Source organism: Populus alba, chromosome 4, assembly GCF_005239225.2.
Source record: "Populus alba chromosome 4, ASM523922v2, whole genome shotgun sequence".
Classification (NCBI taxonomy): domain Eukaryota; kingdom Viridiplantae; phylum Streptophyta; class Magnoliopsida; order Malpighiales; family Salicaceae; genus Populus; species Populus alba.
The window spans coordinates 3,344,332-3,485,078 of NC_133287.1; the positions used below are offsets into that span (position 1 = coordinate 3,344,332).

Below are 140,747 nucleotides of genomic sequence, written 5' to 3' on the forward strand. Positions count from 1 at the left end.
CCGTAACCTAAGTAGAAAACCAAACTGATCAGACTGAGCAAGAATCAAGATTTGGTCACAAGCTAGGTATGTACGTGATAGTGTCATATGTTCAATGTTTCACATGATAATCGAGTAAAGAGAAGACAGCACCATGCATGTTTCCATATTTTGATACGTCCAATGGACTGGCAACTTTGAAGAGTGGCTGAGGCAGTGTCCTTGCTTCCGGCAATTATGATGCTGCCACCGCTGTTGGTCGGGTTGCTTCCCACTTTTTCTTAAAAAAAATAATAGAAATGTCTATGCATGGAGGTTTCTAGAATGGCTTTTCCTAATTATCTTTCCTTTCGCCATAGCGTGACCGTCCCTTTCCCTGTCTCGACTTCAATGTTTATTTCTGTGGTTGCATTATTTTTTAAAAAAATTTTAATGATTTTGTGTTTTTGTTTTTTAAGAAATAGTTCTTTAGATGTTTTTCTTGATAGTTTTAACAATTCTGTTTACTTTTTTAATTCATTGCTTAATGGATTAAAATCAATATCAATTTGATATGATATTGTGAACATCACTACCATGTAATTGGGTTGGACTCGGTGGTGGAGGACAAAATCAATCTAGAGATAAGCTGTTTTAAAGGGTTTTATGATAATTTAGTATAGAATTGCAGTAGTTTTGTTTTTTTCTCTAATTATATAAAAAAATATTTATTTAGTAAAATAATTTTTGTTTCTCTCATTGAATTTTATGTATAATTACTTTCAAATCTTAAATTACAAAATTTAAAATAATATGTTTCTTACTCCTAAGTCATGCAGGAGGTAAGATTAAAAAAAAAATCTACCTGCTTTAGTTTTAAATAGATCAATCACCTAAGTCATGCTGGAGGTAAGATTAAAAATAAATTAACTTAAAGAATATATCTAGACGTTGCTAATATTTTTTTTCTAGTAAAAAAAATTAAACCATGCATAATTGATTATATGTGACCCAATTCACTTAATAAATCCAAAAACAATTGGAAAAGATTAGTAAAAACCTAATTTGACTATAATTTTATTTTTTTTCAAGATGAGCTAAAAAAATTTAATTTAAAAAAGAAGATAAAAGAATGACCTGAGTCAATCCACCATACTTATGACTCGAGTCATGAGATCGAAATGACCTCATAAAAATAATAATCAAAATACCAACCTAATTTAACATGACTTACCCTACCAAACCTGAATTCATGGTAATAAGTATGTGATAACCCAGGAAAAAACGAATAAAAAATTGCAAAGCTTAGTTCCCAACGACTTGTCAGATCTAACGTTGAATTATGAAATTTTTTTTAAAAAATCAATTAAAAAGATGACATAAAAAGCAACTCGAGTTAACCCTCTAAGCATTATTCTAAGGTCATGAGATATTAAAAGGCTAATACAAAACATAGCAAAATAAATTATAAAACTTAATTTTCAATCAAACACTATTAAATGATGAAATTGGAGAAAAAATCAACTAAAAAAAAAACTCGAGTCAACTAGGTTAACTCGCTAGATCCGTGACAAATGTTATGCGACTAGAGCAACCCAATAATAAAAAAAATTCAATGTTGAAGGACCGATAACCCAATCATTAGACCAAGATAACCTTATAGAAACAAAGAAAAATTACCAAATTTAAATGTGTTAATCTGCCAAAACTCGTGATCTGGTCATGAAATTAGAATAACCTAGGGGTGTTCACGGTCCGGTTCGGTTCGGTTTTAACATAAAAATTCAACCGAACCGGAAAATATCATTTCTTGTTAATATAACCCGAACCGAACCGAAAACCGGTTCAAACCGAACCGATTTTGTTCGGTTCGGGTCGGTTTTTTAGCCTTAAAAACCAGAAAAACCGAAACTAATAAAATAAAATAAAACTTTTGGGGAAAAGAGAAGGGAAAGGGTGAGTGGGTTGGAAAAGTTTTGGGGAAAAGGGAAGGGGGAGGGTGAGTGGGGTGCAAAGGTTTTGGGGAAAAGGGAAGGGGGATGGTGATGGTGAGTGGGGTGCAAAGATTTTGGAGAAAAGGGAAGGGGAATGGTGAGTGGGGGCCGGCGGGTATTGGAGTGGGGGCCGGGTGCAAAGGTTTTATATTTTGTTTTAGATTCAATTAAACCGGTTCGGTTTAGTCCGGTTCAATCGGTTTATTCAATAACCCCATAAAAATCAAATCAAAATAAATTTTTAAGCTCAATTCCCAACTGACCATATATTGAATATGAAATTGAAAATAAAATTTAATTAAAAAAATACACTAAAAACAACTCAAGTCAACTCAGGTTAACCTCCAAAGCACAATTCTTAACACAATTCTTGGGTTATGAGACCAAAATAACCTAATAAAAAGCAAATCAAAATAAATCATGAAGCATAATTCTTAATCAACCCAATATTAAATAATAAAATTTGAGGGAAAATAAATTAAAAAAGAAAAAGAAAAAAACCTGAATAAGTTAAGTTAACCAGCCAAACCCATGACCCGTGTCATGAGTGGGATTATCAAATAAAAACAAATTCAATGTAAAAAAAAGAAAAAAACACTGATTGAAAAACTAAGAAAAAAGAAAAAAAAAAAAACCCGAGTCATTAAGCCATCAAACCCATAAGCTTTGTCATGAGTGTGGGACAACCTAATAAAAAACAAATTTAATATTAAAGGATAAATTAAAAAAAAAATTAATTGAAAAAAATCAAAGAAATAAAAAAATAAAAATAAAACACTATTCTAATAAATAGGTGTTTTGTGAATAGAGATATAGTAAAATCCTCTTTTTTAGTTTTTTTTTTTTGAATGATGAAATGATGAGAAAAAAAATTAATTAAAAAAAAACTTGAATTAACCAAATTCACTTACTAAATTCATGGCTCTCAATAAAAATGATATATAATATTGAAAGATGAATTTTTTTTTTAAAGCAATAATTAAAAAAAAAAACTAGTCAACTATGTTATCTTTTTAAAACCATGACCAATGTCATAAAAATGAGATAATCCAATAAAAAAATCAATATTAAAAAATGACATTGAAAATCAACCCATCTCTCGACAAATCAACCAATGAACCAAGGCTAGGCACGTCTGGGTTTTCAACATAACATGATTTGTTTCCAAGTCAAGATGCTCTATCTAACTAAAGTCTGTTCAAAGTTCAATTAGAAAGATGGACTTGCAAATCAAACCTTTCCGAGGCAGACATTTCTGTTGAAGGGAGATTTGAAGACAGCAATTACTTTCAACTTTTTATTCTCCTTCTTTTTCAAATTTAGTTTCAGCTTAATTTTACAAGTTACATATCACAAACAAAATATATTAGCATATCTTTCAACTTATCTCTTACTGTCTGAAAAGAATACCTTCTGTTCTTCTTTTCTGGTAATAACTCCTAAAGGATCTTGATCTTTCTTGTTTCCAAGGATTCCAAGGGTTTCCTGGCTTGCAGACCGAACATCGCTTCCATCTTCCTCTAAGATGGGGTCAGGATATACATCTTGCAGGCATGGGAAGCAACATATGCAGTCAATCCATGAAGTTTTCTCATCGAAACAAATGAGTGCTGCGATGCAAAGACGAAAATGGTATGTTTGAATATAGAAACTGCATTCGTTCTGTTATCTATAAAACAACAATTTCATTTCTCATCATCCGATAGCTGAATCAAAGAGCCTTTTTCCAGCAGGCAAAGGAATTGAAACATGCTTACAATTAGCTTGAAGTAAAATGAAATGTTTAGTATACCGCCCACAGGTCTCTGACAACGACAGGATTATATGGAGAAAGTCCGATTTCCCTCCATCCCACGGTTATAGGGGCCCGAGATCCACTTCTATTCCATAGCACTACTGCAACTCTCTTCCTCGACAACAACCCTGCCCAAATCTGCAACAAATATTTAGCGTTGTTAATACTCTGATAGTAGAGGGGAAAACGGTGTTGAGAACACACCTCTAGGCCAGCTTTTGCTCGTATTTTCCTGCCTTGAAGTCCCAATGGATCCTGATTAACATCTATAACTTCCTTGTTTCCCAGGATTCTAAGAGTTTCATGGCTTGCAGATTGGACGTCGCATCCAATGAGTAAAGGAGCCTATCAGAACAAGGCTGTGGATTATGACAAGTTGCAGTAACGGACATGAGAAAGGTTTAAGATTCAGAGACGCACTTTCATGAGAGCCCAGATACTAAAATGAGAGCGGTACTCCTCTAAGCTCATCCCTCCGTTGCCTACTTCTAACATGTCAGGATCTATGAGGATTGTTAAATATGGCAAACATAAGTAAATTTTGCAGCAAAGAAATTGTCTATTTTAATATTTTGTTGCACAAGAGCTGCATAGTTTCACACAAGATGGTGATTTTCAAAGCAGAACTGCATAGTTTCAGTTGCAGTTTACCGTTCCATCTGCCAGGTCCGGCATATCTACCCCAAATGTTGTTTTCATCTGCGATTGATATCACACTGAAACAATCATGGATGCAAAATCAATTTATTGGCTAGAATATAACATGGAATGAAGATGAAAAGCCAGAAGGAGAAAGGAACAAAAAACCAGGACCTTTCCCATGTGTCTTTAATATCCCCTGTAGTTCTCCAAGCATTGCCATACAAACCAGCCCATTTCGCCGGATACTCTTGTCCCCTGTGAGATTGTTACTTTGTAAGAGTTTTGTCAAAAAACATCAAACATTAAATAAATTTCTGTGCTGCTTCATTGAAACTGTGCTAGATAAACATACAGACAGAACATGCCAAAGAGGAATTTATGCGTAATCACGCAAATTACCATTCACATAACGAGTAAAGAATCGGCCGCCCAACCTTCCTCAATGCATAACTCATCCTAGCATACCTGTCACCAGAGGATAAGGAATTCCATCTGACACAAGTGAATGAAGTTACACAAAAGTTATGGTTACCTATCCTGAGGTTTGGAACCGTCATGGTAGCAATTATCATACTTCAAGTAATCAACTCCCTGAGACAAAATGGACATATAGTTAATTAATTTTTCAGCTTTTCCCAGCTACATCTAAACAACTGTAAGTCATGTCAATGAAGCCGCAACAGATTACGACACCGACCCATTCAGCAAAGGTTTTTGCATCTTGATCTTCATGTCCAAGAGAACCTGGCATTTTCTTGCTGCAGGTTGTGTAACTGAGGAGACCAAAAGGAAAAGTTGAGAGTCTCTTAATATCATTTAGAATTGTTACCATAGGTCCTAGCCATCAAATAGCTGTTTAATTAAAAGAGGTCTACCCTGCATCAGAATATATGCCAAGTTTTAAGCCTTTTGAATGAACATAATCTGCCAGAGCCTTGATACCAGAAGGAAAGGTAGAAGCTTTTGCCCTTAGACTCCCCTTCCAGTCTCTTTTCTCTTCTCCCCAACAATCATCTGCCTTATCAGAAACACTTGGTAAATGTGTGCCATGCTATTGATAGTGACAGCACCAAAATCTTAAAAAATTTATCCACACAAAAAAGGTCTAAAGGAAGCAAGCAATTATGTTACGTACCAATGTTAACATATTTGTATCCAAGTGCCGCCAAACCAGTTGAAACAAGAGCATCAGCTGTTACCCAGAAACCAAACAAGAATCACCAAAAGTCCATTTTGAAAAAAAAAAAAAAAAAGAATTTCTTTCAAGAGGACTTGGATTTTGAATCTCTTGCATCCATAATATGATTTAGTCTAAAGTTGCAAAGAAAGTTTGTAAGACTAAAGTTTGTAAGACTAATTTTAAAATACGACTTGATCATAATCTAGACTCTCATTCTCTCTCAGTTGATTTTTCAGTGGATGTTGGTAGACCTTGATTGGTCTAATTCAAACAAATCCCAAAAGTTATGACTTGTTCATCAAAATTACTTGCAAAGAACACAACAAGCAAATTCCTAGAGCGTTTCTGGTTCAGTACAAGACGGGCAAAGGGCATTGAATCAGTGCGGTATTCACAAAAAAAAAAAAACCCTGTTAAATTAATCCACTGAAACTTCAATTTCAAAACTAATAATGTCAACAAAGACATTCAAAGTCAATTTGAAAAGGGAAAGCCTGCAACAGATTTCAAATGAGCTTTCGTTAAAATTAGCCAGTCCTTTTAAATAATTTAAAATCAAAATACTAGCACTAGCACCTGGTGGCCACAGATCTCCAATATCTACACTGATATTATAACATGAACTATTGAATATCTGCTCATTCAAAAGATCATTGTTTGAACAATTCTCAAGGAGAAAACTTAGCACATGCATAGTCGTGATATATTCCACCATGTTGAAGGAGAAAGTGATGCTAGCTTGCATTGAAGATTGATACATACCAGTAGTCTTAATAGTCCTCTCATCTATATTGCATTGAAAATGATTCCAACTATTCCATCTGCACAGAAAATAAAACATATGTAGTTCAATCAAACTTTGACTATAATGACATTTTCTTTTCTCCACTGCCCAAAAATAAAAAATAAAAAAACACTTTTTTTCCTGGGAAGTTGAATTTTGTACACAATAGTACCCCATTGGTGGTGTTCGAGCCACACCATTGGCCAGAAGGAACTGCGTGTAGTCTTCAAGATTGGCATTGCTCCTGCTGACATTCATACAGTTTATGCTTGCCACAACAAGAACAACATTAACAAAAAGAAAGCTAAATTTAGATCCCATTTTCATATTTTTCAAGCAAGTGATGGGAATGTTGAAACAAGAACGTAGTTAATTAAGATCAAGAAATGGACAAATGTAGATAGGTGATTCATGCATAGAACTGCCCTTCAAGCACGCATGCGGATGCCTGTCGGTGAAGGAGACACGAGCATCTCTTAGATAGATTTGCTTTCATCAATACCGAGATATTGTGCAGGGACAATTTTGTTTTGTCTTGGTAAATAGAAAATAAACAATTTTGCCCCCTATAGTTTTTATTGTTTCCACTTCAGTACCTAAACAAAAATGGCGTGATGCTACTACCTGGCTGCTTCTAAAATTTTCCAATTGTAACAAATTGAATCCCACCGACGTTAAGTCTATATATTGCAAGTGATCTATAATCTATTTAAATTCAAGTCTTAAAATTAATAAAATGATAAAGAACTACCTTCTCACATGACAAGATATAGGTTCCAAGAAACTAATATTATTTAACCTATGATCATAATTGATAAATTTAGAATATTTTAATATATATAGGGATTGTAGGATTCTCAAAAGATGCTAAAAGATATTATGAAAGTTATTATTTTAAATACTTAAGAATTAGTGTGTAATCATAAAAATTAAATTTATGATACTAAATAAATATGAAGATATAAAAATAATAATTTGGATCTTTTACATTATTGTAGAAGGGAAAAGTTGTATTATTCGTTTATTTTATTTGAAAAAAAAAAGAGAATCTTGCATTGAAAAACTATGAAAACCCTTTAAAATGTATTTTTCAAACTAGTACAAATTTAGAAGACTGATTACAAACTCTAGTTTTCTAGGAGAAAAATATTACTTTTGAGCAGTAAATTTTAGTTTTTCCTTTTCTAACTCTAGTTTTTTTTAAAAAAAACTTAGCATTACTCTATTTCGAAGCCATTAAAATGAAGAATTTTCATGAGCTTATTGACACCCATCAAGCATGGGATATAAGAACAAACTTGATTATTGCTCTTTTACGTTATTTACCATCCAATTTCGTCCTTCCTTTACCAAGCCAGACACGGTTTCTAAATGATGACTCGTCGGGCTTGGCTATGCTTTCCTTTCCAGCTTTCCCTTTCGCCATTAATTTGGCATCATCACACTCAAAGCCCTAACTATACCTATAATTTTATTGCAGGTCACTTTCGTTGGAATTATTGAAAGAAGATAAATGTAAGAATAAGATATAAAGTATACCTATAATAAATAAATGTTTTTTTTTTTTAATGATTTTAATTATTATTTTTACATGGTTATGGTTTATTTTTTTATTGGTCCCATTTTGTTAGTTTTAGTTCTTTTAAAAGATATATAGAAATAATATTTATAGGGAAAAAAAATATATTTTAGCATTTTATTTGACTTACCTTTATAAAACAAATAAAAGCTAAAATATTATTTTTATTATTATTATTTTTGGCTATCCTTTTCGCTGCTTCATTGGAGATGCTTTAACAGATAGATGCAAAGGAGAACAGGGGAAGGAAGAGGATCGAACGGACAGAACAGGCGAGAGCTAGAGAGAGACGGACATGGACACAGGCGAGAGCTAGAGAGAGACGGACATGGACATGGGATACCAGTAAAGGGAAGGAATTAAAGATAGAGGAACACACAAAGAAAAACCAACAAAAAGTAAAGGAAAACGAGAATCAGAGGCATCGTAAAACAGAGGAGAGGAGAACAGCCGGCCACCACGCTTCAGTTATCATCTCCATTCCTGCATTGAGGTAAGCCCCGCTTCTTTTGCATTTTAATCCATGGCTGTAGTAGCAGTAAATTAATTCACTTAATACTGTAACAAGTGAATTAATTATAATTCATTAGCTGTTACGCACGTTTGCTATCCAGCCGGGTCACTGCTGTCGATCAATGACCCGGTCAAGTTGAGTCAAGCCTAACTCAAATAGACTGAATTGAATCCAGCTTTTAAAAATAAATAAATAAATAAAAGTAAAAATATAAAAATATTTACTCAAAAAATATATCAAAATAATATATTAGTTTAGCTGTAAACACATTGAGCATTAATGACTATATTCAATCATGAGTGAGTAAAGATATAATGTGGTATTTGGATCCCTAACTTAAAATAACTTAAAATATTTAATGTAGTATATTTATCACAAATGAGCATGAGAAACCCACTAATTATGACATTTCAAATAATTCTAAGGCAAGTATCATATTCACAGAGCACTTAATTATATCTTAATATATTTTTAAAAACATTATGTAACATTAAAATTTATATTTAAACCTAGATCATATTTAATCATTCAACTTATCTTTCAACTTATTAAATTAATGGTTAAAATACAAGTTAGATAAGATAAAAAGAAAAACTAGGAAGTTTTAAAATTTATCTATTAGCTTAAAAAAAAGATTTTCTTGTTAACTAAACATTTTTCTTTGATGAGTACTGTTTTTTTTACTCGGAAATGTATTAAAATATTTTTTTATTTTAAAAAATTATTTTTGATATTAGTATATCAAAATAATCTAAAAATATAAAAAAACATTAACTTAAAATAAAATATTTTTAAAATACAAAAATAAACTGTTCCCAGCAATCTCTTTCTTTTCTTTTCTGGAAATCAAGTACGTGTTTGGCAGTGCGTTCTAAAAATGCTTTTAAATTTTTTTTTTTGAATTAGTATATTTTTGATGTTTTCAAATCATTTTAATATATTGATATTAAAAATAATTTTTTTTTTAAAAAAAAAAATTATTAACATATTTTTTTAAATAAAAAATACTTTACAAAATTATAATAACTACGTTACCAAACACGCCACCATAAATTCCATTTATTTTCCTATCAGGCAACGCATTATTTCCCAAAAACTACTTGTAATGTCACTATGGAAGCCAAAATTTATTGCATGTATAGATTCAATTTAATAATATTCGTACAATCACTAAAGTCAAAGAACAGCTCGCAGAACTGTCTCCTTGGGAATCCCCTCTTCAAAGCTGGTATGCTTTCGGTGATTGTCGGTTGGATCATCATCCATGGTTCTGACTGCTGCTGGCTGCTGCCTTGATCATTGAAAAAGAAAAAAGAAAAAAAGGGGAGAGAACACATAGAAAGTTCCCAATAAGACAGGAAAAATCCGTACGGATGTTCTACTGCATTGTCATTAAGATGTTTATAACTAGCTTGTGTTCTCCCGTCAAAACATATAGAATATGCATATCGATTTCTGTGTAATTTCATTTCTTGTTTTGCATGGAAATTGAACATGAGAGAGAGCTGTGTATAAATATATATGCGTGGCTAATAGCATGTTTGGTAGTGTAATAACGGTTATTTTTTAAATAATTTTTCGTGTTAGAATATATGTAAATGATTTTTTTTATTTTTTAAAAATTATTTTTGACATCAGCACATCAAAACAATCCAAAAAGTACAAACTACACTCAATTTTAACAAAAAAAAAAAATCAAATTTCAAGGGAACACGGTTTTCACCGCGTTCCCAACCATATCCTAAGCAATACAAGGGATATACGCACATACATTTAAGAAAGATTTTGATTTTGGTACGATGTACATATATGAACATAGACGATAACTTGATTTGTCGTCATGCATGGAGAATATTAGTATGGGGAGATTTATGTCTGTAGCTAGCTAAGCTCATGAATGACAAGATGATGACATGTTCAAAGATTCAAGGTATATTCCATCTCGGCTGTTTTTCCTAGATATATCCAAGTTCCATTGAATTTTGATTATTATTTGTTAACCAATTGGTGTATATATTCCCAAAAGAGAGGTTTAAGGTGGCTAGCTCATTCTAACAATTAAATAAAAAAAGAAAACCAAAAACACTACTAGGCCAACTCTTCATACAGATCAAAACAATTTAATTCATATATATTCTAGGGAGGCCCTGCAAAAAAAATGTTTTTTCCAGTCCCTTCCTTTATAATGTTTATAATTTTAATAATGAAATAATTGAAATTTTATTTTTTTTAAATAACTCTTTTAATTTGGCCCCTATTAGTTTTTTTTTTCTTGCTCTGTCCCTATCTAGAGGATCATTATAATATGACACCTTCAATTCAAGAGAGGTGCATGACCTTCTTCTTTACACGTACATTATATATTTGTTTTCATTTATAAATTACTCTCTTATTCAATATGAAATTTGAAGCTAGTAAATTAAAAAAAAAAAATCATTCGATAAACTTAGATATGTTACTTCAAGACCCAATACTTGTTTTCAAAAATTTATGGCTTTCTCGAACCTCACCGCCAACTACACAAAAATTTCGTGGAAATTTGAGTTGAAGTGGCTTTCTCTACATTCTTATCTCTTGTTTGATTATTTTTTAATTAGGTTTTGGTTTTCAATGCACGCCCGCACCTACTGTCGTGCACTATCTGTCATTTTGTCAGGCCTTTTCCATCATGACTCATGATCACACAATCGTTCTAATTTCTTAATTAAAGGAGAGATAATTGTCGAGAAAGGCATTTTCGCAGCATAACATCTTCAATTTCGTAGCTAGAGAGGGAGAGAAAATTCATTCCCAAGATCAAAATAAAAATAAAAATGGAGTAAAAATACAGGCTCATCCATATGATCATCATATCTGCATTTTCAATTATTGCTGGAAATTTTTATTTGAAATTAATGAACATACAAATTACAAGTATGGTTCTTGAACAAAATATATGTGCAACTTAAAAAACAAGACATCATTGATTACACGATAGCAACAATCATTGATCGATACTTACTTTGAGCTATCTAGTTTCCCTGTTAATTATTTGTAGCATCTTAATTTTATTTCTTACATTTGCAGGAAAAAAAATCTGAATGAAGAATTGATCGTTAACTAAAATTAACAAATAAAAGAATTTGATGCTTTTTTAATTGATTAATTAAGTCATGATGCATGTGGTTTTGTATGCGTATGTGTGCTTCATCTTGATTCTCGTCCGTAATAATTCTTCATGAAATATGCACGGTGCTTGTGTATTTCTCCTGCATCCACTTCGATCAAATTATGCACAACCGCATCCATTGCTGTCTTTAAGAATTGAGACCAATTCCTGCGTTAAGAAAAACTCAAGATTAGTTATGTATTAATTAGACATATATACATGTATAAATCAGACATTAAAACATAATATAGCAGCAAGAACTAACAAAATGATAATGGTAGCAGAGTATTTTAGTTTTAAATTATGAATTATCAACATTTTGTGCTGCAAATCAAGAATGGTATAGTATACATACCCTTCAAGTGTGTCAAATGTAAGTCCAACGGTGTACTTTGCCTCTTCGAGAGCATATGTAAACCTTTGCAGCTCTTCGCCTGAACAAAGCCCATTATCCTTGACATGGAGCTGAGACGGTTTGACATCACAGAATATAGGTATAACTCTTTTCTTTGTCTCCATTAATAAAGCCAGTTCATGGAGACAAAAGTATGACTCACAATAACGGGGAGAAAAGACAGCAACCCCGACCTTACATTCATGGATAGCTCTATCAATGCTGTCAAATAGTTTGTCACCAGGTCTCATGTTCTTGCTGTCCAAGAATGGATGGAGCCCGAGTCTAGAAAGATGATCAAAGAGCAACCCAGAAATGGTCCTCTTCGTGTCGATGCACCGATGATTAATGAACACATCACAGGGTGCGGGTGCTGGTCTTTTAAGGGATTGGATTTGGTTACGGTGGTTCAAGATTTTACGACATAAGTTCTTGGCTGTTGATGCTAAACGCTGCTGCATGGCTTGATGAAGAAGCTAAGAAAAAAATAAACAACGATAATTTGTGTACAATAACAATATTAAGAACTCGATTGCTTTGTATTATTTTTTATTTTCGACTTGTCCTTGCTCTGCCGGTGAGATCGAATTTTTATAGGTGACAGCGTGAAAGGACAGAAAGACTGAATTTCATTTTTGTTTGATTTCAAGGCATGGAATTCCAAATTCGGACCGACTACTCATGAGAAAATACCTGGTATTTGTTGAGGCAAGACACAGCAAAAAAGAAGTAAAAATATTTTAAGGTATTTGACTCTCTTGTCTTCCTGAAAATTAAAACCTTCAAACACGTTTATTTATTTTATTTATTTATTTAAAGATCGCTGACATGGTCACTCTTATAATGGGTTGTGAATTCATATTTTTCTGTTTCCCTTTTTTGGAACGATAAACTATAAAAGGGTGAATTTCTTTTGGCCCCATCACAGCACATCTTTGTTTTGGTCCCCGATCATATAACTTTTTTTTTAATTTTAAATTGCTTGGATCTCCGTTACTTTGATGTCATTCTCATCAACATATATGCCTAAACTTCGGCTGTTCTTTAATTTTTTCTATTTATTTAAGATCGTTGACATGGTCACTCTTATAATGGGTTGTGAATTCATATTTTTCTGTTTCCCTTTTTTGGAACGATTATCTATAAAAGGGTGAATTTCTTTTGGCCCCATCACAGCACATCTTTGTTTTGGTCCCCGATCATACAACTTTTTTTTTTTTTTTTTAATTGCTGGGATCTCCGTTACTTTGATGTCATTCTCATCAACATATATGCCTAAACTTCGGCTGTTCTTCAATTTCTATTTGTTTTGGTGATTTAAAATTGAAGTATAATATTTTGTGATTAATAATTTAATGACTTTTACTGTTTAGTAAATTGCGGCTGATCTTCCTAGCTCTTTTCACCTACCTTCATATTCTAATTGTTCAGAAGAGTTTATACTTCGCAGTCTTGTTGAACATATCATGGTGATAATTACTTGTAATAAGTTTCTATACGAGAAATATATATTTCATGGTATGCAGCGTGACACACAGAAGTCTTCATTTTTTTAAGATGAAGTAATAAAGTAAAGTATCGTGGAACACAAAATCCAAATGGTCAAGAAATGTAGTTAATTTTTTTTTTTCACGTAGAGCAGGGTGTACGTATACAATATTTCCATTAATAAATATTGCAGAAATTAGATTTTCAAAATAGTAATTGATCCGTGCATATAATTTGTTCCAGGAACGATCGATAATGCCCTAATTGTTCAGGAGGCCATCCACCATATGCACAGGTCAGGGAATGAAATTGGTATTTTGGCAGCAAAGATTGACATGGAAATTAAAGATTTGTGACATAATAGATCGAGATTCTTTACAGGCGACCTTAGAAAGACTTTGGTTTCCCTAATATTACGGTTCAGCCTGCCATGTTCTGTGTAAAGTCTTCCTCTCTTACTCTTCTAAGCTGCCATCTTTTGCTCCAACTCGTGGCCCTCACCAGGGCGATCCTATGTCTCCTTGCTTGCTTGTTCTTTGTATGGAGAAATTGGCTTCTTTGATTAGTAAGAGAGTAATTAGTGCAAAACAATGGAAACCAGAGCGCTGCGCACATATCCAGAGGAGGACATGGCATCCCCGCTCATTTTGCGCGGTTGATGTTTTGCTTTTCTCCATGGCCCAAAAGTCACGGGTTAGTCAGAGTCATCGCGAGCACTCTTTCCGGCCTTAATGCATAACAATAGTCAACTCTCAGAAATCAAGGGCCATATGCTCCAGATGTGCAAGCTGTGGCCATCCATCTCATACGTGATCGATGGTGTATCTGTATCTCCTTTTCATAAGTTTGAGGGAGATGTTGAGGGGACCTTGGGAGATTGATATTCTTCATTCACTCAGGAAAGCAAACTCATGTGCTGATTATCTGGCTAAACATGAAGCCAAAAGGATGGAGTCCAGTCGAATATATATAGGAGTAGCCTCCAGATGAACTAGGTAGCCTCCTGCTAGCTAATTCTATATATGAGCATTGTGTTTCTTAATTAGAGTGTAGTTCTTCTGTTTAATTTTTACTTGTGACAAAAAAGAAGAAGAAGATTAGTACGTAGTCATCTTGATAGTTGTGTTCGTTAATTAGTGATGATTATGCTCAATAATCGCAAAGACGTATTCCAAAAAAAAAAAAAAAAATATATATATATATATATATAAATTAAGATCTTCTAGTAATATTTTTTAGGAACATGAACATTCATATTTTAAATCCTATGTATATAAACAATATGGAAGGCTCAGAGCCAAAGGGATTATTTGTTAGTTACTAGAAATTAGTTGTTGAAAATAAGCTAATAATTAATTTCTCCTGGAACATTTTAATATTCTCCTTGAAAAATCAATTAAATTTCATTGACCAAAAGCATTTAAACAGGAAATGACTACGATCTGAACACAAGAAATTAATAATCGTTTTAAAAGAATTATATGCATCCATCAGGAGAGGAAATAAATTATAATTTTTGAGGGGCCCGTGCAAGATCATCTTTGCCCCCCCGGACCAATCCCTGGTGGCATGTACGTGTATTTTGAGGACAAGAACCAGGTTCCTTCCCCTCCTTCTTCGTTTATGACCCAGAGAAAAGTAATCAATGGAAGAAGTACTGTAATTCGTCATGGAAGCCGATTTTAGTTAATTAATTGTCTCCCAAGCTTTTGTTTGAATGCTTGGCCCGTGGAATTGACAACGTGTGGTTATGATGGCGACTATTGCCTTCCCAGAGGACGGCAAAATTAAGGAATTTACACTTCATATTTGAGGGCCAATATTAGTGATTTTCTTGTTTAATAACTATTTTTTAATTGAGAATTAGTATTACAACTTGATTATCAAAAACAAGAATATTAAACTTTGTGGGCGCCGCAAACCGGCCTTACTACGAATTTAAAGGTTTGTAGTGGTCTCATGCATGGTCTGTCAAAGATGAGTAACCAACAAGAAATTCCACGAATTTTAGCAATTATATTAAGACTATTAATTGCATGTATATATATCACGATTTTCTATTTTATTTAATTTCTTCCTTGTTTTATTTTGGTTTAATGACACTATAAGCACACGTGAGATTATTTATGACATAGACATCCCTGTGATTTCAATATATATATATATATATATATATATATATATATATATATATATGAGTTGGTCGGTTTGTAAAGGAGGAGTCAAGCCGTCCATGATCCAGCTGTTTAATTTTTTCATGATTATCTAACCATTTTTTCTTTTTCTTTTTTCTAAAATTAAAACCAATAAAAAATATGGCATGTATCCCTCCTTTAGTTAAAAAGTTATAATTAATAATTAAAAAAAAGTATTTTGATCATAGATAAAAGAACTCTTAATATCGAATGGACCAAACCACATTTACTCAATTGTCCTAATTAAAACGATATAAGTGTCTTTACTTAAAATAAATAACACAAGAGCAATTGATATAATTAAACCTATTAATTATTTAGTTATTACTTACTAATGCTAATAATACATTTTATGATAGAGTTGAATGATTTACAAGGTAATACGAGGAATTTGATTTTTTTATTTTTTATAGTAACAGTTCCAGTGACCTGATATATAATCATTCTCATTAATTATCAGGACTTGAATCAAGCTAAGTCAATGCAAAATTATCAAGTGAGTGTTGTTATCTTAAATTATATAGGCATTTTTTTTATATAAATTATATATGTGGGATCTACAAAGGACACATCACTTGACAATAGTTGGTTAATAATAAGTAAAATGATGTATGAGTAGAAAATCACATAATGGTTTTGATGAAGTTGTAAAAAAACCTTAGATATAAATTAATTTTTTTTTTGTTATGTATTAGGTTTGTGGAGTAATAAATGGGTTTTCTTGAAAAACCAATACCTTGTTGAGATAAGACACCTTCCAATATTAAATAAGTAAGTATGGGTCGAGTTCGAGTTAGGGCGTGTACCTCTTGTAAGAGTCTAGAATATCCGGGGTTTTACTTACTCACCTGAGTCCACAAAGTGCGCTTTCCGGAAGGTGGGGTTTCCTTGAATTAAAAAAAAAATATGGGAAGAAAAATTAATATACATGAAGATAAAAATAAAATAACATTATAGAGAATGTGTATTTAGGTGTGATGGTCTGGAACATTATATGACCTCACCTAATCCGACTATGAATTTGTATGATTATGAATGCTTTGGCTTTGTATGAATTTAATAGTTTTTACTTTAAGCCCTACCTCTCATCTTATAATCTTTGACTTGTCTACTAAAGTGGGCTATATACAATCAATTAAGTAAATATTTTCTCATTCAGTAATCCATATTCATGTATCATTATGTTCTTATCACACACATTAACCAAAACAAGACTATTATAATCAATATTGAGTAATCCATATTTATTCTAATATTTTGATCAAATGGTTAGTTGAATTCAATTGAAACCACTCATCCTTTATTATTGATTTTTTTTCATGAGATTTTTGTGTTGTTGTTGTTGTTGTGTAGTTATCATAACTTATATCATTGCATTTAGTGATTGTTTTAATGCATGAATATTTTGCATAATTAAATAGAATTTTGTAAAATAAAAGGACAATGAGTTCTATGAAAAATAAAAACATCATAAAGGTAGAATATGTCTTACTTGAATTTAGCCATATTTTTTTATGATCATATTATTTTTTAACTTTTATATACAAAGTTAAGCATATATGAATAGAATTTTTAATAATATTATGTTTGATAGTCTAGTTTGAGAAGTTTAAATTTCAATGATTAAAGTTTATAAGTAAAAAATAATTAGAGAATGTTGGATCACACAAAACATTGATTAATGATGAGTAGGCACATGTATGTGTGTGTGTGTGTGTATATACATACATAACTCATTTCAAATCTAGTCAAGTGTATGGCTATATATGAAATGAGTGGGTTCTTATACATGCACCTCATTTCATATCTAGGAAAGTGTACGATTGAATTTTTATTGTATTTTAATGTTCATTTAAAATAGATAAATTTAGTTGTTAACTCCTAACTAATTAATTGAATATAATTATAGAAAAAAAAATTAAGATGAAAGTCCTATGTCACAATCGTAAGACAAATATTAGATGATAGAGGCTTAGGTGGGTATTGACTTTTAATCTTCAATAAATTATTGGTATTAATAATGAATAAGTTGTTGGTGTTGTTACCATCTATTTTAGTTTAAAAATTGCATTTTATATCAATGTAATTGCTAAAATTAATTGTGTTTTTTTTTTCTTCAAATCAAATTACATGGCTGAAAACTCATCAAGCGGTGCTATTTACATGGTTTCAACTACTACAAGAATAGATGATCCAACATGGATTCATGGGCAAATAGTTGTTGGTACAAAGAACTCAAGTATACGAGTTTATTGTAGCAAAGGGATTAATGATGGTGGTATTACTCATCTAAAGTATCAACATGCTTGTATTAAAGGCTATGTTGAAGCTTGTAAGAAGGTTTCTCCATAAGTGCAATGTAAAATGTTGGGAGAGGACTTGACCATAAAGAAAGAGACTTAGAGCTGATATTGAAAAATCTCAATCACTTTCCAATGATGAAGCAAAAAAAGGTGATAATGCAAATCTTACTTTAAGTGATATCACTTTCCAAGCCTTAATAACATTGATATGTTGAATAAGTAGATTTGTGAAGAACCTCGTTTTTTTTTATAAAGAGGATATAAGTTAGGGGATTATTAAGGCACCTTTATCTACTTTAATTTTAGAGATGAAGAGACATATTTTAATGGCCAGAAAGAACTTATTGGAAATGACCATCTATTGAAATGCCTAGTTGATAACTTTTTCTACATGCCACCATAAGATCAAGATCCTTATTTTTATGTTAAAGATGTAGATAATGTTTGATTTATGTTTTTGTTTTTGTTAAAACATTTTACTTTCACAATATTTTGATATTTTATTTAAATTGAATTATTTTAAGTTAAAGTTCTATTTAAACTTGATTATTTAGGAATATTTTAAATTTTAAAATTATATTTGTTTGTTTGATATTGTGTTTGTATTATATAATTTAAAATTAATTTATCTTCAATTATAATTATATTTAGTTATTTAATCTTTTGAATTATATATATAGTATAACCCTAAAATGGTATGCCAGGACATTTTGGAATCAAAACATGCTACTCTAATTGAAAAAATAGAACGCCAGTCAGAACGGAATTCACGTTTTCTTTAGATTAATTTCATTTTACTACCTAAAGTATATGAGTTCTATCACTTTTTATCTAAATATTTGTTATTTACCAATTACCCCACTCACGTGTCAGCAATTTATCAATAAAATCCTTTGGTCCATCTTTGTTAGCAAAACTAAATGAAAATAACTGTTATATAAAATTCAATTTCCACCCCAAAAGTATAAGTACTTTATCAATTAACTCCTGAGAAACTTCTCATATGATACATTTAAATATCTATTTTCAAAGCAAATTCACAATAAAAATAAGAAAAACCATGAAAAATATAATTAATTTTAATTTTAATCAATAATAAACGTAAAAACACAAAATTCACTTAATTTTTTTTTTAAAAAAAAAACTTTGAACATTAAAATCATTAAATACCCGAACATCACTACAAATTTAATAAATCGTAATTTGTTCATTTCAAAATAGAAAACCAAAGTAAAAAATCAACATGCTAAATATGCTAATTTTAATTGATTTGATTGTAAAAAAAAAAAAAAACAGAAATTTATGGATTTGATGCACAGAGAAGCATAGAGTCTTATTATAGATTATAAAGATTGCTACCATTGGTTTCATAAATGAAATTTGATGTGTTGGCTCTAATAAAGTGATAACATAGAGAAGCTTAAAATAGTGAGATTTTTTTTTAATATGTAAAATTAGCATATATAGCGTGTTCAAATTTTATTTTTATAAAAAAATAAATGAACTATATGTATTTTTTATTAATTCAATTTAAAGTGAATTTGAATTTATGTGTTTCACTATTTTATGATTTTGTTGTTTAAACATTATAAAAATATTTGAACTTGTATTAATTAAACTATAATAAAATGAACTATATATATATATTTTTTATTAATTAAGGAGTTAATTGAAAAACTATAATTTTGGAGGGGGATTGAAATTTATAAAATATAAAAGCATTTTTCGTTTGTTTTTGGTACGGAGATAGTTGGAGGGACTTTATTGATAAATAGATGAAATAATACAGGGTGATTAATAAAAAAAAATAAAATTAGATTTTATTTTTTTATAAAACCTATATATTTTAGAACGGTAAAATAAAATTAAACCCTGTTGATATTATGGTAAAGAACTAATTAACTATGCAATCCAAAATTGTAAACTATAATTTATAACATAATTTATTATACAAAGTTTATGACATATTCCTAAAAGAAAAGTTTGGAAGTCACTAGATAATTGGATCTTCTCTTTATGCGTGTGTGTGTATTTTCTATCTATGTTTTAGTATAAACTAGTTTTGGTGCCAGTCTTCACCACAAGGCCAAACTATTTTTTTGTATAAAAAATAATATTTAAGTATTGAAATGGGGTTAAGGACATAAAAAAGTAGTTACAATAAATATGTAACAACACTAGTTAAAGCTAAGATAACATCGCTTATATTTGAACAACATAGGCCATCCATAATGAAAAAAAGATAATAAAAAATAAAATTATATTACGAAAGCCTGTTGTTTATCCCCGGAAGCATTTATATGCCCCTTTCAAAGTGCATGGCCCCAACATGCCAATTTAATTAAAAAAAATATTTAAATGTTAAAAACCGAGGCTGAAAGACCCTAATACTCCTAACCCTAATTACTTGCATTTCTTGGATTCAAAGGCGCATGTGTAATTTGATTGTCTATAAAAAAAAATACCAAAATATTTTTGTCCTTATTGTGTTTATTCTTGAGGGTATTTTTGTTATTTTACTATTATTAAAAATATTAAATAGAAAAAGTACTCAATTAAATCTACAATAACTAATAAACTGTGTGAATATATATATATAATAAAAATCCTTTGGCTCCAAGGCAAGTTGTGGTTTTTTTTTTTTTTTTTTTTTTTTTAAGGCCATAGACATCACTTGACTATTATAATGAATGGTGGATTATCTCTGTAGCTACAAAAAACCCCATTTTTCTTTTTATTTGTTTTTTTATCAGTTATTATTATTATTATTATTATTATTATTATTATTATTGTTGCTACTAAAACTACTACTATTATCATCATCATAACCATCACCACACCACTATTATTATTATTATTATTATTATTATTATTATTATTATTATCACTGCTGCTACTACTATTACTATCACCATCATCATTATTATAACCACCACCACCACCATTATTATTATTACTATTATTATTATTATTATAATCATCAACACCACTACTATTATTATATCTTCTCTTTGGTAAAGATAAATTTTAAAATTTCACTATATTCGTATTATTATTATTTTCTTGATATTGGCACACATTACCTGAATTTTATTTGTAAATAGCTACGCCAGATATTCTTTTCAAGACCATTCGTATTATATTTCTAAATGAAACTCTCTTTTGAATCCAAATTAAGGTATAAGTAGTGAGTTGTAAATAACAAATTAAACATGGAAGACATAATTAAATACATAGAAAGGAAGTTATCAAAACATTATTCTAACAAATAAATTCTCTTACAAATATGGAATTACCCTTTATATATATATATATATACATATACATATTACTGAATGATTGTTGGGTTTTATAAATCAATCATAATAAGTTGGGAGACCGGTACTAGTATATAAGAACTTGAAGAGAAAAATAAATAATATTACCTTCAATAAATGATGATCTGCTTGTACTCTATTTGATATAAATCAAATTGCTAGCTATTGTATGTTGTTTCTTCTTCTTTTTATTGAAAAATTTGATTTTGTTACTTAACTATTTAAAAAAATTGTAAATAAGACAGACTATTATAGAAATAAAATTCAGTAATAAAAATTCTGTGTGTTTGAGAGACCTTTTGTCTTTGATTTTCTTGGCGGCCGCGTCACCATTGAAAACATGGGAAAGAGCAAAAGTTTCGTAAATCGTCTTGTCTTTATCGCCTATAGATAAGAAAATTAAGTGCTAACCACTTTATAATGTACTCATTCAGTGTGTGTATAATCTCGATTTTTTAAAAAATTAGCATAGTTTAATAATTTTTTTTTAACAAACTAGCACAAGAAAAAATAATATTTAAAAATTAACATAATTTATAGAAACAATGACTCTAATCAGAAAAGTCAAACCACAAACTAATATTAACTTAGACCCCAAATACAAACTACAAGGCCGATTTAACTGAATAATAAAGAAAATTTATTGTTTGAAAGTGTACTTATGGTTATTTTTAAAATGTATTTTGTGTCAAAATATATTAAAATAATATATTTTTGAGATCAGCGCATTAAAACAATCCAAAATACATAAAAAAATTAATTTTTAACAAAAATTTAAATTTAAATTTTTTAAAAATACAATTTATATTTCGTTCCAAACAGTTTCAATATGTGGGTTGAGTGCAAGTCATGGAAATGATGCAGTATGAGTGCAAGTCACTTAAGGATGCAAGAATGAGTCATAGCAGACGTGACCACTTTCTAATCTATTTAATGCTTGTTATTTACTTTCCTGTTATTTTAATTATTTTGTTTCAGAGCAAGTTCTTCATTTTAACATTGAATTTGTGGGTTGTTGGGCTTTATGCTTGTTTATAACATATAGTTATGATAAATAGGATATGAAACATTTTATCCAATTACATTATTGGTATAATTCTTACCCGTAGAAAATACAAACTTTATGCGATTTCTAACTAGCTCTATCAAACTCTAAACAATATAATAACCCCAAACCATAACTCTAAATCCATATTAAAAAAAAAACCCTTAAACACTAACACTAATCACTCACTCTAAAAACAAATAATCAATAACCCTAAAAGCAAACCTTAAATCGTTAAGTTCAAGGTCTATAAGATTAGTCGAGATGTATGAAAACTGACCCGAATATTCATGTTAATAATAATAAAAAACCTCAACTAACATTAAACCAAACCCTAAACCCTATAAACTAACTTTAAATCAACAATATTTAGGGTTAGTTAAGTTTTGTTTTCAGAGCAAATGATTGATATTAATGTTTAGTGTTTATTTTTCAGATTCGGAGTTATGATTTGAGGTTAGTTTAGGGTTAATTGTTTTGGTCAAATCATTATTCACAATCATAATTTTTTATCAAAATCATTTTCTCAATCACAATTTTAATAAAGTTATTATTTCCAATAATATTTCTATTAAAACTATGTTAGTTTCTAAATATATTTTTATTCCATATTAATTTGTGAAAACTCTATTAGAAAAGTAGAACACCCAAATTTTCTTATATTTAGAATAGAAACAACTAATGATGGAAGAAATTTACCTAATGCAGCTCATGATCATCTAATTATTGAAAATCTAACTAACGTTTCCTGGGCACAAATTGTACTCCTCCGGCTGTGTAATATTTTTTTTTATAGTAATTGAAAAATATAAAGGATAAATCATTCGACCTATCAAAATTCCTTAAATAGCACAATCATACCAAAATAAGACGTTGATTTTCTAGTTATTGGACTTTTCGATTCTTCAACCTTATAATTCGAGATTTTTTTTAATAATTATGGATATTTTTATATTAACTTGTATATAAAAAACTTCTTTTTTAAGATCTAAAAAATGCACTGCTCACATTATCCTAAATACTTATTTTAAAATTCAAATTAATAAAATAAAAAAAATAAGTATAAGAAGGATTTAATAACAATAAATATACCTACTTAATCAGCCAAAACAAAAAACTAGAAGGATTTATTTTGTGCATTGTGATTATCATTTAGTGCACAGGGACCATGACAATCCGACATGAATAATTATTAAAATTCAAAAAAAAAAAAACTCATCCCAAAAAATCCATTAAAATATTTTTATATCTATCTAATCCAAAAATAATTTTTTCGTACAAAAAACTCACATATCTAGCTCTCACTTCATATATTTAACTCATTTAGGTTTTTAGGCATGGAAATTTTTATTTCGGGCTTACAAATACAGAATATTTAATGGATTTTATGTATATTATATTTTACCCCTACAAAATTATATCTCTATAATATATATTTTTTAAATAAAAAATACTTTAATATAAAACTAATCTAAATTTCCGTGAAATTCTGAATTAATTTATTCTCTTAGCACCTAACACTGTTTAATCCGGTGGCCGGGCAAGGTTAATAATAGTGGTCTGGATGCCCATTATTTGCGGGTTCTTCCCTCCAAAGTCAGCCGAAAGATACTCCCTCCTCCAATCACTTTTGCATGTGCGAAGCTTCGTCATGTCTTGCTGTCACTCTCTTCCATGATCATGTCCAGTTCGGCTTCACCTAAGCTAAGCATATTCAAAGTGCTATAGGCACGTTCAAGTTTCAACAACATGACAACCACTGTTCCTTTGCACTTACATTTCACAAATATTATACCAAGATTTGATTCAAAGAAAGCAACCTCTCTACCCTAACACCATTCTTTCTTTTGATCCAAGACGACCATGCATTCTTTTTGACTTTTCTCAATGGATTCTTCAACTCTTCTTGACTATGCTCTCTTTCAACTCACCCCAACTCGAACCAGGTACAATATCAACATCACTCTTTACTTTCACTCTCTTTTAACTCTCAATTCACTTAAAGTTGTTGTCTTTGAGGCTAAAAATCTTCTTCTTTCATATATTGTTGTTTTTGTGTGTGAAGGTGTGATCTGGTTCTCTTCTGTGGAGGCAAGAATGAGAAACTGGCTTCTGGGTTATTTGAACCATTCATTTTACACCTTAAATTTATTAAAGATCAGATTTCCAAAGTTGGGTACTCCATCAAACTTTGCCCACCGACCAAAAATGCTCCTTGGTTCACCAAAGGTACTTTTGAGAGGTAATGAATCCGAGACTTAGCTCTCTTTTTTCTTATTGGGAAATTTAGACATTGGGCTTTAATTCCATCTAGCAATTTGATTGAGTTATTGGATATCATGGATTTGTTTTTGGATTTGAAAAAGGGGTGAAATTTGGTTGATTTTGTCGTAATTGTTGCAAATTATTGTTTCCATGTATGTAAATAGAGTGAATGGTCGTAGATTGTTCATTGAATAAATGGAACTGGAATTTTGATTTCTACTCAAATAGAAAATTAATCTTGAATTGTGCTCGAAGTTTTTTCAATTTACTACAATTTACAATGGGTTATATGCCATAAAAATGGCAAAATTCTAATCTCTTGTTGATTTGCTGAGCAAATAAATTGCCTTGTCAAATTGGTTTGGTCTCTGTCATTTCTTGGCCGTGTTAAAAGTTAAAACATACTATAATTTGCTGTTGGCATTGAATTTAGCATATGTAATTATGCGTAAACTACGTAATGTCTGTGTAAATTTGGAACTTTACCGGTATTAAACCCTGGGTAGTGGGTATCATCAGAGAGCTGAGGAGTTCAACCTCTATTTTGTTTTTCTGTTTCTGCAGGGATGCCTGAAAAGATAATTCATCTCTTCTTTTGTGCAGATTTGTTCGTTTTGTTAGTACACCAGCTGTACTTGAGAGATTTGTCAGCCTAGAAAGAGACATCTTGCAGATTGAGGAGAGTGCAGTTCATGCCAATGAATTATCAAACACAAATGTAGCTGGACAACTGGAGGAAGGTATTATCATCAGGACTTAAATCATTATTGGAAATAGTTTCAACCCGTGTTGGAATTGCTTACTTTAATCAATTATGTAATATGTACAACTTCAAGAAACTGCAACTGTGTACTGAATAGCTCTGTTTTACCAGGGAGTGGACTGGTTGCCAATACTATCACAAGGAAGTCAAGTGATTCCTCTAAGGTAGATCACATTTCCATGGATTTTGTTGATTAATTGTGATGCTTAGCTAGAAAATCATATCAATTCTTTGAATGTCTTCACTGGTATTTGTTCCCAGCTAAAAGATGAACTTGAGAAAAGTGATCAAGCTTCAATGGAAGGAAATTCCAAGTAATCCTTCTTAGTTTTCTGAGCAAACTTTGGTGTGAATGTGTGTGTTGTCTTTCCATCAGCGTCATTCATTAATCATTTGTTGTGATATCTAGGATTCAGTTTCAACTGCTTCTGGAAGCACGGAAAACATTGCTTCGCAAAGAGCAAGCTATGGCTTATGCACGTGGCCTTGTTGTCGGATTTGAAGTGGACAGCATAAATGATCTCATCTCCTTCGCAGATGCTTTTGGAGCTTCACGGTTAAGGTATGACCTGGGACAAATTATAACTGTCATTCATTGTTTTGGGAACAATTTTCTGACCAGTAAACTAAGAAAAAAAAAAAGCCAAAACCCTTATCTGACCAGAAGACTATGAAAATAAAATGCTAAAACCCTTTTTCTAGTATCTGTGTTTCTGTTATATTTAGTCAATTTGCACCCTGTGTTTCTTATTTGCTTAATTTAGATACAAAAAACCAGCCAAGATCTGAATTGTAAACATGAACCACGTTTATTGGTTGAATGCTGTTGGCTGTAAATATGTGTTTACATGAAGAGAAAAGAACATTATCAGAGTTATTTGAACTTTGGGATGCCAGCTGAAGTGGCAATTTCTTCCTTGGTTTTTGCCAAATATCGAATTCCACTGGAGTTATAAATTCCATAACAGTTTCGTCTGATGTCAATCATGCAGCCTTGAAATCTACTGGTGTTTATATGCAGGGAAGCATGCAACAATTTCAAGGAATTATGTAAGAAAAAGCATGGGGATGGTCTCTGGATGGAGGAATTAGCAGCAATGGAGGCATGCCCTCCATCAGAGCTGTCATTTTTGGGAACATCAGGAATTGTACTTGCAAATGAAATTAGTTCCCTTAATCAGAATGTCATGCTAAATTTGACAAACATTGGGGTATCTACTGGTGATTTTATGCCCAATGGATCTACAGATGCATCAAGATCTGATTCAACTGCAGACAGCAGAAAGGGTATTGTATATTCTTTCCTTGCTCACCCTCTCTTTATTATGCATTGCGTTGAAGGAGCATCCATGTTGGTTTATTTATGGTTAGATTACTAGATTAGAACCAGGGCTGCATTCAATTTGTCACACATTAGTGTTGTTTTCAATCTTCTTGTTTTCCCTTCTGTTACTTGCAGAGTGAATTTTTCAAAAACTTGAGGTCCTGCACATTTTTTGACAAAAAAAAGAAGAAGCAATTTCTAGCCTTTTGAGACTGTGTTTGGTAATGTGTTTACACTACATTTTAAAGTGTTTTTCAAAGCACATTTGGAGTGAAAAAGCGTTGATGCCTTTTCAGGTGCTTTTGGATGGTTTCGATAGGCTGATGCTGAAAATATCAAAAAGCACCTGAAAAGCATCAAATTGGTGTTTTTGTTCAGTCAAAACACACTTTTGCAAAAGCATTTGCAACACATTACCAAACGCATACTGAATATGGTAAAATCAGTAGTGCTCGTTGTATGGTTAATGCACTTCATGTATGATTTAGCAAGCACAGCCAATGATCCCTATTTTGATGCCCAAGCAACAGAAAATGAGTTCAACTATTACTTGCTAATTGTAATTTTTTTTGAAACTTTAATCTTAGAATTATATGGTCCAGATTAACATGATCTGATTTCTTCCTCCTCCTCCTCTTGTTTTGTTGCTGTTTCTGATGAATTAACACGATTGGATTCTTGCTTGTGCAAAAGGCAAAATGTCTCCATATTCCTTTTGGATGAACAATTTAGTGTTTTCTGATGTCAAATACATTAAAATGCAGATGGTAGCATGGAAACATCTGACCAGATAGCATCATCTAGTGCCAAAGTTCAAGTACCAATGCAGTGGCCAAACCAGATACCTCCATACATGTACAATTTCCAAGGCCCTATTCCTCAGTTTCCTCCGTATCAAGGATATCCTTTCCCTACCATGCAGCCTATCCCTCCTCATTATCCAAGAAATATGCAATGGCCTTCTAGCATGAAAGAATTTAGTCAAGGAAAAAACGATAAGTCCCTGAACAAAAAGGGATATAAATATTCAGGAGAAGACAGGCAAACAGACTCTAGTGACTCTGAAGGAAGGAGTGATTCAGATTCCCATATAGATCAGGACAAAAAGAACTCCTCTATAGATGTTCCATACAGGAAAAAACACAGGAAGAAGTCCTCTAAGACCGTTGTCATCAGAAATATTAACTACATCACCCCCAAGAGAAGAAATGAAGGAAGTGATAGTTTTTCTGATGAAACTTCTTCGGATGAGGATGAGCACATTGATGAAGAAACCATAAAAAAGAAGGTAGATGATGCAGTTGGATCATTGGAAAAACTGTGCAAGTCAAATTCAAGTACACAGAAAAGAAAAGGCTCAAACAAGAGCAACCACAAGTCAAATGGATCAAGTGATGCTCCTGACCAAGATTTCAACGATGGCCCTGTTTCAAATGCATCCAGGGGAGGAAGGACTAGTGAGAACTGGGATGCTTTCCAGAGCCTTCTGATGAAAGATGATGAAACTGTTAATGGGGTAGAAAAGTTGCAGCCAGTGGATGTTCAGGAAGAGCATTTCATGGTCAAAAGCTCTGGAGATGGAACTTCATTAAGGAGCAATCGTGCTATGGACTTGGGACCAGAGAAATTACTGAACAGAAGGATGGTGACAGGTGATTCTTTTGTTTTGACTCCGAGGGACGGGGAACATGCGGATAGAGTTAGGCTGGAGGATATAGAAAATGCAGAGAGTTTTCGACCAATCATGAAGAGAAGGGACTTGACAGATGAGGATTTGGTAATTTCACAAAGATTAGAAGATTCAGGAAGTGGCCTCAGGGGTATCTTATCTAGTTCCACTGAGCCATCTATAATCAAGCCTGGTAAAGGAGAGGATTGGTTTGTTATCAATCACTCAGGGAAACCAGAAAACCAGGATACAGCCAATTACATGCTATCACTAGAGGGTGATTCTTCAAATGCCAAGTCGAGTAGAAGAGACGTACTTGTTGACGATTCTTTCATGATTCATGCTCGATCTGCTGTGGATGATTTATATGGTTCTCAATGGAAAACTGACATAAGCATGGCTACGGATCTAACTTTATCTTCCCAGGCAGAAAATGGCATTACAGAACATAATCATGAAGTTATGGATGCCTATGAACCGAATGACCTCTGTATGGTCCTTGAACGAGATTCCGGATTTGAATCTACAAGGGATTCCTGGGTTACAGACCAGGGAATTGACATATCATTCATGGAAGCTCATAGGAGCTCAAATGCTGAATCTGGTGATCAAACTGAGAAGAAGCTTCCTTCAAACAGTGACAAGACCACTGTCAAGAAAAATGGAATTAATGGGAGAAAAGTTCCAGAAGTGAGGACTAAAATCGTGCAAGGATCCCCCAGTAAGAACAGAATTGAGATGATGTCTAAAAGCAAGAAATCATCAGTTGTTAGTAGGCCCACAGTTCAGAAGAGCAAGCAAGAGAAGGTATTTATTAAGTTGCTTATTCAAGTTGTTGTTCATATTGTTTCCCCAACTTTTCAACTTCTTACGAAACATGCTTGTGAACAGGAAGAAGAGATTAGGAAGAAAATGGAAGAGTTAGCAATTCAACGCCAAAAAAGAATTGCTGAAAGAACTGCAGCAGCTGGTGGTGCTCCGGCAGCAACCAAGAGGGCATCATTGGAGAGCAAATCAGTCAAAGGTTCAGCCAAGTCTGACAAAAATAAAATCATTCCTAGACCTGAGAGACAAACAAGATAGGTTACCATCAAAATCAGGCAGCTTAAGAAAGAAAGCTCAGAAGGTGAATGTTTAGATCCTCAGTTGCTGATCTCAATGAGTTGCCTGTTCCATTTGATTGAGTTGGATGGGACAGACAGTATGCTGCTATCTACAATAAATGATACTAATACACTTGCCATAAAGTGCCTTAATCCACTTCAACAGATACCCTGCCAAGCTCTCAAAATTTTCCTTTGTATGCAAATATCTCCACGGGTTGCTTATATAGTTGTAAGATTTCATATAATGAGCCATGATGTATATAGTTCTCATGAGCTATTCTTGAGACCTCGCCTACACAAATTCTTTCACACTATTGTGCATGAAAATAATCTCCAGCTTGTTTCTTGGATTTCACTGGTATGTAATTTGTTTCTTGCACTGTAAAACTACATTAATGGGAATAGGTTTCTTCTGTAGCAATTCTATCTCTGCAACACTTGTGTTTAATTCGTTGCAAATTGTATCCAGATTCATTCAATCCAAGTTCAAGGCTTGCAGCGCGTTTGGGAGGACTAAGAAACAACACGAAAATGGGATGAATTTTTTTGAGGATTATATGAGTCACAAATACTCCAATTTACTTTGAAAATCTCAAGTACAAATGCATTATGTCACTTCTGATTGAGATTCTTCATGTTTCTCATCCTAAAAGTGATAGTTAAAGTGACAGGCAAAATGAAAGAAATGAGCCCACCAGCAATCCTGCCTGTACTAAGAACTTCATTGCTGACATGACATCTGCAGACACTATCCAGTATTGATAATAACAAATTGCCAGAACTGTTGTTACCAAAATTGCAGGAATTGCTGCTGTTACTATTGCAGGTAGGCAGGCAACATGGACATTATACAGAGGCATGTCCTCTCTATTTTTATTGTTTTTATTGTTTTTTAGATGTTAATTTATCAATTTAGCTTAGAAGTGTCCATACAGCCTTGCTATCGTGGTTTGAGGATATAAATTCAATCCTGTGAACTCTAAATTAAGGTGCCAGCTTGTAGTAATTTCTTCCTGCAGACAGTGTATTAGTTGAAATTACAATGAAATTCAGTATTTTTTATTCAAAAATATATTAAAAAATATATATGTTTTTAAAAATATTTTTGGTATAAATACATAAAAAATCTAAAAAAATTAAAAAATAATTAAAAAATAAATTTTCATAAAACACAATTCACCAATATCTCTAAAAAAGTAATTATAATTTGACAATTTTACTTGACTGCATACAAAGCCAATACTTGGTCAAAGCTCATTCTCTCTCTCTCTCTCTCTCTCTCTCTCTCTCTCTCTCAAAGCTCATACTAGGTCAAAGCTCATATACATACACTTGTATGACTAAATAAACTTTGTTGACACTTATGTAGAATGTTGACATTTGATGTTTTTTTCTTTTAATTAATTTGAGTGGGATGCCTTAAATTTATCTAAACTAATCCGGCCATTAATTATTTGGAAGATTAATTAAATTTAAACGAGGTCATCGCCCTCCAATGGAACAACATGGAGGCTGGCACACGCTTTTGAATTTCAACTGCCAAGTGGCCAAAATCAAATCTAGTATTATATTAGGAATATAGTTCAAAATCTTAGTATTATATTAGGAATATGGTATTTAACTGATATAGTTTAACTGGTTAAATTTTAAGTTTTTTCTTTAAAAATTACTAGTTCGAGTCTCACAAACTTCACGGCTGCTGAAAGTTTATATGGTCATTAACTTTAAAGCCTATAAAATTAGTTGAGGTACATGTAAGTTGGCCTGAATATCAACGTTAATATATATATATATATATATATATATATATATATATATATATATATAGAAAATCCAAATTCTAATTAATATTACATGGGATACTGTAAAAATGTATGAACCCCATGGTCATACGAGAAATATATACCTAGCTGGGGAGCAAAATTTTATGTGCTTTTATCATCAATGAAATAAGTTTTAGAATTTTCTGTTGGGGGTGCATGCATGCCTATGGACGTAGCTTATAAGCTCCAAAGAGCTCTCCAATTTATTAATTTTTCAAAAATAGTAATTAAAATACCACAATTAATTTGAAGAAAATCAAAGATGGAGTTGCATATTAAAGCATCCGAGAAAGAGATTCTTGCTGCATAATAACTTGAGAGTGAAAGAAAGAAAAGAAAGGGCTCAAAATCAAGCAATGCCCTATAGTTAATTATCTTAGATCTAATATTGTTGATTAAATAAATAGAAAATTTAGAATGTTTCAAGAAATACAAGGGGGATTTAAGTAAATTAAGTTTTCTGTTATTTTTTTCCCCTCTATTTCCAGTAAAAACAATCTTAGTTGGCAAGGTCCAAAATTAGCCCTATCATAGTTAGCCATGGTAGCAGAGCCCCATGATCCTGAAAACTGATCACGAGACAGTGACCTAAAAGAGTGGCACACACAATTTAGGAGAGGAAGCCTACGTTATGAATACAAAGGCCAGCAACTCATCCATTTCTCCTTGGATTTCTCTTTGGGAAAAGTTTCAGAGAGATCATTTTCTTCTTTTTTTTCATCACATCTGGAACCTTTATGGGCTGCACGTTAATGTTTCATGTTTAAACTCTCTTTGTACTTTGAATATTTCTTCTGTGTTTACACACCAGGAATTTAATTAAAATATTCCCTCACTCAATTTCTTGATTATTAATATGATTCTTGAGACGTTTTGCCCAAGTTAATTCAGGGGCTGGCAGAAAAGCTATGTCTACTGGTATCTTCTGTCGCATTAAGCCCTTGCTCTTTGGAGGCAGAACTTCTAGATTTGAGGTATAAAAAGTTTTCCAGTTTTTATTTTTTATGTTTTTCACTTGCAATCTCGATAATATGCTAGTAATTATGATTCATATGTAGAGAAAAATATTTGTTCCAAAGTGAGAGAATGCTTTAGGCACAGGCTAATACCATGAGTTCTCCACTAAATTTTATGTTCATCTTGTCAACTATATTCTGCGTCGTCGTATGTGTTTTCATGCCAGGAAGGTTTATGTTCCTCTGACAGCCATTTCATGGCACTTCCCTGCTCCTTGACCAAGTCCCTATCATTTTTTTTCATTCCTATAGATTTTCTAATGTTAGCTTTGGTTTCTTTTTCCTCGAATTCATCATCTAAATTTCCAGAATTGAAATAGTTTTTGTATCAGAACCTTAATAATCTAGCATCAAGAGTTTGTATCTCGCAACCTTTATTCCATCTAATTAAATAATAAAAACAAGCATGGGATATATGATACTGTGGAATTCTTAATGTTTTTCGCTCATGTCAACTTGATTTTAATGTATGATAAATTAGGAACATCTGGTAACAGCATTGGCTTATCAATGTTGACAGAAACAAGAGTACTATTGCAGGTAGTGAAAAGAGCTCACTTGGTCAAGGATAAGAAGAAGGAATCAGAAGAAAAGAAGATGGAACGTTCGCATTCACGTGGATCTTCAGGCAACTTCATTTTGATGATCGAGCTTAGGAAGAAAATCATTACCTTCAGAGACATAGTTGACCTACCACCTTTTGATGCTTCTCTGAGCATAAACGAGGTACCATAGCACTTTATCGTCTGTTGAATGAAGGTAGAACACGAGACCATGCCTTGAATCTCTGACCATTTATCTGTGTTGCAGCTGGTGATGGGAACAATGAGAGATCTGCACAAGTTTTACCCTGAAATCATACCCAGTAGTCAGCTGTATGAACTTAAGGGATCGCCTATCGATAAGGTTTTCTGTTTAGTTTCATCATGACCACTCCATGGCAGTTGTTGGATGCAATTCTTTTAAGATTTCGAAGCTGATCATCTAAATGCATGCTCAAACAGGTTCTGAAATATTTTTGTGAGGCTTTGAGATCAATTGGGGATTCATGGATGATGAATCAAGAGTGGATGGACAAAGCTACATACAACATGTACAATAACAGTGATCAAAGGATCAGTTCGGAACAAGCAGGTATGATACAACTTTTCCAGAATTTAATCAGCAGTATATTTTTATCCACGTTTTCGGATCTTGTAAGAAAAAAAAATGGAACAAGTTGATTGAAAGAATTTCGGAAAGAGTGCATTTTACTGAAGAGCTTGGTTTTTTCCATTTAATATCTCCTTGTACAACTAGTCTGAAGTTTCATGATTGAAGGCGATTACTTCTCTATCTTTTTTTTTTTTTTTTCCTGAATTTTTAGTTGAAATTGCTTCGGCAACACTCACCTGCATGATTAAGATAGCAAGAGAGATGTTTGATGTGATGGATGAATATGAGCCAAATAAAGACATTCAACGATCCAACGCCTTCAGCAAAATGTTGATGGAATCCTCTTCAGACAACAACAGCTATAGCCCATGTTGTGCTTCTCCAGAGACTCCTACATCAGTGCTTCCCGAGTTTACGGGTTCTCCTGCTTCTGGAGAATTTTCAAATTTTTATAGCTCTTCTCCTCTTCTCAGATCTCTGAGAGTTCAAGCACTTGAAAAATTGAACCCCATGGACATAAAACGTCTCTCATTCCATATGCCTTCAAACCTGGAAATTCTAGACGGCAGCAGTTTGAAACGAAAGGACAGAGTGGATGATGAAACAATGACAGAAGTGGAAGCAAAGCGCAAGCCATTGTTTGAAAGGAGCAATTCAGAAGAAAGCAGCAATTGTGAGGAACTGATGTTTGAAATAGAAGCAAGCAGTAATTGTGATGTGAAAAAAGCTGCTGACCTTGAGGATCACAGGGATTTCAGCCTCAAACGTGGAATGCCACAGATTGCAGCAGCTGAGACCACTCCAGTGATAGCTGAAGCCATAACGCCACCAGCTGCATTGTCAGTCAATGCATCACCAGTTCCACCAGCACAGCCTCACATATCTTCACCCATGATGGTGGACGTTGTGGCCACACCATCACTACCATCTACTCCTCCGACAACGAAGCTGCAACCAGATGTAGCATCCACACAGCCACCACCTCCAACTCCACCTCCACTACCACCATTCGTGCTGCAGCCAGCGACTTTTACAGTGGCTAGCATACCACCTCCACCACCGCCACCACCTACTATGTCAAGAACTGTAACAACACTCCCGCCGCCGCCGCCACCACCACCACCACCACCACCTATGGCATCTGGAACTGCCGCAGCAGCACCCCCGCTGCCACCCCCACGAATGTTATCAAGAACTGGAACAGCAGCACCAATGCCGCCACCACCACCACCACCTCAAACATCAACTGCAAGAAACGCACCACCTCCTCCCCCACCACTCATGATGTCTTCAAAAGGAACAATGCCATTGCCGCCGCCGCCACCTATGCCTCTCGGAAATGGAGCTGCTCCACCACCTCCTCCACCTGGTGCAGCAAGATCCTTACGCCCCCAGAAAGCACAGACCAAATTGAAGAGATCAAGTCAGATGAGTACTTTGTATCGAGTGCTTAAGGGGAAGGTGGAAGGAGGAAATCAACTTACTAAATCACCTACTGGAAGAAAGGGTCCAGCTTCGAGCAGTGCTGGCGGAAAGCAGGGAATGGCTGATGCACTAGCAGAGATTACAAAGAGGTATGTATTGCTTTCTAAAGAACTCTAACATTAAGAAATAATCTGTTTGGTTAAACTTTATTTTAAGGGAATGGAAAAGGTCATAAATGAGAACCAAATGAGTTTCTTTCTTTGTGCCTCAGATCAGCATACTTCCAACAAATTGAAGAAGATGTTCAAAAGTATTCGAAGGTAATCACAGAGCTGAAGGCTGCCATCAGTACTTTCAAAACAAAGGACATGACAGAGTTGATCAAGTTCCACAAGCATGTCGAATCAATTCTTGAGAAATTAACTGATGAAACACAGGTTAATATAACAGAAAAAGTTTGTTATTTTCACTACTCTTCAACGTCCACGTGTCCTGTTCAATTTCTATATAATCATGACCTGTATTTCCTTGCATTGCAGGTGCTTGCAAGGTTTGAAGGTTTCCCTCAAAAGAAGCTGGAAGCATTAAGGACAGCAGCTGCCCTAGGCTCAAAGTTGAATGGCGTCGTGTCTGAACTGAAAAATTGGAAGGTAGAGCCTCCATTAGGCCAGCTTCTTGACAAGACAGAACGTTACTTCAACAAGGTAACTTTGTCATAGTCCTGAACCTCATTGTAAGACAATCTTCATTATTTGCAAGATTTTTTACGTGCAGCTAAAAGAATTAATAACATACAGATCAAAGGAGACCTTGACGCCTTGGAGAGGACAAAAGATGAAGAATCCAAGAAATTTCAAAGTCACAACATCGACTTCGACTTCCATATTCTTGTACAAATCAAGGAATCAATGGTGGATGTTTCTTCGAGCTGCATGGAATTGGCACTAAAGGTAGATTCGCCTATGAGCTAACATTTTGTTTCAAACTAGAAGCTCAATTCACACAACTTGAGGATCATTTCCAGAAGATGATTTGACTTTGAAGAGGATTTTTTTTTAACCATTTTCTTCTGCTTTTGAATATATTCAGGAGAGGAGGCAAACAAAAGCAGCAGAGACAGCAGTATCTGGAACCAAAACAGAACCTAGAAGTGCTGGTGCTAAGATGCTTTGGAGGGCTTTCCAATTCGCATTCCGGGTTTATAGCTTTGCTGGTGGACATGATGATCGAGCTGACATGCTGACAAGAGAATTGGCCCATGAAATAGAGACTGATCCTCATCATCAATGAATAATTAAAAACCACTAAAAGAAAAGAGAAACCCCACTAGAGTATACACATATGTTTATATTCTATAGTGCATCGTATGAGAAAAGCGAGTAGATTGACGGCGATGGAACATCTTTAGATACAACTTTTGCTTGCTATTTTGATGAACTAGGACTTAGAACTGCTTCAAGTTTCTATGCTACGATATTCTCTATGAAACTTTGAGTCACAACTCTAGCTATTCTACTCCCATTTGTAATATGTAATTCTTGAGGTGCATGTTCTTAAGGGATTGATTCTTCGCCCCCTTTTTTTCTTCAAGAAATCAATTGATGGTTGAGGGATTTGGACTTGTACAAGAACCTCATTTTTGAAAAATGTGGCTACCAATTATGCTATGCCTCAGCACGGCCATTTAGTTTATTATTATTTCTAATTTATACTTTTCATTTGTAGTTTCAAATTTCGTTGTCTTTTTCTTATCTTTCGATTTGATGTTGTTGAATCACACCTCAAGTTCTTGTTGGAAAATATCTATGTCGTTTTCATGAGGACCCATCATTGAAATTTTGCTTCATTTGATTAAAGACTTTCGAAATTTTATAAGCATGATCAGCACTTTAGGCTATCTCAAATATAAGCTTGTTTGCACAGAACTGCAATGAAGATTAATTCGCATAAAAATAATAATAATAATAATAAATTGCAATGAAGGTAACATCTCTGTTCTTTATCATTTTTATTTTTTATCTTGAAGACAACATTTCTTTGCTTGATTAATCAAGATCAGTACATGGATCAGAAGAACAAAAGGTAACCACGTATCTCTTAATCAGCAAGCTAAAAGAGAAGCAAAATACATACATATACGTATCTCTCAATCTTGATGATGATATCTTTAGAGTGATCATTCTTTTGTATACTCAATCTTGACGCCACCAATATTAACAGGGTTCTTACCAGACCTAGGCACCAAAGTCACCACCAAGCTACCATCACCTTCAGCTTCCAAATTGTCCAGCAATTCGTTAATCGCCAGTGTCAAACGAACCTTCCTTTCGGTCCTACTCCTATGAGGCATATTCACAAAGCTCCCAGCAAACTCAGCCTTGTCTGGTCCTCTGAGTGATTGATCACCCTCATCGTTAACATAAACATCAAACTTCACAAACTCTCCTCTCTCAAAATCAACTCCTTCTATCACTAAAACTTCCTCTTCATCTTCTTTCTCCTTCTTACTTCTTGATTTCTTTGGCCTCGAAACCTCAGTACTAATCACTTTATCTAAATCTAAAGGGAATGAACTGATTGGTGTTAGCACCATATTCTTTGTTTCAGCTGCTTGTGCTACCTTGCCGTGATAAAAATCCCTTATCCCTCTTCTGATTTTCTCTACAGCTGAGACTGGCTTAGCATCATTGACATATGCATCACTAAGAATACTGCTTGCATAATAAAGGCCCCCTAAACCAAGGATGACATCTCTTCTTGTGGTAGGGTTTCGAGGATCATGATCATTAGTAGAGTTGCTTGAAACAACACTAGGGGTTGAATGGTACTTGGATACTTTTGGGGAGGAGGGGCAGAAGGAGGAGGTCCTAAAAGTGGTAGGGGAGAACGCTAAAGTAGAGAATCTAGAGATATGAGCCATGGTTCCCTTTGTTTTTATGGCCAGATACAGGATAATGCTCCATGTTTATTTATTTATTCAAGATAAAGGATAACAAGGCATCAAAATAGTTGCCGACGCTAGATATATACTCAACTGTAGAGATGCGTCAGCAATGATGTTCGAGCCTTAAGGTGCCGTGCTATGCATCGACTGTAAATTTCTCTGGTGGTAGATGAAATATAGAAGAAAGTTATCCTATAATTATAGTAGGTGATGTAATGATAAAAAATAAAAAATAAAAAATAAAAAATATATATAATTTTGTTTTATAATTTTAAGTTCAAGTCATGTAATTATTAATATAATGGCTATTGAAAACTTATATATTTGTTAATTTTAAAATTTATAAAATTAATTGATATATATTTAAATTAATACAGATATTTATATTAATAAAAATAAAATAAAAAATACCGTGTGGATATTTCATTTCCATAACTTTCCATGGCATTGACAAATTGTGTGAACTTGGGATTTTTTGGTTTCACTAGATAAGATGACTCATTTTAACTTCCAACTTTGAGTGCCATTTGGTTTGAATTTTTGCAGTTCTTTACTTCCTTCCTTTCGATTTTATATAAAAAAAGAAGGGAAACAAAAGATAAATTGGTAAGGTGGAAAATTTCAGAAACCTTTTATATAAAAATGGGATTTTTTATTTAAAAAACCATCAATTTCTTATTAGATTGATTCGAGGATTAAAAAATTCGTATCTCATTTAAAAAAAAAAAAAAAAGCAAATTCTCAGAAGAAAAAGAAAAAGAAAAATCCTAAAAAAAAAAGGATGTTGATTAGAGGTGAGCATCGGTTTAAACAGTTCGGTTTAAATAAAAAAATTCAACTAAACTAATTCTTTTTTAATTTAACCAAATAAACGAACCAAAGCTTTTGGTTGAATTCAATTGAGTTTGGTTTTATATTTTTAAGAATCAAATAAGTTCAGATGGAATTTTTAGTAGATTCAGTTTTACTGGCTTAAATCTTTAATGGGCTTTTAGTTTATAAAGCGTTTTTAGTTTGGTTTTTTTTTTTTTTTTTTTTGAAATTGAATAGGACTGAATTTTTTAAAGAATTTTCTAATTAAAATTTAAAAAATAATTAAAATATCATTCAATTAGATTAATATAAGTTAATTTTTACTGGTATTTTGAATAATTAATTACCTTTTTTTTTAATTACCATGGATGTACGGGTCAACTTGTGTGCATCTCGACTAATTTTATGAGTTTTAAAATTAACATTCATATAAGTTTTTAGTGGTTCTAAGATTTATAAGATTTAAATTGGTAACATTTAAAAATAAATCTAGAATCTAATTAATTAAATTATATTTTTTTAATTGAATAATTAATTACTTAACCATTAACAATAAAAATCTATATTAACGAAAAAAAAAACGAGGCCAGTGTATTTTCAGAAGGTAGGTTACATGTTTTCGGGCTCGCTTACATGAATGTATTGATAAATATATATTAAATCTATCTCTTATGATCAATTACATATTAGTTAATTATATTAATTAGGATTAATTTATACATATTTTGACTAATTTCTTAAGGCATTAAAATTAATATAAAATTTTAATAGCTTTAAGGTTTGTAATATTTAAATTAATATTTTTTTAAAAATAAATTTAAAATCTAACCAATTCACCCAACCAAACTTAATATTTAATAAGGGTTTTTTTTTATACATACCAATTGTTGATTTGCTTAATTTTTTTTTAGAACTTGCCACTTCAATTAATTCCTCGATGAGTCCACTTCGAAGAGAGGAATGGGCCACTAGCAAGAGGAGCAGTTTTTTGAGAGGGAAAACTGTCACCCTCTCCCTCCATGATCCTCACTAGAAACTAAATTAATTGGTTCCTAAAATAAGTTTCCATGGAGGTAACCACCCTTATACTGCCTACTTTCTCCAGCCATCACAAATAGCATGATCAGGTGACACCAAGTCTGGTCACAGATACTAGTATACTTCCAGTATGTTTGATGTTTTATTTGGATGGAGAAAAGCTTCAAAGTGGTAATTTTAGTCAGCCAATGTTATCCATAATCCATAGTTAATTTCATTGCTGTGTGCTTAATTATGTTCTTATTAGGCATCTGGACTTGGTTTACTTTTTTCTTTTCTTATGATTAGAGAACATGCATGTTGTCAATTTGCAGCAAGAAATCAATTAAGCTACTTCATTGCCGCCTTAATTTACTGAAGAGAAAGAGATACTCAATTGTAAGGCAATTACGCGAGGACATTGCTCAGCTTCTCAAGATTGGTCAAAACGAGGCTGCTTTTGCCAGGGTAGTCCTTCTCCTGCTCTTTTAATTCGTCACCTGAGACTTTTTTTCTCTTCTTCTTGCTTGCTTCAAATTGGAAAATAATGGTGTTGGATCGCTAATGAAGTGCTGGTAGCTATTGGATTTTCCTGTTGTAGCTTCCAGAGTATGAGATTAATAGGAAAATCCAATAACAGCAACTTTTCATTGCAGTTGTTTTACCTCTGAAAGATTATGCAGGAAAAACAGAGGATTCAGGATAGATTATCTACAATGGCTCATGCCTGTTGAAAGGGTCCTGAAATATTACTCTTCCTGTAATTATAATTATCATACAGCTTTTCAGAACCCCTTTGAGTTTCACTTGAGTCCCACGTTGATCATTAAGCTGCTGTATTGAATCAACTCTGTGTCGGAAACATGCTTTCATTTTGATCGTTAAGCTTACATAAGCAAGGAGAAAGCTAAGAAAACTGAATAATCACTAGAGTAATCCTGTATTAGAACCTTCCCTTAACTTGAACAGAGCACTGTAAGAAATCTTATAATTCTGGTGAATACAGTTTCATATTGATTGCTGACGTAGCTTTAGCAAGCTTGCAATAAGGCCATTTGTAAATGAATCACAATTGAATTTATTTGCCTTTTGATTTTAATGATCATTGACATTTAAATATTACACATGTTTGGCAAAATTTTATGCTTTCATTTTCCTTGAAATCTTGTTCATTAATTCCACGAGAATTTGATCTGCTGCTGTTGCTATTCCGCGAAGTTAATTTTCCTAGCATTTCTCAGGTTGAACAACTTCTCAAGGACCAGAGCTTATTGGATGCATATGATCTGGTGGACCGCTACTGTGAATTTATCATTCTTCACTTTCCATACATTCGCAGACACAAGTATGATTCCAGTTATAAAGCTACTCTTTGTAGAGTTAGATCAACTATACAATCAAAACCAGGCATATAACTCTTATGCATTGCTAGAATTGTTAAATTTTCTGCACGTAAAGATCAAGTGGCAACTGAAATCCTAAGGTTCTTCTGGTAGACATTTAGTGCTGTTACGTTGTTGTGTGTCTGTACTGTATACAATATTAAGTTGATGCGTGGCATCTGCTTTTCTACTTTAATGTGGAAGATGATCATTTTGAATATAAGTTTTTAATCTTGATTTCAGGGACCGTCCGAAAGATATCAATGAAGCAGTTTCAACACTGATATTTGCTGCTGCATGGTTTGGGGATCTGCCAGAGCTCCGAGCTATCAGAAAGCTTTTCGGTAAGCGCTACGGGCAGAAATTCATTAAGGATGTAGCTGCATTGCAGTCTGGAAACCTTGTCAATCATGAGGTTGGCAATCGTCAAAGTTAGAGCCAACATGTCTTCCTCAATTCTTCTTACGTGGAATTTCATCCCTTCAAGCTTTGTTTTCGATGTTGTCACTCTTAATAAGCATTGCATTTATGTCACAGATTATGGAGAAACTATGTTTAAAGTTCATCAGTGATAGTGTGAAACTAAAATTGATCAATGAAATAGCCATGGATTATGGCCTCCAGCTGTGGTATTTGGGGTGTGATAACAGGCCCAAACAACATCTTTTGCAGGTAGGCTTACCCCACAATTCATTTTTCTGAATTATGGCCTTATACTAAGTCTTTTTATTTAGTCTTTTTGATGAGAAACTCTAGAATTTAGTTTAAAATCTTTGGTATCATCCAATTGCAGATGCCTGGAAACACAGATCATCAACTGGAGAGGTTTGTTTTCGAGGAAGATGATGGTGTCAGTTTTAACAGCACCAGTGGGGCAATGGTGCTAGCTTCGTATGCTAAGCATAGCCCTGATATTCCATCTGAATTAACCATCCATCCTCCGGACAAGGCTCCTATGCACAAAAAAGCAGTCTATACAGAGAATCATTCTCAATACAAGTATATGTTTGAACTACCTGATCAAAGTGATTTCGAAAGTTCTGGCTCAAACAGCATGTTCGCAGACTCTTTCGAAGGCAATGCTGATATTGCAAGAACAGCAACTCCAGAGATTTCATTTCAGTATCACAAGAGAACCGTCTATGTTGATGAAGTGGAGGAATTTGAGTTTAATGGTGAGGACAAAAGCTTATTTTTGTTTAATGCATCCCCCCGTCCCTTAATTGACAACTACGGTGTTGATGGATCTACACTGTTGGCTTTATCCCACCATGGTTATAGTGAAGGCAATTGCAACGGACCTGAACCTGAGGATAAGATATCATTGTCAAGGAAAACTCATGAAAGGATCAGGAACTCATATGGTCACAGGTTGGAAAGGAGAGTTGATACCAAGAACAATCGTAAGTACGAATCTTTTCTGACACCAGTAAACACGAAAGACAACGATTGCGTGGTCTTCAACGGTCAGTTTTGCAACATTTCACCATGTCAGAAACAGTTCTATCATCGAGTTTTTCATTTTCAAAGTAAGCAGAGGACAAGGATGCCAGCCAAAGAACGCAGGAGTGCCTCCCTGGTGTGCTATGATAAGGTTTTGTCCAAACCAGTGAAAGGGTATGTTCAGTCCTGTAAACGCAGCTGCTTGGAGAAATCATGTTATAAATGTGATGGTCAGGTAAATGGCATTCAAACTCAAGAGAACAAGAAATTAATGGAAACTGAAGAATCATCAGATTATCCAGCAAGATATACCTCCTCTTATGATTCCTCTTCACAGGGGCCTAGTCCTGGTTCAAGAAAGAAGACAGTCCCTCCAAAAAGGCTGAAGGGCAGGACCGTCCCTGATAATGATAACCAGTCAATTTCTTCTCAGCTTGAGCTTTCAAAAGGAATCACAGCCTCATCCTGTAGCCATGTACATCCAAAGCTCCCGGACTACGATGAAATAGCAGCTAAATTCACAGCTCTCAAGAAAGAGCATCAGCTAAGAACCAATGCAGCTTGGCGTGGCTTGAATATCACATGAGACCAGCTGCATAAGCATGCACCCTGTATACAGACTGTAGATATGGTCCTCCCACCTCTTAATCTGGTGATTTTCAAGGCATTCATACATATTCACTCACCATTTTCTTTTATCCATTAATATTTTGCTCCATTATTGCCTTTGTATCTGAGATCTTTATGACATCATCCATCCTAATTTGCTCATTACTTGTCCTGTCGTCTTTCTATAGAATCAAAAGGGAACTTGGCTTTAATCTTTTGGCTTATGATCCTTTCTATACTGAATCGATATAATATTTTTATGCTCCATTACTGGCGAGAGATTCCACAATTAAAATGTTATTTTGGGGGAGAGATGCCTAATGATGCGATTAAATACTACGATTGTACATCATGAGATAGTGCAGATGAAGTTGGATTGCATTTGGTTAAAAGAAAGGTGGTTGTTTATGACCGTCTTTCATATGATTCTTGTCGTAGGTAACGGTGTGGAATCCACTTTACATAAAGGTGCTATCTTTTTACTCTCTTTTCTTCACATGATTCCTGCACGTTGCAAATCTGAAAAACAGAATAATAATTAATAAAAACTATTGAGAAACCATCAGATTATTTTTTAGATAATCATTTTAATAAAATGATATAAAATCTTGGGTTGTTCAACTATGTTTTAACCTCAATAAATTCAACAATATCACACTTAGTTAACTATTTGAAATTTACTATTATTATTAAACCCAATCTAATTTGATCTTTCTCCTAACCCAAGCTGATATCTAAAAATAACCAAGCTATTATTAACTTGATTAACCTAATAGGTCAATCCATTATTTGATCGATCTAGTTAAAATTCAAGTTAATATTTAAAAATAAAAAACTAAAATGATATTATTTTTTTAAAAAAATATAATTTAATAACTCAAGTTAATTTACCTGATCTATATACCAAACCAAGCCTTAAATTGAATAAACTTCCGAGCCGGGTTTAATATCTACAGTATTACTCTTCCTTCTTCTTTTTTACCTTTTTTCACAGCTGTATCTTATATTCTCCTTCCAAACCGATATTTTCCTATACATGTGATGTGATGAAAAAAACCGATAGTTTGGAATTGTAATTAAGAGTAATTAAATTTTGACGTTATAAACTTTGTAAATAAAATCTATGCATAATAAAAATAAAATTTAATATTGACAGAATTAAAATCAAGACGTTCTTATTAAGATAAGATCATGGAAGTTGTTGTAGCTAGCTAAATAATTATTGAAAGATGGTCACAATCTTTACTGTCACGTCTAACCTTACATCAACCATCTCAATCGGCACTCATCTTTCGTCGTATAGTTTATATGTTTTTGATATCATCCTTTTAGTTCCACAAAATTTCAATCTTACACCTAACCATTAATTAGCTTTTATTTAATTAGGTTTTTGAGGTTTTTTTTTTTAAGGACTTTAGATGTTTTCATGAGATAAGTGGGGATTTGAGAGGGAAAATGGGAGAAAAGTAATAAAAAAAAATTAGTTTTACAATATTTATTTAGTGATAGTTTATTTAAGTTTCTCAACAGGAAAAAAAAAATTTAAATCATTATTTTTCATGCTTCTTCACATGCCGGTTTAGATAAATGAAAAATCTGTTTAGAATTGTAATAACGATAATGAGTTAAAATATTTTTCACTTATAAATATATTAAAATAAAAAAAAAATTATTTTTAATATCATTATATTAAAACAATTTGAAAACTAAAATAAAAATTTTATTTTAAATAATAAAAAAAAACTTTCAAAATTATGCCCTATGTAGTAAAGGGCAACATTGAAAATCTTAAGAAATAAAGAAAATGAGAGATTCTAAACTACTAGGATAGAAGAAAAACATTGATGAACCTATAACGACAAAAATATAATTTACCCATAAATTTAATTACCCTCTTAAATATAAAAAAGAAAACTTATCAACAAAGCATCATCACAGTTCGTCTATTTTTGAGGATTTACTTGTCTTGATTAACCCATGTCAAGAAGTAAAACCACTCGTTCTTATAGGCTTGTTTATAGCTGAATTTATTATAATAATAACGATAACGCTTATTTTATAGTATTTATTAACTTAAGACATACATTATTCAGTATTAAATAGTTGTTGCGTATAGAACGCTTTGGTGCCACCGTTCCTTCTTCTGTATGTTTGTGTTTGCATTGAGAGAGGGAAGATAGAGAAGGAAGAGACTTTTTTTTCTCTTTTTCTGGGATTTTGAAAGATGGGTTCTTCAACACTGTTACTGTTAGTGGTTTTTGTGTTTGATCTGGTTGCATTTGCTCTTGCTGTTGCTGCTGAACAGAGAAGGAATACTGTAAGTTATTTTTTTTTTTCTTTTTTTGAAGTTTTTTGCTGCTGCTATTGTTATTAACTTATTATAGTGGGTTGTGGTGGTGGTGGTGGTGGTTTTTTTATGCTTTTTTGCTTTGTGGGTTGTAGAGATAAGAGGGTTTTTGTTAAACTGCTTATGCAAAAATTAGAAAGATGTTGACTTTTCTACTTTTGGGCTTCTTTGAATGCCTAGTTGGTTCTGGTTTACTTTTCTTGTTCTTCAATTAAAGTTGGTTTTGCTTGAAAGTTGTTGATACATGATTTGGTGATTTCTAGTCAGTGATAGTCTGAAATCTGTTAGCTTTGTGCAACCAAAAACTTTGAAGGGGGGGAAATACAGTAAGGGAAGAGAATAAGGAATTTGTTTCAACTATTTGTAGAATTCTTTACTAGATTTGGTTTTTAAGTTCTTTGTTGGTGTTATATGTTTGTTTGTGAATATGTGTGATCTTAAGATAGAGATAAGGCTTGACATTTTCCACTGTGATCTGGAGAAATTTAAAGAATTTATTTTCAAGTTCCATATGCTACGGTCGATGCCTTGTCGTGGCTTATGTTGAGTGTTTTCTTATTCCTAAGGTCTACACTGCCTTTTGATTTTACTGTTAGGTTAAGAATGCTACTGAAAGCATATAAAGATGGAATTTACCTAGTAAACTTATTAAAACTGTAACTGGATGCCCAAGTTTAATATTTGCTATATAGCCAGCTTGTAACCGGCGAGACATTAAACGTAGTTGGCTTTGAATGTACTTAGGTGGATGTGGAGACCTTGGTCTATTCACGATTGCATGGATTTAATCTCTGGAATGCTTTTAAGAGCATTGGTTAAATGGTCTCTGACTTCTGTACATCACGGTTGCACTTAGGTGGGTGTGGAGACCTTGTTCTATTCACGATTGCATGGATTTAACTGGAATGCTTTTAAGAGCATTGGTTACATGGTCTCTGGCTTCTGTGCACCACGGTTGGATACTGGGTAGCAAGAAAAACTTAGTATCCTGCATGTGACCTTCTGTAATTGGGTTGTTCTGTGCATTTTATAGAGTTCTAGATTCAAGAATCTAAGTTTCTTTTAAGGATATCACACCAAGGATATAACCAAATAACTAAATACCTTGTTGATTGAGGAAACTAATTAGTAACTTGTTCCTTTCCCTTTTCGTTTCTGCCAAAATCTGCCACCAGAGAAAATGAGCAATTGCAGACCACACCAGTTTCCTGTATCTCTGATGGACCAATTTCAACTTATCCTTGTCTTCTTTTGCAGGCAAAAATTGAAAAAGTGGGAAATGATAGCTATTGTCGTTACGATTCAGACATTGCAACTGGATTAGGAGTCGGTTCACTCCTCTTCCTTATGGCGAATCAACTCCTAATAATGGTAGCTAGTCGATGTTTGTGTTGTGGGAAGGCTATGAGACCTAGTGGTTCTAGAGCATGGGCGATCGTCCTGTTTATCACCTGTTGGTATGTGCATAAGCAAACTTTCCAAACCATGTTAAAGAAAAGAGAGAGAGAGAGAGAGAGAGATGCTATTTTCCATTTTCGCTAATTTGCTCATTGCATCCTTGTACCAGGGTATTCTTCTTTATTGCTGAGATCTGCTTGCTAGTGGCTTCTGTTCGTAATGGTTACCACACCAAGTACTTATCAGATCCTTCTCACTCTTGCCAGAAAGTGAGAAAGGGAATTTTTGGAGCTGGAGCTGCATTTGTTGTCCTGACAGGCATAGTATCTGAGCTTTACTATGTTAGCTATTCCAAGGCTAATGATGAACAACCTTCTTATGACAGAGACACTGGTATAAGAATGGGGAATCTATAACCTGAGCTGATTTGGATTGAGGAGGAAGAAAGTATTGAGTCTGTAACCCAGTTTAGTTGACCTGCATATCGTGATTGTGATCTTGTTTTATATTGCATAGGTCTCTTATCAGTCTGTAATTAATACTGCTCTTGTTCATCATTTTTTTAGCCTTTTGATACCCTAGGATTTACCATCAATATTTCAAAGAAAGGGCTGAAAGGTTGCAACCAGAGCATCGCTTCAACCAATTAAAAACTTAAAATTATCATAGGCCCTATATATTTGAACTGGATTTGATTGTGTTTCTTGGAGATCTTGTATATTTTCCCTACATTGTATGACACTTACTGGTCATATACCAGAAATCAGCAGTTCTCCTCTTTCTTCAGGCGAAGACAGAAGCCATTTTTCATAGCTTTTTCAGGTGAAGACTAGCATCATCTTCAGTTAAAACTTGCTAATAGACATTTGAAATGAATTTTGTCCAAATAATGGATTCCTGGAAGCTAAATGTCTTATAGGCGTATAGTCACCGGTCCATTCTTTCATTCAAAATGTGGTGGTTGCCGTCCCATATCAGTTTCTGCCCCCATGGTGTTTGGCCTCTTGCTCTGTAATGGACCCAAAAATTGGACATAACGCATGTAGAACATGTGCACCGGCCAATAAACAAATTTGATCATTGCAACCAGTGTAAACCCCACAAGGAAGAAGAAACAATAACCTGTCACTGAGACATCTCTTCTGTTTCTAGCCATAGAAAGTGCTTGGCATAATTTCCCAGAAAAATCAAGTTTGTGATTGAACAAGTTGAATCAGCCTTTCGTTTTCCTACTTGTAGCATCAATAACACCACTTGAGAAGAGGCTAAAATGTAATATCTGATTAGAGGCATTGTCGGCTTGTCCAGGGAAGGACCCGCCAGAATCAGAATATATAAAATAATTTCATTAGATGAATAATCCATCATTAATTAAACTTATTTTCAAAGACCATATATTTAAAAGATCCTTATATTTTACTTGGAGAAGGACTGTAGCCAGGTGTATTTGAATGTTCAAGAGGCATGCTAGTACTTAACCAAAACTTTCTGGCTTGCTGGTCATCAAACAGACATTTTTTTTTATAGCAGGTCACTGAAGGAGCCCACAATTGACCTGAATTATCCCGCAGCAACAGTATGCTTTGCCTTTAAAGAAAAAGGAGAACAAGCCTTGTGATTACATTTTTCAAGTCTCCGGTTTATGTTTTTATTTTTTGTTTCAATTACTTATTTAAAAGTATTTTGTTAATTAACCGTGATTTTGCATTTTTGCATTGATAACACTGAAACTGTCTTAAAATCTTGGTTAAAAAAAAAAGCTATTATTTCTAGTTTTTTAAAAACCGTAAACACAAAAATTATACTATCAGAATGTCAAACACTTAAGCTTGTTCTGCTCAACTGCAGTACTGAGGGGATAAGAACAAACATTCTGGAAAAATTTATAATAACATTAATATATAGTAAAAGCCATCAAGTGCCCAGTTAGGTTTCAAGAGAATCAAGAACTCATAATCAGAATTCTAAAATGCTCAAGAATTTTTGCAGAAACTACTTTACAGCAAGAATATGTGTCAGGGCTAGAAAAAGAGAATGATTCTGAGCAAGTGGTGAGAAAACATGTCCATAAAATGTTATTATTTGAGATTTCCAAAAAACTATACATATCCACAGGAATCTTCCATCACATCTGCTAATACCCCAGCTTAGCTGGAGAAGACCCCATCACTCCAGTCTCAACTTAGATACCCTTCTCTAGCACAACGTGAACCCTAACCCCTTAGCTTACTTCACATGAAATACTTCTGCATTGGAATTGAAACATATGTGAGTAGGATAAGGAAAGAAAAGAACTACACAAATGGACACGTTATATTATAGCCTGAAGCTGAAACTGAGAAAAAAAAAAGGACAGCTTCAAACAGGATACATCTAACTAGCTATAATAGCTAAGACACATTAATATATGACTGTGATATTACAAATGAGACTGACCATTCACACAAAAACACTCAATTACTTGGAAAAAGAAAGAAAGAAAGAGGATTTATCCACACTTCTAATAAGGTTAATAAAGACCTTAGTTATGGTTTGATTTCAGAATCATCCCATGTGACATTGAGATCAGTAGAGACATAATTCTCTATATCATCCCAATTCCAGTAATTTGTCATGTCCATTCCACTGCTTGTATTTGGCACTTGCCATGGTTGAGCGACAGTGCTACTTGTGGAAGGCATGATGGTGGTGATGGTTGAGTCCTCTATGGATTCGCCCGAGTAGTTATAAACATTTAAGGGCTGAAAGGAGCTGGTGCAAATTGAAGATGGGTGTGTGTCGAAAGAACTTGGACAAGGAAAGAGTGAGCCTTGAATTTGAGGTAGAGACAAAGATGAACCCAAAAAGACACCATTGTTGTTGGTGTTGAAACTTTTGGTATCCAAGTTGTTGCAGCTGATTGAATTCTGTTGCAGAACTGAAGATGGTGGATTGATAATTGCTTGATACAGAATTCCAGATAAATTCTTTTGATCACCAAGTACAAGATCAGGAAGATTCTGCTTTTGTTGCTGAGCTTGAATTGGCAGCTGGGGGTTAATCCTATTGATCATATTGTTGCTATTATCGGTTCTTGGAGCTGCGGTGCTTGCTGTGTTTGTGGAGGTGGTGGTATCAGCACTTGTTTTTGATGTTTTCGGCCTCTTGTTTTTCCGGCCACCACCAACAGGAACATTTCGGAGAGTACCACCTTTAGTCCAGTGTCTCTTGCAAGTCTTGCAAAAATGCCTAGGCTGTGACTTGTTGTAGTTGTTGTAGTAACAAAACTTTGTGTTTGTTGACTCACACCTTGGACACTTCAAGGACTCGGATTGCAGCTGGTTTTGTTGCTGTTGCCTCCTTATTGCAGGAGGTTTAGGCAGCTCCAAAGTCCTTTCCTGCAATAGGGTCTGGCTCCAATCTAACCCGTTACTGGTAACCTGCTTAGAACTCAACCCCATCTTATACAACACCCCAAAACAACTAACAAAAATCAACCAAGAGATCAGTGACAAGAAGCAAATGTTTCTCTCTGTATTCAGACAAGAACAAAGCAAACAAATTCTAGCTAGCCTTTGGACCTTGGAGCAAGAAGAGAAATCAAAACGAAGAATAACAAGAGGATGAGGTTGTTCCTTGAGAGCCAGACAGTGAGGAAATAGTGCTCAAGGGAAATCGGTGATACGATGGTGGCTAATGTTGCTAGGAAAAGGGTAGGAAGGTGATGAGAAGTGAGCATGACTATTTTAGTCTCTTATCTACCTTACTCTAGTCTCCCTATATACCTATCTACTAAACTATCTGTTGAAAGGGAGAAATTAATGATGCAAATAAGAATTTAAGAGATCGTGATTACCAAAACTAGCTTCCTTGTGGTCCATGAAAGCTTTGAGTGATTTACTTGGCTAATGGAGGTTTGTGATTTTGGTAAAATATGTGGTAATATACCATTCCCTTCCCTCTGCACGCAATTTCTTAGAAAAGAGGGACGTTTTTTACTTACTGTTACCGCCCCCGCAGCTTGACCCGCAAATAGGTAAAAATTAGGTTTATAATTGATCTTATTCCATCCAGGTGATTTATTGGATTAATCTAAAATTTAGGTGATCCAGTTTTACCCAAGCAATAACCAAGTTTTTTATAGATATTTGTAATATATTTGAAAAATATAAAATTAATTTGCTTTATTTTATTAAGTTTAATGTAATTTATTATAACTTATATTCACATAAATTATTTCGTAAAACGTAGAATATATATATATATATATATATATATATATATATGTATAGGATATTTTTAAATTTTTTCATGTAAAATATTAAAATCTCAAAAAAAAAATTATTTTTTTTAAATAAGTAAAAATCAGGTTTATAATTGATCTGGTTAAACCCGGGTGACCTGCCAAGTAACCCGAAACCCGAGTGATCTAATCTTACTCGAACAAGACCCTGGTTTTTTATATATTTTCTTAATAAAACTCAAAAAATATATAATTATTTTATTTTATTTTATCTTATTTAGCTTGATGTATTTTTTTATAAACTATATTCACCATGAATTATTTTTAAAATTTTCGACATGTGATGTGTATATATATATAATCCATGTGAGATTCATATGTTTTAAATTTTTGTTATATGAAATATTAAAATCTCAAATAATTTTTTAATTTTTTCAAGTTAATTTAAATTAACCTATATTCAAGACTTGACTCTTTATTAAAGGTGATCCCTTATAGGTTTAATAACTATGCATTTATTTAACTCTGAGAAGTGTAGTTTAATTGGTCAAGTCTTAAGTTTGTTCTCTAGATGTCATTAGTTCAAGTCTCATAAATTTCAGGGTTATTGGAGGCTTACATAGTCGTTAATTTCAGGACTTATAGAATTAATTAAGGTAAACGCAAGTTAACCTGGATAGTCACGTTCATTTAAAAAAAAAATAATAATAATAATAATTATAAAAAAAAAAAAAAAACCTATGCATTTACTTAGCATTAAGGTAGTGTCGGGTTTGTTACACATGGATGTCTTGGTCCTTAAGGTGGTGGCGGGATTACACGTGGATGTTTAGCCACCCTAGATCGTGCCGACCTAACAATGCATGAGGTGTAAAGAGGACGTCGATATGTTTCATACGCTATTCCTTAATTTAGAAGTCTTCGTGGGAGGGTAAACTAAGCTAAGGCACAGTAATATGGTTGGCAAAATCGAATGGAATGCGATGAAAGGACACTTCTATTGTGCCGTCTTTTCCACTTTTATTAGTCACCATTTGATTTTGTGTTTAGAATTTTATTAAAATATATTTTAAAAATATTTTTAGTTTAAAAAAATATCAAATTAATTTTTTTATTGATTTTTGATGATTTTAGTTTGTTGATGTTTTAAAAAGTTGTTTTAATTGAAAGGACACTTCTATTGTGCTGTCTTTTTCACTTTTATTAGTCAACATTTGATTTTGTGTTTAGAATTTTATTAAAATATATTTTAAAAATATTTTTAGTTTAAAAAAATATCAAATTAATTTTTTTATTTATTTTTGATGATTTTAGTTTGTTGATGTTTTAAAAAGTTGTTTTAATTTATTCTTAAACAAAAACACTTTTAATAAATAGTTTGCACCACGCTCTTAAAACATGTGTTTTTTTTTTTATAATATCAAGCTATTTTATAGTTTTATAATATCATGCTATTAATTAATATATACTAAAAGACCTTCACAATTCACTGTAGTAATAAACAGTGAAATGTTTTGGCTTTTTACAATTTGATCTTTATATTTTTTTTGCAATTGCATTTTTCAAGGTTTAATAGGTATTGGATTTCATTTTTTTTTTTTCTATTACTTTCTATGAGGTTGACTCATAATTTTTTTTTAATTTCATCTTTCAATATTAAATTGATTGAGAATTTAGCTTTATATTTTTTTTATTTTCTTTTTATAAGATTATACGGTCTCCTGACTTGAGTCGTGATTTTTGTGGGTTAGCCAAGTTGGTTGGGTTTTTTTTAATTGAATATTATTTTTTTTTAATTTTATCCTTCAACATTGAGTTGATTAGGGGATTGATTGAGAATTGACTTCATTTATTTTTTTTTTTGGATTTGTCGTGGTCTTATGATTTGAGTTTGACAAGTTAACATAGGTTTACTCGAGATATTTTTTTATTTTTTTATTTATTTTTTATTCAATTCAATCCTTCAATATTAGATTAATTAAGAATTATGCTTCTTAAAAAAATTTTATTTAGCATAATGGCCTCAAGTTTTTGTTTTGTTCTTTTTTTATTTTTTATTTTTTTTTTACTTTCATCCTTTAATATTAGGTTGATTAAGAATTAAGCTTCATAATTTATTTTGATTTGCTTTTTATAGGGTTATTTCGGCCTCATGAATCAGGTCACTATTTTGGTTGGTTGACTCGAGTGGTTTTTTCATGTCTTTTTTAATTGATTTTTTCTCAATATCATCTTTCAACATTGGGTTAAATGAGAATTAAGCTTCATAATTTATTTTAGTTTTTTTTCGATATGATTATCCCAATCTTATAACTCAAGTTTGGTAGGTTAACTCAGATTGACTCGACTCATCTTTATAATTGAATTCTATTTTCAATTTCATCCTTCAATATTGGGCTGATTAAGAATTGAGCTTAATAAAAAAAATATTTATTTTGTATTGAGTTATTAGGGTCTCATGACTTAGGTCGAAGATTTAGTAGGTTAACATGAGTTGATCCGAGTAAATCTAGTAGATCTAATATGTTGTCGTCTCAATATTTAAAAAAAAAAAACATATCGTCTTGAGTTTTTTTTTCTTTTTTTGTCAATCTATAACATGCAATCTTTGTGCATAGTACACATAATTGTATTGTGTAAATCCTTTATTTACAATATTAATAAAGGTTTGGAGATTTTCTTATATTTGTTGTATGCTTTGAGATTATTTATTTGTGTTGATTATTTGCTTATAACAAGACAATTGTTAGAACCCTTTTAGATGAGTGAAACACATAGTTATAGGCAAACATGAGTGAAGGGGTAAGGCAAGGCTTAGTCTAGTCTGAACTAAATTGCCGTATAGGGTTGAATTTTGGGGTGAAAATTTTAACTTTGTGACAAGTGGTATTAGAGTGTGGTTGGTTCTAAGATCATGCAACCCAAATTCATGAAAAATATTCGAGAACGATTGGTGCGCCTTGAGACTTTCATAGGGCCAGAGAAAAAAAGTGAAAAACGCTCTATCATTGATCGATTGAAGGAAGCTATGGAAAGCATTGAAAGGGATCAAAGTTTGTACATTTCTCTTATAGTATAATCAAGTGATGATTAGAAGCTACAGAAAAAACTATCGTCATTCTGAAATTGGCAGTAGCAAACACTCCTAGTGGGGTAAGTACATTTAAACCAAAAGTGCATGAACCAAAGTCTTTCGATGGGGCAATAAGTTACAATGAACTTGAAAAAAAAAATATGGGACATGGAGCAATACTTTAATGTTACAAATATCAACGTGGTTGAACAAGTGAATCTCATCGTAATGTATCTCATTAGTGATGCTAAACTTTGGGGGAGGACGAGAACCAAAAAGGACTTAAGTGTTGAACATCGCAAGATTGAGACGTGGGATCGTCTTAAGCAAGAGCTAAAAGAGTAGCTCCTTCCAAACAACACATCTTGGATTACGCGAGAGGAATTGGAAAGGCTCAAACATTAAAGGTTAGTTTATGAGTATGTTAAATCTTTCAGTTCTTTGATTCTCGACATCGAGAATATGTCCAAGAAGGACAGGTTATTGAACTTCATATACGGACTTCAACCTAGGGTTTAAGCAGAACTAAGACAACTGAAAGTATAAGATTTGTCCTCCATTATTGTTGTTATGGGCAACTTGGTTGATTTTAAATCGATTATTAGATAGGGCTATATGATTGATTGTTCAAATTGTCTTAGAACTTGGAAAGTCGACGATGTCAAATCAGGTCAATCTCCATATAATTTAATTTTTTTTTACTAGAAAACATGTTAATAACACCTCAAAATTATATAAAGTTTTACTCGAATAAACCATAATTAAAGTTATTCATATATTTATAAGAAGTTTTTATAATTTCCTTTTGAATTTGAATCCAAAACAATACAAGTATCAAGAAAAAAAATAGACATCAAGTCATAAATAGAGATGATAATCTAAACAAGTCTATAATTTTTAAATTTAGTTAGGTCTATAATGTTTATGATATATTTAAATATAATAAAGTTATTAAGTAGAAAAATCAAATTAATAATGATGATGATGTATATTAAAAACAAAATAAATGGTCAGTTCGAATAGGTTTTACGAGTGAAGATCCAATTAAGGAGCCAATCCCATCCTGCATCGAATCGGATTAAGATTAAGATTTTCTTTACAGATAAGATAAATATTATTACTCGAGTAAGGTCGATTATTGGAGGGACTGGTGGCGTAAAATACAAACCGGGCACACGTGATTACCGGTGGGAGACCACCTCAAAGAAGTTGTCGATGGGCCTCCCATGCATGTGAGTACTCCATGTTATACGTTTGTGTTTGTGGTGGCTAGCTTCATATGCACGTGTAGCCTGCCCCCATGCGTGTTTTGTGCTTGACTCTCCCCTCTCTTTTCTCATGGCTTCGAGGAGGAGGAGCTTAATTTCTTCTTGCTTTTTCAATGTTCCATGCCAAAATCTGGGTGGCTGCAATCAGACAAGTATTTTTCATGTTTTACACCAACATGAACTGTGCTCTAATTAACCAATAGATAGAGCTAGCTAGATCGATGTAGCAAGGATAGGACAGAGACATCACAACCTGCAGCTGGTAATCATGATGAAGAACACCAGTTAGCACTTACCATAGTCATGATCGAGTTGTTGGATCAATCCATACGAGAAACTTTATAGCTTAATTTGGAAATTTACTAGTTGCGGCAAGGCGAGTTAATTATAGTCCTATAAATCTAAAAGAACCGAAAGTTTCATTGACCATGATTTGCTTGAAGCAAAATTTTATAATTTCACGGAAAGTAGTGTTTCTGAACCAGTTTTTCTATCTTTTGAATCTGATAAAAAGAATTAATGGTTGGCTAATATGGATTTTATTTTTTATTGGAGTTTTCCGATCAAATAGTACTCCCATGAAAATGGAATTTCAAAGATAATTTTGGGAGATGAAGATGTTTTTTTTAAAATGAATATAGGGGATGTGTGGCAAAGGAAATTAATGAGAGGGTTATTTCTAGCTAGTTGGCCCTCACGTACAAATTAGGACCACGAGAGCTAGCTAGCCACATGTGTATGATTATGCCACGAACAAGGCATAAATTATTAGTAAGTTTAAGCTTAAACAAATTAAATCAAATCTTAATTATTAAGGGAATGTGAAGATACAGAAATCAAACATGGTCGGTTGGTTAGGTAAAGTGACTTTGTATGGGCATTTTCACATTATCATAAAGGACAAAACCGAATGTCTGTCGAACAATTTAGAAAGCGACACTCATTAGCTAGCTTCATAGGTAATCATAGTCAATATGAGACTGCTTAAAACTATTATAACACATTTAGTCTCCTGTTTAGTTTGATTATTAATTACTACTAGCTCATTTTGACTAATCATACCAAGAATTCATCACAACTTGAAGTGTTAAACTACCCGCCCTTGAGAGGCTTGACGTGAATATTATGCTAATTTGTTGTCGTTCGAAGTCTGAATTCTAAGGGATTTCACGATAAAGAAGTTACTCTGTGATTGCATCAACGTTTATTGTGAATAGCTTAATTATTAAGAGTTTAGTTAAAGATTTAATCTTGATGTATGAAAGCGAATTCGAACGAGAAATACTTTGATTATGAAGAATATATATTATATCTATCTATCACCATCGCGTGCAAATGTTTGGTGGCTCTAACATTAAGAAATGGATTTGTATCATTAACAAATTTAATATATGAGAGTGTTGATGTGAGATATGATGATCCAGAGGTTGTAACTGGACGTGTCTGCGGCATTGAGGCCTTCACGGTGGACCACTCGTGCAATTCCAGGTTGGAGCATGGATTCTCAAGGTTGGTGTGTTTGAATGTTCAATTCGCTTAGATTCATTTTTTGGAATTATAAAATCTTGATGTTACATCATGGGTTATGACCTATCATCCTATACAATCATGGAAAGTAGTGCATGCATGATTATAAGTGCTAATTTAACAGTCAGGTGTGACATAATAGTTGAGGTCTGTTAAGCAGCATGGTCAGGTGGGGGGGAGTTTAAAACCAAGTTTTGTCACAATCATAATCTTGAAGATGCTTAGTTTCAAAAACTAGCATTAGGGTCTTACATTCATCAGATGATCAATGATAATGTCTATACACGATCTGTACATAACGGGTCATAATGATCACAAGATGTAAGATGAAAAATCGATGGCTAAAGAACTGAGATGGAGTGCTGCTGCAACTTTGAATGAACAAGTCAACAAAGGTAGTCATGATGAATAAAAGAAAACATGAACCAATTTGATACGCAATTGTCTTCATACATGCATGCATCCTTAAACTATGTCCTGCTGTAGTCAGTTATGAAGTTCTTGATTGCTTCCATAGAAGAACCAACTAATCCATAAAATCCGAAAGTAGCTAACAACCACAGCAGCTCTAACCTCATCAGAATTCCTAAATGTAAGTGTTTTGTTAAGCTTTTTCCCTTCTAGATTAACTTTGAACATGATAATTCAGTTGATGATAATGAATTCTATCTCGCCAATGATTAATTCTCGGTGGGGGGGTGTGGCAGGACTGAAGGTTTTATCAGAAAGCAGGAGTTGCTGAGAAACAACTCATGATGAAGAGAGAATATCCATCAACTTTATGAAGAATATTATTGGACTATTCTAAATTATTTGCGATAGAAACCTAACCAAGCTAGTGACAAGTAGCAATTTAGTTCTTACGGGGGACTGTGTAAGTATCAATCCTTATTTACTTGCACACCCAGAAGTTAGGTCATGATGCAGGGGGGTTTCTTTCCATACATAGGTCACCATCGTATCCAGAAGCTAGCAAATTGACAACTTGAATTAAAAGGAATATTCACAGCAACATTTGGAACATTCAGATCAAGTTTAAGAGCAGAATCCAATAATTGAGCTCAACCACTAACAAGTCTTTGCAAGCTGATGAAGATCAGAAAGAAAGACGGAAGCTCAAAAATCCATCAAACTTGAATTAAGAAAGATGCTTCAAATCAAGGGTTCCACCTACAAAAAAAAAAAAACAGAAAATGACCAGTTTTAGTGGAAAGCACATGAGGACCCTGTTGTCGTCTACATATCCTTACATAGAATCACACTGGCTGCTGAGATGCGTGATTCTTGTTCATGAAATTGTTAGCCAATCATATCGCTCCAAATGTGGGCTATGAATTGCTGTGGTGGCGGTGGGTCCATGTTCGTAATTCTAGGGGGGGGGGGGCGAGAAATGGAATATTATTAACGAGCGAGCAGCCATGTTGCATGCACGTCTAGCTAAGAGAAGAGATTAGATTTTTGTGACAACGGACAAGCACCCAATAATAGATTATTTGATCACAGAGAAAACTTAGTGTCAAAGCAGGTGGGTCCCATACTTGCTGTCGCTATTTTCCTCGTATAAAGTGTCAAATATTAGGTATAGCCACAAGGCTATATGTAGTATAATGTTTATCACACACACACACACACACACCTTCGTCTTTCCCTGAATCATGGATTTCAATTCCTTACATGGGATTGTGTCCCAAGTCAAGCGGTGCCTGAGGAAGAAACCAAAACAGCCACATCTACGTAGATTTCCTTTTGGATATCGAGCAAGACTTTCTTCCCAATAGCTTAGAATACGTATCCATTATCTATAACAGTGCAGCTGACGACCATGACAATTTAGCACAGTTAATATTAAATTAAGACCGGCCCGGTGCATCATCCTAAAACATGGTGCTTGTTCTGGTTTTTAAAAAAAAAACATAAAAATTATTTGAAAGTTGATGCAATTAATTCACCTGACGAGTCAATCTATAACATCATGACCTGACGATGAAATCCATTGTTGACTTCTTCAAGTATTAAAAAAACATTATTATTTTAATTAACTTGGATACAACTGTGACCCGGGCCTCGAGCTGTTTTTATTACCATGCTATTTAGAATTTGAATTCCATGATTTTAATAATAAATTTGACGAACGAAACGAACGTGAAAAGCCCTGCACTCTTCTCGTTGCTTAGCAGGGAAGTAGCTAACAGCTATCAGCTATCATGGAGGATGACGACATGGATCACGTTACAAGCTTTGACTCGATCACTCTAGCACGGAAACCTGTTTGCTTGCGTGAAGACAACAATCAAAAATCCCAAATCGCGAATCGCGAATCTCGAATCTCGATTCGCTTCTTCCCCTGGTTTTGGCCCCCGAAGCTCCTCCATTTGTCCTCTTCTTTTAAGAGATTCCATGGAAAAAGCCATTTGATTCTGCAATAAGAAACTCAATTCCACATGAAATGTTGTAGTTTCATTTAGAGAGATTCCTGTTCACTGACATGTCTCGAGCAATTTTAATTGAGAAATGCTAATGCACCTCCAGAATCTAGACACGGCATAGGACAAAAACTGATAGCTTTGGAAAGCCGGAGCCACTGCTGGCACTTGATATTTTATTGTTTTCAAAACCATACAACAAAGCTATGCACAGAATTCGTGAAATCATTTCTTCATTCAAGAAGCAACAACAAAATGCTGTAATTCTCTAGAGACTCTTGACCTCCATTTCTAATAGCCGTGGACATGACCGCCTTAGAATTTGAAGTCCTTTTTCTTCGATTTCCCATCCTTGTCCTGCATCTTTCGCTTCCTCTTCTTCTCATTCTGCAAAGAGAATAAACAGTAAAGATTTCAATGTCAGAATTCATTAATGGGGCGGTGCCTTTTGGCATGCCTGGAATGAGAGGTCTCGCCAGCCAACTCCAATATGTCATATCTTGGTTATCCAAAAAAAAAAAAAAAAACCATATCATTAATTTGATAAACAAGTAAAATGAGCACCTCTGCAACCATGTCACTGAAATCCTCTCGTTGACTACGCAGCTTCTCCTCCTCTCTTGCTTCCTCGTATCTATCAAAGTCACCCAAGTTAGAAAACGATTTTGCAGTCCATTCATGAATAGATGGCAAGCATTTACACTGGGTCCACTTACTTCGAAGGTAAAACATTATCCATAACTTCCAATTCTTCGGGTAGTAGAGTGACATCAACTCTATCTGTTTTTTGACCTCTAAGCAGATCAACCTGCATAAATAATATTGACAAGATTAATACATGTTAATTCTTACTTTTGTGCAAAGAAAACAAAAAAATTGATTAGGTTACAGAAATAAGATTTCTCAGCTTAAATGCATAATCAAAACAGTTTCTGTAAAGCCTGGTTTTTTTTATTTGAACATTTTATGTCGCTAAATTGAACTTGCTTCGAATAGAAAAGGCCAACACAATCCCAGGTGTAATTTTTACCCTTTTGGCTGCTGCCTTGTCCTGGGTGCCCGTGTTAACCACGTATCTGAAAGCAAAATCAAGTTGAAGAATGAGAACATTGAACAAGATGACAGACTCTCAAAAAGAAAGAAAGAAAGAAAAAGACGAGTTTTCCAAGTAGCAGATTGCATACGTGTGTGTTGTTCCAAGTAAAGTCCCAGGAGCAATCTTCTCTTGTTTTTCTTCAAGGACCTTGAAGATAGGCAAAAACAGAATAGTAGTAGTAATACTGTCAGAACACAATAGGCAAAACGCTAAAAATACAGTGAGGCTTACTTGATATAAACCCACATGAAACCAGTGCAATTTTGAATGGTGAGACTTACTTGATATAGAGGTCTCTCAGGTTCCTTTCTCTGCTGCTTACGTAGGTCGATAACATCAGGAGTCTCGACTCCAGTTGGTGTGCTGCACAATGGAAAACAAAGTCGATTCACTTAACAAAATCATGTAGCTTTCAACATGATGAAGAAAAGGTACAGGTGGACTTTAAGAAAACTGTGCGCTTAAAAGGAATGTTCAGCCATAGGATTGCAAAGGCACACAGTCACCAAGTCTTGATCAACAAACTAAACAACAACACATGTAAAGGAACAACTACATGCGAGAAGGAACAATTACACACGTACAAGGAATCAATGGCAGAATCATGCTTAAGCACACAATAACCATGATTAACAAACAATGGACATGATTGCAAGATGCATGCACTAATAATAAACATCAAGAAGTGAAGAATTCAATCCAATACCTTGAAAGGCTATCAACAGATTGAGCACCATCCTCCAACTCCTCTTCATCAAGCTGTTCCTCCTCTTCCTCCTCCTCATCCTCCTCCTCCTCTTCTTCCTCCTCTTCCTCCTCCAAATCACCCCAATGCTTGGTCTTGTCAACTGGCTCCTCCTGAATTGGAGATCCAATAGATATTATAAATAGTAACAAATCATACACTAGAAGCAATGCATGATGATCCAAATTACCAAGGAGACCCTAATTATAGAAAGTACCTCATAGTTGGGCTGATCTTGTATCTGGACCCCAAAAACATCTCCATATAAAGGGCGTCCATACTATTCACAATACACAAGTAAATGTGTTACACATTGAAATAATATCAGGGTGTGAGAGAAAAGAACATAATATGAAATATTTATATGTTTTAACGAGAAAAACAGCTTACTTCATCAACAGGAGGCTTGCCCCAGCCACCAGCATGGTACCCAAAGCTAGCTCCAGGAGGAATAGGAGCATTAAGTCCAGGAATTTTTAGATGTGGATATGATGGAGGAGGGCCATATCTCTAGAAGAGAAATCACCGTCAATATAAAATTAAAAATATGGGTAAAGAGTGACGAGTACAACTACAAAGAAGCAGTGGACTTCAACAACAAGTACAAGATGTCAGCCAATCTGACCTGCATATTAATAAGCCAGGGAGGAGGAGCACCCTCTGGCATACCAAGAGATTCTTTAAGCTCTTGAGAAAGACTGCCAGGCTTCATCTCCCTAAGTTTTACCTGCACATCAGAAGAAAAATTGGAATCACAAGTGGAATATATTATATAAATGCCACCCCAAACATTTTCATTATTTTGCAGCAACCTTAAGCCCATAAAATGAAGAAATTTTATCATGTCTTCACACATTTTCTTCTAAGATAACAACTATAACTGCTGCATCGAAACAAGGTTGAATTTTAGCCAAGATATGGCCCATGGATAGCTGCACCTCTTCTGTAAGCAATGAGTTATTAATGACTGAACCCCCCCCTCCCCAAAAATAAAAAATAAAAAAAACACAAAAAGAAAACTATCAAATTTTATTGTTTATGCACGAAGTTCTTCAAAAGCCAAATTCATATAACCTAGACTCTAACTTTCATACTGCAGATATATCAACAGCAAGAGGTGGTTATAGAGCTTCATAACATTTCCTTCATCTACTTGAAGTTGAAGATTCTCTTACTGTAGTATAACACTAAACATCTCTAGTATCAACAAAAAAAATATTAAGTATATAGAGATCTGATTTTTTAACATGGAAAAGAAACATGCAAGAGTCAAACAAGCATAGTAACCAAAAAAAAAATTCATACCTCAAATTCTTTCCCCTCGTGATATAGGTCACCATGTGTGGTCAGCTTTGGCTTTGTTTGATACTTGAAAAAGGCATCGTGGAGAACCTAACAAACAAAAGTATAAACAAAATAATAAAAATGGGCAGAGAAACATTGCAAACTCCTAAAATGAAAAGGATATATATAAATGCAATAAACCTGATAGTCAATATCCATTTTCCCCATCTTTGGTTGCATACGCTCACGTTGCTTTTGTTTTAACTTCTTACTGTCTTCCTTTTCAATGTAAGCCTGCACAAGAAAGAAAGGTGATTAACAATTGCTGTAGAATGAGAAGAGGGATTAAGAACCTAAAATCCAGCAGGCCAAACCCTTGAAGTCCACAAGGGATTCTTCTTGACTCCACAAGAAACTAGGGCTCTCCAAATCCACAACAATGAGATAAAATAGGAAAGAAATGAAAACTCAATAGCAATAATGTTCAAAGATGGCATATTCAATAGATTCCCTCAGCAATAATTAAAATTCCAAAATTCATGTAATTGCAGAATTCTCCGTTAGTCCTGCATTAAGTGGCTCAACTTCTATTTTACATGAATATGATTAAGCTATTAATCAATAGCAAGAGTTACTTTGGAAAGTCATATTGTCATGTATTCTATTTGAAAACAGACTAATCAGGAAATCTCAAAGGCAGCAAGAAATATCAAAATCAAATCAACACTACCCATGGCTGGCATCACTCACGCCATTCAACAAGATGAGCAATAATACATCAGTTGAGAAAATTGAATATTCTTGTTTACTCTCCAATGGACTCAAGTAAAAAAAAATAAAGAAAAAAAATTAGAGCGAGCGAGGGTGAAAATACCATTGATTTGCTGAAAATATTTTAAAGTGTTGCATTGAGTGAAAAAAATATATATCAAAACACTATCGTGGTATTATGGAACAACCAGGTAACTTGAACAAGCATTGGTGATCAAAATTCCAAAGAAAGAATTCTTTTTTTCTGATAATAAAACAAGTAAATGAGCAGAAAAGCAAGCAGCAATGATTATTCTTCATCATGACAAGCATGATCTAGTGAAAAACTCATAGCATCAAAAGACCATCCTGGTATTATGCAAAAAACAGGTCATTTGAACAAACATTAAGAGGAAATCAGAGAGCCAATGAAAGAATTCTGTCATGAAAAGCATGAGCATGTGAAATATAACTGCAGAATTATGATTGTTAAGAGCTCATAGCAATGAAGTTACCTGTCTGATTTTCTCAATTCCTGTTGCAGCAATAAAATCAGGAAGCTGAAAAGGTTGCTTCTCAATACCACGCTTACCCTGCAAAACAAATAGTAACTCAATGAGATACCAACTTCAGAAAAATAAGTTCTATCAGCATAATTTGACATCCAGTTCACGTCATTTCAAGCTAATAACTAAATAAATTAAATATATTTAATTAAACGAATCTAACACCAGCATTAAGCACAATGGAAAGGCATCTGAAAATTCAAAATATATGAATTAGAACCTCGTTAAAAAAAAAAAAAAAAAAAACATTGTGTAGCATACAAAAGTAAAATTTTACAAGAAAAATAAAGTTTCCCAACACAAGTAACATACAAACAATCATATTATGTTGCAGATCAAGCAGCAGGAGCACTCCCTTTGGTTATTATGTGTTATAAGTTTCAGGTGACCTAAAGGAGCAACCAGTTGGTTGATAAAAAATTAAACGGAGTTCAAATTTTGAAATCGAGGTTTGAAAGAAAGAAAGCTTGACCAAACTGAGAATCAGGAATGTCCTGCTGCCTGGTCTTGCAAGAAATTACAGTTCATATAATATCTAAGTCCCCATTCACACTAGAAAATATGTTAAAAGAGATAACACTTAAGGGTCCCCTTTGCCAAACACATACAAGTCTGGGCTCCATGATTGTCACAGCCGCTCCCCTGCAAGAACCACATATATACAAATAAGAGAAGCCTCATCGAGTGTTATCTTTCCTCACCCCATCCCTAAACGGCTAAACCTCTCATGATGTACTATGCCCATTTATCATGCATATTTTAACCCATAGTTCCTTTTACAAGATCCACTAACCTGCAAAAACTTCCTTTTCTGGCACCAGTGTCTAGGGACAGGAACAGTATTTCTGTATGACTTCAAAAACACTAAAAGCTTCGGGTCTGCAGAAGTTGCATCCCAGACCTGCGAACCAAATAATTTAATGAATAACCAAACATTAATGATGGCATATATTATATGATAACCAAACACAAAAGATGAAAAATAATAAACCACTGAAACATTAAACACCAATTGTACCTCTACAACATCTGGCCTGGAGCATATCTGTTTCAAATTGGCAATTTTCATCCGTCGTTGAAGCTGAAAACCGAAACACCGTTCAGTAGTGGAACAGCCATTATTCATTCTATTAATGCAATAATACCAACGACAATAATAAAGCACCATGAGAAAAAACAAACCTTTTTCTTCTTGTTTGACACGCCTTTCTCCTTTTGTTCATTTTCTTGTTCTTCCTCATCTGAATCTGAGTCAGCTTTCTTTTTGGCTTCCGCATTTTGGACTGATTCATCCTTTTTATCATTCTCCTATTGAAAATAAAAGTACATGAGATTCAAAAAACTGCTTTCTTAAGGGGGAAAATGAAACTGTGATGCACAGATTTGTCAAGCAAAAATAAAATAAAATAAAATAAAAACTAATCCTTTTACCTCAGAACCAGCACTTTGAAGGAGATTGAACTTCTCAAAGATATTCCTGAACTCATCCATGCCATCTTCTAACTCTGCCTTTTCTGGGACATACTCAATTACAACTTGGTCAACAATCTGCAAGTTTGGACAGTATAAGAAGTTGCCAAGTTAAAATCTATACACCATAACTTGCATTTTTTGCAATTAAATCAACATAAAAACACATAGAATCACCACAAATTCAAATCTAATTCTTCTCTAAATTAACTGAGCGATCACAAAGATGACATTTATACAAAGAAATTCCATCTAATTATACAAAGAACAGCCAAACAAACAATGAAGTGAACCTCAGAGTACAACTTGATTACATTTCTAAGTACAAGAAGCAATCAAGAGAAAGCAAAGGCAGCATGGGAACAGATTATAAACTCCAATTTTTCTCCCAATTGATTAAATTGGTATTTACTGTTTTCAAGGAACATCAAAATCAGTTTCACACATTGTACTATCGTCTATTATTTACCGAAAACACCACAAACAGTGCTATAAATTCCTAATAATTACTAGCAGGGTTTTCCCTCTAATAAATGTATGCTAAAAAATATTAATACAAAGAGAGCAGCATCATCGGTACATCATGCCAACATAGGATATAAAAACCAAGCTTCAAATCAACTAAAGTACCAAAAGCAAAACCCTAAAGTATCATCTCAATTATTGACTGCAAAACCCTAATTCCACAAATTTAGACAGCAAAAACAACCAATTCACACCACAAAATCAACTAAACTACCTCAAATTATTCAATTATTCAAACAAATAGACCGCCACATTAGCATTATCAACAAAAGAAAAACCCTAGAACTAGGCTACGAACCTGTTGAGGATCGGCGTTCTCCTTAGCATCATCGCCATCATCATTGGCGGTGTCGCTGTCGTATCCGTTTGCGGAAGCATCAGTAACCTGGGACTTGTTCTTCTTCTGCTTGCGTCTGCGACGACGACGTTCGTTCACTTTGGATTTTTTTGTAGAGTTAGGGTTAGCGGAGGCTAGATCTCCGTTGGAGACGACGCCGTTTTGGTACGGCAGAGTCTCTGCAGTCATGATTTTTTGGTGAGGTTCTTGAACTCGAGAAGAACACTTAGAACAGATTATGCTTAATGGCGGGGTTTTCTTTTTTTTTGGGTGGGGAGGGGGGGTCGAAAAAGAGTGAGGGACTGAGGAAATTTAAGGATAGGGAAGGTGTATAAAGGACCGGGCCTGTACTGGTTGGATCACGGAGCTTTTGGACCGGGCCTTGACCTTTTAATAACGCATTGGCAACACTTCTGCATGATCGTGTGAGAGTAGAGTTAAAATTGTTTTTTATTTAATAATATTTTTAAATAATATATTTTTATTTTAAAAATATTATTTTTGATATTAGTACAAAAAAATAATTTAAAAACACTAAAATAATATTAATTTAAAATAAAATAAATAAATAATAAATAATTTTAAAAAAAAACACTTTTTAAACACTAAAATAAACAAAAACTACGTGTTAATTTTTCTTTTAATATAATTTAATTTCAAATGTTAAATTGTGTTTGAAATTTTTTTTAAAATTTAAAATTTATTGATTTAAATTTAAAATAAAATTCAAATCATAAAAAATCACTAAAAACAAATTAAAAGAAAAACCTTCTGATTTACTACAATAATTTCAAATAAAAATTGTTATTCCAGCTTATTATGATAATTTTTATGAGCTTTTCAATAAGGAAAAGATGCTAACTTGTGAATAGTTTTTCCTCAACATCACACATACTGTAAACCAATAAGAAAAAGTTTTGTTTTAACATTTTAAAAATATTTTAAGAAAAAAATTTAAAAAAATTATTTTTTATTTCAAATTAATTTTTTTTATGTTTTAAATCATTTTGATATTATGATATTAAAAATAAATTTTAAATAAATAAAAAATATTATTACAATATATTTCTAAAAAAAATTAAAAAATAATTTATTTTCATGCCAATAAATTAAACACAAATTAAATAAGATTTTTACCAAGCTTATATTCTTAAAAATCGGATCATTTTTTTTAACATCATAAACCCAACAAGTCAACAAGGCAAAATAAACTAATGGTTTCCTTCCAGCTTGAAACTCACTAATTTCTTCTAATTCTTTGAAAATTGATTTGCATGTCATCATTCCCACGTTCAAATGCTAAAAAAATACCTTCATAATCATATAAAAAATGGCCTAATAATAAAGGTAAAATTAAAAAATTTGTTTTTTTTATGGTTTTAAATTCGAGTTTTATAGTTGCTCATACAATAACCACTAGAAATTTACATAATCATTTAAAATATTTATAAACTAGATCGGATATCTATTTTAATTAAAAAAAAAAAAGCCTCTACTCTCCCGTAAAACCTTTTGCGGAGAATAATCAAATCTCCTATTACACGGCTTAAATTTTGAAAATTCTCTGTTGGCCAGTCAATTTGCTAGCCCGGACCGTTATAGTTACGACACGTGTCATTATATCACTGGCTGCTTACGACAAGAAGAAGACTTTCGGACAGAAAAGAAGTTCAACTCATCTGTCGTTATTGGACTGCCTAGACATTGCTTGCAATGGAAAAAAAAGGCAAAATAGGGCCCTCAGTTTGACAACAACTTTCCACATTGAATCTTATACTATGAAAATGTACATTCAAATCCCTAAATTTTAGTAACCCGTGGTTGGCATTGTAGTTGATTGAGATTTGCCTGGGTCTTGAATTTTAACACTTGTTCAAAGATTGAGCGTGTTTGATATTATAATATAAGTTATTTTTATGGTGTGTTTTGTTTGAAAATATTTTAAAGTAATAATAAAATTTTATTTTTAATATTATTATATTAAAACAATAAAAAAAAAACAACAAAAAATTAATTTAAAGATAAAAAATTCAAAATATTTAAAAAATATAATTGGGCCGCAAAAAAAAACATTATTTTAGACTTTTCAACTATAATTTAGGTTTATGATAATAAAAAAAATTATCATTTTATATTAGCAAAAATCGAGGAAATGACATGGAAAAAGTCATGAATAATAAATTTCTTATAAGTAAAACAAATTTCTCAGAAATTATTTTTTATCTTTCAAAATCAATCACAATTACAACAATGCTCAGATCAGGGAGTGAAGGGGGAGGGCAAATTAGAAATTAAGGACTCTCACAAATATTATAATAGTACAAGGCTCAATATGGAATAAGTATCAAAGTACGGGGATGTGAAATTGGCATTAAACCCTTGACTGTCACCTAAAGTGATATACGACCAAGACAAACAATGGACCCCACATCTTGCCATCTCTTAGATTTCGCAAACATGGTTCCTTCTTACCAGATCTAAGAAACCGTAAACCTCGGAGAGAACATAAACACAACAGTCGTGTTTCTCTTCTCTACACTGCTGCTCTCTCTCTCTGCATCCTCATTGACAAGCAAGTAAAGAAACTAAAGAGGTGGAGAGAGTCCAAACTGTATAGAGAGAAACACAACATTTTGAATCTTTGTTTTTTTGATAAATACCTTTGTGAATGTTATTAACTTGTAGGTGAATATAGGGAGAGATGGGGGTGCAAGAAAATGGGAATGGGATTGTGGGGGGAAAGAACAAGTACAAGAGGATGGATTCTGATGCGTTAGAAGAAGATATTGTGTTGTCAAATAATCTTCAAGATCAAGAGGGTGTTTTTGTTGAGAAAAGGGATACAAGGATTTATCTTCTTGCCTGTGCTATCTTTGCCTCTCTCAATTCTGTACTTTTGGGATATGGTTAGTGTGTTGATCTTTTTCTTTTTAACTTGATCTGTTGGTCTGGTGTTTGATCTACTTGAATTTTGGGATACCCAATTTAGCATTTTTCGTATATATTTTTCTCTCTATAATTTATTTGTGTTCCCATTGCTTTTGTGTCTTTCTCTGATTTGTTTATTAGTTGAAAGCATATGCAAAATCAAATTCTGAACTTCATTGGTTGTAAATTCAATGCGGCTCTTAGGTTTGTCTGATTTTTTATACGAGCACTGTAAAACACAGGATATTTTGTGTAAGGGAACATAGTAATTTTACTGAACTAATAGGAAAATGTCTGGTGAGAAGGTTAAGTTAGAAATTTGTAGGGTGGAATGCACATTTGTGGAAAAAAAACTCTTACCAGAGGGATGTAAGTAAACTATTAAGATGGTTAATTATCATGTGCAGATTATTTATCTAGTTTATGGATATGCAATTTGTTATACTTGAAGATGATCGATGTGAGTAAAATAATCCTAGGCTGTCTAAAGGGATTCTATTGGCAAAATACCATCTTGCAAAATTTGTTGATTTGTGGTTAATTACTTTTAAGAGATTTGAAAATAACTTACTTAGCTGAAAGCCTGGAACATCTAATATTATTTATTATCCAAATGAAGGATGATGGTTTTAGGCCGTGAACATATGCACAAGTGAGGTTTTTTTAATCTTTGTATTTATTTATTCACTTGAGACAAGATTTACAACCGACATGCATGAGGCATGTTGTTACTTGCTATAGAAGAAAATCTGTTTTACTGTAGTCCAAAGTTCTAATTTGTAATCCATCCTTGTGACTGCAGATGTGGGTGTTATGAGCGGAGCAATTTTATTCATCAAAGAAGATCTTAAGATATCTGAGGTACAAGAAGAAGTTCTTGTTGGAATTTTAAGCATAATTTCGCTTTTGGGTAGTTTAGCTGGAGGAAAAATGTCAGATGCCATCGGTCGCAAGTGGACGATAGCCTTCGCAACATTTGTTTTTCAGTCAGGAGCTGCTATAATGGCTCTTGCTCCTTCGTTTACAATTCTGATGACAGGAAGACTCTTGGCCGGCGTGGGGATAGGCTTTGGGATCATGATAGCGCCAGTGTACATTGCAGAGATATCACCCTCGGCTGTTAGGGGATCCCTCACCTCCTTTCCTGAAATCTTTATAAATCTAGGAATCCTTCTTGGATACATCTCCAACTATGCTTTTTCAGGACTACCAGTACATATAAACTGGAGGGTTATGCTTGGCATAGGAATTCTTCCCTCGATCTTAATGGGAGTTGCTCTGTTTGTGATCCCTGAATCCCCAAGGTGGTTGGTGGGGCAGAACAGAATCGAAGAAGCAAGAGCTGTGCTGTCAAGAACGAACGATAGTGAAAAAGAAGCGGAGGAAAGATTGGCTGAGATACAACTGGCTGCTGAACTTGCTAATTCTGAGAAGCATGAAGCAAAAGCAGTGTGGCAAGAATTATTAAAACCTTCACCTGCAGTTCGAAAGATGCTGATTACTGGTTGTGGAATACAGTGTTTCCAACAAATTACAGGTATTGATGCGACAGTCTACTATAGCCCCACGATTTTTAAGGATGCGGGGATCAAGAGCGAGACTCATCTACTTGCCGCAACTGTTGCTGTTGGGTTTACCAAAACTATCTTTATCTTAATAGCTATATTTCTCATCGACAAAGTGGGTAGAAAACCTTTGCTTTACATAAGCACCATTGGAATGACTGTCAGCTTGCTTTCTCTGAGCCTTACTCTATCTTTCATTAGTGATGAGAAATTTGGGATTGAATTGGCAATTTTATCAGTCTGTGCGAATGTAGCATTCTTCTCTGTAGGTATTGGCCCTATTTGTTGGGTTTTGTCGTCTGAAATCTTCCCTCAAAGGCTTCGAGCTCAAGCATCAGCTCTCGGGGCAGTGGGCAGTAGGGTCAGTAGTGGTGCAGTCTCCATGTCCTTCCTCTCAGTGTCTGCTGCAATCACAGTTGGAGGAACCTTCTTTGTATTTTCACTGATTTCAGCTCTTTCGGTTGCTTTTGTCCATACATGTGTCCCGGAAACAAAAGGCAAGTCTTTGGAGCAAATTGAAATGATGTTTCAAAATGAAGGAGAGTTGCAGAGAGATGAAGTTGAATTGGGAGATGTAGAAGTACAGAGACTGGTGCAGAAAGAATGAACGGGTAGCATGCTTGTTTCACCCACAAACTTCATAAAGAGGCTTGTAATACTATAAACTAGTTTAGGCCAAAAGCATTATTTGCACATCCTGCGAATTCAATAAAGCTGATCGCAAAATTCTTTTTCAATACACTATTTTACCATGGATAATAGTTACACGACCATGGAATTTAGTATACAGTTGATTATTAATCCAAATCATTGAGATTATTCATCGTCTTCTGCTTCTATCTATGTAAGATCTCGCAAAGACCACCCTAATCCCTGCTCAGGAACGTAAATCTTGATGAAAACAAGATTGTACCCCAGTGAAGTATCGAGAATCTGGGCTATGAAGATGCTGCTGCTGCAATCCTGGCATGTTTCTGGTTATTAAGTGGTAATTCAGAACCAAAGTTATTAAATCAGTCTCATCTAGGTCACGGGTTGGGAAGATTAATCGAATTGACTTGAATTAATAAAAATAATAATTAAAATAACATTATTTAAAAAAAATAAAAATTCAAATTGAAATTGAGTTATTTCAGGCCAACTTTCACTTAATTTGAGCCAAAGCACCAACTCTTAATACTAATCTAAGTTTAATAACACTCTGATTCAAAAATGAGACATAATTCTAGTGAAAGGTTCGGTAAAAGCTTAGCCCTAAGTTCTAACTCCAGTCAGCTATTTGAATATCGATAGCAAATTTTACATGCCTAGCGCAAGCAGCTTGTTAATTTATCAACTAACCAGTCTCTATTGGACAAAAAAATAGATCGTCTAAATAACATTTCAAATCCATGACTTAGATCATAAAAATAAGATAACTTCATACAAAATAAAGCAAGAAAAAATCATAAAGCCCAATTATTAATCAACTCAATATTAAATAATAAAATTAAAAAAAAAAATTAATTTTAATTAAAGACTTAAAAAAAATCAAAGTTAACTCAGGCTAACTTTCCAAACTCATGACTAAGGTTATGAAGCCAAAATTATATCATAAAAAGCAAACAAAAAAAAAATCATAAAACTCAATTTTCAATAAACCCAATGATAAGGGATAAAATTAAAGAAAAATCAACAAAATATTGATCCAAAACAAATAACAATAAAAAGAATAAAGAATAAATTTTACAAAAAATCTAAAATGAGAAGACCCTTTGCTATTTTGGAGAGAATGATCGTGGAAACCAAGGGGGGATAAGAGAAAAGAGAGACGAGAAGAAAAAAAGAAAAAAATAAGCCAATATGTGCCCGTTGTAGTAAGTCGCCATGACGCAACTATCTCCATTAATGCTTATGACAATTAGACATTGTAGTAAGTCGCACACGTCACCATAGCACAATGACTTCCTTCACACATTAGTGTTTGCAATGCACATGTCATCCTCTTTGCTATTTCCTGTTGATCTCAATCTTTGTAATTCTTATCCATTTTAAAGTTAGGCCATCATGCCCTAATTATTTTAGATCAATAAAATTAAATTTTATTTTGCAAAACCAAGCATCAAACACTCATAAGAATTTTCCTCAATATCACAAGATTCCCATTTCTAGCCAACAAAAAAACATTGTCAAGTCCAAATGCAAATAAATTAAATTTTATAGGATCGAATTGAAAAATAAATTGAGTGACAAAAAACAGGTTGATTTTTCTCCAACCTACGAAATTCAATCCCCAATTCTTTAAAGAAAAAGGGGCTAAATAGTTATTTCTTGTTCAAATTCGGTCCCAACATCTTTAATTGTTTCAAATAAAAAAAAATTCATTTAATTTTATTCAATCAAGCATCAACTATGTGACAAATTTCTTTCGCAATATCCCATAAGTCAAGCAAACAAAACAAAGCATTAAACACAATTTCAAAAGAAAAAAAAAATTAAAGGATCAATATATATATATATATATATATATATATAATGAATTACTATTAACTATAAACTAAAAGTGAAAGGCAGATGATGCCTTCTAGTTATGGTTTTTTTTTAATTATTATTATTATTTTAATTCAGTTTGTTAATATTAATTTTTTTTTCTTTTTAGTTATCACACTCTCATAACACAAATTCTAGGTTTGACAGGTTAACCTCGTTCGGTGGGTTAACCTAGTTGATTCATATATATATTTTTTTTTAATTAGTTTTTTTCTTTCGATAGTTTTTTTTAATTAATATATATTTTTTAATTTAGTTCATTAATATTAAATTTTTTTTCTATTTAGTTATCATACTCTCATGACACAGATCTCAGGTCTGACGAGTTAATCTTGTTTGGCGGGTTAACCTAGCTGATTCAAATTTTTAAAAAAATTTGAATCATTATTTTTTCTTTCAATGTTATCTTTTCATAACGTAACTATAACTAAAAGAGGTGAACATTTCACTGTGGATTGCACCGTGTAAATCCACACTGAAAAGCAGATGCCTTTTAGTTTTAATATTTTTTTCAATTTTCTTTTTAATTTCATTTGTTAATATTAAAAAAATTTCTATTTAATTATCACACTCTCATTAAATGAATCTCAGGTTTGACATGTTAACCTGGATAGGTGGTTTAACCCAGTTGATACTGATATTTTTTTCTTTTTCTTAATTAGTTTTTTTTTCTTTCAATTTCATCTTTTAATATAAATTTAATTGAAAATTAAACTTCATGATTTTTTTTGTTTATTTTTCATTAGATTATTGTGATCTTATAAGGGGATTTTATTGTATCCCTCCTCGTAAAGCATTGTTCATTGAAATAGTGCATTGCTTTGTGTTGTTTTTTTTCTTTGTTTTTTCCTTTTCAATTAATCTTTTTTTTTTTAATTTTCCTTTTTAATATTAATTTTTTTTTTTCTATTTAGTTATCACACTTTCATGACATGACCTTACAATCAGACTCATATCTAAGGCCTGGCCTTGCAGCTATATCCACTTAAACTTGGGTCATGAAAGTTTAATATTATTATTAATATTATAAATATTATTATTTTTATTATAATGAAAATTGCTAATCTAATAATTAATAAATTTGAGAAAATATTATTAGTTATAGTTTTTTTTTTTGCTTTTTTTTTTCTTTTTAATTAATATTTTTTTGTTTAATTTAGTTCGTTAATATTAAATTTTTTTTCTATTTAGTTATCACACTCTCATGACACGAATCCTAGGTTTGACATGTTAACCTGATTTGATGAGTTAACCTGGTTTGACGAGCTAACCTTGTTGATTCAAATTTTTTTCTTCCAATTTCATCTTTTATTATCGATTTAATTGAGAATTAAACTTCATGATTTGTTTTGTTTACTTTTTATTAGATTATCGTGATCTCATGAAGGGATTCTATTGTACCCCTTCTCGTAAAGCACTATTCATTGGAATGGTGCTTTGCTTTGTTGTATTTTTCTTTGTTTTTTCCTTTTCAATTAATTTTTTTTTGTTTAATTTTATTATATAATATTAATTTTTTATTTAGTTAGTTATCATAATTTCATGATACAGTGTCTCTTGTAGTTAGACCCACATCCAAGATTCTTGGGTCTGATATTGCATGCAAACCTACTTAAACTTGAGTTATGCAAGTTTAATATTATTATTAATATTACAAATATTTTTATTTGTATTATAATTAATATTATAAATATTAATCAGGCTTTTAAATCTAATTTTATAGATAGACCTAACGCTATTAAATCTTAGTTTTTTTTTATTAAAAAAATTAATTTATAACATAACATAACACGCAGACCACCTAACTAGTTGTAATCTAATGGGTGATGGTGAACAATATTTCCCGAAACCTTTTATTTTTTTTTCTTAATTTAATGTTAAAGGCAAAAACAAAAAATAATACAAAATATATGGGGCACGGCATGGACCAAAGCATGTTCAGGGAAGGATAGCCATGTGCACAGAGTATAGACTGTCACATCATATTAACAACGGGTTCTAAGCAACATTCACATGCTCTATTGCACACCTTGAGTGTAGTTCTTGATTAAGAAAAACTATGGTCATCTTGATGTTTTAATTTTTTTATTTGAAATTAATTTTTAAATATATTTTCAAATATTTTAATATATTGATATCAAAAATAAATTTTTTAAAATAAAAAATATTATTTTAATAAATTAAAAAAAGTTTGGTATTGCGGTAGCTGTAGTGGTTGTGGTTTGAAAAAAATTGTTTTATAAAAAGTACTTTTAGTTGAGGTTAGTTTGAAAAAATAGGTGTTTGGTTTAAACTGTGGTTAAAATTGAGGTTGAAGAAAAAGTAGTTTAATGTGTTTGGTTAAGAATGCTTTTGAAATTGAGATTATAAAATAATTTTAAAAAATATATATTAATATTGATGGTTTTAAATTTAAATATTGTAAAATTAATTATTCCTATTACATCATGAAAAAAATAATACTTTATATAAAATATTTTTTATTATTCCATTAAATTATTTATAATTTCATTACGTACAAAATTCATCCGATAAGAACTATAGTTTTCATAATTTTTTGAACATGTAATAAAATTAGATAAAATATTATCAAATATAAAATTAATATTATTGTGTGAGTAAATTTAATTCACTCTATACTAGTTTTTCGAGAAAAAAATATTGTTCACATCGCGAATGAATTCAATTCTCTAAACTAGTTTTTTTTTTTTAAAAAAAAATTAATACAATTAACACACTAAAAAAAAAAAAAGGCGAGCAGTGCAAGTGAATTGCACTGTTCACGTGAACAGTGCAGTGAATTGCATTGTTCGTTAATTTTTACAGGCTACAGTGCATGAAAAGTAGGTTTTTTATGCTTTTCATTTTCAACGTTTGAAACGTAAAAAACAAGTGGGCCACAGTAAATCAAGTTTTTTTATTACCAAACGGCTGCTGAATGCGTTTTAAATAAAACGCAGCCGCAGCCGCGTAGACAGCTCTATTGCACACCTTGGGTGTGATTCTTGATTAAGAAAAACTATGGTCATCTTGATGTTTTAATTTTTTTTATTTAAAATTAATTTATAAATATATTTTCAGATATTTTAATATATTGATATCAAAAATAAATTTTTAAAAATAAAAAATATTATTTTAATAAATTTTTTAAAAAAAAAACATTTTAAACCATAATCATTACCATACTATCAAACACTCTCATCAAACATTGCAAGGTGTATCTTAATTAGTCAGCTATTAGAGTTACTTTTTAGAAGTTACTAATTTGAGTTTAACAAACCTCAGAGCCACTAGAAGCTTATATAGTTATTAATTTTAGAACTCATGAAATTAGTCAAAATACGCAAACTAGTTCGGACACCCATGTTTTAAAAAAACAAAAACTATCATCAATATGAACACACTGTGCTGGTAAAATATCAACAGGACAATTCTAATCCTGAATTACCAATAAAAAGACTTTGGCAATAGCTTCCTTCAAGAAGTTATACTCCCTACAAAGAAGATCAAGTTTCACATGGTAACAAACAGCAAGCAGCTTGTGTATCAGCTAACCAGCTCCTATTTGACAGATAGATCACCAAAGTCTCATGTGCAGAACCCGTCAAATTTGCATGAACTTGATTGCCAATCATGCATGAACCCCGTAGCTGTAAAAAACAAAGGAAAACTAAAGTTGGTGTCACCTAATTATATTCTGGCGAAGCATAGAGAATTAAACATTAGGGGGTGGGTAAGATTGCTCTATCCATAGGAAAATAATGTTGTGAATCTCTAATCTTACAACCTGGGGATGCAAGACTAGATCATATGGTGATAAGAAATCAATCAAAAATAAATAGGAGATTCATGTGGGGCCAGAAAGTAGGTGCCCGGAAGCTGAAAAATCACTCTCACAACTTATTTTAAGAGGCATGATCTTCAGCATGATTATATATTCATTACTTGTGATCACAAATCATAGAGTTTACTTTCAAGAATTGAATGAACTGGTCTTGCTTCATATTTAAAGAGGATTGCATGGATATTTAGTGCTCAAATTGTGTTATTTTTCTTTATCCTGTCCAAGAACATGCAATAAATTGCAAGAGAATCAAAGGGTCATTAACTCCCAAAGAATAATTTATTTTTTAAGAAACAGTGGAATAATTGAATCGGTCCATGATTTACCAATAAACTATTCATAAGAGAGGACTATAACACCAACAAGCCATTTCTGCTCCTTTTTATATAAATGCAAGATGGCTAAAAACCGCAGTGGACACAGAAGGTTCTTATTATATTCAATTCTGCGAGCATTCATACCTTGCAAGAAGATACACACGAAACAAATAGTAGGAAACAAAAACAAAGGGTGGGGTATATGAAAGAAAGGGATTTTCCTTTTGTTTCTTTCTTCAACCTTCCATCAACATTGTAATGGTGGAAAGGATTGAGTGAGTCCATTACCACAGATAGCAAAGCAATCTTCAACACTTGCATAATCATCAATTTTCCTATAGTAATTTACAAAGTTGAGCTCGAAGAATTGCAGAAAACACAACAATCCAACATTATATGATTGATAATGCTTCCACTTTCGGCCTTGATCTTTCTGCTCTGCCTGTTCCATAAGTGAACTGCAAAACTTTCACTTTTAATCTGCTCAAGTTTTTTACGCAGCCATGTTGAATGAGCCTTACCTTCAGGCCCCTTAAAGAGACTCTTAACTCGACTCCAATTCACCGGATAAAATGCAGATGGAGGCAATACAGTGAAGTCAAACCCAGGCGTTCTATTGACTCTTGAAACAACTCTTGAAACCAGATAAGGACCGTTATGACCCCACTTGTTTCCATCGAATGTGAGGGCAAATTCTTCAATGAATTTGTAGACTAAAGGATGCTTCTTGTCAAAAATCAACACAGCATTATTCAATCTGCTCCAATTCCCATTTTCAAGATCAATACTCTGTGCCCCTATAGCATTTCTCAATTTGGTAAGTGTCTTCAACACTATCACATCAGTGTCCATATAAATCCCACCAAACTTGTACAACAAAGCAAGCCTAAGCAAATTAGACATATTTTGACCCAAAGAAACTTCTCCAGGGCTAACATTCCCTTTCTTTAACCCTTTAAACCATTTCTCAGCATGAGTATCCTTGAATATATAATCAAAATCAGGCTTAATTGCAATCAATTTAAACCCTTTGTCAAGAAATGGCTTTAAAACAAGACTCCCACTTTCAGCATCCATGGAATTGGAAACAATAACCAAACAAGCATATGGGTGGGACTTGAACAAGCTCTCAATAGCAAACAACTCTCTATCACCAAATGGCTTCAAAGAAGAAATCCATGTCATAAAGAACTTAACCTTACAACCACGATTCCCAAGGAAGTCTCTTATTCTTGTCGAAAACTGTTTTGAATTGTCTCCAGACCTCAGCATTCTCTTCACAGCTTTGTATCCATGAGCCTTCTTTGGCTTCAAAACCACAGAACGATTAATTGGTGTCATTGAAATGGCTGGATTTTGCAAGAGAGGCAAAAGGGTCTTTAAAATAACTGATGGTGTGTCTTCTTTAACTGCATACATCACTGAAGATGGGAGCTTTTTAAGTGAATTTCTAGCAAGATTGGCCTTGGAGAAATTGGCGGGTTCTGGCTGAGGTTTGGAGGGAAAGGGAGGGTGAACGTAGAAAACAGCGAAACCATTGTACAAAAGTAGGAGAAAGAATATAAGAGCAAGGAGTGAAGTTGGTAAGCAAAAGAAAGAGGCAAAGATTGATCTTTTTATGTTTTGCAACTGTTTAACATAGACAAGACAATTCTGTTTAAGCTTGGTGATCTGGTGGTACATGGTGTTTCTTAGTAGCTAAAAAGTGGCTTTGGGTTTCGGTTCATTTATGAGTCAATAAGAGCCTGAGAGTTGCAGAGAGAGAGAGAAGAGAGGGAATGATGGAGGGCAAGTGAGAGCAGAGGATTTTAATGGAGGCGGCAAAAAATCAATCAAAGAAATATTTGTTGTGTTGTGTGCTTTGGCGTTGGGAACCAAAAAGACATTCTAGAGGAAGTGGGAGTGGCCAGTTCACTTCACTATGGAGAAGGACAAAAGTGAAGAGAGAGGGAGAGATATAAAGAGAGAAATGCAAGCTTGAAAGTTGGCTCACATCTTGAAACAGGGCCATTGTGACTGTGTTCTGTAATCTTGTAGTATCCTACATATTTTTCATTAAATCTTCTTGCCCTTTCTTGAGGTTTTATTTCTTAAAAGCATAAATAACTATATTAATTTTAAATTTTAACTTTTTAAATAAAATTTATATTATTTTTTAATATAAAAATAATAAAATTTAAACTCGTGATTATTTGATTAATAAGATTTTAACATTATATTAAATAACATTATCAACCAAAAATCTTAATTTTTTAAATAAAAAATTAAAATGTAATTTATATTGTATTATAATGAAATCTTTAACTTTTAAAAAATAAAATAAAAAGAATCCTTAGATTATAATATAAAGATTTAGTTGGAAATTAAATCTCCAATTATAATACAAGGTTTTTGTTGCAAAATTAAGCTTCTTTAATCTTCCCTATCTAGAATTTAAAATAAACTTTCTATCAACAAGGTTTTGTTCGCAAAATTATATTTAGATTTTCTTAAGAGATTCGAGATTTAGCTGTAATTAATCAAAGCCTGGATTGCCTCCAAATTAAACATGGAATTTGTTCTTCTTTTGTTATTTTTTCTAATTGTTTTTTATTTTATTTTACTTTTTTTTAATATTGGATTGGTTGGGAAAATAAATTCATAATTTATTTATTATTATTATTTTTTATAGAATTATCATGATCTCAAATAAATACTTTTTTTTAGAGTTAGTGCTCAATTTTACAAGCATTTAATTTTATCATAAGATTAAATAAAAATAATAAAGTTATTAAATCCAATGAACTCCATGATTCAAATTATAAAGTAACTGAGATCGACCCAATATGGTATTGTCTTAATATTAAAAAAATATTATCTTAAAGTTATTTTTAAAAAAATTATATCATGTTTTTGCTGATCATCTAAGTTATTTTTTAACCTATTAAATTGAGTGTTTCACTTTAGATCAGCTGATCTCACACGGTTTAATTTGAAACTTGAGCTAGACAAGGAACAAAATTTGTAGATTTAAATATCAAACTGCTTAATTAAATTTAATAATATTACTAAACAAATCTTTATAATCTTAATATTTATTTTTAATTAAAAAAAACATAAAATAATTCGACCCAAATCAATGAGCTGGAGGATGCACTAATGTACCATATGTAACAAGACATGATCTGGTTATCTTACACCCATAGCATCATACAATTAATGTTCCACGTTATCTTGATAGAGCTTATTTTGGCTGTTCCGTTTCTTAATCAGTTGTCAGTACATTACAGCTAATTCCTCAAAATTGTTTGTGCAGGGCAGATTCCAATCCTGAGCTTAGCTGCCATGCTAACTGAGCCAAGCCTCAGAAATTCTAGTACTGATATTCCTTCAAGGTAAACAGAACAAAAAAGACGTTTCTCTTCCCTGAATTTTTTTTTTTGGGATGGTATACTTAAGAGTATAGTACTGTATTCATGGACATGCAGTATAAAATATAGTTTTTAAACTTTTATTAGAAAATAATAAAATCATATCTTAGGATTTTATATAATAGCTTAAACTATTGGGTTGAGAAAGTTCTTTAACATGATATCAAAACCTTGATAATCAAGCGATCACGAGTTCAAATCTCATCATTCTCATGTATTTGATAAAAATTAAGTATAAAGTAATATTGATTTATGCAAGTTTGAAACTCAAAGAGCTTTCACTTGAGGAGATATATTAAAGAATAATATATATTCCATCTTAAAATTTTACCTAATAATTTAACTTATTAGATTGATATAATTCTTTAATAATTTTTATGTGCCTAGATAGATTAATTCAAGAAATTCAAAATTTGAAACTTGATTTGAGTTGCATGTAATTAATTGACATGATCAAGTGTTTTTTTTATTTGTTTGACTGGAACAAACTCAATTTAAATTTAATATCAATTGAAAAAAAAAACAAAAAACTGCTATTTTAATATATATATATATAAAAACGGTTGACTCGAACTGGTACAGTAATTTGGTGATGCAAGTCTTTTAAAAGGTCAGTTCCAGATCGAATATGACAATTATGGCAGGAGGCATTATCTCATCGTTCAATATACTCTCTCGGAGAATCAACGATCACTAGTTTTTTTGGTTTTGCCAACTATATGATAATTGCCACGGTACCGTAATTATAACTTAGTTTTTTATCCGACAAATTCAAAACTATATATATAGTCACACACTAGGTATGGTGGTTTTAATGTAGTTGAGCACTATTTACAAACACATGTGGATTTATTGTTTGTTTTCTAATAATTTATTTTGACCTTTAAAGTTTTATTTTATGTTATTTAATTCTAATTGAAGACCGATTACTTATAATTCCTTAATCAAGAAAGAAATTGAAAGAAGAAAACCCGTAAAAAGGTGCTAGAAAAGGGTGGCGTGCCAGAGATTATATAAAAATTATATTTAAATTCTCGATCTTTAAAAATGACAAAATTAAGACAATTTAGATTCTTTTAATTTATTTTTTAAAAAATGATACACATGTTTATTTATGTTATTTTTTATTTCCAGATTAAAGAGAGGAGAGAAAGGGATTATCAGATTTTGATTACAAGAGAGAAAGTCATCGTTCATCCCATTTCCAGCCATCAAAATGAGTTTATTGATGTCCACGATTTCTAGAGATGAAAGGAGCTTCGTGTTGATTGTTTGAAGTTTTAATGTTGCATGAAAAACTAGATTAAAGTCGAGAAAGCCAAAACTAGCTTAGCTTGATTTCAAGTATTTGGGTTATTTTTTGAGTATTTGAAGTTGATGGAATGATTTGTGGGTGTTTCAAAGATGTTGATAAGGTTTTTTTTGGTGGCTAAAATATGAGCTTGTAGATGACATGTTGTCTACTTTAGCAGGAAATTTTGAAATAAAACAAAGTCTTTACATGAGGCCTGGGCTTGAAGGCCCACCAACACTCCTAGGTTCTTCATTGCATGGACAGACGTGTGGGGCCATAAGCCCACTAGTCTAAATCTTTTTGGTCTTTTCTTTCTTTCTTTTAGGTTGAGCAAAAATTTTAAGTTAAACTGAATTCGTTTCGTGTTCCAAATTATAAGTTTGACAAATTAAGTCAAAATACCCAATCTATTATTATTATATTTTTTTTTATATTGTTTTTTTTAACTAATAACTTGATATTTTTTTAGCTGATATTTTTTTCAGATCAGGAGGGACATCCTGACTTTCAGACTGATAATGTTGATTGCCGCTGGGACAGTAATGCTTGAGCTTTAATGGACTAATTACATGGACGGAGAAAAGAGAGAGTCTATTTAAGAAAGCAAAATTATGAAAAAAGATAAGAGGGGTGCTCGAGATGGTTTGACCATGCCCACCGTAGAACACCGGAGGCTAGTTCGGAGAAGTTAGAAGTTGACAATGATAGAGGCAGGGAAGTAACCTACATTATCGTGGATGGAAGTGATATCAAAGTACTTAAAATCTCTTGATGTTGAGATGGATTTGGTGTATGATTGCATGGAATGACGTAAAAGGATCCATAAAGCTTACCCCACCCAATTAGGGATCGAGGCTTGGTTGCTTGGTGCCACAGTTCTCTTCCTCCTCTATTCATCCTCTTGTTCTTTCTTTGATTGCTTTAATATGCTGCTGCCACAGTGCTGCGAGCTAGCGTTCCAATCCTTTTCTTCTAAAACAAATACTGTAAAACCTCAATCAGATGACCCCTAAGCAGGAATGTTTTGTGGGACATTAATAAAAAAAAATTCCAAAATCAGAATCACTGTTTTTTCTTGAGCACCACAGATTAAAATTCTTAAGACGCTGCAAGTCTTGTAAAAGTTCTCAAATAACCTTTCACAAACCGTAATTCTCAGAATACAATCATTGGGGAGAAGAGTCCTAACCATTTTAGCTGTATATATGATTTTAATTCCAAACAGCTCTATAGAATAGCCTTCTTTGAAATCCGGTAATGACTAGCAACTTGTCTTCGCCATTCATGAATTGGAACCTACATATCAGACCGGGAAAATAATTTCCATATTAATTTGAATTTGTGATGTCATTAAGAATGAATTGACACCAAGAAATTTGGCCACACATCAGGATGAGATGAAAGAAAGAAAAGAATAAATCTTACTGCAGGGAAGCCACCATAATCCCCAGGCTCTCTAATGTCTTTGGTCACACAGCTATTAGCAGCAAGCCGGACCTGCAACTCAACCAAATCAGATATCTCATGACAAACACCATAATTTATACCAGTTACAGTAGCTCATCCAAGGCCAGGCCTGTAACTCAGCCATTACATGCAATTCAATCTAATGATCTATGCATGGTCTAATGGAGATCGTGATAGTTCTATGTGACAGACAGATACAAGTTTGCAGAAAAAAGATCTGTCTGAAAATATTTCAGAGGCACTAGATGAAGAGAGTTGAATGCAAATTGGAGGCTTGAGACTCATAAGAAATTTGGAGCCTGCTCTTGTAACTACACAAAGAAAGTAGCAATTCTTTGCATGATTCAGCTTTTTCATGGACTACAAACATCGATGTGTCAATCACCCAATGAAAGAATCAACTCACTGTTTCTCAAGACTAAACATGATTTAATACCTTCGATGCAATAGATACATGATCACGAACTGCAACCCTTCCTCCTAAAGTGACGTAGTCTCCCATGCTAAACAAGAACAAGCAAGACAAAGATGTAAACAACCAATGCCTTCTAAACCTACCCAATCATCTACGTACTGAATTTAAAACACATAAAAAGGAAACTTGAAGTACTTCAAAAGAAACAGCATCATATACATATTCTTCAGAAGCAAGTACTGAATTTAAAACACATAAAAAGGAAATTTGAAGTACTTCAAAAGAAACAGCATCATATACATATTCTTCAGAAGCAACTTACGTCACTGAGCCTGCAATCCCAACCTGTCCACAAAGCATGCAACCCTTTCCTATAACGACATTATGACCAATCTGCAAAGCCAGGTAGAAAGGCAATTAGATACCACTAAATGAGAATATCATCTGGCCAAAATGGAAGAGAAGAAAAACTCACTTGGACTAAATTATCTAACTTTGAATGATCCCCAATAACTGTGTCTCTCCAACTGCACATAACCAAATGTGTGTGTACTTAGTCATCTAGTTTAGACAGGTTCCACATTCAAGCCCGTTTACCATTAAACATACACAAATATAAGTAAAAATCTAGTCCCAACAGCCATCACACCTTCCCCTGTCAATGCATGTATTTGCCCCAATCTCCACATGATTTCCTATGATAGCATTCAGCAGCTGGAAAATAAAATAGGACAGTTCAGTTGCTGATCCAAAACTGAACAAGACATATAAAAAAAAATTGTAAATGGCATAGTGTGAGCCGCTAGGAGTGATATTATGAATTTTCACTGTCACTGATTATGATGCTCCATAATTCAAATGTTAAAGCAATACACAAGAAAAGAATGCCCAGATTCATAAAGCACAAATAAATAATTGATGTATGTCTAAAATGTGAGAGTCCATACACAGGGATCAGGGGTGGTGTGTGCTCTTTTGCATATACAGAGAGGAGGGGAGAGAGAGAGAGAAACAACAAAATCAATTGAAATGGTCCTCAAAAACTATTAAACATCACCAACTTGAGGCTTCTTCATCATGTTGCCTTTGTCATCCACAAAAAACCCAAATCCTGTAGGTCAAAAACATATGATTTAGAGATCAATATTTCACCAACAAATCACCGGTCCATGTATGAGGTGCATTGGGTAGAAGCAGAGATAATGGAAGTTTAGAAACATGTAGCAAGCATCAATTAGCACAAAATGTCAAAATGTTAACATAGAAAAGACTGTATATTTAAGTGGTCAAATGCATTGCTCTTCCTAACACATGTAATTAATCATAAATCAGTTCGATATATATAACTATCAACAATACATATAGAGGTAAGGTACTAAGAACTTAAAAGTTATAAAAATTGTTGTTAATAAAAAAAAGCAGGTAATGTTTAACTCTAAATTTAAAAATAACTAAGCCTTACCATCTTGACCAATGCATACTCCATGGTGAACTACACACGAATCCCCTATCCTACAATTACTGAGGCCAACATTATACCTGATAAAAAAATAAAATTACTATAAAAAAAAAAAAAAAAAACCAACAATATTAATCGCATAATAAAAATTCCACGAAGACCCTTTTTTGCATTAAAAAAATGCATTATACCCTATCTTTGTAGAGTGACCAATAGTAACTTCAGGTCCTACAACAGTTCCTGATCCCACATGAACATTAGGACCCAGCACAGCTTTTGAATGAACTACTGCGCCAATTTCAATTAGCACTGTTGGATCGATGCAAGCTGATTTGTGGAAAGTTCCACCTCCATTGTTCCATTTTGAGTATTCTTCATAAGAACAGAAAAGCAAGAATCGGTTAGTAAATGTCTTGTGCCATACATTTTAACAAACAGGTTGTATGCAAGAAAATTTGAACTTGAGATGAATCAGCAATATCTGGTTTAAGAATGTTTATAGGCATACCAATTTGATTAATGGAGGATGCTGAGTAACTTGAGACACCAAAGTGTTTGATTGGTCTCTTTAAGGAAATGAGATGGGATAATCTTTTGGCAGAGATTGCCATCATACGCTACTAGCAGTGTGGTTTTTGCTGGGGTTTTGAACTCTGAAAAGAACAGCCAGTAGACAAACTGGCGAAGTCTCTTCGTGCTAGTATTTAAAAATCACGTCAACTTCAATTTGACTTCTTTTTTAAATTTAAGTGATCAATGGGCCACTAAGTTCACTCGTCGCAAGACTAGATTTAAATTAATAACACTACTTTGTTTGTCTGTTTTTTTTTTTTTTTTTTTGCGCACTGCGTACAAGGAAACACCTTAAACAATTCTTCCTTTTATTTTTCTCTCTGTTAATTTGCCTCGTCTAATAATAATTATTGTTAAATAGACTGCTACAAAAGATTAAATCGCATATTTCAAAAAGACAAGTACTTAAATGAACTTTGGTGTTGGTCACCACTGGCTTACCGCCACTTCGACCTGATGGTGGCAAGGGATCGAATAATAGAAGTTTATTTTAGTCAATATATTTCTATAAAAATGCAACTCAGTCCCTTTATAATCTATGGGAATTATTGACCCTCGCAAATTGAACAGCGTTTTGTGGATGCAAATGAAACGGATCAAAGGGGGTTTTGGTATACCCCTACTAGATGAGATCGGTGGAGGCAAGGACGGAGATGGGAAATCTCTGAAGGGACCAAGATTATTATAATTTTCTTAAGAACAGTCAAAATTTAAATTTTATTAGTTTTGGCTTTAAAATTTTAAATTTTTAAGAGGGGCTAGGAGTTTTCAGGTGGATGATGGCTTTGTAAACTTATTGGGTGCCAATTAGTTAGGGTGCCTGACTTAATTTGTTTTTTAAATATGAAAGAAAATCACATAAAATCATATTACATGATAAAATCTTTAAATAAAACAAAAAAAAATCATAAAAGTATAAAGTCCAAAATACAAAACCACAAATATGTTAGACCTGGAAAGATCCCACCACTACCGAAAGGAGACACAAGTTTATCTCAGGGAAAAAGCAAGCAAATTTTCTGGCAGCAAAATCTGAATTTCATTGATCTTGATGTCTCATACACTAACATTCAGAAAATCTTGCATTAGAGCCATCAAAGGCAAATCACTGCTACTAATGATTCTGAAGTAAATGCGAGCAAATGTGTGTTTGTCAAATCATTGGTCTCACAATTAAGCTAATAGCAATAAGCTACTTACTAACACTCGACAGATTTGTTGAAAACAATGGAACCCGAGGAGGTTAATAAATAGATACTGCTTGGTGCACCATTGCATTTCAGAGAAGGCCTCTTCTTCTCTTGTAGTCACCAACCGTCAAGGTCAGTGCGTGTCTTCTCCCATCATTCTCAGGGACTCGGCATCCAACAGTTGCTTCAATCCTCTGTTTCCTAGCCATGAACCCTGCCTGAGCGCCCTGAGGTCCTCCAAACTCCTGCAGTGCAGTAAGTGAGATTTCAAGCTCAAAGCTGTGCATTGTATTTGACTCAGTGCCTTGATCCACAGGAGCACTGGTATCAACCAACTTCCCAGCATCGGCTGCCGCTTCCAAGGCAGCTGCTGTAGCAGCCACACCAGCCTCTGACATCACCCCTGCTACAACTTGAATACTAGCTGCAACTGCCACTGTCTCATTTGCCTCGCTAATTTTAGTTGCAACAGGATCATCTGCTTCAGCAGGTTTTGAAACATAATAATTCCTTGACCTAGTCCATCTCCTTGAAAATGGATCATACCCAGCTTCCCCGGCTTTTAGACCTGTATTTACTGGCTTCATTTCGGATGCATTTCTAAAATTCTCAACTCTGTTCTTCCTGTTCATTTCTGCCAACCTAATAGCCTTAGCATCTTTCACCTTAGCCTGCCGAGATGCCTCCAGTTCCTCAATTCTTGCATTGATCCTCTCTACCTCTGCCTCGTCATGCTTGCTCTGCGCAATTTCCAACTCCCTCCTCAACCTGTCCTTCTCAGCAGCGACATTTAATGGTCTCGACGAGGCGGATTTTTTCTCCTGCAACATCTGCTTCACAGTGGCTGCCGAGTACACAAAAGTGTTTGATTTTCTTATGGCCTCCTTCTTTTCCAAGATATCCTGTTTGCTTGGCAACCTGCCACCGCCACACTCCACCTCTCTAACCCACTGTTTATACTCTTCCTCAGTTGGTCCAGAATCCGAAACCATAGCCATCTGCCACCTGGCAGCAGAGGTGTCAGCACCCCAAGTAACATTCAAATACTTATAAGTTGATTTGTTCTCCAGCTTGTATGGCTTGTCAGGTTCAGCAGCATCAACATTCCGGACCATGCAGAGCCTGTACACGGGCCCAGACTTTGACCTACCTATCCCAACCCTCACGAAACAACCAATAATCAATTCTTCAAACCAAGGCTCCATAAACCATTTCGCAAGTTTGGTTCTCCGAATGGTAATTTCTTTTATATCTTCATAAGTTGGTCCCTGGGACCCGGGTTCCACATCCTCATCACTGTCTGCCATTCCACCATCACCTGTTGACCCTTCATCCTCACTGTGAGATCTACTTCCACTCTCACTACTGGAGCTACTCAGACTTGCTGAAGTGAAATTATTCTTCTTGACTTGTGAAAAACCCCGGCTGCCAGCAGATCCTCTAGACACGTCCCTCAACTTGCGATGAGCCTCAGGATCCTGCTGCTTTAAACGTTTAGCTCTCAATTCATTCAATGCATCATCTTTAGCAGCTGCCCTGTCAGCAGACCTAGCTGATGAACGCACTCCACGAGATGATGGAAGAGGCGGAGTCTCTTTTCTAGATCGGGCTGGCTTATCATTATCCCTTTTCAATCTAATCTTCTCAGTCAAATGCTTATCCCCTTTCTTGTCTGCTCGATCCGCCAATATCAACTCCCTGTCAAGTTCACTCATTTGAGCAAGCTTCTTCCTATCATCCTCATCTTTATAAAGATCATCGCCAATATCAGATTCATCACTACTTCCACCCCCACGATCCGAACCACCACCATCATAATCACCTTCATCCTGACTACCCTCCTCCTCATCCCTCTCGTTAGTCTCCAATCTCTTCTTCAAAGGCACTTGAGACCCTGATGGCTTCCTATTCGCATACCCGCGATCATCATCAGAATCATCATCTCTAGAATCACTTCCACCATCAGAATATGAACCCTCGCGTTTTCGCCTCCTGGAAGGCAGTATCGAATTCCTGTTTCTTCCTGATTTCCCAGTCCTTCCCGCTGCCTCAAGCAGCAAATTTTCTAAATCAGCCATTGTCCTCCCAATACACTACACGGACTTTTAGTAACACCTGAACAAGTCTCCAAGTGTTAATCCAACAAGTTAATCAATCAAATAGAGAAAAGCAAGCAGCAGAACAACATCATTTGGTTATCAAAAGAAAATCTTCTTAGCTCTCTCAATCATAAAAACGCAACCATGCAAAAAAAATCCAAGTTTTTTGCTTTTTCATAATTTTCATTCACGGGGTTATCATTTCCACTGTAATATTTATTTACCCAGTAAAGAAAAAAAGACCCAAATTAATCCCACAGCTGATTGAAACCCTAAGATCATAAAAAAATCTCTTCTCTTTTTTTGTGAAACCCTAGAATTCAAACACAGCGCAAGATTAAGCAAATCCAAGTCGTGAGAAGGAGGCAAGAAAGTTAAGTTGTGTAAGGGCTTGGAGAGGCGACAGAGAGAGAGTGCCTACCAGGTGAGATTCTAAGGCAGGGTCGAGCTAAAGACTGAATCTTTGCAATCCAGATGATGCGTGGAGAGAGAAACCGAAAATAGCAGTTCGATTTATTTTTCTTAATGAAATAATCAGGGTGTTTTTCTAGACTAATTTTTGGTATATATAAAATCAATCCTCTGCTTTACAGTTAATTTCAAATCACTACAAAAGGTTTAGAATATTATGATTTAACCAACAAAAATGGATCATGATATATAATTTATTTATTTTTGTGTTCAAAAAAATATTTTTAATATATTAATATTAAAAATAAAATTTAGAAAATAATAATGAAAAGCCTGTACAATCAAATATATATATATATATATATATATATATATATATATATATATATATATATATATATCCAAAACTATAAAGAGATATGCCATTTTTGTCCACTCTTCCTAGAAACATGTCACTTAATCAAAAGGATTAGACTTAATGCATAAGAGCAAAGAAATTAGGAGGTAGAAACAAAGCTAAGTGATTTCTAATCGATGGTTTTAGTGGAAGAGTTTTTTAAAATAGAAACTTAAAATATCATAAATGAATATATTAGTTAAATATCTAAGCATAATAGCTAGTGTCCATTGAATCAAAAATAAAATAATAACAAGTCAAGAAATAAACGAAAATCCATTATTTGTTTCTGAAAAATTAGCGATATGAATCTCAGGGATCATATCCTATTGAGTTTCATTTAGACCCTAAAAGATATTAAGTTTACAAAACAAATCCTTGACATGAGAATACTAGGGATAGAATTAATTGTACCTTAAAGCTTTCATAAAATAAATATATGAAAAAGATGCTTCATAAATTCAACAAAGATAAAGTTAGTAAGCATTTTCTTAGCTATTTATTTTAAACTAAATAAGAAACAATTATATAAAAAATAAAAAACTACATAAATAAGTTCCTTATGCTTCAATAATCAGAAGTATATGTTATGATTTGTATAAGATCAGACATTGCATATATAATGGGTTATAAATAGATACATGAGTAATTCAGACAAACAACAATGATTAGAAGAGTAGTAAAATAGATTTTCACATATCTAAATGATTATTTAAAAATGCCACTTTGTTTTACAAAGTTAGACATGAAGCTTTAAAGTTATATGAATGCTGGTTTGGTTGGTGACATTGATAGTAGAAAATTACTGGAGGGTTCGTGTATATTCTAGGTAGTATAGTTGTGTGTTGGGCTCAAATTAATAGTGCACCATATGATAAAAAGATTGATGAGGGACTAATAGGTTAATGTGAATTCTAGAAACATTTACCTGGAGGTCGAATGCATCACATGGGTTTCCAATAATTACAGTTTCATACTGTGGAAAGCTGAAGAACAGCACACAAATCTGCTATTCATAAACTTCTCTGAAACTGGCAATTTCCTTGATAAAAACTGGAAATTATTAGCGAGTGCTCGAGCTCAGAGTGCCACACATATTGATTATTACCTTACCAACACAAGGAGATGAACACAGCACCTAAAAGAAGGTCCATTTGTCAAGAATGAGAGCTGATAGGTCCATTTGTCACCAGTCAGTACCTTCAGTAGATGGAAAATAAGGGCATCCATCTATGCCTGCGGACGATTTGGTAAACTCGCGTACATTTTTATGGTAGAGTGAAAACGACTGTGCTGCATCTCACTGGGATCATTTCCCACCTTCATGGACTTCTTTATTTTATTAGTACAGAAAGCTTCAGATCAGTCAACCCTCTCTCTGTCTCAATGGATCAGATACAACACAAGTACGTTAACATAAGAGCGAAGCTTCACATTGCAGAGATTGGAACTGGTTTAGATCGACTATCACCTTTTCTTTTGCTTTTGCTTTCAATTTTATTTATTTTTAATCTTTTAGCAGATGAAAAAACTGTGTCTTTTTACGTGTAGGTTCTTTGGTGGTGGTTTTCATACATGGTTTCCCGGAGATATGGTATTCATGGAGACACCAAATGATGGCCGTTGCTAATGGTGGATATCACGCAATCGCACCAGATTTAAGAGGTTATGGATTATCCGAGCATCATCCAGATCTTGAAGGGGCATCCTTCGATGACTTTGTAGAGGACACCATTGCTATCCTTGATTATTTTCAAATTGAGAAGATAATGAAAACGTGTAGTTTTTAGAATTGGAGAAATTTGGATGTGAATAGAAATGGAGGACGCCGTAAAGACACACCATCGGCTATTCAAGCCTGGGAGTCGATATCAAAGAGTGTCCCAGCTTGGAGACACCTGCAACGTGCTGCAGATTTGGCAGGGAATCTTGGAACATTTCTGCAAGGATGTCTTGTGGAAGATCTGCCATATTTCCCAGTGTTATGCGGCAATAAATTGTGAATTGGAGCAATGGCAACCAAGTTTTATACGTTTTCTTTGATACTTTATTATAAATAAAGGATTGTCTTGGAGGCTGGGCTTGCTAGACTCGTCTTCTTGAAGCAGACTGAAAAGTTTCTCTCCGTGGTGCTAGTAATTTGTGACGTTAGATGTCCTCTATAAAAATATATAAATAAAGAAAGGCTTGCCTCCCGACTCACAATTCTTTCTTTTGACAATTTTTTTTGTTGGATCTCCATTTCAGCTTGTTCCTCCAGCCTGGCCTGGCATATGTTTTATTTTGGGACTTATTTTGATCATATCCAAAATGAGTTCGTACATGGCGCTGTCTTTCCCCTGCTAAAGTCGACTTGGCAAATATCTGATGTTATATAATAGGAATCTTGAGAGAGCACACATATCAGATAGGTGTAATGCACAAATACAGTTTGATTTTGCTTTCATTACCGTGTATACAAGCGTCTGAGCCTGCATCATACAAAAAGAATAACATGGATTATGAGAAAAAGAAAAGAAAGGGGGCAAGACTGGAAAAGGTTAATCAATCAGACTATAAGGCAGGCTTGTAGTCAGTTCCATGGTGTGCTACAACAATCTAAAACCATGGTGGACAAAGAGAAATTGACCGCGAGGAAAAAGGCTGTACAAAGTTCGCATTTCTGGAGCTTTTTCATCATGCTCTGCATGATTCAATCACTTGGCTCACATCTTCTTGAGTCTCCAGTAAAATCTCAAGTATTTCATCAGATTCTACATGATTCGATCACTTCGGTCACAGCTTTATGAGTCTCCGGTGATATCATGTTTAATGTCAAGTGAAAGGCCTGGAGAGAAAAAAAATGTGCAACCGTTCTTTTCACTCAATAATAATAATAATAAGAGGGTTGATGCCGAGAAAGTATGGGATTTCAATATGTTGCAAGTTGCAACTATCTCTTCCCTTAATATACCCTTAAGACAACAAAAAAAAATAATTACCACAAATCTCTCCAGCACAGGAACAAGGATAACCAGGTTGCGATTTGGGAGGCAATCAGCAATGGAATCACGTATGCTCTTGCTGTCATTGAACAGGGAGAATTTGAGAAGCATTGCACTGAAAAGAATGTGGAAGAAAAGAAGGAATGGAGCACACAAACCTTTCAGTTGATAGGAATGCAAGTACCAGTGCTGAATAAGCTTCGACAATCATCTTTTCTGCTTCTTTCTCTCCTTGTAAAACAGCTGCCTCATCGTTCTGTACAATTCATTAATATGCACATTTTGGAAATATCAGTAACAATTTGATTTACTCAATTATTCACATGCATCCCCACATACATTTGTAAAATATAATTCCAAGACATTATGAAGGGTACTCACCCATGACACCACATTTCCTTCTCCAGCTGCATCACCTGCACCTTGGTTGGCTAGGAAGATGGAGCACAGTAGTGGAATTACATCCTTGCGACTCTCATCTTCTGACCCTTCCAAGATTGACAGAGGAACACTTGTTGCAGCGAGCCTTGATCTGCAGTCGACTTTAACCATAAGTTTTGATAGGCAATAAACATAAAACATGCTTTTTTTCTACCAGAGAACTATGAATATACAAGGAAACATAAACCAAATGCCTCCTTCGAGATCAAAAGAAGGAAATCCTAACAAGAATACTACTAAATTGAGAGATCTAACCAACAAAAAGATTTCCAAGTGGGGTTAAGCCAGTTCATAAAGTCAAGGACAATAGCTAATTCATCAAATGCAAATCTGAAAAGAGATCATTGGAGTGTTCAAAACAATGACATCTTGTCTAACACGAAAACTAGAGAATTGGAAAGGTTTCACTCAAATTTGAATGTCATCAGATAATAGCACAAGGATTCTATGTAATACAAGGAGAAAGTTGGTTTGAGGAATTGGTGTTGCTTAAATGCAAGAACAAGAGATAATTTCAAAAGATGGTCGGCAAGCAACACCATTTAAGTTTCAATCCTATATATGCAGTTGCCATCTAAATCAAAATTTCAGAAATTTCTAGGATGTATAAATCTACCCACATAATACTTGTATAGATAATAGTTAACATGAAGGAAAGCCTCAGCAGGTAGAAAGCAATACAACTAGGATAATAGATCAAGCTTCAATAGGTTAAAATTCACAATAGCAATTAAGAACAAAGAAGCATTTCACTATGCCAGGCACCAATTGCAAGAAAACAACATATGCATGAGAGAAGTGATTATTGGGCAAGTAAAACTAGCCTGTTATCCCCATCCTTTTCTACCAAGTTCACAAGTAGGCCCAATATAGCAACAAGAAAATCCAACTCTTGATCAGTGAGATGAACATCATTCTGATTGTCAGGTTCAATGCTTGAATCGTCCTCTTGCATCTCACCAACAAGGGATATAGATGAGCTGAATGAGGGGAAGTGGCCAGCAATCAGAGTAGACATAGTCTCCAGCCCTCCACAGACAGCAATTTGTTGACAGCCAATAGGATTGTCATTTGTTAAATTCATTAGAACCTGCCAAGTAAAGATGGTAACTACAAAGGCTAAATTTAAATGTAAAAAAATAAACATATGCAGCTACCTTTTCTTACTTTGACAGCATAAAAGAAGGATGGAACATAAAAGAAAATCCTCAAAATGGTTCAGAGGAATACCTTGATAGCAGTAAGAAGACAGTCAGACAGAAGGCTGGAATGTTCTTCATCAGGAACACTGCACTGAGAGCTTTTCTGTGAATGATATTGTTCACCATTACTTGATTTTTGTAGCCAATTTTCACCATTACTTAATTCTTCCTGACTCGGTAGCTTATATTGATACCCATTTTCAACTTCTCTGGAGTTTACCCTACCATTACGAGTTCGAGAGATTTTCTGTTTCCCAGAGAGCAAGTCCCACTTTGAGGGCTGAAAATCATCTTCATCAAATGTATATGGATCTTGGCTATCATCTAAGAGCTCACTCCTGGCATCTTTCCTACTATTAGGTTTCTCAACAAGGCCAAATATGGTCCTTGACCCATTGCTCTCATAACTCCTCAATGTCTCGCTACATGAGCTGGACATGGAAGGATGTATTCTCATCTTCAGTTGACAAGTATTTCCAATAAATGGTGTGGCAGTTTCAGAACTGGAGGCAGAAAGCCTCAACCGGGCAATGGAATTCTGAGATACATTTAAGCTTTTCTCAGAGGAGGTCCTCGCTTCATTGCAGTTATTCGAAGAAGAACTGATGCTTATAACTCCATTGCTGTCTACTGCTAATTCAAATAAAAGATACATCATTAGAGAGAGAGAGAGAGAGAGAGAAGGGCGGCAGGCATACAGAAACACTACAGGGATATTAGGCTACCACATACCTCTGTAGTCATCAATTAAGACCAAATCAGAAGCATGATCACTTCTTTCAGAAAGACTACAACGGTTTCCGACACTGGAAGCAGCAGCAGAACTCTTGAGCAGATGAAGACCTAGAAATCAATGCATCAGTCATCAGATCACAGATCTGATTAAAGCAATCTAGTTATAAGAACCAGAAATAGACAGAAGCAAGACAGCAGTCTTACTGGATAGAATTTTGATGACGCTTATAATGATTTTAGTAAAAGATAGCCGATGCCCATGAGAATCTGAGTTCCCCCTCATTCCAAGCAAATGAGTCTGTATCATAGAAGAAAATATTGAACATTAAAATCTAATAATTTGGCTTCAGATAGCATTTTAAATTCTAATGACTGTGTAGAGGAAGAATAAACAGGAGAAGAATAACAGAACAAAATCACATCTAATTGCACCTGGTTATCTTTACTTAAGAATGTAGCATTTTCCATAATTTTCAAACATTTCAGAAGCAGCACCAGGCTCGACAGATGCATGTCATGTTCCTGAATGGAAGGTGAATGATGTTCTGTCCACCTCTGCAAATAAATGTGTTCAATAGTTACCATCTCCGAATAATACATATCACTAATTAGCATGTCAAAGACATATAGGCATGAATTTATTATCAGGTATAATGACTCAATTCAGAATGAATAAATAAATAACATGCCTTCCATATACAAAAGAAAATGTACTGGAAAACAAGTTAAAGTGCCACCATTGGTTCAAGATCTGCTTTAGATCTTATAAGGTGAAAGTCAAACACAAGGAAATGCATCCATGCACACCACTCATCTTTTAGTCCAGCAAAGAAAAGTGATGAACTGAACTCAGGACCATACAGGATTAAGTTCCAAGATAGAAAGAAATGAACAATACAGATCAGTGGCTAAATGTGTGAACCAGATGGCTAAGTAGCAATGCTGCAAATTTATCACACATAAGTAGCATGTCAAAGACATAAGATTTCCCCCAATTGAATTCATGAACTGGGCACAGAATTTCCAGTTGCACACCGTTCCTAATTTCTCAAATGATTAGCTAAAATTAAAGTTGTTCAGTTTTAAAGCAACACAGAATTTCCAGTTGCACACTGTTCCTAATTTCTCAAATGATTAACTAAAATTAAAGTTGTTCTTCAGTTTTAAAGCAACACAAGGTGTCTTGATTTTTATGGCTCACTATTGTATTCAATAACACACATAGAAAAAGCAATCATACAAGCTCGCACCTTCATAACAAAGTGACAATTCATGATGACCTCAAAGACAGCATCAAGTCCTCCAAGCTCACGTAACTTCTCCTTAAAGTTGCCCCCTGTCTTCCTTACCATGCCAGATGTATCTGAATGAAAGCAACACACACAGAAATAAATAAGCAATCAGAAAGGAGGAAAACCAAGAGAGAAATGTGTGTGCAAGCATGCATGGTCATCCATGCAAGATTCTTTTGCTTATGAAAAGACAGGCACAAAGCATGTAATCCAACAAATGAAAATTCATGACAAGACATTGCATGAAGAATGATTTGCAATCTCCATGTTCCATAACAAAAAAAAAAATCATAAATTTTGATAGAAAACATGCATATAGGATAAGGAAGTTCAAGAAGTTTGTAATAAACAGCTATATGCAACATGTAACCCTAGGTCATTTTTAACTCAAGTAATTAATAAATATTCAAAGACAAAACTTCATCAGATGTAATCCAACAAAAATAGACAAGTGAAACTTGCAAAAAAAAAAAAAAAACAGAGAGGACAAAAAAATTATTTAAGAGATATTGTCCATTACACAATGGTGTAAGTTTGATCAACCTCAACAGATAAGTCAGACGATAGAAGCAGTCAAAAACAAAAGGAAAAGGGAGAGTAAAAGCACTTGCATCGACAATATTGACTTTATAATAATTGGTATCCAGGAATGTGTTCATTGTCCTAATCAACAAAACTACTATTCATCCTATGATAAGAATAAACCATATGTAACAGATATGAAAAGGTAACAGTTCCTTATAGATAGAGTTAAATGGTATGACATCTAGAATACCTTCAAAAGATATCTTAGATAAACAAGCTTTCTCCATGGATAGCAATGCAATCCATTTTGGAGACAATTCTGGCCTCTCCATTCTACTATCATCACCGCAATGTGACTTCATTTCCTTGCAATTAACAAGAATTTCTTGAACTTTGGCAGCAATGGCAGTAGAGGTAGAATCTGCCAGCTTACTTGTATCTCGTAAGATGTCAGACTCCTTGCGTAATGATAAAAGCTTGCTGCCTATATTTCGAGCCTTATCTTCAGTAGCAGTGGAAATGATGGGCTTTAACAATCTAATAAGAAAATGAATGGAAGTTGGTGACTCTAAAACATGTTCATCTTGACCCTGAAACAGTGAAATTAAAGCTGTCAAAACCAATCTGATGAGGGACAAGATATATGGAAAAAATGAATTCCAGCCTAGAGAATAAAAAAAAAAAAAAAAGACAAACAAGAAATAACTGGCTAAGAACACCAGCATATGATTTGAGAACATTACAACTTTCGAACAAAGAAACTGAAGATTATACTTTTACAAGCATAGAACTCCATATGAATATTTTATTATATAAGTTAAAGGTTGTACTTGCTATTTAATGGTCTCTCAAAATAACTAATGCCAGTCACTGCCTTCCATCCATGTCTAAACAACTAAAGACAGTACCTTATCTAACAAATAAGGAGTTAACGCTGCATTCCCAGTTGCTTTTGTATAGATTTCAGAGGCCCCTTTTTTGAGGTTTTCAACAAAGTACGTATATGGACAAGAGAGTGTGGAAAAATGGTAGAAAACATAAAACTTACATCACTAGTCAAAACATAGAAGAGTGCAGCAGCAGCCAGATTGCTTGTTGAATCATCCAAGCTGAGGCTCAAAATAGCATCAATTATTGTCTTGGCCATCCTGAAAGCACAAAACTTTAGAATTTCAACATGCACCAGAAATAAGACATATAACTTGATGTCAGCAAGATGAGAATAGTATACTCAATACAAGATAGCAGACCAACAAAGAAATCATTTTGAGTGCATAAATCGAAACATCTAACAAGACAACCTAACATGTTGTATTTCACTTGGAATAATGAGTAACAAGAATTCACAACTTTCACTTCTCACAAGTTCTTGGTACTTTTGGATATGCATACTGTATTCCGGAATTCATTAAACATAAATTCCCGAAAAACTCTACAGTTTAATTATAAAATCTTCCAATCATTCCTTAATTAGATACTTCCAAGCTTAAACAGAGAAACCATAACCGTTACAAAAATTAACAAATGACATCCCTTTTGTAAGATTCAAAATCTATGGTAAGCAAAATATTAAATTCAAAATCCAAAGAATGATATTAAATTCAGCAAACAACCCATTTCTTTAATTTTAAAACTTGCAACAGCCGTCCACAAAAAAAAAAAGAAAAAAGCAGCACACTCTTCAAGAAGCCATCAAGAAAAATACGAATTCCAAAACTCAACAAGAATTTCTATAAAACCACCCTTAAAACTACAATGCAAAAGTTCAAAATCAGAACTCAAGTACCCATCAACCACAAACCATTCTTTGAAATGCCAATACCCTCTCCCCATCAAAAACATTCCAAAAAAAATCCACCGTTTCTAAAACGATAACCCCTAAATTCAATCTTTCTAAATTCAAATCCACCCTTTCATCTAAATTCAAAAACTTACAAAATCCCCAAAACTTCCATACTTTCAATTCCAAGAACATCCCAGAGACTAACCTTCAAAAAGTCAAAATTCAACACCAAAGCCAAAAACACCCCCCAAATTTCAAACACGAAATAACTCCAAAATCAATCTTTAAACATCAAAAAACTAAAAACCCCAAACAAATTTTAAAAAACAAAATAAAACCCGCATACCCTTGAGTCCTCAAAAGCCGTCTCTGTTGTTGAGTCCCACAAACTCTTAACAAAGACAACAAACTAGCTCTCTTAATCCTTAAAGGCTGTCCTTTCTTTAACCCATCAAGTGAAAAGTTAACCTCATCAACATGCTCCATCATTTCCCCAAACTCTTGCGCCTCCATTAACGTCGTCGAACTAGTCAAGACATTTGAATTCCCAATCTTTCCACCATTGGGTCTCTCAGATTTTGACTTACTATGCCTTGCCTTCTTCGATTTCCTTCGAACGACACCGCTTGGGATGGGATTTTCGTCGAAACTGTAGGGATCGGGATCGATAGAATAAGAGGTGGATTCTTGAGATGAGAAAGGGAAGTTACTGCTGAAGAAATCTTGATTGGATGGGCTTTCTTGAGATTCACTGAAGGAGTAATTGTGGTCAGACACGGTGTCGTCTCCCCCTCGGTTTCGCCGACCGTACGTTCTAACGAACATGTTTGTTTCGAAATTTCGTTTGTTTCACTCAGAGAAGCAATGAACAAGAAGAAAAAGAAGCGAGGAGGGCAGATTAAGTAAAAAAGAGGGAAAGATGAGGGCTTTTAGGAAAGAAAAAAAGAAGAAATTTGAAATTCTCTCTTTTGAGGTGGGGAGAGGGGTGGGTTTGGACACTCTGAATGTTTTTTTATTGAATTTTAATTTATTTTTTATTAAAATTTGAAATATTTTTATTTAAAATTAATTTACTTTTAGTATTTTTGAATTATTTTAATGAATTGATGTTAAAAATTAATTTTAAAAAATAAAAATATATTATTCTGATATATTTTCAAGCGAAAAATACTTTAAAAAATAATTGTTATTACACTTTCAAACACCTATAAAAAAAAATAAAAATTCTTTAGTTTAATTTAAATGAAATTTTTTTTTTAGGTTTATGAGATTCAATACTACTAAATATGGGTTTTTTAGGTGTTTAGTGGGGTAGGGGTGTCATTAAAAGATATGATTGGCAATGTTAATAGAATTCTAGATCTTGTTTATATAGAGTTCTAGATCTTGTTTATATATTTAAAAGTGTTTTGAAATAAGAGTTTTGATGATAACAGAGCACTCTGCTTACATAAATATTTATTTTTATTATACTTTTAAAACTTGATTTTTATATTTTAAAATGAATTTATTATTAAATTTATTTTAATGTTTTATTTTTAATTATGACTATGGTCTTGTTTGGTATTGTATTCCAATCATACTTTTAAAGAAAAAATATGTTTAATGTGTTATTTGAATGTTTTAATGTGCTAATGTTAAAAATAAATTTTAAAAGATAAAAAATTATTTTTTTTATATTTTCAATCAAAAAAATACTTTGAAATCTAATATTTATCATACTTTCAAATAAACAATATATCTCATAAATGCACCCACGTATTAGCTAAGAAAATTAAATAAACTATCTTTAATACTAACTCTAAAGTATAAATATAAAAAATCAAAGAATTTAGCAAATTTCTTTGAATTACATGTTAATCTCTTAAATTTGTGTTGTTGTTATTTATAGATCATATAGTGTCAAATTACAATAAAATTATATATTCATAATAAAACATCATTTATTTTTATATTATGTATTCATTATAAATATTACTTTATAATTACCAAAAAAATAATTTTTATTGATAAGGATCCTTAAATCTAATTGGCATGAAATTTGTTTTTCCACCCTCCTTCCAATAAACATGAAAGGGATAAGTAAGAGATGCACTGTTTTTTAGTCAAACAATTGCATATATGATACGGTAATGTGAAAACTCTTAGAAATACCTCATGAGAAAGGTCAAATAGTGAAGAGGTCTCTTCTTTTTTTAATTTTTCAAATTTCAACTTCAAAGCTAATATTTCACTAAGTTTTTTTTTCAATATATAACATCAATATATATAATATATATTTAAGATTATTTGTGAAAAGAGAGTTTCACATGTTGATTCAATAAAAAAAAATCTTAAAAAACTAGAGAAAGAAATAATTAAGTGATGGCTAAATATCATTATCCAAGAGCTTAGTAAAATAGTGTACCCAAGATATGTAACATTACAAAATAGAATAGTGTAATATATTTTTACCTTTCTTTACAAAAAAAAAAACAATAACCTTGTTTATAGGGTAAATTTGTCTTTTTAAAATGATCAATTGCTCATTACCAAATACATTAGGTCAAATTTATTATTATTATTATTATTTTAGCATGATAAAATTATTGTATAACCCTTAAAAGCAAGAAAAAATAAATTGATAGCAAGGGTGGTCTCGTTAATCTTTTTCCCCTTATTAGCATAATAAAATGACAAACTTATTTTTGGAATAAAAAAACTTGAAACTACTTAAGCCAAGTCTTTTTGTCCTTTTTTCTAAAAATTGATTTTTTTTTTCAAATCATCCTTCAATGTTTAATTTGTTAGTGATTGAGTTTCTAATTTTTTTTCTTTTCCTTTTATAAAATTATCTCATTCTTATTTAATTTTTACTTTGTTATCAAATGAGATCTTAAAGGGACTTTTAAGAATATTTAGATGGAATCTTTTTATAATATTATTGATGAAGTTCCAAGATCTAACATGTTCAGGTATGAGAGTTTTTTTTAGTATATGGATAAATGGTGATCAAACATTAACATTAATATTCTTTTCTTTAAAGTTCAAGTGGTTGATAATTGGTGATATAAATGGTGACCTTTAATAAGATATTGTAATAAATAAATAAAAATGAGATTTAAATTCTAAGAACAAGTGAATTTATGAGTTATGTAATTTCACTAGGAAGACCGAGGCAATCTTATATTTGGTGAGTTATGCAATCACACTAAGAAAACCGAGTCAATCTTATTCTTGATGAGTCGATAAAAGGCCTTTAAGCATCACCTGTATAAAGTGAAAACATCATCTTCAAATAAATCAATTCATGCATAAGAAACTTATATTATTTGTCATTAACTATAGTATATTTTCAAATGATTAAAGTATTAGGCATAAAGGAGATTATTCCCTTTCATATCTTGTAAATGGTAAGTGTTTTCCTTGACCACCCTCATGACTCTAAAAGGAACATCCCATTTTTAGGGCAACTTGCCTCTACTCTCTTTATTGCTAGTAGCATCTACCTTTCTTAGCATCGGGTCTCCAAATTTTAACCTTCTACTCTTGACTCTAGGATTATGGTGTTGGGCAATTTTGCGGGATAATCTTCATTTCTAACCGCTAAAGTCAAACAATGTTCTTCTAATAAATCTAAGGTTATAGGCTTATGTCATGGGTTTTATTAACAATCCATTATAAGGAATTGTTTTCCATACTTCTTTTTTTCATTAAAAGTATCTACCTCAATCAAAATGCCATCTAGAATCACATTAATCTCATGTAGGGCTTGGACATGCTGGTTAGACTCTTCTTTATCATGTTTTATGTGGATATGTTCTTTGACAAATTACTTTAGATAACCCTTGGCTATCAGCCTTTCAACCTATTTCTTTTATGTGAAGCAATCTTCTATATTATGTATTTTATCCTTGTGGAACAAGTAAAACTTTTTGGAGGTGTGTATATGAGAAAGCGACACCATATGAGGTGGATATTATACAAAGTTTTTTCCATTGATGACTGTAAAGACTTCCACGAGAGTGGCATTCATAGAAGTCATATGTTTACTCTAGGGTATTGTATATGATCCTTTAATGGTCATTTTATCTTTGCTAGGAAAGTGATTTCATTTGAAAGGCTTCTCACCCTTAACATCCTTGTAGAAACAGGCAGGCTCATACCACAACATACTAGCCTCCTTCACCTATATATAATTTTTCATGACTTATTTTACCTTCAATAAGCTTATGTGTGGTAGAGTATGTAAATCTTTCTATAGAGAATGTTATCATATTCCACTTATCAAAGACTCTAAAGTTATTAGCTCAATCAATTCCTCCACCTTGAGCATTTCTTCATTGAACCTCTTTAAATATTTTTTATTAGGTTCAATTCTGATTGATTAACATCAAATAATTTAATGGAGCTCCTTTTAATGAGTATATTGGTGTTAAACCATGATACAAGTTTAGCACAAGGGTAATTAAAACTCATAATAGAGCCCGGCTTCAGGTTGTTATACCAAGCTCGTGCTAACCCTCTGAAGATCATAAAGAGGATCTTATATATAGTATCACCATTTTGAATGACCAACTCAAGGTTTTTACGCACGTTATATATATCATAAAACTTAGATAAAAATGATCTATTTATCTTGTGAAGAATGTAGACCTTGTATTGAAGTATCTATCAATTATGTTTCTTCCCAACTATTGTCCAATAGGCTATAGGGAGCCAGAGAATTTTAGTGTGAAACGGTAGGATTGATAGCTAACTAAAACCCTGTAATGGCTGGAAGTATCACATCTAGAGATATCGCTTATTAGGAAAGCTTCATATCTACAAGAACGATCTCTATAGGAACCAGAAGATCATTGAGGTGGAAAGCTTTCTATGTCATTTTGAGCTTGACATTCTACCAAACTTTGATATATTAGATTATTACCCTGCCTTTAACCCTTTTAATCATAAGTTGATCGCCGTATACAGCCCAACCTTCGTTAGAAAACGTGAAACTAGGGAATGAATTAGAGTATTGCAAAAACATCATAGTAAAAAAAAAAAAATGGCTTATCCAAAACATTGAATTAACATAACAAAATTGGTTTCTGAAATGTCTTGCCTCCGCACAACAATACAAAAAATAGTTAGCAAGCATCTATCGCAGCAAGACACCAAATTCCTGTGAATTGCGTTCCTAGAGTTACACTTTTATGGTAAAAGATTGTATTGTGCCCAATTTATGGCAAAGTATAGTTTGGCATCTAAAGTTTTCAAATTTTTATATTACTTGACCTTTTAATTTTAGGTTTTTATGCTTTGAATTTAAAACTTTATTTTTATCATAATTCAGTTATTGAATATTGAGAAATGAGAGTCACCGGAAAGTAAGATGAGACAAAAAATATGATCGATTATATTTCTATCATAAAAAGATCAATTTTAATGTCAATGAATTTGTTTTGAATATGAGAGTTTAATGGAGATGATTTTGTTATTTTATTATGCTAAAAAGATAGATAAGAGCCCGTTAAGTTTTTTATTTGATTTAATTTTTAGTTTTACTGTGATTATAGATTGTCTTAAGTTTAGACATTGAGTTATTGATGTTCCTGAAATGTGTGTGTATCAAGTTGAAATTTTAGATTTGAAGATTCAAAAATTCAAACTCTAATCCCTGAAAAAATGTTTTAGTTGCCTGCCTAGACAAATAATGTATTGTTCATTCTTTTCTCTCTTTTTTTTTAAAGAACACCAAAGGCGCATGGCATTTTTTTCTTAGCCCTTATGTTTTTTTTTCCTCGTGTTTTTTATTTTTTTGATATTTTTAGATCATTTTAATGCACTCATAACAAAAATAATTTTAAAAAATTAAAAAATATATTTTTTTGATATATTTCTAAATAAAAAATACTTTAAAAAATAACCACAATCACACTTTCAAACATGCATTTATTACTCTCTCATGAAAGAATTGCCAAACACTAGCCTCCAATGGTATAATATCAAACCTCTTACCTGCAATGCATATTACAAGAGCTGTCACCATCCACGATGCCAAAACCCAAGAAACTAATCACTGAAAAATTCCTAAAAAGCTTTCAAAATTTTTCATAAAATCATTAAGCATTGATTAAGTTTTGGGTGAGTATTTGAGTTTTCACGGGTGGTGTTGAGAATGTATTCTGAGAATCTGTTCAAGACCCGAATGAAATTCTTGGGTATTGTTAAGGAACAAAATAGGAGCTTTGAAATGAAGTTACAAGATAATCAAATGGAGTGATTGATAATAATCTTCCATTGATCTTTGCCTAGATTGATTGATTGATTTAAGAACCCTACTAGCTAGGGTTTTGACTTTTGATTATGAGAAAAGAGGAATTGGGATTTGATTTTGGTAGTGTCCACGACTGTTTGAAAAAAATAAAAAGAAAAAAGATAATTCTATCATTATGGCAGTTTTGTAATTTAAACATAAAAAAAAATATTTTTTAATTGTATAATAATTTTGTAATTTTAACACTGAGTCTTTGGTTATTAATTGAAATATATAGTAATCTTATAAATAATTTGGTTTTGATTTTTTTTTATTGAATTCTTTTGTGCACAGGTAAAATATTATCAAATCATAAATTATAGGATATACATTATAATTTCTAAATGAATAGAGATAAAGTGAAAAAAATAATTAAACTATAGAAATGTTAGAGTAAATGTTTTAATTTTAAAATTAAATAATATAATTTATTAACTAAAATAGAATTCCACCGTGTAGTGTGAATAACTAAAAGGGTGTTTAGAAGTGTGGTAGTGGTTACTTTTTGAAGTGTTTTTCATTTCAAAATACATTAAAATAATATTTTTTTTATTTTTTAAAAATTATTTTTGACATCAGCACATCAAAATGATCTGAAAACATCAAAAATATATTAATTTAAAGCAAAAAAAATATTTTCAAAAATTATTTATCGTTTATTAATTATAATATTGTTAAAATTGTATATTTTTTAATAAAGAAAAAAATTATAAATAATTTAAAAAATATATAAAAATATATTATTGGTTAAAAAAACTAGTTATAATAGCAAAATGATGGCGGCGTGTAAGTTGGTAATGATAGCGTTAACATGGTAATGAATGTTATAATAAAGGTGATGGCCATCATCAACTAAATAAACAAGAAAAATTGCTTCATTAGATCCCAACGACACGCTAACATTTCATTTGCTAAATACAATATAGTAGTTGATTAGAGATAATTATAAAAAAATACCCTTACCCATATGCTTATTAACAATGTTACTCCTTTACCTTTCGATTGAATCAATTTGGTCCTTAAAGTTGTCTTGCAATTTCAATATTATCCTTCCCTTCACATTTCTTTCCTTTTCCTATATATCATATATTTTTCTTAGATTGATTTCTAGTCATAGTTTGCTACTAATAAATTTTGTTAATATAATCCGTTAACTAATTGTTAGATAATGTCAAGTACCGGATTAATTAAATTAATCAAATGATTAAAAATTTTAAATTAACTGATTAATTAAATTATTTTTCAATATCAGTTTAATTAAAATATATTAATCCATATTGTTTATTAAAATAAATAAATTAATTTATATTGTACAAAAAGTACTTAAATAGTCTTTCAACTAGTGTTACTCAAAATTAATCTAGTAATATTTTATTATAAAAAATTTATTAATTTATATTTGATTCCATCTACTTCTCTTTTTTTCTCTTTCAATTTTATAAAATAAAAAATAAAAATAAATTTTTAAAAAAGACATGAAATATTGTTTTAAGGATGTAATCCATATACTGGCTTGATGTATTTAAAAATAATAAAACTTTATCTTAACCATTCTATTTAGTTGCTATGCTAAAGAAAAATTGCTTCTTCTAATTCAAAGAAGTTAACTTTGTTTTTTAATTTAAACAATGAGATTGTTTAGAAATAGAGTAATATTTTAATTTTTAAAAAAAAAAACTGAAGTAAAAAGGGAAAAACTAGAACTTCTTGTTTAAATACAATATGTTTTCATTCAAAAAATTGAAAGACTAGTTTTTTTTATTTTCCAAATTTGTATTGAGTTTAAAAAATATATTTTAAAAGTTTTCCACATATTTCCAATATAATTTCTTACTGTTTTAAAAATGAAAAACAAACATGAGAAATATATCTTCTTAGGAATTTAGCAATGTAAAAAATTTAAATTATTTTTTTATATTTAATTAGTATCATAAATTTAAGTTTTATTACAAAATTAATATAAAGATTTTTTGAGTTACCAATATAATAGTTTTATGATAATTCTTATTTGAATAAAATAAAGTTAACATTCTACAATTAGATTATCACAAATACGAAATATTAAAATATCTATTATAAATTATGGTTTTTATTTTTTTATATAAAAAATAGTTGTAATATTGATATATTCTTATTTTTTTGGTAGAAAAAATCTTTTTCATCTTCAACAAATGAACAAGCTTTTTTAATTTTTCACCGTACAAATAAATGCATTCAAATCATGAAGCACAAAATAAAACAACCCTAACAGTAATGCGTTACTTTAGAGAGTAGAGATAACAAGTTTGAGTCTATATAATTGAAAGTGAGAAATAAAGGGTTTCTTAGAAGTTAAAATTTTTAAGGATAAAAAACATCATAACTATAATAGTGAGATATCCAAAATAATAAATATAAAAATCATTTAAAAAAAATAAAACACCTAATAATATTAAATAAAAAAATAAAAATGGAAAACAAACAACATTTTTAAATTGAAAATGAAGAAATACAAATAATTATTTATTTTTTCAAAAAGCTTATACATTAGTTTCTCCATGTTAGAAAAAACTTGTTTTTGAGTTCAAATTGTTCATAAGATAAAACCTTTTCAGTAAAAAATCATCATCCACCATGATAACATCCAATATAATATTTTTCGAGTAAAACCTTTTTAGTTAATAAACAAATGTTTTTTTATATATGTATGGATCTCTAACACCCTTTAATGAATCACTCTATCATGGATCCTATAACTAGAATTTTCAATAACAATACATAAACTATCAATAGGCACCCAAAATATTTAATTTTTATTCATTTTAGTCTCGCTTGTTATCATGCTATTATAAACCTTTATATAAAAAAAATTAGAAAAATGAAAAAATAAAAACAAAAAATATTTGTTTATTTTTCCAAAAAAAATCAATCTATCCATACAGAGAAGGACCATACGTCAAAAAAAATCCACATAACATACTTTACCAAAAGAAATTTTATTTGCAAAATTTGTTTAGGGTTTTCTCACAATTATCAATTAACAAAATATTAAAGGGTGTTGTTAAATCATTATATCCACACTCATAAAACATTATTAATTAGATATATATATATATATATATATATATATATATATATATATATATATATATATATTATCCCTCAATAGTAGGTTGTTTTAGGAATTGTGCCTTATAATATGTTTCAGTTTTTATTTTGTTAGGTTATATATCAGTCTCATGAATTTAGTTTTTTTTTTATTGATTCTAACCTTCAAAATTAGATTTGTTTAAAATGAGGCTTCATAACGTTATTCGATCTAGTTTTCATGAATTTATCATGATCTTATGACCTAGGTTGTGAGTTTAACAGGTTAATACAGGTTGAATCGAGTTATTGTTTTTTTTTTTGTTTTTTTGTAATTGTTTTTCAATTTCATCCTTCAACATTGGATTGGTTGAAAATTAGACTTCGTAATTTTTTTCGATTTGTTTTCTATAGGTTATCAACAAAACACCAAAAAGTGTGGTTAGATCATTGTATCCACGCTAGCAAAACTTAAAGTCTAGGTAAACCTAAAAGATGGGTGAATTAGGTTGCCATTTAAAAAACTTATTCTTAACTTAAAAAAAACACAACACAACCTAATAATTAATATAATTAAGCTCAAAAAATAATAGAGGCAAACTTAAAGATGCACAAAAACAATCAACACAATAAATGAGAAAATAAAGTTAAGAGAGTGTGCACCGAGATTTTTATAGAGGTTCAAACAGTCATCTACTCCTTTACTTTAACTACAATTTAAGATTTTATTGTCACTTTGTCTTCTTAGAGGGTAAGACTAAACATTTACACAATTTTTTTTCCGAGCTCAAGATTAACCTCAATTCTTTTATAGGCTCAAGATTAAACCCAATCCTTTTACATGATAAAGATCGAAACTAACACACTGTTTTTACAACATCAAGATCGAAAACCTTTCCCGGTGTTTTTCTAAGTTTAAGATCTAACTCAATTATTTTCTGGGTTTAAGATCAAATCCAATTCTTTTATGAGTTTAGGATCAAACCTATTACAATTTTTTTTACAAGATCAAAATTGAAAACATTCTGTCACAAACATTTATAGATGGACAAGTATCAAACCACTTAAATAGCCTTTGGAAAGCTTTTCCAAGTGTTTTAAGTGTCATTTATATTTTTCACAATATTACTCACTTAATAAAGTTTAATGGCATGCAAATGAAACATTTGGAGGAGTTTTGTCATCAACACTTTAACCTTGTTTTGGATGAATCAATAGTATAACAAAGGTTATAGGAGGTTGTATAAGAGTAGAAATATGATTAGAATTTTTTCTTATATGTTTTTCTTACATTTTGCTAAAAATATAGGTTTTTATAAGGCTAAAAGCTCAAACTAGTTGTTGAGCACAACTTCCAAAATATTTTTGCTAGTTGGATAATTGGTTAGAATGTTATAAACAAGTTCTAGATTTTCTAGAAAACGATTAGATCATTTTGAAGAACATGAACAATTTATGGGATTTTGAGAAAAAAGTTAGATTGTTTTACAAAACGGTTAGATTGATTTAACTACTAGAACTTTTCTCTTGTTTTATGTGTTTTGGTTTTCTTGTATTCTCATAGGTTTGTTTAGGTTTTGTGGGTATGGAAACTTATTCCTATAAAATTCAAAGTTATCTAGCAAACCTTATTTACAAGATTTTGATCTTTGAAGTCGGTAGTCATTATTACATCAAGATTTTTTTTGAAATAAAAAATTATTATTGCATGACTTCATATATCCATGCCTCGAATCTTTGATGATTTTTTTTGAATGGTTTCATTCTCTTGAAGCATGTCTAAATCATAACAAAGCTTGTGCAATATATAAAAGCAAGTCTTACCCTTGCTCATACATATGTCTTGACTTTATATTTAATCATTATATAACTTAAGCACTTATATATACACACACACACACACACGCAATTGAATAAAAAATGGTTATCTTTTCATTTAGGAATATAATGATCCTAAATATAGATAAAACAAGTTAAGTATTGAGTATGAATTAAGTTAACTCTTGAATAAAAAAAACAAGTCAAATATAGAGTTTAAAACCAACTTATTTTTTGAATATAAAATTAGTTAAACATTGAGTTTAAAATAAATTAACTTTAAAGTATAAAACCAGTTAAGTACAATTGTTCAAAAGTATTGCTAAACCATTTAATTGGAAAAGTTGAAACTCATTAAAAATATCAACTTGCATGTGCATATATTCAATCATAACAATATATGTATTTCTCCTTATGCTATTGGCAATGATGACATAAATAAAAAGCTAAAAAATATATATTGAATATATGTCATTATTAAAAGATATCTCATATACAAAAAATCAACCAAATCAAATTTGCTATCCTAAAAAAGGATAATAAATTTTTATTCAAATATTAAGAATGTGAAGTCAAATAATTAAGAGGGTAAGAAATATATACCATGACTTTTTGATAGAGGATGACACCTTATGTGCTTTTTATTGTTTCTCCTATGATGATAATTAACTTCAATAAAATTTTATTTAATTGTTTTATCGTACTTGAGATAACCTATCATATTTATTTCAAGAACTTTGTTCATATCTTAAAATTCTCGCACAATACAATATTAATAATACCAAGTAATATATTCATAATTCACTATTCATATAAAAAACATTGTTTGACTAACATTCTCCCACCATATCAATGGAACAAATGAAGTCAATCAAAACATCACTCCTTGTATTTTTTTTTTTAATTTCACCATTCAACAACTTAGTCTTTTTGTTTAATGTCATTCTTTAATTTTATGTTGTTTTGGGAATTGTACTTTATAATTTTTTTTGTTGGGTTACATACTAGCCTCATGATTTTTTTTTTCCTCTTGATTTTAACGTTTAACATTAAATTTGTTGGAAGTGAGGCTTCACGTTTGTTTTTTAATTTGGTTTCTGTGAATTTATCTAGATCTTATGACTCAGGTCAAAGGTTTCAAAGTTTAATCTGGGTTGACTTGAGTTAATTTTTTGCCACTTTTTCTAATTGATTTTTTTATTCATCATTCAATATTGAGTTGGTTGCAAATTAGGCTTCATATTTTTTTATATTTGTTTTTTATGGGTCATTAACAAAAATCTAAAAGGAATTGGTATTTAGTTGTATAGTGAAATACTCATTTTTTCCTTCACAAACAAAACCTTAAAACTAGCTATTAAGGGTAATTCAATATTCTTACTAGAGTCTAGTTGTCATTGTCAAGTTTAGTATGGGAAGTTACATCCTTTCACTTTAATAATGCATAACAAGACTATTATACCTTTAGATTCAAGATTTTTTAAAGCTTATGTACAAGACATTTTCATCTTTTCTATTTTTAAAGAATAACAAAACAATAAACATGCTCTTAAAATCTAAAAGCCGTGGGTATTTCATTGTACAATGAAATTCCTATTTTTTCCTTCACAAACAAAACCTCAAAACTAGCTATTAAGGATAATTCATTAATATCACTGTAATTCAGTTGTTATTGTCAAGTTTAGTAGGGGAAGTTACATCCTTTCACTTTTTATGCACAGTAAGACCGCTATACCCTTAGATTCAAGATTTTTTAAAGCTTATGTACAAGGGCATTTTCATCTTTTCTATTTTTAAAGAACAACAAAATGATATATATACTCTTAAAGATGAACAATAGAAAATATTTTTTTGTTCATTTTTTAAATCAATATATTTTTTTCAATTATTTTCTTCAATATTAGGTTGATTAGGATATGACCTTCATAATTTATCCTGATTTTCTTTTATGGGTTAACACTATTTCATGATCCCAGTTGCAAATTTAATTTGTTAGCCTCGGTTGATTCAATATGTCATTATCTAAATATTTGAAAAAAATATCATATTAATATTTTAAAAAAGATATAATCCAATATGCATCATATTTTGAATTCATAATTATTTTCATAATTAGAAAATATGTTAGAAATGCTTGAATATTTTTTTTACATTTTAAAAAAATCATCTAACCCACATCACAACCAATGATTTAGCTATAAGTAAATCTAAAGGCACCTTTCCACTATAGAAAGAATATTGTCCTCACACTCACTTATTACAGTAGACTCATTGTTCATTTTTTATTTTTCATTTTGGGTAACTTGATCCTAACTGAAGGGCAATTGCTTTTGATTTCTTAAGCACGAGTGAAATTGAAAGAAGAAGGACCATAATGAAAAATGCAGCATAAATGGGTGATGTGTCCATGGTTTTCATGAAAATATACTTAAGCCCCTCATCTTTTAAAATAATACAATTTATGTCCCTTCAAATTTTGAAAATTCAATTTTGATATAAATTTTATTTTTTAGTGTCCAGTCGAGAAAGGAGAGTGAGAGAGATTGTTGAATTCTAATAATAAAAGAGAAAGTAGTTCACACCATTTTCAACCACCAAAATATTGTCCTTGATGTGCACAAATTCTATGTTATGAGAGATGTTTGATGGTATTTGTTTTGAGCCTCAATATTACTTGAAAAAACATATTTAAGTTAAGGAAGACAAATCTAACTCAGTTTAATTTTGAATTTTTATTTATTTACAGGTTTTTGGGTTCTTTTAGGCTGATGGATTGGTTTATAGGTATTTTAAAGATGTTAATGAAGTGTTTTTAGGTTGAAATAATTAAAAATTAGTTTTTTAAAATAAAAATATTATTTTAATTTTCTAGCTATGATGGAATTTGGGCTCGGAAGACCATATATCATTTTCTCTGTTTTTTTATCAAAAAAAAAAAAAAAAAAGGGTCAAATGCCATTTTAAAAAATTAAAACCAAGTTAGGTGTGCGGGCATGAGTTTGAAAGCCAACCAACGAGATTGGGCTCTTTATTTTTTTATATAAAAATATAAATATTTAATATATATTTTTTAAAAAATTATGTAACGTACGACGAATTACAGCAGGTAAAATAGCTAACAACTTAAAAGACATGAAATTAGAATAAAAAAAAGTAGAGTACGGCTTCATTTATTTATTTGCACATATATATATATATATATATAGGTCATCTTCATCTCGTATTTGTTTATTTATATATTTTAATTTCATACCAAACCAAACAAAACCACAACTTGGCGTTGGATTGGAGTTCCATTTTTGACCTTTCGCTATCTGGATCTAGGGTTTCCTTCTTTTCTCTACAGACTTTCACCATCTTCAACAAAAAAAAAAAAAAAAAAAAGAAGAAAAGAAAAGAGCAAACAAACCCTAGCTTGCACCACCTTTACTTTTAGACTGGTAATTTTGTCAATCAATCGATCTTCATCATCAAAGGAAGTTACTGGGGTTTTTATTTTTGATTGTCATCATCAATTTACAGATCTATCTGTTCATCTTAAAAATCTGACCACAAACAACAAAAGTTTTCCCTAATTTTGTTTTTATTTTCCCTCCAGAAGAGATCTTTTTCCTGTTGCAATTTCAAAGAAATCGGATTCAGATCATATAATGACTTTCTCTCCTGGAAATTTATGATCTTTGATGGACTTCAAATTCAAAAGCTTGAAACTTTGAAGTAAAGATTGGAATTTTTCTGGGGGAATTTTGTGGAAAAAGATGTATAAATCAGTGGTGTATAAAGGAGATGAGTTACTGGGAGAAGTAGAAATATACGCACAAGAACAACAGCAAGAAGAAGAAGAGAACAAGAACAAGAAGAAGAGAGTGATTGATGAGATAGTGAAGGAAATCAGAATAAGCCATTTCTCACAAGCAAGTGAGAGATGTCCACCACTTGCAGTGCTTCATACAATTACATCTATTGGTGTTTGCTTCAAAATGGAAGAGTCAACTTCATCAACAACAAAGATCTCTCAACAAGAATCGCCGCTTCATCTTTTGCACTCCTCCTGTATCCAAGAAAACAAGGTACAGCCAGTTAATGATAACAATAATAATGAACTTAATAATCAATTTAAAGAAAACCCATTGAAGGATTTAATTGAAATCGGTGGATAAAACCAGCAAAAAGTTTCGAACTTTGTAACTCGGTTAACTGGGTTTGTTGTACAGGGAACGCTGGACAACTTCGGACAAGGACCCTGAACCCACTTTGATTTTTTTCAGTGAATGAACCTTAAGTTAGTGGAAAATTTGTGAACTTTGTTGAGTAATTAATGTGACCCAGATGATTATGAACTGAATTTCTTGCCAATTTTGCCATGATAAAATGAGAACTTTCTGAACTTGTATTTTCCCAGTAAATGTCATGAACAAATGACTTCAAAGTGAATTTGGCTTTCATGGAATTTGAAAGTGAATATTACGTGCTGTCATGGGATTTTAATGCTGAAGAAAATTTTATCATGAGAATTATGTGTTACTGATATAGCTGCTTCATATGTAATTGAATTTTTGCTTCTATAGGAGGCAACTTTGGGATTTGCTGAAATTGAATGTTGAGTGAATATAAGCCTGAATTTTGGATAGTTAGACTGCAATATTGGTGTCTTACTCTGGTTTTATGGCTGAGGAACGTCAACAAAAGTAAGTGGAGGCTTATTTGCTGGCTATGTCTCATTCTGTAAGGGTTTTATTGATTGTGGATGTAGAATGACAATATAATGACTATACATGAATGCCTTTTCTGACATTTGTCTTCTTGTTAGTTTGAGAAGTAACCTGGGTTGTTATGATCTGGCCTTAATATGAATAAAACCTTTATTATTCATCTGAAGCACGAGTTCTGATAATTCGTTAGTTATGTTGCTTTATCTTATTGAAGGCTTTCTCTTGTTCACAATGATTATTGTTCCTTCTCTTTGTACATGTTTATGTATCATGCACATCAGCAGATTTATGTTGATATCTTTATTTATTTATTTTTCACGCTCCTCTTTCATTTTGGATGTTGATGGTGATGTTATTTTCAGACTGCAGTAATGCATCTGGGAGGGGAGGAGCTCCATTTGGTTGCAATGCCCTCCAGGAGTAATGAAAGACAGCATCCATGTTTCTGGGGATTCAGTGTTGCACCAGGACTTTATGACTCTTGTCTTGTCATGCTGAACCTCAGATGCCTGGGCATTGTATTTGATCTTGATGAAACTCTCATAGTTGCAAATACAATGCGCTCATTTGAAGATAGAATTGATGCTTTGCAGCGGAAAATAAGCACTGAGGTGGACCCACAGCGCATTCTTGGTATGCTGTCAGAGGTCAAGAGGTATCAGGATGACAAGAACATTTTGAAGCAATATGTGGAAAATGATCAGGTTGTTGAAAATGGAAAGGTGATCAAAACACAGTCTGAGGTTGTTCCAGCCCTGTCTGACAACCATCAACCTATGGTTCGCCCCTTGATACGGTTGCAAGAGAAGAACATTATTTTGACTCGTATCAATCCGCAGGTGTGTACTTCATGAATTCTAGAGTGATATCAACCTTGTTTGGATGTTCCCTGCATTGCTGTTTTTTCAAATCATACCACTGCCTCGAAAAAATTATCATTTGTCAAGTTCCTATTCACCAATTAGTAGATATGTAATGATCTTTGTTTGATAGAACGATGATTTTAGATTTTTTTTGTGTTTGGTATGAGGAATCTATAGGCTACTACAATGCTCGACAATGTTTAATAATATTTAGTTTGCCCTGAACATGTGCATTGATTTTGGTTCAAGAATCAAAGGATCTTTTTTATCATGTAGATTCGTGATACAAGTGTGCTTGTGAGGTTGAGACCTGCTTGGGAGGATCTGAGAAGCTACTTGACTGCAAGAGGGCGCAAGCGCTTTGAGGTTTATGTTTGCACAATGGCTGAAAGAGATTATGCTTTAGAAATGTGGAGGCTTTTGGATCCAGAGTCAAACTTGATAAACTCAAAAGAATTGCTAGATCGGATTGTGTGTGTCAAGTCTGGTAAGTGGCATCCAGCTTGCAGATGGCTGCTACTGTTTTAGCTGGTCATGGAGCCAATGATGTAGTTTGTGATTTGACCTTTCTGCTCACTGTTGAAAGTCTTACAAATGCGTGAGCAAGCATGCTCATTTTCTGCTAATGTTTATTTCTTATGTCATGTAATTACAGGTTTAAGGAAGTCCTTGTTCAATGTCTTTCAAGATGGAATATGCCATCCTAAGATGGCATTGGTGATAGATGATCGCTTGAAAGTGTGGGATGAGAGGGATCAATCCCGTGTGCATGTTGTTCCTGCATTTGCTCCATACTATGCTCCTCAAGCTGAAGTATAAACTATAAGCACTTTGCTTGGTGGAAACTTCAATATCGCAACAACACTTCCACACACTTCTTACTCAAAACACCCAGACACACAACACATGCATATGTCCAATTTTTTTTTATCAAGTTGTAGCAGCATGCACTCATCATAAGTCTTTATGTCATAGGTAAATAATGCTGTTCCAGTGTTGTGCGTTGCCAGAAATGTTGCTTGCAATGTCAGAGGTGGTTTCTTCAAGTAAGAATACAAAATCCAAGGGGCATATAACTACTTGGGCTCTCCTATATGCTTAACCATTTTACTTGTGTTACCTACCAGTTAATTTTGAGTCAATTTTGTTTATGCTTGTGACACTGTTTGGGTATAGCATGACCTTGGAATATGTTTACAGAGAATTTGATGAGGGCCTTCTGCAGAAGATACCTGAGGTTGCATATGAAGATGATACCAATAATATTCCTTCTCCTCCTGATGTGAGCAACTATTTAGTTTCAGAGGTTAGTCTTTACAATTTTGTTTTTTGTATTTGAATTCACAATGTCAGAATGTGCTGTTAAGCTCTGATTATGAATTTACATATACGATTGATCTCCTTGCAGATATATGCTCTTTTTTATTTTTGTTCATAATAAATCTTTTATGGCATTCAGGATGATGCTTCTGCCGTAAATGGAAATAGAGATCAACTTCCTTTTGATGGCATGGCAGATTCTGAGGTTGAAAGACAGCTAAAGGTATTTAGATGTGTGTATTATTTGTTTTACAAAGGGCTATGGGAGTGTTAAAGTTGTGATATGGAAAATGTTTGTTTTATACTTCTTGATCTTCCTGAGCGCCTGTGTTGTCTTCTATGTGTCAAGTTGAAATTGGTTTCTTTCTGTGCTCCTTGAAAAAAAAAAAAAAAAAAAAAAACAGGAAGCAGTTTCAGCTTCTTCAGCAATCCTCTCAACAATTCCTTCAACAGTCAGTAGCTTAGATCCAAGGCTTCTTCAGTCTCTCCAGTACACAATAGCATCTTCTTCAAGCTCGATGCCAACATCACAACCGTCAATGCTGGCATCACAACAACCAATGCCAGCATTACAACCACCAAAGCCTCCATCACAACTATCAATGACGCCATTTCCCAACACACAGTTTCCTCAGGTGGCTCCATCAGTTAAACAATTGGGCCAGGTTGTCCCTCCAGAACCAAGCTTGCAAAGTTCTCCTGCTCGAGAAGAGGGTGAAGTACCCGAATCTGAATTAGATCCTGATACAAGGAGGCGGCTTCTTATATTACAACATGGGCATGATTCAAGAGACAATGCACCAAGTGAATCTCCATTTCCTGCAAGACCTTCAACACAAGTTTCAGCTCCACGTGTTCAATCTGTTGGAAGCTGGGTTCCAGTGGAGGAAGAGATGAGCCCAAGGCAACTGAACCGAACACCTAGAGAATTTCCTCTGGATTCAGATCCAATGAATATTGAAAAGCACCGACCTCACCATCCATCCTTTTTCCACAAGGTTGAGAGTAATATTCCGTCTGATAGGATGATTCATGAGAACCAAAGACTGCCAAAAGAGGTAACTTTTCTTGGCACTGTACACTTATACCCTTCTTTTACCTGTAACTGATAGAGTATATTAAACTTGCACAATCATTTATTTGCAGGCAACATATAGAGATGACCGGATGAAGCCAAACCATTCAACATCTAATTATCCTTCCTTCCAAGGTGAGTGGTGATATATTTTCTCTTGAAAAAAATATTGCATAAAGTATCAACCTCACTCTGCCCATCAGCAAGAGTAGGTTTGGATGAAAGCTATCATTAGCTTGAATCTCCTATACTTTTTTTTTCCCGGAGGAATCTCCTGCATTAACACATTTGACATGCAAACTCCGTTAGCATTTTGTGAAAGTTGCAATGACTTTTGCAATATTGCTTGTGATGCTTTTGGTTTGGTTGCCTTATTGATTTAGTTGCTTTGTGCATTTTACTCCATGTTATTACTGCACTGATAAATTTTGGGTTTTTGTTTTGAAGGGGAGGAGAGTCCATTGAGTAGATCATCCAGTAACAGGGATCTTGACTTGGAATCTGAACGAGCTTTTTCAAGCACAGAAACTCCAGTTGAAGTGTTACAGGAAATTGCGATGAAGTGTGGAACCAAGGTAAGGGAAGAAGTCAGACTGAACAATCTATGCACCTTAACCCTTATGTTCCATTTAAGTTCTTCTTTTCTTCCCTTTTTCTCTATTAAATTTAACTTAATTTAATGGAAATCTACAGGTGGAATTCAGGCCTGCTTTGATTGCTACTAGTGATCTGCAGTTTTCCATTGAGGTTTTCTCTACTCTCTGGCTTAAAATTTTAAAATTTTGCTTTATTATCAGTAATATGAAATTTGTGTTTGTTCAATCAAAAGTAATTGATTCTTTCTCTTTTAAAATATGTGATCTGCATAATAATTTATTTTCTTAACTGCGTGGAATACAGTGTTTAGTTTGTTTATATGGTGGGATCCATGTATATTTTAACCTTTTTTCTTTCGCAATAGTTACTAGGTTGTGAAAGAACTTGAAGAAATTCCAGGACAAGGCTAATTTAAATTGATACACAACTAGCGTACCGATCCCTGATTACTATATTGTAGCTATTTGGCACCAAAGCAAACATTAAACAGTTTGCATTCCAGTCAAAGTAAATGACCAAATGGAGATAGAATTATGATGGCATTGCTTTATAGCCTAGGTGCTACCAAGCTTAGCCAAATGATAACTCTTTTTTAATACGAGGACACAGTCACCTTGCATGGAACCCAATGGGCCTAATGCCTTGAAGAATGAGAATATTAAAGGATTTACTGGCTCCATGTGGTTTATTAGGGAGCTGTATGAAACTGTAAAATCTAATATGTTCTTTTAGTTCATAACTGGTATCATCCTGTGTCTTATGATTAAAAAAAAAATTAGGAGTCCAAAAGGACCTAATTTACCTGAATAGAGAAATGGTATGGCTGCCTAACCCTCCTGTTCTTCTTCTTGTTTATTTTCCCAGACTTGGTTTGTAGGAGAGAAAGTTGGTGAAGGAACTGGTAAAACAAGAAGGGAAGCCCAACGCCAGGCAGCTGAGGGTTCTATTAAGAAGTTAGCTGGTAAGATTTCATACCGTGATATTTCTTATTACTCGTTAGTACACAAGGTCATTGAATTGAATCAGCTGTCTGATTTTTAGCATGTCTTGTCATTAGCCTGCCCTGTGTATCATATAACTGCTCAGCTGAGCTCTGAACAGAATTTATTATTTGCTATATTGGTGCTTACTATCGTAACTGATGCTTATAGCATGGAATCTAGACTGTAGCTATTCAGTACCTTGGGCTTGAATTTGCTCTGAGCTTATGGTCTAAATCAGAACTGATTCTATGCCAGTGTGCTATTGTCTTGAAACATGCTGTATGTGTCTCATACATTATTTTGCACGGGCAATGTTCTTAAAATTTGATGCTCCAACATCCTTTGCAGTGGAAATTCCTCTTGTCCAAACATCTTTGCTCTGTGATGCTTATGACAATATTTCTGCAGGCATGTATATGTCTCGTGTGAAGCCTGATTCTGGGCCCATGCTTGGGGATTCAAGTAGATATCCTAGTGCAAATGATAATGGTTCCTTGGGTGATATGAATTCTTTTGGGAACCAACCATTGCTGAAAGATGAGAACATTACATATTCAGCTACTTCAGAGCCATCCAGACTTCTGGATCAAAGGCTGGAAGGCTCTAAGAAATCAATGGGTTCTGTCACTGCACTCAAAGAATTTGTAAGTTCCAAGGAGCTAGTCATGCATCTACCATGTTTCAATGGCTATTAAGTTTTTTTTTCACTGAAATGTCATGGATTGACATTTAATATCTTCAGTGCATGACGGAGGGTCTTGGGGTAAATTTTCTGGCACAGACTCCACTTTCAACTAATTCAATACCGGGAGAGGAGGTACATGCACAGGTTTGTATTTGAACACGCATTATACTTTGAAGTTTGAGAAGTGATGCAAGACAGCTTAGGGGATGTTCTGGATCTGACTTTCAGGGGCTATATTGGTGAGTGTTTTAAGGTTAGATTGGTGGGTTTTGTATAGTGGAAATTGTAGAAACTATCAGAGTCGCACTAATAGGATTTCTCACCTAGAGGATAGAAAAACCTAAGCTTCACATCTAGGGTTCTTAGGAATCACATCTAAGGGAGATTGAGTCAAACAAACTAAAGCAAAATGCTGGAATTTTATTTAATAACTTTTATTAAAATATTGAAAGCCTGCGTGCTTATTATGGAGTTTTAGAAGTCCAAATCCAACAAGGACATGGATTCCTAAACCTCCAGCATAACTATTCCTATTTAGAATAGGAAAGCCTAATAACTTGAGGACTATTAAATGTAACACTAAACAGAAATAAAGCCTAGACCTAGACAATTTCCAGATTTTCCAGCAAGCTTGAAAATTACTAAAATACCCTTGCATTCCAGAATTTAAAAAAACACAAATCTTATTCTTTTGTCATCCACATCAAGAAAGTATCTTTTCCTTTTTATATTTATATTTGCACTTTAATTATTCACTTGATCTTGACAGTTCCAGCCAATTAAGTTGCAGGCAGTTTTTATAGAATACCTTTTTTCATCTCAAGGAAACTAACTCAATTAGGGGTCTTGTATTTTATAGGATAAACTCACGGGTAAGAATTTAGAACCAGAATCCCGTTCATCTTGGCTTGACATTTTGAAATTTAATGTTGTCCTGGACTTCATTTTGCACATTAATCTGTGTGGTTATCCCTTGGTCATGGGTAGAAGGATTGGTATTTACTTGTGTAAGAACAAAGAAGTAAGATGCTATTGAAGTTCTATAAGTGTATGGAGAATTTAAGCCAACTGAAACAGCAAAGGTTGTTTCTTGTTTGAGCAGTTCAAATTGATAATTATGTGGTTTGTTTCAAGTAGAAGAAAACTTTTGCTTTTTTTCATCTCTTTTTTTTTTGTGCATGTTATATGACTTTCAGCCCTCATCATTATCAATCATTTTCCAACTCAGCTCTGATAAAGTACTACTTTTTTTTATCGCACCTAGGTTGAAATAGATGGACAAGTTCTGGGGAAGGGTATTGGGTTGACATGGGATGAAGCTAAGATGCAGGTATGCATTGTTCCATATACAGAATCATTTTTTGTGAGACTAATATTTCTCTCTTCTTTCATAAATCTTTGTATACCTTAATTTTATCTGTCTGAGCACCCAAACATTCTTTTCCCCAGGCTGCTGAAAAGGCCCTTGGAAGTCTAAGAACAATGTTTGGTCAATACACACCGAAACGTCAGGGTTCCCCTAGGTTTGTGATTGTATATTTTGCTTATTTTAACAATTAGTTGTCAATGTTCTGTTGAATAACGAGTAGACTCCTCTTCTCTTTTGTTTGTGATTTACTAGTCCGAAAATCATCTCTGCTCGGAGTTTGAGTTTCCAGCTTGCATTTTATTTTCTTTGTTTATGTTTTCTTAATTTTTTTTTTTTTATAATGTAACAGGTTAATGCAAGGGATGCCAAATAAACGTCTAAAGCAAGAGTTCCCACGGGCTCTGCAGCGCATGCCCTCTTCTGCTAGATATCACAAGAATGCTCCTCCTGTTCCTTGAAGACCACAAAGTAATTCCTTTTCCCACTTTGTTGAACAGAATCGCGGATTGTGTTGATCTCGAGCCACCAGTTGAATTGTTGGTTAAGTCTTTTGCTACGTATAAAATGAAGCCAAGAAGAGCTCCCCCACCTGACCAATCTTATTGCGGAATTTTTTCCAAGTGACTGCAATTCTGTGATGTTCAAATATTCGTGATATCTGCCTCTTTCTCCGGATCACATTTGTATCAAGTATCCGCTGCTCCGGGATGCACAGAAGGCTCGTGCATCAAGAAAGGCAGGGCTACATACCCCCGATTATTGTTGTGCAGTCAATGCTGCCGCTGCCTTGGTACTGACTGTTTATGATGTTTACATGTTTAACCTGAGTCAAAACTTGATGATGGGGAAGTGTTTTCTGGCTATATGCTCAGAGTATCTGCTCCGACCCACCATTGACACTGTAGATGTAAAATCTAACCACTCAGTTATGTTGGCTGTCTCCACTTTACCAGGTCAAGTTGGATCCTGTGTTTTAACCTAGCAAATGTAGAACTTCATTTGTTCAAATGGGGTGAAAGTTTTCAATCTCTCCTGTCCATTTCCCTGGCCCCCTGATGATTGTGGAAACGGTTTTGGCCACCCGTAATATGAAACGACGGGGGCGAGAAGTGGTAATTTTCTTGCTCTGTAAAGCAATGGATAAGAGGATAAATATCCAGCTCAATATCTGTTCTTGCCATTAAAACAAAATTGCAGGGAAGCTATCTTGAATTGCGACTCGAGACTTCAACATGATTCGTTCTATTGTCCTGCTAATGGAATAGCTTCTTGATTTTAAATAATTACAGGGATTCGTTTTTCCTTCTTCTAAATAAATAATGGAACAATAAAAAGAATCACTGCAATTTTATTTATGTTTACGCTTTATTTATAAATAAATTCCCCTCCAAATTGTGGTATGTTTATTTTCACATTATTTACTTCTATTCTTGTAACGAAACAAGGCTTATGGTTCAAAATTACTTTTCAATTAAAATTATATTATTTTTTTAATATTTTATTTTATCTATAAAAATATTAATTTAATTAAAAAAACATTTTAAAAAACAGAACCTATTTCCCGGAAGTTAATTACTTCCATTGGTTCGGGAGGCAAGCTAATTTGTGGCATCCATTGCACATGGATCGTCGTAATTGACAATGAACTGTCTGCGTTAAACGTTTTCCTTTCTTTTCTCCTTTGCATGTTACGAAAAACAACGTCGTTTTCGGTTGCCAGCTTTGCCACCATTTTTATTATTATTATTTTTTTTTCTCTTAGAGCCTATTTACATTTATCTTAAAAAATATAAAATTCATTTTTTTAGTATTTTTAATAATTTTAATATACTAATAACAAAAATAATAATAAAAAAAAATAATAGATTAATATCAAAAATATTTTTAAGAAACGCAATTAATGGTAAGAGGTGGTAAAAGTAAAAGTAAAATCCTTTCGTTTCCCTCTTTTCTTTTCTGTCGTCAGTCAGTCAGTAAGTCGTCACCGCTCAAAAATAGTATATAAAATGTCAAAAAAGGCAAAGCAAACAGCCCTTCCCTTCAAAGCTACCCCAGCTTGCTCGGCTAAGGCTAAAACACAGATAGAGAGAGAAACAAAAATCGAACTAAGGAAACAAACCACCGGTTCATTGCAATTTCTAGAGAGAGAGAGGCTATATTTCTTGCTTTTTAGAGAGAGAAACACGCAATCAGTTTAAATGGCTGCCTTTGATGCATTTGAAGTCATTCAACCTTCAAGTCACACTTCTTTCGATGGAGTAGACGACGAGAGCTACTCCAACTTCGCCTCTTACTCCACCGCCGCCGTTCCTGGTGATTTCCCCGGCGGAGATGTCTCCGTCGATCACGCGAGTGGTTCTCCTGATGTGTTCGGGTTTGGATCTGATGCGGATCCGGATTTCTCTCATCAGAGTCCGTTCGGATCGGTGCATGTAGAGAACGGGAATGGTAATGGATATAATGGAGCGGACGACGACGTTTTTGTGAGTGATGGACCGATCCTTCCTCCACCTACTGAAATGGAGCCTGAGGAAGGTTATGCTCTTCGCGAGTGGCGTCGGTGAGATTTTTTTATCATTAATTTGTTTAATCTTTAGATCTGCTGGTTTCTCTGTAGTAGAAGTAAATTGATTGATCTGTTTATAGGAAATGGTTAGCTTTAGACTTTAGTGGTAATTGATGATTTAGAACTTAATTTAATGCGATCTGCACAAGTTTATGTACTTATTAGAGTTTATGGAAGTAGATTACGGTGCTGATCTTGGTGTCGCGTGAGTTCAGTGGAGTTATGGCGAGGAATGCTCCTCGAATCTATATCTGTTGAGCTTCAACTTACCATTTCCGATCAGTCAGTTGTTTCATCCTGATGTATGAGATTGTTTTGGGGCCTATTTAAGTGGGCTTGGTGATTCATTTATGGCAGCATGTGTCTGTGAATTGACTGATTTGTTTTCGGGAGAGTATTTTATAGGTTAGTTGATGGTTAGGAGCTTAATTTAATGCTATCTTTTAGATGTTATTAGCTAGTGGGGGAAATATAGGAAGATTAAGGTACCAATTTTGGTGATCTAATCTCTGGTCCCGATTATGTCTTGTGAGATTGACACTGCAGTTCAATGCCTGAGATTTTTTAAACTTTGATCTGTAGTTTTAGGTTTTGAGTTGAGAGAGATTGTCTTTGAGCAGCAAGTGCCTCAGTGCTATCAGGGACTGAATTATGAGGGGGTTGCTGGTTGAATCAATTGGAATTGAGTTGTGGTTATATTACATATTTGAATTGTAAGTTTATGGTTCATTGGCAAGTAGTCAACTTTTTTATCTTAACCTATGCATTTATTGAGGTGCCTATTTTGTTGATTCTCTAATGGAAGTAACTGGGTTTATACAAGTTGGATGATTTCCCTGATTTAGGATTCTGTTTCTATACTTCTTAGGACATTCCTGTGTCTCTGTAGTTTTTTACTCTGCTATGTGGGTTGAAGTGTGGTTGTAAACTACAAATTACCAGATGGTATCCTATCCTCCTTCGACAAGTTATTTATAGTGGAAGGATGATGAAAAGAAATCTTTGCTTGTTTCTTGTTGGTTGTCGCATCTATCTATTTCCAGGTATCAAACTTGTTTCTTTGCAATTATTCAGCCAAGATGGATTTAATCTCTGGCATATTGAAGTACTGTAGGAAGCCTGCTACGAATCTGCCATTAAGTTAGAAATTTTGAATGATTTTCAGAAGCATAGAAATTTTCCTCGGAGTGATTACTTGTCTCTGAAGTTGCTGTTATGACGCTCATCTTGTCAAAACTCTTAATATTCTGTAACCGATCACTGCTCATAAAACATTATCAGCATGTACATTCACAATTCTCTTGAGATTTTCTGCTCGTCAAATTTATTACCTGTTTGGGTTGGGCAGTAAAAATATCCAGTAATTTGTTATTCAAATAGGAACAGATCCTGTTTCATAATACTACATATTCACAATTATCTTGAACTTTTCTGCTTATCAAATTTATGATCCGTTTGGGTTGGGCAGTCAAAATGCCATGCATCTTGAGGAAAAGGAGATGAGAGAGAAGGAGATGAGGAAACAGATAATTGAAGAAGCGGATGAGTACATACGAGGTTTCTATGAGAAGAGGAAGCTCAATATTGAGACCAACATAGCTACCAACAGAGAAAGAGAGAAGGTAATTTTTCTAAGAGCTTTGAATTTGCTAGATTCTTGCGCATAATGTGCCAGTTGCCATGTTTTGATGACGAGTATTTGTACGGAATAGTTGTACTTAGCCAATCAAGAGAAATTCCACAAAGAAGCGGACAAACAGTACTGGAAAGCAATAGCTGAGATCATTCCTCGTGAAGTTCCTAATATTGAGAAGAGGAGAGGCAAGAAAGAGAAGGATCAAGATAAGAAGCCATCAGTTACTGTTATCCAGGGCCCGAAGCCTGGAAAACCCACTGATCTTTCGAGGTTGCGACAGATACTTGTTAAGCTGAAACATACACCCCCACCTCATATGATCCCACCCCCACCTCCTCCAAAGGATGCCAAAGACGGGAAGGATGGAAAAGATGCCAAAACAGGAAAGGATGGCAAAGATCCCGCAACCGGAAAAGATGCAGCATTAGGCACAACCACGTCAGGATCAAAGGCAGAGGCTGCTGCACCTGCCAAAGATGCCCCTGCAAACGGTTCCTCCAGCTCACCCAAAGAAGATGCAGCAGCTGACATTGCCCAGCCAACTGCAGAGCCAGAGCCAACTCCAGCTGCCTAATCCCTCACATTTTCTCTCCCTTTACCGTTGTTTAACTCTATACTTTTTGTACCATCTTTACCAGGGTTTTATTTTGTAGTGTGATGCCTCTCCTGTCTTTGATCACATGATGTGACTAGGTATGTTTGTTCTGTTATTTGCTCTTTTTTTCTGGGGGCATATATTATACCTGTATGCACTGAGATTTGAAATTGGTTTTGTTTTTGCGTTGTCTCTTGGAGTTAGCCTTCTACACTGGCTCCTTTCTCTCTGTCGTGTTCACAGGCTTGTGGGAAAGCAACGGAAGATTCACTCCCTATAAAAACTTCGAACATAAAATGCCGATCCGACACCAAAATATACTCCAATCTAGTTTGGAAACAGTGTATTTTTGTCTTTAAGTTTTAATTATTGGATCATCAAGCTCGTAGACCCATGCAATTCCCATCGTAAAAATGGCATCTAAAATCCAATCAATTACAAAACAAACGCTCAAGCTTCGACGCTCGTTACACTTTCAACGAAACGTGTTTTTCAATCTTGTTTGGTTTGAGATTGGACAGGCGAAATGTTGAACCTTGACTTCGTAATAGATAGAGCGTGATTGGCTGGGATAGTGGTTGTTTTTATTTTCATTTTGAAATATATGTTAATGATTTTTTTTTATTTATTAAAAATTATTTTTGATATTAGCAAATAAAAAATTATCTAAAAAGTATAAATTATATTTAATTTTAATAAAAAAATTAAAAATTTAATGAAATACAAACAGAATACCGTGTCCTAGTAATAAATGACCGCTCGGCTCGAGGAGAGAGTGACGAGACAGATATCACAACAGGATGCATAAATGGGAAAGGACAAGAGGGGAAGTTGAGGCTGTCATGCTGTGATAATTAAACCACACCAACCAGCGCTAATGAGAAGATTTTTTTTCAATGGTATAATAACTCAAGAGATTGAAGTTTCTCTCCGGTTGGTGCAAACGTCCATGTGGCTATAAAAAGTCTAGGAGGTCATGTTTTCCAACTCATCCGGAATGTGAGGCTGTGAGCCTCACCCTTTCTTTTCTTTTGCTTTTTTTATAGACAGCGAACTGGTTGACCCGTTTGCCTGTTTTTTTGTTTTTTAAAAAAAATTATATATGTGAAAAAAATAAAAAAGAAGACCGGCAAACGGGTAAGCCAGTTCACTGAAATCGGTTCAAGCTTGCGAACTAACAACATAAAAATAGCTGAGTAAAAAGCTGTGTAAATTGCACGGTGAAATTACTATTATGTTGTGAGTGGTGAAATCAGTTGGCTTTATTTTAGGGGTAGCAAAGTATTTTTACGGGATTTATTAGTCCTTACAAAAAAGGACGGGATCTTTTTTATTTTCTTGAATAATATAATTTTTACGGGATTTAATTGATTCAAACAAGATATTGACAAGAACGAACACATCCAATCCAACTTGGTTTTTAATACTCCCTACTGTACGACAACATCTAATCATGGTTGTTAATCTCTATCATGTCCGAACTTGAGAGATTATGTTCGGTTTGGGTTTTTAGTTGAACCAACAAGATATAAACCCAACGAAACATTCTTAATCCAATTAAGTTTTAATGGCCAATAAGATCAATACTAAAAAAAAAAAAAATTAGCATTTGAGAACGAAATGCAAAACCGTGTTTTATCGAATTAAATTTTTTAAAAAAAAATTTTAATTTTAATATATTTTTAAACAAAAAAATAAACTTTAAAAAATAGTACTCCAAGAACACATAGTACTCGAGAAACACAGCATTCATGCCATTTCGAAAATCATATATGATGACCAAGGTTCTTATCTATGACCCAAGGAGAGAAACGTTCGGCGATCTGGCAGTTAAATTAGTACGGCCAGTTGAACCCGCGAACCGGTGATCTGACGGGCTCATCCTCCTATAATAATCACAGGGCATCTGAGCTATTCAGTTTTTTTTTTTTTTTGGCCTTTTATTAGATAACAAACTCTTACCACTCTCATATCAAGAAATAAAATCATAAAAAACGCAACACATAATTGCATGTTGAACACATTTGCTACAAGCCTACAACAATATAAATTTGCCACTTCAATTGGGCATAAACTGTGATCCCTCTTCCTACAAATGAACTACGTATCCGCAATGATAACGGTTATGAAATAAGTGTGTCCCCTAGCAACTAGTTCTTTGTTTTCCACCTCCATCAGTTCTTTCCCGAAGCCTGCTGCTAAGTAGCAAATGCAAGGTTATCCTTCATCTGGGAGTCACCTCGGTGATTGTTACAGGAACAGAGCTCATCTGGTAGCTAGTAGAGTTGGTGGATGATTTTTTCATAGAAGAACGTCCCCCGCTAGCGCTATCTGAATCTCGGAAGAAACCTGGAGCAGTGAGTAACTTGTCATTTAGCCGGATTTGCTTCGAAAGCATGGCAACAACCTGGCTCGTGAGTGGCCTTCGGTTTGCTGCTGATTGGGTGCAGAAAAAGGCAACTTTGATGTACCTAATGACTTCTTCCTCGGGAAATTCTCCCATCTCTGGATCCACGAGTTCCAAGGGTCTCCCTTCTTCGTGAAGCTCCCATGCCTTCAGAAGGGGGCAAGAGTAATTGAACAGTATAAGATTGCTAGTGACCAAGATCACATCCAGAGAGGACAATTTTAAGTACCAAATATCAAGGCATTAGTTGTATGAATGAGGGTTCATTTAAATGAAGCCTTCTTCCTATTTCATAACTTATTGCTGTTGCCACACCAGAAATCCAAATCACGTTCAAAACCTTTCTAAACTAATGAATGCATACTAATTATGACGAAAAAGAGGATCTCCCATGTAATAGGCAATATAAATCCAAAGCTATCAGGAAGTCTGTTTGCATAAGGAAAATCAACATACCCATTCTAGGAGTAACTTATCCGTCCCTCCCCAGCTTGGCTTTGTACTATTTCTTCCACTAATTATTTCAAGGATAAGAACCCCAAAGCTGTACACATCAGCCTTCATGGTTAACTGACCACCCAATGCATATTCTGGTGCCAAATAACCACTGCAAAACAAAAACAGAGAAAGGTAATAGCTATTTAATTTCCCTTGCAACATAGAACTCAAATACAAACTTTATGTAGAAAAGCACTGCAGACTGCTCAGCATGACTAGAAAATTTGGAAACTCGGACGCGAAACAGTTAAACCTTAAAGGACAGATTTGATTCACATTGTCAGAGGTCAGAAAGGAACCGTGAATTAAAAAAGAAAAAGCCATCGACCAAGTTTCAGAAATTGAAATATAAGACATTATGGGCTCAAAATCAGAATGAATGAGTAACGACACTCCAAGTTAAACAAAATTAAAGAATGAGAAAGATATGAAATGTCTATTTCATGAAGTGAAATCAAAGAGACCTGTCAGTGTCATAGATGTAGGAGCAACTTTTTTATTTTAAGAAATATATTCCAAACTTCAAACTATGAAGAGATTGAATTGGGCCCAGGGTTTGATGGAAACTATATATAGGATGGTTGATGGCTTCAAAACTGTGCTGCATCTAACTCTCGGATGATTGTTAACAAGTCAAATTTATTCTGAATGATCAACAAGGAAGCAACATTATTCATGCTGACAATGCAGTGTAACTTGGTTTAGTATATGTAGTTCCCTTAGCTATCGTTATAGGAGGGAGGAAAAATCCTTTTTAAAATTTAGCAACGCTGACTGAAAAACTAACTTGCTGGTTATGAGGATTTAGCATTTCATCACTGCAGCTAAGATGCTTGTCTACAGCATCTGTTTAAAGTAAAATAATGTCAAAAGAACAGCAACATACGTTGTTCCAGCTATTCTTGTGCTAATGTGGGTGATATTATCTGGGAACAGTTTAGCCAACCCAAAGTCTCCAATTTTTGGGTTGAGGTCTTTGTCAAGAAGTATATTGCTAGCCTTGATGTCTCTATGCACGATATGTGGTACCAGTTCTTCATGAAGGAAAGCAAGACCCCTAGCAATACCCAAGCTAATAGCAGATCTCCTTCCCCAGTCTAGTCTAATATTTGTACTCCTTGAACCTGAAAGTATAGAAAAGGATAAAAAATATTACACATTTCTGTCTGGCCATGATAGAAAATAACTAGTTCAGCTGTCACAATAAAACTTCTCATAAATTCACCTAACAAAGCACGGTCAAGACTGTTATTCTCTAAATATTCATATACTAGAATCCGGTTTGCTCCTTGAACACAGCACCCTATCAACTCAACAAGATTTGGATGCCTAACGTTTGATATCGTTTTGATTTCATTCAAAAATTCTCGTGCACCTTGCTTTGATTGAGCAGAAAGTGTCTTTACAGCAACTTGTATTCCGCTCCTGAGGGTTCCCTACCAGTGTTTCCAAATAGAAATCAAGTAAAAGTCTTTATAAAGCATAAAATGGTCAAAATGATGATTGCATCTTCAAGACAGTGGATGTTCCAAAATATGTCCAGTCATGAGAGAATGATAACTAAGACAATTGAGTTAAATATTAGTTCTGGAAAGAAAGAAGGGGCCTAGAAAATTGGTGTTTTAAGCTCTTCAACAAAAATTAAAGCAAATGAGCTTGAGTGAACTCATAAGAGATAGCAATAGGAGAAGCTCAGAATATCTCCAGTGTAGCAGAATAGTTTTCCATCATGCTTGTATGATAGTTACAGAAATGAATTTTGTTGTGGACAAAAATCATAGCATGTAATTGATGTCAACAAAAGCATATAACTTCAAGTACTGTAAGAATCCGGATAGATTAATTTAAATTGTTGCATGCTTTATATTTTGGTACAATAAGTTTTGAACCAGGCCGTGATTATTTCCTTTACTGCTCCATTCAACGGCCTGAGTTTACAAGTTATGACAACAAGAATGGGTAATGACCATGAAATTTATATGGGAAACAAACTGGAAAGAAAAGAAAGCTATTTATTTCATTATTGAATGCATTCAAAGTCTAACATATTAAGTTTGACACTTTCCACAAAATTAACAAGCTAATTAATTTGGCAGAATGTTATCACTAGAACCATCTGAAATTTTCTGACTACCTTGTAAACATCGCCAAAACCTCCCCGTCCTATCTTATTGCTTGAATGGAAGTTATCTGTTGCTGATCTTAATTCATTGTAAGATATATGGTTAACATCCTGAAGCAAATCACCTAGCAACACAAAAAGGAGAAACAACATGAAGTAACAAGGAGAAAATCACATTATAATGTGCATGAGAAAAAATAGGGTGGAAATCAATTTGAATTGTGGTTGCATTATCAGAATTGAGTGGCTGACATTGGACAGCTAGAATTACAAAAACCAAAATGATAGTGCTGAGAAAGTATGATCTAGAATAAATAATCTGTAACATAACTGTAGAAAAGATGGCCTTCATTATGTCTGTAGTAGATGGTAGAGGAAGTACAAAGTTATAATACAATCCATGCATCTGTTACATCAGAATACATGTCAAGTGCACCGAAACTGCTACATACATGAGAGAGTTTCACATCCTGTCTGAATGTATTGTTGCTTAAAAATATGACTTGTCTGACTGAATGTCTAAATCGCAAGCCAGTATATATGTGAAATGCAAAGTCACAAATGACAGGCTCACAAGCATCAGTGATAGTCATTAATCTTGCCCGAAAACCATTTGATAAATCTACACGTCAGATGAGCAGGTTACACATTTATGCCCTGAAAATCTGAGCTCATAATATCATTCCTCCCCAAGAGTTGCACTTAATGTAATTGAGCAGAATCTACATGTTATATTTTCTAACCTAGCTGGCATCACATCACCACTTCATGCGAAAATCTGAGCTGACATAATATCATTCTTACTCAAAACTGCCAGCAAAGATTGTTGCAGTACTGATCGAGCAGCAAGATAATAATTGATTGTGATTGAAACTCTAATGCATGTAGTTAGTTTTTTTCGAACGAGGACTAGTATAACGAACACGACATGCACCTTTCACAACAAACATCACAGGGTATCTGAAATCCAGTAGTTCATAAATCATGTTAAATAGTTGGCAAATTTCTCACCATCTATACCGTGGAGAGTCTCGGCAGCACTCCCTCTTTTTTTATCTACACTTGGTCCTCCAAAACAGCTACACCTCATATCTTTCTGCTGCAATTTATGACCTCTCCTCTACATCACATAGTTATTCACCTTCCAAGATATAAAAACATAGCAACATAAAAATCGACTCTTTATGGAAATCCTTGATTTTGCAATAAATGATCAAACTAAAACTTTCTGCCACCAATTAAACTACATTCTCAAATTACCACTTCTTGATTACATATAATTACTTTGAAATCCAACTAGCCTTTCCTCAATCACAAAATTTAGCTCTAAAAAAGAAAAGACAGCTACCCTTTTGAAAGTTTCATACTTTCTTGAAGCTTGACCCCACTTTTTTTAGCTCAAAAAAAACCTCAACCACCACCAAGAGATCTCTAGACTTGAACTTTTCTATTGTGTACAATTAAGAACCCGCTACTGCAAAACACAAACAGATTAAGATGGTACTTAAGAAGAAGCTATTACCTGATTAGCAGCATAATGAAAGCTGATCAAGGAGTTTCCAAGTTGTAAAGTTTTTGAATGAAAAACAATTATAAGAGAGAAATACAGAGAGCACGAAATATATTCCAACCAAAATACTGGGTTTATAATTTTCTTGGTGAATGCTGTTGAGGTTTTGAACTTCTTCTTTTTGTGTGTTTTTCAAATTTTTGGTTGTTCGTGACTTTTAATGTCGTTACTTCAATGGGGAAACAAAAAGTTGGAGATGGTGAGCTCTGTTTGCTCTTGGTTTTTTCTCGTTCATGGGCCCGCGACGTGTGGAACCGGTCACCAGCAAGCCATTTCTTGTAGGCTGTCTTCCTCTCTCTTATTTTCGTGCGTTTTTCGTTGTTTTCAGATTAGGACCTTTCACTTTCAAGCTTCGTCGAGTGGTTATCTTATTTTCCCAATTTATCATCTTTGTCTTTGGCGTTTGTAATTGTATTTTAAAAATATATATATTATTATTATTATTTATAATTTTAATATGCTGATATTAAAAATATAAAATATAAAATATAAAAAATATATATTTTCAAATAAAAAAATATTTATAACAAATATTTGCACCATAATATTAAACACAAGTTAAAAATTATGCTAAGAGGCCGAGAGAATATATATTTTCTAAAATGGGCCCTATTGTGATTTTGTCAAGTTTTTGAGAGCAAAAAATCGAAGGTTAAGGAGTGTTTGGATTTCTTCTACTATAATATAATATAAAATTTTTTAATTTCGTATATATTATTTTTAAAACGTTAGTTCAAAGATTAAGGAGATTTTCTTTATTTTTTTAAAATTTTTAAATTTAGATCATTCTAAAAATATCTTTATATCAATTTATGCATCAATTAAAACTTAAATATCATCAATTAAAGCAAAATATATATTCAAAAACATTATTAACTTTAAAATTTAAGTTTAAAAAAGAAAAATAAACCTTTGATATCATAAACTGTTTATAAAGTAAAAAAGTTAACAGTCAAGAAATATTTGACTTTCTTTTACTATGCTATAATATAAAAACCTTTAATGTTATAATCATAAGAGGATAGTATAGTAATCAGTGAGATTTATTTCTTTTTTTAATTTTTTTAATATATCTATAAATTAAGCTTATAAATCAATGAAATTAAATATACATTCAAAATAACTAGTAACTCTAGAATTTAAATTTAAAAAAAATAAGAAAATAAATATTTTTTTAAGGGTTATTATTAACCTGGCTCTCGTGTTTTGGCTGACTAGTCTAATAATTTTAATCCTTCCACTCCACCACGTGAATTGACTTTTCTAATCTTTATAATTTTATATGCATTGAAGCGCGGCTGCGCTTAGCTGGCAAAGCCCTCGAGGTCGTGGCTGTGACAAATTCTGTGTATTCGTGTATTTTTTATTTTCCTTCTAGACGGCAATTGAATTTATTTATTATGTTGTTGTTCGGAAATAAAATTAAAAAAAAAAACTAAAGATAGAAGCGAAATTATTGCAGCTCTACTGTTGACTAGAATAGTGATGTGATGAAATTCTTGATGGTCTGAAAAATCTTTTGACCGGGTGATGTTATCTTTTCATTATGATGTAATTGTTTTTTGACCATTCATAAAAGGTGAGATTGGTAATTTTATATTTTTGCACGGTAGGAATATTGATTTACTCCTATAGTTAAAACAATATTATGCCTTCCGATCAGGAGCCGTTATGTTCTTTTTATTTTTTTCCCCTGAAATAGTTGAATTATTTTGATATTTTTAAGATAAAATCAACATAACGAGGGCTTCTTTGTCCTTTTACATTGGTTTTATTATTAATTTAAAAATTACTTGATGATTTTAGTATAATTGACCATATATTAAATATTATTAAACTAAACATGCTAGCATGTGCATAACATACGTCAGCAAGTAAACGAACCCCGCATTTTTTAAGTGGTACATGCAAGGTCGTTCAACCACCTAACATCTTATTTTAGGACAACATTTAGATGATCTTTATGACCCCTGCGTGATTGGGAGGGGTGCATGTCAAACATGCAATTAGTTTGACATCGACAGTCATTTTTTTTTTTTTCTTTACCCTCCTCAAACCTTACTTCAATCCTTTTAAAATCTCAAACCAATCTCTTCAAATTTATTTTTATTTACATTTAGTCCATGTTCTTTTGATTACTGTTTTTTTTTAATGATTTATAAATATACAAATATTTTTTAAATTAACCCCTGTTATTTTTTTTAATCTTTCAAATATGGTCTCTATTATTTTGATTGCTATTTATTTTATTTTGGATCTATTTTATTTTTTTACAATTTTATTATCATAGGTTTTTTTTCTATCAAAATTGATCTTATTTGAAAAGAAAAAAGAAAAAGAAAAAGAAAAGTAATATCTTAATGTTTGTCATCTTGTACCTAACTTTGAATTTAACTTGTTTGGTATCATCACCGTCTCATTCATCCCTTTTCTCTCGCCTTCCCTGGTTTCATGTGCATAAATTTCATCTCCTTTCCTTTATGAACAAAAAAAAAGGCTGAATTTATTGCTAATCTTTAATTGTAGTCCCTTTAGTTATAATTGTTTAGAAAACAAAAAAATAAAACATATTTTTTTGCAAAATTAAAAACGATGATGTTTTTCTTGAATCAACGAAAATCCCACATAGATCTTATTAGATCAAACTATCAAAACTATTCCCGAATAAAATAAAATCAATGTAAGAAGATAAAAAAATCTATATAAATAAAAAAATACAAATTGGCAATGTGTGAATTCACATTTTACTCTCTCATTTCTACATCTAGGGTTTCAAACTATGTAGAGGGTCAATCACCCAGCTGACTTTTTGAGATCCAAAGAAATTAAACGAGAGATGTCTGCTGTAATCTTTACCTAATTGCTGTCTAGTCTTTCACGATAAAAAGACATGGTGTGGACTTTATAAAAATAAAATAAAAATCCATAGTCTTGTAAAACTCGTGTTCCATGCACCGAGTAATAATTAATTTAAATGTATAAAGTTTGATATAAAGAAACCATGAGAAAATTATTATATCGAGTGGAAAGATTCTATACCTGTCTCGGATTTACAACTCCGCAGTGCCATGTTATAGAGCTAAAACAACTAATTAAAGACACAAAAAAAAAAAAAAACTACTTGGTGGTTATAAGATTTTATTATTAAAGATGATATATATATATATATATATATATATATTATTGTAGAAAACATACCATTCTTCTATAAATGAGATTTTCAAATCAACTGATGGCCATTTTTATCCTGTATTGTAGTATTGTAGAGAGTTGGAAGTAGATAAATTTGTGGAAGACAACCGGTACCATAAGTGGTGTTTGATATTTTGATTCAAATATATTTTTTAAGTTTTTTTAGTTTTAAATTAGTTTTTATATGTATTTTTTTTATTGTTTTGATATGTAGAAGTTAAAAATAAATTTAAAAATTAAAAATATATATTATTTTAATACATTTTAAAATAAAAAAAACCATTTGAAAAATAACTTCTACAACAATTCTAAATAGACTCATAATTATCAACTCACAATCCATTAAATTCAGGATGAGCCACGTAAAAGAAAAATTCACGAAGACTTTTATGGAGAATTAAATATTGTATTTTATTTTAAGAATTCAAATTAATTTATTAATAAGAGGTTAGTCAACAGCCGGCCCTCGAGATGTAGTGAAAATTAAGGGTGTTAATATTTGAATGTTCTTGCACATTGAAACATTTGTTGGGATAAACTTTGTTGGTCAGTCTTGTTCAGAGTAGAGTGAAGGAATAGTTGCCGCCTCTCAACGTTGATTAAATGAACATTAAGATTATCATGATATCAAAATATTGACTCAACATTATCTTATTCATATAAAAAATACATATTTTATTGTTAATCCTTGATATGGTTTGACTTTTTTCTACATTTAGAATTGTAATTTTTTATATTAATTACATTCTAATCCTTAATTTTTAAAATTTATTTACAATCAAGTTACACTTAATTAGTTATTTTATTTTTCTTACCAATAATTCTTATTTATATGACCCGTTAGGATCTCTGATAAGTTAACTTGAATATAAATCATAATCATAAATAATAAAGGATTAAATAAACTAACCAATTTAATTTATTATTAATTCAACAATTGATTTATTTATGTTTGAAGATCAATTACAATGTTTAGACATTTACCATGGTCCTTAAATATTTAAAAAATCATAAATGGTTTGACTTAACCTTTCAATGACAAGATTTTAAATGTAATTATTATTCATTCATAAAAAAGTATTCTAATTTAGATATTATAACATGAAGTATGTTTGTTTTGTTAAATAATTTTTATTCTCGGTAGTATAGTAATTGATTAGTTGAATAAGATTTGAAACTCTTTTCAAATCTCTTTTCAAGTTGGCTAGTAATTTCATAATTAATATTGTTTAAAAATTAATGAATATTTTTTATAATCCACATAATGTAATCTCATACCTTAGCTTATGAGAGTAGCTATTTGAAATGAAGGAATATGATATGTTTGGTCTTAACAATTCTAATTAATATTCAATCTTAATAGATCATTTACCATAAATATTTAGAAACAATGCTATAAGAATCTTGTAATTATAATAATTTTATTTGTAAAATATTTTTTTTATCTCATGGATTTTTATCTTTGCTCTATAATCACTAATTAAACACTAGATTTATTAATTAAATATAAATATTTATTAAAGATAAAAAGAATCTTTATTAATAATGAATATGTTTTAGGTTAATAAAATCAATATTATATATAACTAATTGAATAGCTACAAAATATATTTACTAATATTGATTTCATGAGAATAGACTCCTCTTATTATGTAACAAAACAAGATTTGAAACCATGTAAACAAGTCTTAAGTTTAAGGTTTAGGAAACACTCTCTTCTTCGACCTTATAACTCTACAATTTATCTTTTTATACTTATATTATTTAACTAGCATTTTCAAGCACCACTCATCCTTTTTTATACAATAGATTTCTATTTTTCAAAGTATTTTTTTTATTTAAAAATGTATTAAGATATTTTTTTTATTTTAAAAAATATTTTTTTTGATATAACACTTCAAAAAAACATAAAAAACAATTTAAAACTAAAAAAATTAAAATATTTTTAAAAGTATACTTAGATGGTGTTTGGTCTCAGCCGCAACCACAATTTTTAACGTTTGGTAAGGTTGCTACCACAGTTTTTTAATGGTGGGTCCCACCATTAACTGTGGTGCAACCACAGTTTACAAGAAGCAGCTCTTAGCTGCTTCTTGTACCGGGAAAAATGGATAAACAGTGGAGCATGACTCCACTGTTTATCCATTTAAAATTAACAGTGGAGCATGGCTCCACTGTTCAGTGAACAGTGGATCCATGCTCCACTGTAGCTGTTCACTAAAGTGAACTTCTTTTTTTTTTTTTTAATTTTGAAAAACCAGTGTGCTACACTTTTTGTATGAAAAGTTTTTTTTTTTTTTTTTGAAAAATCAGTGTAATTAATTGATTTCACTCGCACTGATGAATTAAATTTATTTTTATTGTAATCTCAATTTATTCCTGATAATATTTTATCTAATTTTATTGCATGCTCAAACAATCATGAAAACTATAGTTTTTGTCGAATGAATTTTGTACGTAATGAAATTGTAATTTTTTTTTTAAATTGAGTTTTACTCGAAAAATTAGTATTTAATATTATTTAATAACACTATATAAATTAGAAGGATATCACATGATGATGTAGCATTTGTGAAATTTGATTGCAATTCTAATTATGTTCTTGTCGGGTCCAACCCAATTAAAAAAAATCAGTTTTTATTTTTTTTAATTGTATTTTATTCAAAAAATTAGAAGGATGTCACTTGATAACGTTAAAAAAAATTTCAGTTTTTATTATTGTATCCTTAAGAAACCATGAAAAATATAGTTATTGTTGGATAAATTTCGTATGTGATAACATTGCATATAGTTTAGTTGAATAATAAAAAATATTTGATATCAATATTATTTATTTCATGATATAATAATAGTAGTTAAATCTATAATATTTAAATTAAAAATATTTTTAAATTATTTTATAACCTCAATTTGAAAAACATTTTTTTAACCAAACACATTAAACTACTTTTTGTTCAACCTTAATTTCAACCACAGTTTTAACCAAACATATATTTTTCCAAACCAACTTCAACTAAAAATATTTTTTATAAAATAATTTTTTTAAAACCACAACGGCAACCGCAATCCCAAATACACCTTTAGACTTCAACGCTAAACACCACTGGCCTTTTCAACTTTGGTAACCACGTCGCATTCATCCAACCATGAAGAGAGCGACATCATCTTTTGAAATTCTCAGTGGCTTAAAAGTAAACAAATTCTGCGATGGCTGAAGCGATTTCTACCTCATTATTTCTGTTATCTTCCAGGAATGAACAATTTGTTTTTGCATTTAAAAATATTTTATATATGTTTTAAAAAATATATTTAATTTTAAAAAATATTAAATTTATATTCTTTTAGTGTTTTTTAATAATTTTTATGTTAGTATCAAAAATTAAAAAAAAAAAACTGAAAAAAAGGGAATTTGCTAATTTTTTTGGATCTTCATCACTACAGTCACTTCTTTCTTCTTTCTTTTCTCTCTTTCAACTGGTCTATGTCCTGTTAAATTAATAAAAAAAATGAACAGGAACTAGCTTAATTTATTTTTAAATTTTAAATCTAATCCCTGATACATTTTAAGGGTAATTATTTATAATTTATTATTATGTTTCAAGTCATTTTCAATATATCTTTTGACAGATATTATGGTTCAAGTAGACTAGAATACTTTCATATGAAAAAATTGAACTCGACGTGATTTATTAGAAGAAAAAACGAGTTTTCACGTGATATTAAAATTCAATCCTTGTTCATGTTTAGCTTAAATAAATGAAGTGGGGTTTTAATCTTCTATATATGGTATTTATGTTAATTTGAATGAAAAAAAATTAAAAGATAAATTGAAAAATGATTATGGATATATAAACACATTAAAAAGAAATAGAATTGTAAATATTTTTATTATTATTACAGTAGATATTCAAATCAATTTGAATGTAAATCAACTAATTTTATATATTTTAAAGTTAATAATTATATAAACTTTTAATAATTATATAAACTTTTAATAACTTTAAAATTTATAAAACTTAAAATATTAATTTTAAAAAATAAATTTAAAATTTAAGATTTCCAAATCTCCACGTGGAAGGTAATTAGACATAGATTAGACAATCATAGTTGACTTTGCACGACACATGACTTCCAAGGATAGTTTGCAACACTTGTCGAAGAAAGCTTTGATTTTGTATGAAATGGATTTTTCTCCGTAGAAAAAACATGATAGGTGGACTCTATTATCTACCGTTGTTTCTCGTCAAAACTCTAGATACTAGATCTGATAAATTTTCTGTTTGTTTGGTGTTGATGTGTGAGATATTTTTTAAAGATATTTTTTATTTAGAAATATATTTAAATATTTTTTTTATTTTTTATATTAATATATAAAAATATTAAAAAAATAAAATTTTTAAAGAAAAATACAC

General features: G+C 32.8%; 17 protein-coding genes across 20 annotated transcripts; 7 read left to right on the forward strand and 10 right to left on the reverse strand.

The window, feature by feature from the left end:
- Window positions 1-3,221: 3,221 nt before the first annotated feature.
- On the reverse strand, window positions 3,222-6,844 carry LOC118047349 (alpha-galactosidase). The gene is made up of 13 exons (XM_035056622.2): window positions 6,526-6,844; window positions 6,332-6,390; window positions 5,525-5,581; window positions 5,265-5,403; window positions 5,087-5,162; window positions 4,922-4,980; window positions 4,789-4,854; window positions 4,561-4,644; window positions 4,399-4,463; window positions 4,168-4,250; window positions 3,952-4,092; window positions 3,745-3,885; window positions 3,222-3,562 (listed from the first exon to the last, which is right to left on the reverse strand). Exons 1-13 carry the CDS (start codon window positions 6,678-6,680, stop codon window positions 3,473-3,475), a joined length of 1,215 nt encoding a protein of 404 aa, XP_034912513.1. The 5' UTR covers window positions 6,681-6,844; the 3' UTR covers window positions 3,222-3,472.
- Window positions 6,845-11,632: 4,788 nt separating this feature from the next.
- LOC118047262 (probable 2' cyclic ADP-D-ribose synthase BdTIR) lies at window positions 11,633-12,449 on the reverse strand. The gene is made up of 2 exons (XM_035056507.1): window positions 11,950-12,449; window positions 11,633-11,762 (listed from the first exon to the last, which is right to left on the reverse strand). The coding sequence occupies exons 1-2, from the start codon at window positions 12,447-12,449 to the stop codon at window positions 11,633-11,635; spliced, it is 630 nt and encodes a 209-aa protein (XP_034912398.1).
- Window positions 12,450-23,909: 11,460 nt separating this feature from the next.
- Window positions 23,910-29,884, forward strand: LOC118047348 (COP1-interacting protein 7). The gene is made up of 9 exons (XM_035056619.2): window positions 23,910-24,282; window positions 24,402-24,578; window positions 25,205-25,341; window positions 25,476-25,528; window positions 25,626-25,678; window positions 25,774-25,926; window positions 26,386-26,651; window positions 27,453-29,164; window positions 29,249-29,884. Exons 1-9 carry the CDS (start codon window positions 24,224-24,226, stop codon window positions 29,438-29,440), a joined length of 2,802 nt encoding a protein of 933 aa, XP_034912510.1. The 5' UTR covers window positions 23,910-24,223; the 3' UTR covers window positions 29,441-29,884.
- Window positions 29,885-32,899: 3,015 nt separating this feature from the next.
- Window positions 32,900-36,698, forward strand: LOC118047345 (uncharacterized). Its single transcript, XM_035056617.2, has 8 exons — window positions 32,900-33,028; window positions 33,113-33,208; window positions 33,307-33,436; window positions 33,669-35,031; window positions 35,154-35,319; window positions 35,422-35,586; window positions 35,680-35,832; window positions 35,972-36,698. The coding sequence occupies exons 1-8, from the start codon at window positions 32,900-32,902 to the stop codon at window positions 36,170-36,172; spliced, it is 2,403 nt and encodes an 800-aa protein (XP_034912508.2). The 3' UTR covers window positions 36,173-36,698.
- Window positions 36,699-36,860: 162 nt separating this feature from the next.
- Window positions 36,861-37,880, reverse strand: LOC118047346 (polyphenol oxidase, chloroplastic). Its single transcript, XM_035056618.2, has one exon. It carries the CDS (start codon window positions 37,800-37,802, stop codon window positions 37,059-37,061), a length of 744 nt encoding a protein of 247 aa, XP_034912509.1. The 5' UTR covers window positions 37,803-37,880; the 3' UTR covers window positions 36,861-37,058.
- Window positions 37,881-39,639: 1,759 nt separating this feature from the next.
- LOC118047344 (uncharacterized) lies at window positions 39,640-43,199 on the forward strand. The gene is made up of 7 exons (XM_035056616.2): window positions 39,640-39,848; window positions 39,992-40,124; window positions 40,898-41,001; window positions 41,282-41,453; window positions 41,576-41,710; window positions 41,832-42,716; window positions 42,819-43,199. The coding sequence occupies exons 1-7, from the start codon at window positions 39,808-39,810 to the stop codon at window positions 43,065-43,067; spliced, it is 1,719 nt and encodes a 572-aa protein (XP_034912507.1). The 5' UTR covers window positions 39,640-39,807; the 3' UTR covers window positions 43,068-43,199.
- Window positions 43,200-45,033: 1,834 nt separating this feature from the next.
- LOC118047343 (uncharacterized) lies at window positions 45,034-47,544 on the forward strand. The gene is made up of 3 exons (XM_035056615.2): window positions 45,034-45,407; window positions 46,695-46,894; window positions 47,005-47,544. The coding sequence occupies exons 1-3, from the start codon at window positions 45,315-45,317 to the stop codon at window positions 47,249-47,251; spliced, it is 540 nt and encodes a 179-aa protein (XP_034912506.1). The 5' UTR covers window positions 45,034-45,314; the 3' UTR covers window positions 47,252-47,544.
- Window positions 47,545-48,857: 1,313 nt separating this feature from the next.
- LOC118047342 (uncharacterized) lies at window positions 48,858-50,713 on the reverse strand. Its single transcript, XM_035056613.2, has 2 exons — window positions 49,356-50,713; window positions 48,858-49,081 (listed from the first exon to the last, which is right to left on the reverse strand). The coding sequence occupies exon 1, from the start codon at window positions 50,273-50,275 to the stop codon at window positions 49,361-49,363; it is 915 nt and encodes a 304-aa protein (XP_034912504.1). The 5' UTR covers window positions 50,276-50,713; the 3' UTR covers window positions 48,858-49,081; window positions 49,356-49,360.
- Window positions 50,714-59,360: 8,647 nt separating this feature from the next.
- On the reverse strand, window positions 59,361-66,410 carry LOC118047341 (uncharacterized). The gene is made up of 18 exons (XM_035056612.1): window positions 66,083-66,410; window positions 65,221-65,337; window positions 64,972-65,097; window positions 64,808-64,870; window positions 64,583-64,690; window positions 63,739-63,816; window positions 62,675-62,767; window positions 62,495-62,581; window positions 61,815-61,916; window positions 61,580-61,699; window positions 61,407-61,469; window positions 61,151-61,302; window positions 60,726-60,807; window positions 60,533-60,591; window positions 60,379-60,424; window positions 60,065-60,156; window positions 59,913-59,982; window positions 59,361-59,735 (listed from the first exon to the last, which is right to left on the reverse strand). Exons 1-18 carry the CDS (start codon window positions 66,308-66,310, stop codon window positions 59,664-59,666), a joined length of 1,758 nt encoding a protein of 585 aa, XP_034912503.1. The 5' UTR covers window positions 66,311-66,410; the 3' UTR covers window positions 59,361-59,663.
- Window positions 66,411-68,544: 2,134 nt separating this feature from the next.
- On the forward strand, window positions 68,545-71,351 carry LOC118047340 (probable polyol transporter 4). The gene is made up of 2 exons (XM_035056611.2): window positions 68,545-69,027; window positions 69,852-71,351. Exons 1-2 carry the CDS (start codon window positions 68,823-68,825, stop codon window positions 71,219-71,221), a joined length of 1,575 nt encoding a protein of 524 aa, XP_034912502.1. The 5' UTR covers window positions 68,545-68,822; the 3' UTR covers window positions 71,222-71,351.
- Window positions 71,352-77,290: 5,939 nt separating this feature from the next.
- Window positions 77,291-79,277, reverse strand: LOC118047339 (uncharacterized protein At4g19900). Its single transcript, XM_035056610.2, has one exon. It carries the CDS (start codon window positions 78,985-78,987, stop codon window positions 77,650-77,652), a length of 1,338 nt encoding a protein of 445 aa, XP_034912501.1. The 5' UTR covers window positions 78,988-79,277; the 3' UTR covers window positions 77,291-77,649.
- A 3,770-nt stretch (window positions 79,278-83,047) lies between these two features.
- On the reverse strand, window positions 83,048-86,820 carry LOC118047338 (probable UDP-3-O-acylglucosamine N-acyltransferase 2, mitochondrial). The gene is made up of 10 exons (XM_035056608.2): window positions 85,858-86,820; window positions 85,541-85,721; window positions 85,353-85,429; window positions 84,952-85,001; window positions 84,540-84,604; window positions 84,366-84,417; window positions 84,213-84,283; window positions 83,912-83,978; window positions 83,434-83,505; window positions 83,048-83,304 (listed from the first exon to the last, which is right to left on the reverse strand). The coding sequence occupies exons 1-10, from the start codon at window positions 85,961-85,963 to the stop codon at window positions 83,236-83,238; spliced, it is 810 nt and encodes a 269-aa protein (XP_034912499.1). The 5' UTR covers window positions 85,964-86,820; the 3' UTR covers window positions 83,048-83,235.
- A 117-nt stretch (window positions 86,821-86,937) lies between these two features.
- LOC118047337 (protein RTF1 homolog) lies at window positions 86,938-89,767 on the reverse strand. Its single transcript, XM_035056607.2, has 2 exons — window positions 89,633-89,767; window positions 86,938-89,227 (listed from the first exon to the last, which is right to left on the reverse strand). The coding sequence occupies exon 2, from the start codon at window positions 89,188-89,190 to the stop codon at window positions 87,202-87,204; it is 1,989 nt and encodes a 662-aa protein (XP_034912498.1). The 5' UTR covers window positions 89,191-89,227; window positions 89,633-89,767; the 3' UTR covers window positions 86,938-87,201.
- A 2,666-nt stretch (window positions 89,768-92,433) lies between these two features.
- Window positions 92,434-99,923, reverse strand: LOC118047336 (wings apart-like protein 1). Of its 2 annotated transcripts, none has more exons than XM_035056604.2 (13): window positions 99,328-99,923; window positions 98,247-98,346; window positions 97,449-97,788; window positions 96,632-96,744; window positions 95,814-95,936; window positions 95,586-95,679; window positions 95,379-95,489; window positions 94,675-95,279; window positions 94,269-94,534; window positions 93,385-93,535; window positions 93,162-93,259; window positions 93,001-93,082; window positions 92,434-92,846 (listed from the first exon to the last, which is right to left on the reverse strand). In XM_035056604.2, the coding sequence occupies exons 1-13, from the start codon at window positions 99,804-99,806 to the stop codon at window positions 92,766-92,768; spliced, it is 2,643 nt and encodes an 880-aa protein (XP_034912495.1). In that variant the 5' UTR covers window positions 99,807-99,923; the 3' UTR covers window positions 92,434-92,765. The 2 variants fall into 2 exon arrangements, with proteins under 2 accessions (XP_034912495.1, XP_034912497.1); XM_035056606.2 differs by having other exon boundaries at window positions 94,675-95,276; window positions 99,328-99,922.
- A 13,462-nt stretch (window positions 99,924-113,385) lies between these two features.
- On the forward strand, window positions 113,386-122,775 carry LOC118047335 (RNA polymerase II C-terminal domain phosphatase-like 1). Of its 2 annotated transcripts, XM_073408509.1 has the most exons (18): window positions 114,078-114,215; window positions 114,714-114,833; window positions 115,220-115,696; window positions 115,997-116,207; window positions 116,376-116,533; window positions 116,696-116,766; window positions 116,921-117,026; window positions 117,180-117,263; window positions 117,445-118,098; window positions 118,187-118,250; window positions 118,563-118,690; window positions 118,809-118,862; window positions 119,577-119,673; window positions 120,104-120,339; window positions 120,438-120,524; window positions 121,645-121,710; window positions 121,830-121,903; window positions 122,099-122,775. In XM_073408509.1, the coding sequence occupies exons 3-18, from the start codon at window positions 115,229-115,231 to the stop codon at window positions 122,205-122,207; spliced, it is 2,667 nt and encodes an 888-aa protein (XP_073264610.1). In that variant the 5' UTR covers window positions 114,078-114,215; window positions 114,714-114,833; window positions 115,220-115,228; the 3' UTR covers window positions 122,208-122,775. The 2 variants fall into 2 exon arrangements, with proteins under 2 accessions (XP_034912494.1, XP_073264610.1); XM_035056603.2 differs by lacking the exon at window positions 114,714-114,833 and having other exon boundaries at window positions 113,386-114,215.
- Window positions 122,776-123,772: 997 nt separating this feature from the next.
- On the forward strand, window positions 123,773-126,738 carry LOC118047334 (clathrin light chain 1). Its single transcript, XM_035056602.2, has 3 exons — window positions 123,773-124,309; window positions 125,784-125,937; window positions 126,028-126,738. Exons 1-3 carry the CDS (start codon window positions 123,948-123,950, stop codon window positions 126,523-126,525), a joined length of 1,014 nt encoding a protein of 337 aa, XP_034912493.1. The 5' UTR covers window positions 123,773-123,947; the 3' UTR covers window positions 126,526-126,738.
- Window positions 126,739-128,518: 1,780 nt separating this feature from the next.
- On the reverse strand, window positions 128,519-133,429 carry LOC118047332 (cold-responsive protein kinase 1-like). 2 transcript variants are annotated; one of them, XM_073408510.1, is made up of 7 exons: window positions 133,096-133,429; window positions 132,585-132,714; window positions 131,586-131,698; window positions 130,827-130,887; window positions 130,338-130,575; window positions 129,410-129,560; window positions 128,519-129,100 (listed from the first exon to the last, which is right to left on the reverse strand). In XM_073408510.1, exons 2-7 carry the CDS (start codon window positions 132,661-132,663, stop codon window positions 128,771-128,773), a joined length of 972 nt encoding a protein of 323 aa, XP_073264611.1. In that variant the 5' UTR covers window positions 132,664-132,714; window positions 133,096-133,429; the 3' UTR covers window positions 128,519-128,770. The 2 variants fall into 2 exon arrangements, with proteins under 2 accessions (XP_073264611.1, XP_034912491.1); XM_035056600.2 differs by having other exon boundaries at window positions 130,677-130,887; window positions 133,096-133,426.
- Window positions 133,430-140,747: the final 7,318 nt, after the last annotated feature.

What these genes read in the sequence shown, in the direction of transcription:
- LOC118047349 (XM_035056622.2), bottom strand. Translation starts at nt 6,680, where the DNA reads ATGAAAATGGGATCTAAATTTAGCTTTCTTTTTGTTAATGTTGTTCTT. An exon ending in ATACAAATATGTTAACATTG is followed by an intron (nt 5,404 to 5,524) that starts GTACGTAACATA and finishes CTGATAAGGCAG; the next exon opens with ATGATTGTTGGGGAGAAGAG. An exon ending in GTATCTGGGCTCTCATGAAA is followed by an intron (nt 4,093 to 4,167) that starts GTGCGTCTCTGA and finishes TTGTTCTGATAG; the next exon opens with GCTCCTTTACTCATTGGATG.
- LOC118047262 (XM_035056507.1), bottom strand. Translation starts at nt 12,449, where the DNA reads ATGCAGCAGCGTTTAGCATCAACAGCCAAGAACTTATGTCGTAAAATC. An exon ending in ACATTTGACACACTTGAAGG is followed by an intron (nt 11,763 to 11,949) that starts GTATGTATACTA and finishes TTCTTAACGCAG; the next exon opens with GAATTGGTCTCAATTCTTAA.
- LOC118047348 (XM_035056619.2), top strand. Translation starts at nt 24,224, where the DNA reads ATGGATTCTTCAACTCTTCTTGACTATGCTCTCTTTCAACTCACCCCA. An exon ending in ACCAAAGGTACTTTTGAGAG is followed by an intron (nt 24,579 to 25,204) that starts GTAATGAATCCG and finishes TCTTTTGTGCAG; the next exon opens with ATTTGTTCGTTTTGTTAGTA. An exon ending in AGCTGGACAACTGGAGGAAG is followed by an intron (nt 25,342 to 25,475) that starts GTATTATCATCA and finishes CTGTTTTACCAG; the next exon opens with GGAGTGGACTGGTTGCCAAT.
- LOC118047345 (XM_035056617.2), top strand. Translation starts at nt 32,900, where the DNA reads ATGGAACGTTCGCATTCACGTGGATCTTCAGGCAACTTCATTTTGATG. An exon ending in CTTCTCTGAGCATAAACGAG is followed by an intron (nt 33,029 to 33,112) that starts GTACCATAGCAC and finishes TCTGTGTTGCAG; the next exon opens with CTGGTGATGGGAACAATGAG. An exon ending in GCATGGAATTGGCACTAAAG is followed by an intron (nt 35,833 to 35,971) that starts GTAGATTCGCCT and finishes GAATATATTCAG; the next exon opens with GAGAGGAGGCAAACAAAAGC.
- LOC118047346 (XM_035056618.2), bottom strand. Translation starts at nt 37,802, where the DNA reads ATGGCTCATATCTCTAGATTCTCTACTTTAGCGTTCTCCCCTACCACT.
- LOC118047344 (XM_035056616.2), top strand. Translation starts at nt 39,808, where the DNA reads ATGTTTGATGTTTTATTTGGATGGAGAAAAGCTTCAAAGTG. An exon ending in CCAAACAACATCTTTTGCAG is followed by an intron (nt 41,711 to 41,831) that starts GTAGGCTTACCC and finishes ATCCAATTGCAG; the next exon opens with ATGCCTGGAAACACAGATCA. An exon ending in GTTATAAATGTGATGGTCAG is followed by an intron (nt 42,717 to 42,818) that starts GTAAATGGCATT and finishes TCCTCTTCACAG; the next exon opens with GGGCCTAGTCCTGGTTCAAG.
- LOC118047343 (XM_035056615.2), top strand. Translation starts at nt 45,315, where the DNA reads ATGGGTTCTTCAACACTGTTACTGTTAGTGGTTTTTGTGTTTGATCTG. An exon ending in CTGAACAGAGAAGGAATACT is followed by an intron (nt 45,408 to 46,694) that starts GTAAGTTATTTT and finishes CTTCTTTTGCAG; the next exon opens with GCAAAAATTGAAAAAGTGGG. An exon ending in GTCCTGTTTATCACCTGTTG is followed by an intron (nt 46,895 to 47,004) that starts GTATGTGCATAA and finishes TCCTTGTACCAG; the next exon opens with GGTATTCTTCTTTATTGCTG.
- LOC118047342 (XM_035056613.2), bottom strand. Translation starts at nt 50,275, where the DNA reads ATGGGGTTGAGTTCTAAGCAGGTTACCAGTAACGGGTTAGATTGGAGC.
- LOC118047341 (XM_035056612.1), bottom strand. Translation starts at nt 66,310, where the DNA reads ATGACTGCAGAGACTCTGCCGTACCAAAACGGCGTCGTCTCCAACGGA. An exon ending in ACAAGGCAGCAGCCAAAAGG is followed by an intron (nt 60,157 to 60,378) that starts GTAAAAATTACA and finishes TTATTTATGCAG; the next exon opens with GTTGATCTGCTTAGAGGTCA. An exon ending in GATAATGTTTTACCTTCGAA is followed by an intron (nt 59,983 to 60,064) that starts GTAAGTGGACCC and finishes TGACTTTGATAG; the next exon opens with ATACGAGGAAGCAAGAGAGG.
- LOC118047340 (XM_035056611.2), top strand. Translation starts at nt 68,823, where the DNA reads ATGGGGGTGCAAGAAAATGGGAATGGGATTGTGGGGGGAAAGAACAAG. An exon ending in TTCTGTACTTTTGGGATATG is followed by an intron (nt 69,028 to 69,851) that starts GTTAGTGTGTTG and finishes TTGTGACTGCAG; the next exon opens with ATGTGGGTGTTATGAGCGGA.
- LOC118047339 (XM_035056610.2), bottom strand. Translation starts at nt 78,987, where the DNA reads ATGTACCACCAGATCACCAAGCTTAAACAGAATTGTCTTGTCTATGTT.
- LOC118047338 (XM_035056608.2), bottom strand. Translation starts at nt 85,963, where the DNA reads ATGATGGCAATCTCTGCCAAAAGATTATCCCATCTCATTTCCTTAAAG. An exon ending in ACATGATGAAGAAGCCTCAA is followed by an intron (nt 84,605 to 84,951) that starts GTTGGTGATGTT and finishes TTTATTTTCCAG; the next exon opens with CTGCTGAATGCTATCATAGG. An exon ending in ACATGCATTGACAGGGGAAG is followed by an intron (nt 84,418 to 84,539) that starts GTGTGATGGCTG and finishes GGTTATGTGCAG; the next exon opens with TTGGAGAGACACAGTTATTG.
- LOC118047337 (XM_035056607.2), bottom strand. Translation starts at nt 89,190, where the DNA reads ATGGCTGATTTAGAAAATTTGCTGCTTGAGGCAGCGGGAAGGACTGGG.
- LOC118047336 (XM_035056604.2), bottom strand. Translation starts at nt 99,806, where the DNA reads ATGTTCGTTAGAACGTACGGTCGGCGAAACCGAGGGGGAGACGACACC. An exon ending in ATTGTCACTTTGTTATGAAG is followed by an intron (nt 95,937 to 96,631) that starts GTGCGAGCTTGT and finishes ATTTATTTGCAG; the next exon opens with AGGTGGACAGAACATCATTC. An exon ending in GAAAAGGATGGGGATAACAG is followed by an intron (nt 93,536 to 94,268) that starts GCTAGTTTTACT and finishes AGTCGACTGCAG; the next exon opens with ATCAAGGCTCGCTGCAACAA.
- LOC118047335 (XM_035056603.2), top strand. Translation starts at nt 113,904, where the DNA reads ATGTATAAATCAGTGGTGTATAAAGGAGATGAGTTACTGGGAGAAGTA. An exon ending in GTCAGAGGTGGTTTCTTCAA is followed by an intron (nt 116,767 to 116,920) that starts GTAAGAATACAA and finishes ATATGTTTACAG; the next exon opens with AGAATTTGATGAGGGCCTTC. An exon ending in GGGATGAAGCTAAGATGCAG is followed by an intron (nt 121,711 to 121,829) that starts GTATGCATTGTT and finishes TCTTTTCCCCAG; the next exon opens with GCTGCTGAAAAGGCCCTTGG.
- LOC118047334 (XM_035056602.2), top strand. Translation starts at nt 123,948, where the DNA reads ATGGCTGCCTTTGATGCATTTGAAGTCATTCAACCTTCAAGTCACACT. An exon ending in GCTCTTCGCGAGTGGCGTCG is followed by an intron (nt 124,310 to 125,783) that starts GTGAGATTTTTT and finishes TGGGTTGGGCAG; the next exon opens with TCAAAATGCCATGCATCTTG. An exon ending in CCAACAGAGAAAGAGAGAAG is followed by an intron (nt 125,938 to 126,027) that starts GTAATTTTTCTA and finishes TGTACGGAATAG; the next exon opens with TTGTACTTAGCCAATCAAGA.
- LOC118047332 (XM_035056600.2), bottom strand. Translation starts at nt 132,663, where the DNA reads ATGAGGTGTAGCTGTTTTGGAGGACCAAGTGTAGATAAAAAAAGAGGG. An exon ending in GTTTTGGCGATGTTTACAAG is followed by an intron (nt 130,888 to 131,585) that starts GTAGTCAGAAAA and finishes AAACACTGGTAG; the next exon opens with GGAACCCTCAGGAGCGGAAT. An exon ending in ATAAGTTACTCCTAGAATGG is followed by an intron (nt 129,101 to 129,409) that starts GTATGTTGATTT and finishes CCCCTTCTGAAG; the next exon opens with GCATGGGAGCTTCACGAAGA.